Source organism: Aquarana catesbeiana, linkage group LG02, assembly GCF_042186555.1.
Source record: "Aquarana catesbeiana isolate 2022-GZ linkage group LG02, ASM4218655v1, whole genome shotgun sequence".
NCBI lineage: Eukaryota > Metazoa > Chordata > Amphibia > Anura > Ranidae > Aquarana > Aquarana catesbeiana.
This window is the reverse complement of record NC_133325.1, coordinates 146,671,368-146,815,546: the sequence shown is the minus strand read 5'-3', so window position 1 is coordinate 146,815,546 and position 144,179 is coordinate 146,671,368.

The window sequence follows — 144,179 nt, the reverse complement described above, 5'->3', positions numbered from 1 at the left end:
AAGTATAAATATTTGGTGTACTCATAAAGCTTTTATTAGAGGGTTACTGATTCAAATGGCCTCTAGGGAAAAAAAAGAAAACAAATACAATTAACAATTTAATGAACAAAATCACTAAACTAGAAGAGAAACATAAAAAATTCCCCAAAGACCCAAACCTAGTACAATTATTGAATATTAAAATAAATGAACTCAGGAGCTTCTTAATAGCTGACCATGATAAGTATATTAAAAAACTGAAACTGAACTACTACTTCCAAGGTAAAAGAGCAAGCAAACTTTTAGCTTCCCAACTACGCCAACGCCATAACAAAAACAAAATTCTAAAATTGTCCCATCACAAAACCAGAAGAATAGTGTATAATCCTCAAGAAATAGCAGATACCTTCTCGGAATATTATGAACATCTGTATAATCTTAAAGACAACAAGAATACTCATCAACCAATTCCAGAGGAAATTAAAATATTCTTAAATACGATTAATCTCATGCAAATTGACCCTACCACATTAGAAAAGCTAAACCAACCAATATCAAACGAGGAAACACTCAAGTCCATTAAAAACACACCATTAAATAAGGCTACAGGTATGGATGGGCTCACTGGGGAATACTACAAGGCTTTTGATCAAATAGTAGCCCCTATCTGAACTAAAACTTATAACTACGCTACTAACAATAATAAGTTCCCTAAAGAAATGCTAGAGGCTATCATTATAACCATACCAAAACCCGGGAAAGCCTCAACATCCCCCATTAATTACAGGCCAATTTCCCTGCTAAATACTGACATCAAAATATTTGCCAAAATAATTGCCACTCGATTACTAGAGATAACACCCTTCCTAATAGGACCAGATCAAGTGGGGTTTGTTAAAGGCCGCCATGCTCCGGATGAAACTAGAAGAATGATTGATGTGATCTACTATGTAAAGAAAAAAATGCCTTCTCTGCTTCTTGCACTAGATGCAGAGAAAGCATTTGATAGAGTGCATTGGGTCTATCTATCAGAAACCTTGACCAAATTTGGATTTAAATGATATATACATGCAGCTATAATGTCTCTATATTCAAATCCATCTGCTAGAATATTCACCTCAGGCAATATCTCCAAAAGCTTAAATCTAACTAATGAAACCAGACAAGGTTGCCCATTGTCACCAATAATTTTTTCTTTAGGTATTGAACCATTAGCAGAATCAATACGCTCCAAGAATACTATTAAGGGAATAAAAATAGGTCAAACTGAGCACAAAATAGGATTATTTGTGGACAATATAATTCTAGCCATATCTGATCCTGAATCTACTATTTCCGAAATACAAAACACTTTAGGCAACTTCGGGAAAATTTCCTACTATAAAGTTAATGATAAAAAATGTTTTTTACTTCCTATGAATATGAAAAAATGGAGTTTATTAAGTTGAGAAGCAAAACTACCTATAATTAGGATGAACCCAGCATCTCCTACCTAGGTATACAACTCACCTTCCCAACAACTAAATTAGATGCAGCTAACTTCCCAAAATAATTAGAGCAAATAACCAAAGACCTACATGGTATTCAGAAAATACAATTATCCTGGGTGGGGAAAATAGCGGCATTCAAAACGAAAATATTACCGAAAATCCTTCACTATTTTCGCTCCCTACCTATCACTTTAACCGCTAAATTATTCAGCCAAATAAACCTAAAACTGAAAAACTTTATATGGAATGGCAAGAAATCTAGAGTTGCCTTTATAATACTTACCTCCTCCAACAAAGGAGGAATGGGACTACCAGATATTCGGTATTACTATTATGCGGCAATATTAGACCAAATGAAATACTGGTTCTCTACTACAACTGATAAATTGTGGAGTAACATTGAAAAAGAGGTAACTAATGGCAATTATATGTATGCTTTATCTACAGCATAAATGTTTTTGCCTAAAGTCATTAAAACCCCTTGTGGTACATTTTAGGATGTACCACTCTTTCTCTTTGTTCTCCTTTCTTTCCCTTTTATCTCTCTCTCTATCCTAATTTCTTGTTTGTTTTTTATCCCCATCCCTCTCTCTAGCTGTCTTGCTTGTTCTTTCTCTCCCTTTTTCTTTGTTCCTCCCCTTCTTTTCCTCTCCCTTCCATGCATCCTCTATTTTTATTCCTTCTCTTACTCCTTAGTGATGGGATGAGTGGCAGTGCTGGCGGAGAGTTGGGATCAGTGGCAGTGCTGACCGGGAGTTGGGATCAGTGGCAGTGCTGGGGGGAGTTCTGATCAGCCAACTTAGGTGCTCTTGATCCATGTCATCTGCTGATCTGAGAACTGTAGTGGAGACTTTTAATGACAACTCTAATCACAGGTAGTGTTATTCACTGTGTCTCTGACTTAGTGGTGTCTTGTAGCAGTGACACCTATGCTGAAATCAGGAGATAGGGTCTCCTCCAGCCCCTCCCACTTCACATTGCTCACCAGTCAGCTGACCTCTAGTCTCTGCCCCCCAGCCATGCCGTGAACTGAATGGGTGGCTGCGAAGCTCCAGGAACAGCCCTGCTGGGCGGCCGCAAGAAGGCTGGGAGAGCGGTGCTGGCTTCAGGAACAGCCCAGGATTCAGTGACCTCTGGAAAATCATCATTTGACCCCCGAGTTGAGAACCATTGCCCTAGAGCTTCTAAATTCCTTAAAGATTCTAGTAAAACATTATAATGTTAAATCTATCAAGCTATAATATGAGATTCTATACTGTTGAAACATTAATTAACTGCCTCTAATTCCCTTACCTTAACTAAGAAAAATTAGCATCTCTCTTTGTATCGTACCTGTTTCCAGTGTGTCCCCAATGGGGAAAACAGAGTACATATAACTATAGAAAAATAGAGATGATGCTTTTTTTATCTTTTTCTTTCCTTTTTTGTTGGGAATTATCAGGTATGAATATAAATATTTTGTGTGATGTTATGTACTGTTAAATATATTGATAAATGTTAAGTAACCTATCAGTTACTACTCCATATACTTGATTCATTTCCTCTTTAGTGACGCGGAGAATCGGGCGTACATCCAATTGCGCATCGACGTCACGCTTCCGGCGCTGGCTCGCTCTGTGTCACTCTCTGTGACGTTGGCGTGCCAACGCTGCTGATTCAATCTGGCGTTCTCCATGAGGTGATTGCCATCGGATGGCAAGCAGCTGACGCTGCACAGCTGTTTGGTGCCGCTACCTCCCATTGGCTGCCAGCGTGTCATTGGTGGACACCCATGACCACATTGGCGTCTATATACTCCCTCCAAGTCATTCCCAGCCCCCACACGGTTGTCACCCCCATGGCCTCTGTGCACTTTCGGACCTTCATTGCCTACACTCCTTTTGCAGGTAACCCTTTTGGTTTTCCCCACACACCTTCTCCCTTTTCTTTTTTGTACCACATCATCCTCTCTACTACCTTGCACCGATCCTACATTGAGTCTCACTTCCCTGCCACTGACTGTTATCTGCACCAGTACAAGTTTCTTACTAGTCACCCATCATATATTTCCACAGTTTATTTATATTTTACCATATACCCCCTCCTCTCATAGATGGCTACCACGTGGATCACATCAATTTTGAAATGAATGGGGGTACATCCCTGGGGACTGGTGTCTGTTACTGGATTTCCATTGTTGTATATCTGGGTCAGTCCACCTCAGCTCCTGGGGGCTGATGTTTCTTCGGTTGGCCTCCAGCCCGCCATGCCTATGCCCAAACTCATAGGATTATCCCTCCCCCTTCCCCCCTCCTTTACCTCTACATAGACCTACTATATAATTTCTTTCAACATATATGTTTTTAATATTTATAGACACCTACCTCATAGCTGCTCCTGAAGAGTGGCAGTCGCCACGAAATGCGTCGAGCCAATAGATGCTCGTTCTTTTATACTATATTATCACCACTTACTAATTTATACACCAACTGGACTGTACCAACTAATTACAACTATAACTATTTATCACGGAGACACGCTTCAGTGAATTTGGTTATCTACAATGTTTACAGTATGAACCAATTATGTTGCTTTACTATGGGATTGTGAGCCAATAGTTTCCCCCTTATGTTTACAATTGCATCATTACCTTATACCTTACATATCAATTGGATTTTATCAATTAACCAGGGATACAATTATCTATCATAAGAGATTTGCCTTTAATGAATTTGTTTTCTACAGTATTTACAGTATGAACTAATCATGTTATTAACCACTTCAGCCCTGGAAGGATTTACCCCCTTCCTGACCAGACTCACTACCTATCACAGTTTCTTAGGCCATAAAATGCCAAGATAGCACAAACCCCCCCCAAATGACCCCATTTTGGAAAGTAGACACCCCAAGCTATTTGCTGAGAGGCATGGTGAGTATTTTGCACCTCTCATTTGTTTTCGAAAATGAAGAAAGACAAGAAAAATGTTTTTTTTTTTCTTTTTTCAATTTTCAAAACTTTTTGACAAAAAGTGAGGTCTGCAAAATACTCGCCATACCTCTCAGCAAATAGCTTGAGGTGTCTACTTTCCAAAATGGGGTCATTTGGGGGGATTTTGTGCCATCTGGGCATTCCATGGCCTCCGAAACTGTGATAGGCAGTGAAGAGTGAAATCAAAAATTTACACCATTAGAAAGCCTGAAGGCGGTGTTCGGTTTTCGGGGTCCCGCACGCAGCTAGGCTCCCAAAAAGTCTCACATATGTGGTATCCCCGAACTCAGGAGAAGCAAAAGAATGTATTTTGGGGTGTAATTTCACATATTCCCATGGCATGTTTGAGCAATATATCATTTAGTGACAACTTTGTGCAAAAAAAAAAAAATAAAAATTTTGTCTCTTTCTCGCAATTTGTGTCACATAACAAATATTCCATGGACTCAACATGCCTGTCAGCAAATAGCTTGGGGTGTCTGCTTTCCAAAATGGGGTCATTTTGGGGGGTTTTGAACTGTACTGGCATTTTATGCACAACATTTAGAAGCTTATGTCACACATCACCCACTCTTCTAACCACTTGAAGACAAAGCCCTTTCTGACACTTTTTGTTTACATGAAAAAATAATTTTTTTTTGCAAGAAAATTACTTTGAACCCCCAAACATTATATATATTTTTTAAAGCAAAGGCCCTACAGATTAAAATGGTGGGAGTTTCATTTTTTTTTCACAAAAACACACTTTTTAAAATTTTAATGCACTAAAACACACTATATTTCCCAAATGCTTGATGAAATAAAAAAGATGATCTTAGGCTGAGTACATGGATACCAAACACAACATGCTTTAAAATTGCGCACAAACGTGCAGTGGCGACAAACAAAATACATTTTTAAAAGCCTTTAAAAGCCTTTACAGGTTACCACTTTAGATTTACAGAGGAGGTCTACTGCTAAAATTACTGCCCTTGATCTGACCTTCGCGGTGATACCTCACATGCATGGTGCAATTGCCAATTGACGCCTGACCGACACTTGCGTTCTTATTTTTTTTGCTTTTTTATCTTATTTTTAAACTGTTCCTTTCATTTTTTTTTTTTTAGCATTTTTATTGTTATCTCAGGGAATGTAACTATCCCCTGTGGTAGCAATAGGTAGTGACAGGTACTCTATTTTTAAAAAAAATGGGGTCTATTAGACCCTAGATCTCTCCTCTGCCCTCAAAGCATCTGACCACACCAAGATCGGTGTGATAAAATGCTTTCCCAATTTCCCAATGGCGCTGTTTACATCCGGCGAAATCTAAGTCATAAAATGCTCGTAGCTTCAGGTTTCTTAGGCCATAGAGATGATTGGAGCCATTCTGGTCTCTGATCAGCTCTATGGTCAGCTGGCCGAATCAACGGCTGCATTCTCAGGTTCCCCGTTGGACAGGAGAGCCAGAGAAAAACATGGAAGACAGTGGGAGGGGGGGGCATTCCCTCCTACTGCTTGTAAAAGCAGTCTAGAGGCTGCTTTTAGGTCTGCAATTAGGTCGCACGGTGCCACATGCTCCAATTTGATGATCAAAAAGGTGACTAAAAAGTGGCACGCTTGTGTAATAATTGTCCACATATAAATGGTACCCCTTTCCGCATAAGGGTGACACCAAGTCTAACACTATCGTGCCAGCGCTTCCTATGTAGTCAGGGCAGTTTGTCGGCTCTACGTGACTATTTTTGCCCTCATAAACCATAAAACTACATGTATAGCCTGTGGCCCTGTCACAGAGCTTATACAGCTTGACCCCGTATCTGGCACGCTTGCTGGGAAGGTACTGTTTGAATGACAAGCAGCTTTTAGGTCTGCAATTAGGTCGCACGGTGCCACATGCTCCAATTTGATGATCAAAAAGGTGACTAAAAAGTGGCACGCTTGTGTAATAATTGTCCACATATAAATGGTACCCCTTTTCGCATAAGGGTGACACCAAGTCCCACACTATCTTGCCAGCGCTTCCTATGTAGTCAGTGCAGTTTGTCGGCTCTACGTGACTATTTTTGCCCTCATAAACCATAAAACTACATGTATAGCCTGTGGCCCTGTCACAGAGCTTATACAGCTTGACCCCGTATCTGGCACGCTTGCTGGGAAGGTACTGTTTGAATGACAAGCAGCCAGAAAATGTAATCAGGGACTCATCAATGTAGACAACTTGATGGGGAGTAAACAAGTCTGCAAAACGCTGGTTGAAGTGGTTTACGAGGGGCCGAATTTTGTAGAGCCGATCGTATTCAGGGTCTCCACGAGGACGACAGAGTTCATTGTCATTGAAGTGCATGAACCGCAAAATCTGCTCGTATCGTGCCCTGGTCATGGAGGCAGAGAACAAGGGCATATGGTGAATTGGGTCAGTGGACCAATATGACCGCAACTCAGTCTTTTTAGACTCCCCCTCACCTTTGATCGCCCCTGACCTGAATCCGACCGCCGCAGGCACTGGGGGGGGGCGATCGGACCCCCCGCCCTCAGGAAGGCAAGGACGTACCTGTAAGTCCTTTTGCCTGCCTGTGCCATTCTGCCGACGTACATCATCGTGCGGCGGTCCGCAACTGGTTAATTGTATTTCTATTATATTATTTATACAATTGGAGATTTGTCTCCAATGAATTTGGGTTTTTACAGTATTTACAGTATGAATTATGATATTACTTTTACTTCTGTCATATTCTATATACAATTAAATCATTTAATGCCAATTGATACCATGTGATGCTTCTATGCAACGTTTTTGGTTCTATTCTATTATTTTGGGTACCTGCCATATTCATTGTTATCATGTTATCTCCTGGGGTGCATGCCTCATATAAAGTCCCACCTGTTTTGTCTTTTTGTTCAAATTATCAGGGATGGAGGAGCTTAGCCCTACACACCTTGCGCCTTACACAAAGTCCCACCTTGCTGCTCTGTTTTTAATCTTTATTCACTTAAAAGGGATGGAAGCATGCACCCTTATCTATTTATATTATTCGAATGTTGGTAGTCTCCATCGTTACTACAAACTCAGGTGTCTATTTTATATTTAAACACCAACAAACATTTACATTGCCAATCTAGAGTCTTATGTCATTTTAGGTTCTGAGGAGTTTGGTTGTACCATGTTACTGTCCCACACTGTTACCCACAATGTGTGCGCTTGACTATTTTGCCTATTTGTACTGTACTGGGCTATGATATGAACTGGGTTGGCCACTCCCGGCCGTCCTGCTTAGTCCCGGGGGCTGCGATGCACTCCTGGTGTCCTCCCCTTCCCCCTCCTCCTCTTTAGTGATGCAGAGTATCGGGTGTACATCCAATTGTGCATCGACGCCACGCTTCCGGCGTCGGCACGCTCTGCGTCACTCTCTGTGACGTTGGCGCGCAGATGCTGCTGATTCAATCTGGCGTCCTCCACGAGGTGATTGCCATCGGATGGCGAGCAGCTGACGCTTCTCAGCTGTTTGGTGCCACCACTTCCCCATTGGCTGCCAGTGTGTCGTTGGTGGACAGCCATGACCACATTGGAGTCTATATACTCCCTCCTGCTCATTCCCAGCCCCCACACGGTTGCCACTCCCATGGCCTCTGTGCACTTTTGGACTTTCATTGCCTACACTCCTTTTCCAGGTAACCCTTTTGGTTTTCCCCACACACTTTCTCCCTTTTCTTTTTTGTGCCACATCTTCCTCTCTACTACCTTGCATCGATCCTACATTCTGTCTCACTTCCCTGCCACTGACTGTTATCTGCACCAGTAAAAGTTTCTTACTAGTCACCCATTATATATTTCCACAGTTTATTTATATTTTACCATATACCCCCTCCTCTCATAGATGGCTACCACGTGGATCACATCAATTTTGAAACTAATGGGGGTACATCCCTGGGGACTGGTGTCTGTTACTGGATTTCCGTTGTTGTATATCTGGGTCAGTCCACCTCAGCTCCCGGGGGCTGATGGTTCTTTGGTCAGCCTCCAGCCCGCCATGCCTATGCCTAAACTCATAGGATTATTTGTAAGTAGTTCTGGGAAATCGGGTTCTATCCCTCCCCCTTTTTCCCCCCTCCTCTCCCTCTACATAGACCTACTATATCATTTCTTTCAACATATGTGTTTTTAATATTTATAGACACCTACCTCATACCTGCTCCTGAAGAGTGGCAGTCGCCACGAAACACGTCAAGCCAATAGATGCCCGTTCTTTTATACTATATTATCACCACTTACTACCTTATACACCAACTGGACTGTACCAATTAATTATGACTATAACTATTTATCATGGAGACACGCTTCAGTGAATTTGGTTATCTACAATGTTTACAGTATGAACCAATTATGTTGCTTTACTATAGGATTGTGAGCCGATAGTTGCCCCCTTATGTTTACAATTGCATCATTACCTTTCCTTACCTTACATATCAATTGCAATTTATCAATTAACCAGGGATACAATTATCTATCATAAGAGATTTGCCTTTAATGAATTTGTTTCTACAGTATTTACAGTATGAACTAATCATGTTATTAATTGTATTTCTGTTATATTATTTATACAATTGGAGATTTGTCTCCAATAAATTTGGGTTTTTATAGTATTTACAGTATGAATTATGATATTACTTTTACTTCTGTCATATTTTATATACAATTAAATCATTTAATGCCATATTATGCTTCTATGCAATGTTTTTGGTTCTATTCCAATATTTTGGGTACCTGCCATTAGACTTGTGCACAACGGAAACATTTTGTTTAGTTTCGGTTCGTTGTCATTCGTAAAATACATAATTTCGTTCTGTTATATTCGTTCTGTTATGTTATTACGTTTTCGGATAATTCCTTATTATTTGTAGAGTGTCGATATTCGTTATACTGAATCTCGAATCATGTCGAATTAATCCGTTATATTCGCTATAATTTAGTTGGTATTTGTTGAAATTCGATATTTATGTATGTATATATATTCGTGATAATGATTCATAGTTTTGAAAGTCGTTTGTTTATTGAATCTTTTAACACACAATGACAATACATCTTCTTCTCTGCTCAAATACAATACAACACCCTTCTCAGTGAGTTCTCAGGAATGCACTTTGCCAGTAATCCAACCTCCAGCACAAAATTAATCAGCTGATTGGACTGTAAAGCCGCATACACACGAGCGGACTTTTCGACTGGACTGGTCCGACGGACCAAGTCCGGCTGACAATTCGACCATGTGTGGGCTTCATCGGACCTGTAGCGGACTTTTTCGGTCGAAAATCTAACGGACTTTAGATTTGGAACATGCTTCAAATCTTTCCGACGGACTCGAGGCTGCTTGAAAACTCCGCTCGTCTGTATGCTAGTCCGATGGACAAAAACCGACGCTAGGGCAGCTGTTGGCTACTGGCTATCAACTTCCTTATTTTAGTCCGGTCGTACGTCATCACATACCAATCCATCGGACTTTGGTGTGATCGTGTGTAGGCAAGTCCGCTCGTTAGAAAGTCTGTCGAAAGTCCGTCGTAACCCCGTCCAAAGTCCGTCGGAAAGACCGTCGGACCTTTGTTGTCAAAAAGCCCGACCGTGTGTACGCGGCATAAGATTTACTTTGAGTTGACATTTTGTTTCATTAGACCTTTAACGAATGACCAAATCATGTCGAATTCATTCGTTATATCCGCTATAATTTCTTTCGTATTCGATGAAATTCGTTATTTTTTTATTCGGACATTCGGATGCATCCGAATGTACGAAAGATGCAAAATTCGGCCGAATTTCGATTAGTTATAAAACGAATTGCACAAGCCTACCTGCCATATTCATCGTTATCGTGTTATCTCCTGGGGTGCTTGCCTCATATAAAGTCCCACCTGTTTTGTCTTTTTGTTCATTTCCCTTATTGTTTTTATTTTTGTATTATGGAAAAATCTAATAAAAATGTATTGTTTAAAAGAAAGAAAAATGTTCTGATTTCCAAATAAAATTCATCAGGCTAGGAGGACTGCTGTATGCAAGCAAAGCTTTCCAAAGCCAGATAGGTGCAGTCAGTGGACTCTGTTTCCGAAACTGTCTGATAAAATTGTGTTGATCCGTATCACCATGTATAGTTAAGGCATCCCCCAAACATTATTTATTTTCAATAAGCTGCATTACAAAACCTCTCCCCAGTGTACATTTTTTTTTAATTTGTATTTTTGCATTGATACATGTGCAGGGGAGAGGGACCTTCTGGCTTGTTTTCAGTGCTCAGTTCAAAACCTGCATCTCTGATGGTATGGGGTAGAGCTGCACAATTAATCTTTAAGAATCTAAATCGCAATCTTTTTCCCTTCCTGATCTTCAAAACAGCATGCCACGATCTTTCTAACAAGTGCAGAGAGTTCTCCCAGCTAGAAAAAAAAATCCAGGCAGCCTGCCAAGTTTTCTTAAAACATGCGAATAAGTAGAAACAAAGTATCTTTTTGTTCTTTTATCAAGGGAAAGAACTCCGGCGTGTAGATGAGGGAAGTTTAACCAGTTAAAGACCAACCAAGTAAAAATCATTATTTTCTGCTAGAAAATTACTTGGAGCACCCAAACATGATATTTTTTTAGCAGACCCTAGAGAACAAAATGGTGGTTGTTGCAATATTTTATGTCACACCGTATTTGCGCAGCGGTTTTTCAAATGCAATTTTTTTGAAAAAATACACTTTAATTTAAAAAAAAAAAAAAGAAACAGTAAAGTTAGCCCAGTTTTTTTTGTATAATGTGAAAGAAGATGTTACACTGTGAGAATTGTGAGAGAATCGTGATCTTTATTCTTAGCAAAAAAAATTGTGATTCTCATTTAAGCCAGAATCGTGCAGCTCTAGTATGGGAGTGAATAGGGATGAGCTTTCTGTTCGAGTCGAACATGAGTTCGACTCGAACATGAGTTCGAGTCGAACATCGGCTGTTCGATCGTTCGACGAAGATTGAACATTATGGGGCATTCGCGCCAAATTCGAGCGACGCGTCATGTCCCATAATGCACTGCTTCATCACAGTGCATTGCTGGCTGATGATTGGCCAAGCATGCACTATGACCCGCATGCTTTGGCCAATCACATATACAGTCTCCAACATATATATATCCACTGCATTCCAGTTTAGCCAAGCCTATATCTGACTGCAGGTCATTGCTGGTGTACGTTTTCAAATACACTTTCAGGCAGGCAGGCAAGTGATTCAGTGATCTGCAGTGCATTAAATATATATATACAGTCTCCAACATATATATATCCACTGCATTCCAGTCTAGCCAAGCCTATATCTGACTGCAGGCCATTCCTGGTGTACGTTTTCAAATATACTTTCATTCAGGCAGGCAGGTGATTCAGTGATCTGCAGTGCATTAAATACATATACAGTCTCCAACATATATGTAACGACACCCCGAGTATGAAAGGGGTTAAAGCCGTTTAGTACATTCCATTTCCGAACACAAAGGCAGCTACCGAACACTTCAATCCGCCAAACAAGAAACCCATACAAATAATTCTCCCCCCCAAGTACGAAATTAGGCTCTGTATTGAGGGTCAAACAGGAATGAATTTTTATTGAAAGGCATACAAGTCTTATATACAGTAAAAAAAGGAGGTGTATACCTCCTGCTCATATTACTCTGAAAATACACCTGTGATCAGAAACCTAATTAACATGAGCTCATTAACTAATCCCTTTAAGCAGCCTGGTCATTGTTATGATAAATCAGGATTTCACTGCAGGTCAGACTTGTTGTCACCGAGCTTCACACAGTAGATGATACATTATCATAAGTTTAAACACAGGACTCCTTCATACAATTGCAGGGTTAATTAGCCCAGACAACAATGGCTGAAAGAGAAGCCACACCAGAGTCATTTACATTATAGAAGACAACAGACGGGTGGATGGAGTTGATGTTAGCATCTAACAGTATGTGTCCCAACAGTATGAATCAGTCATTTTTTGTAATATGGCAAATACAGGGTTCCCAGAGTCTGTGTCTCTTGGGGGGTTATGGACCTGAATCCAAAGTAACACCACCTCAAGGGTTCCCAGTCATACAGCTCACAAAGAATACCGTTCCCCCAAATGCCAGGGCCCATGATCGGTCGGCAAGAGGCTAGCATTCAGTCCCCTCCAAAAGCCTCTGTCCTGGCTAGTTCTGTCACATTTCTCCCCTTTCGGCGGGAGAATAACACAGGAGGAAACCCCAGACAGGTTGACTCTGAAGTTAGTCAGTAGTTCCAGTCCCTCAATGCCGGTATCCACACAGTACCCCAAACAAATTGTTCCAGAATATTACTCACCCAGCCAACCTCTGCCTGTCTCAGAGAACATATCCACCGCTGGGGAGAGGCCTGGACTGGCCCTTCTCCCTGGAGTCCTTTTAGCCACCGGAGAGAAGACCTGGTGACTGGGCTCACTCCGTCATGCTGTTGGGGATCTCGGCTTACTGTCCAGCATCCCTGGGGTACACAGGTGGGGACTAAAGCCCCATCCACCTTTATAGGAAATTCATCCTCTGTTAGTTGAGGGCAGAGGACAGCAGCACTCTGCCCTGTAGCCAGCCCTTCTGCTGGAAACCCCACACCATCTGCTCCAACTGCTAAGGCCAACTAAACCCAGCTCCCTGGAACTCTGTAGTTGTTGCCGGTGCTGGGCAGAGGTTGGTAGCACTCTGCCCAGTTGCCAGCGCTTCAGCTGGGTTGGTGTCATCATTCTGGGGCGCCGTCTGCTGTTGGAACTCCCTTTCACTGGTATTGTCTCCCAGGTGCCTGAACCCTTGTTGTGGAGGGAAAATGGCTGCTTCTCCTCCCTGCATCTCTGAAATCCACTGGGAGAGAGGAACCATCACCTTCTCACCTCGGGCCTCCGAAACTGCCACGGGCGTAGAGCAGGGGTCTGCAGTACTCTGTCCTGCTGCCAGTACTTGAGCAGGTGATGCATAATCTAGAACATCCTCTGATGAACAGTCCATTAAGTCCATACATTCTGTAATCTGTGGCTGGAGAGATGAGCCGACTACCCCAGCTCCCTGGAACTCCACAGTTGTTGCCATTACTGGGCAGAGTTTGGTAGCACTCTGCGTGTTGCCAGCACTTCTGCTAGGGACTCCACATCATCCGCTTTGGCTAACCATTGGGGCAGGAAGCTGAATCACTCCCCTCCCAAACTGTGCAGCTGCCATTGGGGAGGTGAGCTGGCTGCTTCCTTTTCCATTCCCTCATCTGGCTGCTGGGAAGTGATTGCCACATTCTCACCATGAGCCTCCAGAACTGCCACAGGTGTGGGGCAGAGGTCTTGGACCCTCTGTCCGGTGACCAGCGCCTCAGCTGGGGAAGTTTCTTGCAACTCCACAGACACTGCTGTTGGTGCTGGGCAGAGCACACTGACGTTTGGCCCTGATACCAGCTCTTCTGCTGGAGGCTCATCAGGTTGATCTTAATCAGCAGAAAAGTCTATCAAATCCCCTGTCTCTGCAACTGGTGTCTGGGGATAGAGGTTCACCATCTCCTGTCCGTGGAACCCAGAAGATGCTATCAGTGCTGGGCAGAGGTTAGCAGAACTCTGCCCTGTTGTCAGCACTTCAGCTTTGGGGGTGGCAATCTCCAGATTTTCCACTGCCGATTCTTCAACCAGGATTTCAGAGTTGTCAACTGGTATTTCCTGATAGTCCCAGGCAAAGGAAGCCCCACCCTGCTACTGAGCAGAGTCTAGCAGCTGTCTGTAGGCGATCTCCAGCTCCTAATCCTGAACCGCCAGAAACTCCAAATCTTCCTGTGCCCAGTGCCCTTCCGATACATTCAGTTTTCGCTCTCTGTGCTCCATCATTTCCTCCACACGCCACTCCCGATCACTCCCAAAGTCAGGGTCCCTGCCCAGCCTCCAATACAACAATCCCAGGCCATCATAGTCAAAGCCTTCTGTGGGGCTGTCACCCGCTGACCACGGGCACTCTTGGGCTACATACCACTGGAGGGCTCTGTAGCTCTCGTCCAACCGCATCTCTGGCCGGATCAGCCTGCCTAACTCAGCTGTCCACTCCTGCTTCGGTTTTTCCCCCAATAACAGCATTTGTACTTCATACTGCGACCAGTACCTTACATGGATGGAAGGGAGAACTTTTCCCTGGTGTTGCTGCTCGAGAGCTAGCACTTTCTTCCAGAGTTCGCAGCAAATAGAATCAGACCATCCCAGCAGGACCTGCTCTGATACTGGTGCTCTATGCTGTATCTGCATCTCTCGCAACCTCCTTCAGAATTCCTCTTCCATGGCAGCTGGTATCTGTACCTCTCCTTTCAGTTGGTGCTGCTGTGACTTCTGCTGCTGCAGCACCTCTTTGCTGTAGCCAATTTGCCTCCACAGCCGCTATAACTAGGTCTATGATCTCCGGTGTAGGGTTAGGACCATAATGTGCCAGTCTTATGTTAACAGCCCGATCAAAACTTGCCTCTTCAGTCCTGTCTATTACACTGGGCCTTTCGGTTATTTTGGGTCTTTTGGCTCTATCCATTTCGACTAGTTCTGCGATAATGTCCCTCTTCTTACAGTTGTTGGCCGGTCGGCCCCGGTTCTCCAGTAAGTCCTTGAGGGTAGAGCGCTTTAGCCATTCATACTGTGCTTCCATTGGCCTGTGTCCTCTTGTAGCTGTCCTTCTGGGCTGTGGGAATGATCCCGCTGCTTGCCACCAGTTGTAATGACACCGCGAGTATAAAAGGGGTTAAAGCCGTTTAGGACATTCCAATTCCGAACACAAAGGCAGCTACCGAACACTTCAATCAGCCGAACAAGAAACCCATACAAATAATTCTCCCCCCAAGTATGAGACGAGGCTCTGTATTGAGGGTCAAACAGGAATGAATTTTTATTGAAAGGCATTCAAGTCTTATACACAGTAAAAAGAGGAGGTGTATACCTCCTGCTCATATTACTCTGAAAATACACCTGTGATCAGAAACCTGGTTATTGTTACGATAAATCAGGATTTCACTACAGGTCAGACTTGTTGTCACCGAGCTTCACACAGTAGATGATACATTATCATAAGTTTAAATACAGGACTCCTTCATACAATTGCAGAGTTAATTAGCCCAGACAACAATGGCTGAAAGAGGAGCCACACTAGACTCGTTTACATTATAGAAGACAACAGACAGGTGGCTGGAGTTGATGACATTAGCATCTAACAGTATGTGTCCCAACAGTATGAATCAGTCATTATTTGTATTATGGCAAATACAGGGTTCCCAGAGTCTGTGTCTCTTGGGGGGGTATGGACCTGAATCCAAAGTAACACCACCTCAAGGGTCCCAAGGCATACAGCTCACAAAGAACACCATTCCCCCCAATGCCCGGGGCCCATGATCGTCAACAAGAGGCTAGCATTCAGTCCCCTCCAAAAGCCTCTGTCCCGGCTAGATCTTTTGCAATATATATATCCACTGCATTCCAGTCTAGCCAAGCCTATATCTGACTGCAGGCTATTCCCGATGTACGTTTTCAAATACACTTTCAGGCAGGCAAGCAGGTGATTCAGTGATCTGCAGTGCATTAAATATATATGGGATTGAAAGAAATTCGATCCCAGCCATCCACATGCTCAGTGGCTGAATGCTAGTTTGGCTAAATTGCTAGCACTCCAACTGCTGCCTTTTCAGCTGGTAGACTCTGCCCTCTTTTGAGAATTTGTGGAATGTGCGGTACCTCAGTGGCAGGTTCCCAAATGCCATTTTTTTCTCGGAAGGCCATTCCGGCTCTCTACCGGCATGTGCAAGGCAATGTCTTGGCCTTGTTGGACAGGCGTCAGAGGTAAAGTGCATATTACCGCTGACTCGTGGTCCAGCAGGCATGGACAGGGATGTTACCTTTCTTTCACAGCGCACTGGGTAACTCTGCTGGCAGCTGGGAAGGATGCAGGACAAGGTGCAGTAATGTTGGAGCTTGTTACGCCACCACGCCTCCAAAATGCTGGTAGTGGTGATTCTGCCACACCTCTCTCCTCCACCCCCTCCTCTTCTTCTTCCTCTATGGCCTCTTCCTGTGAAGATTTGTCCTCGGAACCAGCGGTGCTCCATAGGCATTCTAGGGGCTATGCAAGCACTCAGGCAAAAAAGATGCCATGCGGTGCTTGAGTTGGTCTGCTTAGGGGACAGGAGCCTCACTGGGGCAGAGATTCTGGCAGCTCTGCAGGGGCAGGTTCAGAGGTGGTTGACGCCACGCCAGCTTCAGCCAGGAAGACAGGGACACTTCACCCATGTTCCCTGTTTGGCTCATGTCCTTAATTTGGTGGTGCAGTGGTTCTTGTGAAGGTACCCGGGTTTACAGGATCTCCTGAGGCAGGCCAGGAAAGCCTGTGGGCATTTCCACCAGTCATATAATGCCAGTGCTCGGCTGGCTCACCTTCAAAAGGAATGCAACCTGCCCAAGAACCGCCTCATCTGTGACATGCCCACCAGGTGGAACTCAACGTTGGCAATGCTGCAGCGGTTGCACATGTAGCAGAGGGCCATCAATGAGTACCTGTGCGAGTATGGCACCAGGACAGGGTCTGGCGAGCTTGGCTTTTTTGCGCCACGCCAGTGGCTAATGATCAAGGATGCATGCACTGTCCTGTCCATTTAAGGAGGCCACGAGGATGGTGAGCAGTGACAGTGCATGCATCAGTGATACTGTCCCTCTTGTCTTCCTGTTAGAGCACACACATAATGGACAGGGCACTTGAGGCAGAACAGAGGGAAGAAGAGGAGATCTAACTTACCTCTCAAGGCCCCCTTTATCCAGACAGTATTCCTGCAGGCCCGCCTATCACACAAGAAGAGGAGGAGGATTGTGTCAGCGTGGAGGTGGAGCCTGGCACTCAGCATCAGCAGCAGTCTTCAAGGGATCATTTTCAGTCCCCAGAAACCCATGAACTTGTACGTGGCTGGGAGGAGGTGGCTGCGGATCATGTCGTCCTTAGTGACCCAGAGGACTCCAGACCGAATGCCTCAGCAAACCTACGCTGCATGGCCTCCCTGATCCTGCAAAGCCTGCGAAAGGACTCTCGGATTCGTGGTATCAAGGAGAGGGATCAGTACTGGCTGGCAACCCTTCTTGATCCACGTTACAAGGGTAAGGTTGCGGAACTTACCCAGCCTTTGCAGAAGGAGCAGAGGATGAAACATCTTTGGGAGGCCTTGCAGAAAGGTTTGTGCAATGCGTTTCCAGAGCCTGGGAGGTTACAATTTCCTGGTCCTCCTGGACAACATGTTGCTGAGGCTTCGGTCAGTCACAGAAGGAGCGGTGGAGAAGGTGGCCGTCTGACAGATGCGTTCAGACAATTTTTTAGTCCACAGCCCCAAGGTCTGATCGGTTCCAGCAACCATCACCAGCGTCTGATTTACATGGTGCAGGAATACCTTGGGGCAAGATCAGACTTGGAGACCTTTCCAACCGAAAATCCACTGGGTTACTGGGTCTTGAGGATGGATCACTGGCCAGAGCTTGCACAGTATGCAGTTGAGCTACTGGCCTGTCCTGCATCTAGTGTTCTATCTGAATGCACATTCAGTGCTGCTGGAAGCTTTGTAAACGATCACAGAGTGCGCCTGTCCACAGACTCGGTTGATCGGCTCACCTTCATAAAAGTGAATCAGTCTTGGATCATCAGCTACCAAGCACCTGATGCTGATGTAACCGATTCATTTTTTTATGAATGTGAGATCCCTTGAAGACTGCCTATGCTGATGCTGAGTGACTATCCTGTTATGCTGAGTGACTATCCTATTCCTCCTCAATGTTCATGTTGATAGCTTCTAAGAACATTTTTGGTTCTGGGCACCACCACCAGTGCCTAAAGCCCAATTTTTCTGCCCCTGTTTAACAGCGGCGTGTAATTACAATTTTTGCTGTAATGTTTTGCAGCAGGGCACGTTCCTGCACTCAACTAGAGTATCTGTGAGGGGTTGCAGTGTTGTGGCACCAGTACCAGTGCCTAAAGCCCAATTTTTCTGCCCCTGTTTAACAGGGGCACGTAATTACAATTTTTGATCTAATGTTTCACAGCAGGGCTCGTTCCTGTGCTCAACAACAGAATTTGTGAGGGGTTACAGTGTTGTGGCATCGCCACCATTGCCTAAGAACCAATTTTTCCGTCCCTGTTTAACAGGGGCGTGTAATTACAATTTTTGATCTAATATTTCACAGCAGGGCCAGTTCCTGCGCCCACCAATAGTAACTGTGAGGGCTTACATTGTTGTGGCAACACCACCACACCACCACCAAAGGCCCAATTTTTCTGACCCTGTTCAATAAGGGCATGTAATTTCAATTCTTGATATAATATTTCACAGCAGGGCCCATTCCAGCGCCCACCAAGAGTAACTGTGAGGGCTTACAGTGTTCTGGTACCACCAACACCTAAGGCCCAAATTTCTGCAGAGTACATAGGGCAGGCCGTATAGTTTATACAGGTGGTCCCCTACTTTCAAACATCCGACTTACAAACGACTCCATCTTACAACGGAGGGAGACAACAGGATGTGAGAGGAAGTGAGAGGAAATCTACCCCTAGGAAGGGAAATTCTCTCCTGTAATGCCCTGTACACACAGTCAGATTTTCCGACGGAAAATGCGTGATAGGACCTTGTTGTCGGAAATTCCGACCGTGTGTGGGCTCCATCACACATTTTCCATCGGATTTTCTGACACACAAAGTTGGAGAGCAGGCTATAAAATTTTCAGACAACAAAATCTGTTGTCGGAAATTCTGATCGTGTGTACACAAATCCGACGTACAAAGTGCCACGCATGCTCAGAATAAATAAAGAGATGAAAGCTATTGGCTACTGCCCCGTTTATAGTCCCGACATACGTGTTTTACGTCACCGCATTCAGAATGATCGGATTTTCTGACAACTTTGTGTGACCATGTGTATGCAAGACAAGTTTGAGCCAACATCCGTCGGAAAAAATCCTAGGATTTTGTTGTTGGAATGTCCGATCAATGTCCGATCGTGTGTACGGGGCATAAGAGTTAATATGGGAAAAAGGTGTCTCCACTGATGCTTTATCACCAATCCTTATTTCCCTAAAAAACCCAAATTTTCAAAATCCAATTGTCATTGGGACAGAAAGTGATGTGAAATCTTTTGAACAGGGGCACAGACAGCAAAACAAATGTTGCAGGGGTGATGATAAGCCTTCTCTATGTTATCCAAAAAGCTTAAAAATAGATTTTTGGGCTGGAGCTACACTTAAAAATGTACCTGTTCCAAATTACAAACAGATTCAACTTAAGAACAAACCTATAGTCCCTATCTTGTTTGTAACCTGGGAACCGCCTGTATACTGCTGTTCAGAGTATATAGGGCCTGGGGGCCCCACGCCTTTTCTTTTTTTAATTTGGGTGCGGCGTTCCCCTTAATATCCATACAAGACCCAAAGGGCCTGGTAATGGGCTGGGGGGGTCACCCATGCCGTTTTTCTCAATATTTTTCATCCATATTGCCAGACCCGACATTACATTACAGCAGTTTTCAATGACTTTTATTCCTTTAGAAATGTAATTTTGTGCAGGCACTGTTCTAAACACAGAAAACGCGCCACTTTACAGGCATACTATAGACACCCCCCAGGTACAATATTTAAAGGAATATTTCACTTTTATGTAGTGCTGACAACTGTTGTTTTTATCCATATGTGTGTTATGCAGTACATAAGTTGTTATAGTGCCATCTTGTGGATAATTGAAAAGGTACAATACTTTTACGTTTCATGATTAAGTGAAGTGACATGGAAGTGATTGATTGTTTACTTTGAAACTTTAGCTGTGACCTACCCACAATGCTCCTGGACAAGTGTTGAACTGAACTGCATTGTGGAGGATATAAAAGGGCCAGGAGCGGCCATCTTAAGTCTCTTGTTCCTGGGACGCGTGGCCTGCCAGCAGGACTCTATGAGTGTGTGTGTCCCACAGGGTTGTGGCCTACTTTGAGAAGGAGCTGAGCAGCTGCAAGGATCCTGCTGTCGTATCACAGTGTGCTGGAGCAGCAGAAGTGATCGTTCCAGAGACCCGTGGGGAGGTAACCGAGGACTCCTGGTCGTTAGTGAACGGAACAGTGTGACGGCGTGGTGGTGCCTCCATACGGACTGAGAACTGCTGAAACAGAGACATCCATCTGCCTGGATCCCGTGTGGTAAAAGGGTTAACACCCAGAAGTTTGTTTAATACTACACACACACTTAGAACTGTTACAGAGTGTTGCTGGGACTGAAAGTCCCACAGAACAAGTTAAGTTGGAAAACAGTACATCTGCATAGACTTCAGTATTCAAGAATGGATGCTAGATGTTTGTCTTCTTCATATGAGAACACTTAGTTAGTCTGCTGGATTATAACTGCTTTAGTGTATTACATTACACTGCGCAACACCCAAGAGGAACCCCTTGTGGATTACAATTACAAGTTCTTAGCTAGCGAAGACTGAAGACGTCAAGACTATCTTTTTTATTGCAGGGCTCTGCATTTATTTACTAAGTATAGTGATTTTACAGTTTAGAGCAGGGGGAGCTCCCTGGTATAGATATATACAATTAGGTATATTTGTGTATATTACCAATTGTCATAACTATTCACTATACTATTGCACTACGTTGGTGTGATAGTGTAGTCATTGTAATAACACTTTATATAAATATACTACTTACTCAAAGAAAGAAGTTATTTCTGGTTATTATTGAAGTTTGTGTGCAGTGTTGTTATTTCTCCTGCAGGTGGAGCTACAGACACCCAGGTAGAGGTAAATATAAATATAAGTGTATATTGTGGGTTAAAGTCAATACTCATATCATTACAACACTGCACTACAGCTGTGCCAAAGGGATTGAACAATTTAGGAGGGGTAAAGAGATAAGAGGACAGGCCCGCTTTAAACCAGCAGCTCCACCGAGAGTTATTGCTACATTTATTTTTTCACTTTAAGCATCATTAAAATCACTGCTCCCAAAAAAACGGCTGTTTTTAAAACTTCCTTTTACATTGATACATGTCCCCTGGGGCAGGACCCAGGTCCCCAAACCCTTTTTTTTCACGTTCGAGTCCCATAAACTTTAACGGTGTTCGAATGTTCACGCAAACTTTTGGTCCATTCACATGTTCTGGATGCGAACCGAACAGGGGGGTGTTCGGCTCATCCCTAGGGGTGAATTAGTGCGTATAAAATAAGCAGCTTGTACATCTGGAAAGGTACTGTCAAAGCTGAAAGATATATCCAGGTTTTAGGGCAGAAAATGTTCCCATCCAGACAATGTTTTTTTCAGAGAAGGCCTTGCATATTACAGCAGGAGAAGGCTATACCACAAACTGCATCTATGAATACAGCATGGATTAATAGTAGAAGAGTCTTGATGGTTAACTGACCTGGTTGCAGTTCAGACCTTTCACCAATTGAAAATATTTGAAGCATCTTGAAACTAAAAATACAACGACACAGGACTGTTGAGCAGTTAGAATCTTATATCAGGCAAGAATGGGACAACATTCCTCTCCCAAAACTACAGTAACTGGTCCTCTCAGTTCACAGAAGCTTATAGAGTGTTGTTAAAAGAAAAGGAATGCTACACTGTAGTAAACATCGCCCTGTCCCAAATTTTTTGTGATGTGTTGCTGCCATCAATTTTAACATTACCTTATTTTTTCTTAACCATTTCAATACTGGACACTTCCCTGTCCAGGCCAATTTTCAGATTTCAGCAGTGTAACACTTTGAATTCCAATTACTCAGTCATACAACACTGGATCCAAATGACATGTTTATCATTTTTTGAGACAGATAGATCTTTCTTTTTATGATATTTTATCACCATTGTGGTTTTTAACTTTTTTGCTATATAAACGACATAAAGACAGAAAAATTTGAAAAAACAGTTTTTCCTTGTTTATTTTTTTTTAAATAAATAATCTTCTTTTCTTCATAAATTTAGGCCAAAATATATTCTGCTACATTTCTTTGGTAAAAATAACCCAAATCAGTGTACATTATTTACTTTGCCTGGAAGTTATAGAGTCTACAATCTATGGTATATACTGTATATTTAAAAATTAATCAATCCTAATCAGTATTGCTGGCCTATTTCATTTCTTGAGGAACTTAAACTAGGACAGTACAAATACCCCCTAAGGTATTCTCTAAGAGGCACAGGGAATTTTGAAGTTGTAATTTCTTGTCACAATTTTTTTGGAAAATTAATAAATTAAATACATTTTTCGTTTCACAATTTTTTTTTACATACTGTCACCGGAGCAGTATAGCGTCACCATATGACTGATGTGGCAGTGATCAGGGATACTGCCCGGTGACAGTATGTAAAAAAATACAACATTTTTTAATATTCTTTTCAATTTGTTTCACGATTTTATTCTTTTTTTTTTTACAATTTTTTTTACATACTGTGGTCAGAGCAGTACAATGTCACCATAGTGGCAGTGTAGTGCTCTGGGGGGGTGATCAAAATGTTCTTTTTTTACACTATGATTGCTTATTACAGTGATTATCACAAGCAATCATTTTTATGATTGGCATCCATTCATGTGGCATTGCGTACAATTGTGGTAGGTGTAATTGACCATAGCTTTCACATGGTACCAGTGCCAACAACAATGCATGTAAGGATTCATGCGTTACAGTGCAGAAACATATGTGACAAATCTATAACTATGGAGAAAAAAAACTGCTAGCATTCTTAATATATGTTCAGCATATAAATGGACCGTTACAACATATATAAACATCAATACCATAAGATGAGTGAAATGACATATAAGTTACTATTAAATAAAAGAAAAAATTTTAATAGATGCAACAGCGGTGCTCTTGACAGAGAGAAGGGGCCAGGAGCACCGGCGGGGGAACCGAGAAGAGGAGGTTTCGGGCTGCTCTGTGCAATGAAATTGCACAGAGCAGATAAGGATAGGGATGTTTTTTGTTTTTTTTTACACTTCCTTTATAATCACTTTCTGTGTCACATAGCATGTTTTTCTAATTTGTCTTTACATACATTACTATACCTACTATAACTTATGTAGAAGTCATTAATATAAATAAAAGAATGACCAGGAGCCAAAATTAACTGATACTTGTGTTTTCTCAAAGGATTCTAGCTAATTACTAAGCTTATGAACCAGTACTTTTATTATAGAAATCTTATCATATCATATCAAGTAACTACTTCAATAACTATATTAGAAACTAGTGCCACTTATTTATTAATATAATAAAGGCAACTTTATAATTGTTCCTAATGAGCTAAAATATTTCATGACATGTTACCTGCATCTGATTTATAGGCCAATAAATAACAAGGGATGGTTACAACTAAACACACAAGTATGTAATATGAATAATGCTCTCACAAAAGAGCTGTTAAGTGCAAGAAGATAATATAGCCAACAAAAGTAGTTAATAACATATCAAGTCAAACATATTTATTTGTATATTCAAATTGCTTGTGTGAATACTTCCTTCTCAAAAAGTGAAAAAAGAGTATTGTATGGCCCTTCCTTGTAACAGTAAATAACAAAAGTATGCAGCGCAATTTTATGTATTTATGTATGTATTTTAAGTATTAATGACTGATTCTTAAATAGAAGCAGGGAGGATTGAAATTCTGATGTATACTGATATGTAGAAATAGGCAAGATGGCGTACAGTAAACTAAGCATGAGATAAAAAACCATGGCCAACGCCACCCAATCAGAGGCAATAATTAAGTCACATAATGTGACGTAACGTGTAGGGCAGAGTCTGGTGACCTCATCACACAGATACAGGAAGTGAATGGTATACTATCAGGAAAAGGCCAGTATATATGTTTTTAAATACCTTTTTATTTATCAATGGTGGGTTGAATGTTTAAAGAGGCACTTGATGGATTGATAGAATGCTTTTCTTCAGTGCAGAGAGTTACAGTGCACTCATGTGATTGTAAAAGGTTTCTTTCTATATTTTACAAAATATTTTAAAGTTTTATGGGAAGCACTATGGGAGCTGTGTATGTTTTTTTTGAGTGACACCATTATCAAAGTAGGGGAGGAGGAGTGGACTAAAGTGGATGGCACCAAGTGTCCCCTGAAGAGGGAAAAGTATTTGTTGTCTGCTGTAAAATGCAAATAATTTAAAGGAGACAAGCGCAGTATTTTGGGGGAGTGGTGGACACGAGGTGGGTTTGTGGAGTGAGCAACAATGGATTTGGCTTTGCCTTGAAGTCACACAATAACAATTAATTTCCAGCACATGGGATTCATTGTCATAACACAATTTTTGGAGCTTTATTATTATTATAGTGGACTATTTTGATATGAAGCACAGATAAGATGTTTTGATAGATTTGTTGAGTTGTTCTTGTTTTTTATTTTGAAGTCACGCAATAACCATTCATTTCCAGCACGCAGGCTAAATTATTATAACACAATTTTGGAACTTTATTTATGTTGGACTATTTTGGCATGAAGCACATATAAAATGTTTTGATAGATCTTTCAAGTTCTTGTTTTTTCACAGTGCTGCACTGCAATATATATGTATATATGTTATGTTTTTAACGAGTGAATTGCTTGTGTGAATTGTGAATTGGACCACAGATATATGGAACAAGCTCCAATGATGCCATATTTGGGAGATTTATTCTAAAGGCCACAAAAATATGGAGCGGGCTCTGGAAGAGTAGAAGATGAAGCTCGAAGCACAGTGTTTGAGACAAAGATGTGTTCTGATTTATACAGTGCCTTGAAAAAGTATTCATACCCCTTGACATTTTCCACATTTTGTCATGTTATGTGATAGACCAACACAAAGTGGCACATAATTGTGAAGTGGAAGGAAAGTGATAAATGGTTTTCAAATTTTTTACAAATAAATATGTGAAAAGTGTGGCGTGCATTTGTATTCAGCCCCCTTTACTCTGATACCCCAAACTAAAATCTAGTGGAACCAATTGCCTTCAGAAGTCACCTAATTTGTCCACCTGTGTGTAATTTAATCTCAGTGTAAATATAGCTGTTCTGTGAAGCCCTCAGAGGTTTGTTAGAGAACCCTAGTGAACAAACAGCATCATGAAGGCTAAGGAACACACCAGGTCAGGGATAAAGTTGTGGAGAAGTTTAAAGCAGGGTTAGGTTTTAAAAAAATATCCCAAGTTTTGAACATCTCACAGAGCATTGTTCCAGCCATGATCCAAAAATGGAAAGAGTATGGCACAACTGCAAACCTACCAAGACATGGCTGTTATCACGTACCTGGTAGCAGAGCCTGATTGGATGAGGAAGGCCTCCCTTACACCTCTGACTGGGGGTCTCTGGTAATGTAAACAGAAGACACCGAAGTGCAGAGTCGCATGAGTGCCAATGTATCTTGCAGGCAGCAGGGCAGATGTCCTGGATGGCTGGTGAAGATACTGGAAGGTCTTGACAGGTAGGCAGCTGGTGCAGGTGATGGCAACAGATAGTAAGGTCGGGCAGGCTGGGTCATACACGGCAAGACAGTCAGATGCAGGGTGCAGGCAGGAACGTAGTCAGGAGACAAGCCAGGTCTGGAACCAGATGAGTACAACAGGAGCCAAGGGAGCAGGCAGAAGAAGGGTCACAGGACAAGCGGAGGTCAATGCAGCTGGAGTTCAAGGGATGGTCAAGACAAGTCAGGTAGTAACAGGAATCAGGATACAGGTTTCATAGGTAACAGGATACACAGGAGCTGAAGACAAAGCAGCACTGGAGCCAGGCACTAGCTGGGTTTAAATAGGCTATTTTGGTGCCAACATCAATCACAGGCATGAGCGGACGCGTGGGAGCGCGCAAGCGTTGGCGTGCACGGGGATGCGCGATGGCTTCTGTTTGCGCGCCAGTTTGCGCATGCGCACTTCTATACGCCAATGCTCGATTCCTACGAGCAAGAGGAATAGGTGTTCTTCTGCGCTTTAGAGTTCTTTTAGAGGGACAAACTTGTCTGCTGGCATGTGCACCCTGACAGCTGTCAACCTAAACTGACAGGCCGGGCAAGGAGAGCATTAATCAGAGAAGCAGCCAAGAGGCCCATGGTAACTCTGGAGGAGCTGCAAAGATCCACGGCCCAGGTGGGAGAATATGTCCACAGGACAACTATTGTTGAATGAAAGCCATAAGAAGTCCCGTTTGCAGCTTGCGAGAAGCCATATGGGGGACACAGAAAACATGTGGAAGGAGGTGCTCTGGTCAGATGAGACCAAAATTTAACTTTTTGGCCTAAAAGGAAAATGTTATGTGTGGCGGAAATCTAACACTGCACATCATCCTGAACACACCATCCCCACCGTGAAACATGGTGGTGGCAACATCATGTTGTGAGGATGCTTTTCTTCAGCAGGGACAGGGAAGCTGGTCAGAGTTGATGGGAAGATGGATGGAGCCAAATACAGGGCAATCTTAGAAGAAAACCTGTTAGAGTCTGCAAAAGACTTGAGACTGGGGTGGAGGTTCACCTTCAAGCAGAACAACAACCCTAAACATACAGCCAGAGCTACAATGGAATGGTTTAGATCAAAGCATATTCATGTGTTAGAATGGCCCAGAGTCCATACCTAAATTCAAATGAGAATCTGTGACAAGACTTGAAAATTGCTGTTACAGATGCTCTCCATCCAATCTGCCAGAGCTTGAGCTATTTTGCAAAGCTGAATAGGCAAAAAATTCCACTCTCTAGATGTGCAAAGCTGGTAGAGACATACCCAAAAATACTTGCAGCTGTAATTGCAGCGAAAGGTGGTTCTACAAAGTACTGACTCAGGGTATTGACTCAGGGGGGCTGAATACAAATGCAAGCCACACATCAGATATTTATTTGTAAAAATGAAAAACATTTATCATTCTCCTTCCACTTCACAATTTTGTGCCACCTTGTGTTGGTCTATCACATAAAATCCCAATAAAACACATTTATGTTTTTGTTTGTAACATGACAAAATGTGGAAAATGTCAAGGGGCATGAATACTTTTTCAAGGCACTGTAGATGACTAAAATATACAGAAGTCACATGTGAACTTAGCACTTTCGACTATGTTTTTTTGTTTGCACACTTGCACAGTACAGCTCTCAAACTTTCCTGCCATATGCATAGGAATGTGTTAGGTGTCAGCAGCTCTCATTGGATTTTAACAGCTATATAAAGTTGCTCACAGGGCTTTGTATATACCTCAAAATATATAACATATTTGTTCCTGAGTTTTAATTGTAGATACGCTTTTAGTCATGCTTTACAAATAGCATGCAATGTATGCATCTGTAATAAATGTTTATTTGTAAGGACAAATGATTTGGACCAGTTCACAACGCAAGGTTTATAAAGACATTGATGAGCGAGTTTGGGGTGAAGGAACTTTACTGGCCTGCAAAGAGTCCCGACCTCAACCCGCTAGATTGCCTTTGGGATTAATTAGAGCAGACACTGCAAGCCAGACCTTCCCTTCCAATATCAGTGCCTGACCTCACAAATGCGCTTCTGGAAGAATGATCAAACATTCCCATAGACACACTCCTAAACCTTGTGAACAGCCTTCTCAGAAGAGTTAAAGCTGTTATAGTTGCAAAGGGTGGGCCACCTCAATATTGAACACTACGGACGAAGATGAAGAATTACAGTCTATGTGAGTGTAAAGGCAGGTGTCACAATACTTTTGACAATATAGTGTATATGTAAAGTGCCGCGTATATTGACGGCACTATATAAGTTCCTGCGGGGGAAAAAAACAGACAGTTGTTCATTCATGTCTGTTTTTGGGCAAGAAGTATATTTTTTGTTTATACTTTTCTCACCTATGACTAGAAAAACAAAAAAACTAATTGACATGTAAAAAATGGATGCAAAAAACGGATGTAAATTGATGTAAACTAAACTGAACTGAAGAGGTATGTGAAAACTGATGCAAACTAATGTAACTTTAATTTATTTCTTAGCCAAAAATGTGACTGAACTGATGACACCTGGATGAAATAACCCTAAGGGCTTGTCCACACTATTTGCAGTGCTCTGCATTTTTCTGCACTGGGTAAACACAGGTCACCAATAAGGCACACAGAAAATACTGTAATTGTTTCCTACATGCTCCATTTACACCGCACAATGCGGTGCAGTGACATGTTAATTTGTAAAGTGATCCCGCGCTACAGTGTAAAAAACACTACATAAAGCAAATCAATAAAGTATAAAATTAATTCAACGGTCAAAAACGGTGCAAGTGTACTCAATAATACATTCATATATTAATAAAAAATCCCAGGGCAAATGATTCCGAATAGTAATAGTCTCTTAACCACGTTATCCAGACAATGTCCAAAAAAAAGGAAAAAATGTAAAAGAACAGTTTCAATATAAAATTCAGTGGACAAGGAGAAGTTCAAATCCCATAAATGTGCTCACAGAGCCCTCACCTTCATAGCCTGATAGGATAGCATATACTGTTGAATTGAGGTCGGTTATATTGTGTTGTTCCAACTTCTACCACCAGGGGGTCCTCCGTGCCACCATATGTAAGATTATAATTGTCTGAGGCGCCAGCAAATAGCCATAAATAAGAATTCAATCCGCTATATTAATTTGTACCACCAGGGGTTCTTCTAATCCACCAGACAAATCTCCCAACTGCAACTGTACATCCACGTCATCTCATAGCCTCGTATCCTCCGCAAAATGCGGGGGGGGGGGAGAGAGGGGTGGAGGTGGACAAGGATGGGAGAGAGAGCCCCAATAGTGTAGTAGGTTAAAATAATCACATTTCATTTCAAAAGGTTTAAAAATGGACCCTTACAATAAGGAATTTAAAAACAAGCATAAACCACTGCTAAGGCATCTGAACACCGCTCTCACGTCACTTCCGGTATCGCTCAGTCTACGGCCAATCCCTACGTATTACGTCATCACGTGGTGATGACGTAATACGTAGGGATTGGCCGTAGACTGAGCGATACCGGAAGTGACGTGAGAGCGGCGTTCAGACGCCTTAGCAGTGGTTTATGCTTGTTTTTAAATTCCTTATTGTAAGGGTCCATTTTTAAACCTTTTGAAATAAAACGTGATTATTTTAACCTACTACACTATTGGGGCTCTCTCTCTCTCTCTCCCATCCTTGTCCACCTCCACCCCTCTCCCCCCCCCCCCATTTTGCGGAGGATACGAGGCTATGAGATGACGTGGATGTACAGTTGCAGTTGGGAGATTTGTCTGGTGGATTAGAAGACCCCCTGGTGGTACAAATTAAAATAGCGGATCGAATTCTTATTTATGGCTATTTGCTGGCGCCTCAGGCAATTATAATCTTACATATGGTGGCACGGGGGACCCCCTGGTGGTAGAAGTTGGAACAACACAATATAACCGACCTCAATTCAACAGTATATGCTATCCTATCAGGCTATGAAGGTGAGGGCTCTGTGAGCACATTTATGGGATTTGAACTTCTCCTTGTCCACTGAATTTTATATTGAAACTGTTCTTTTACATTTTTTCCTTTTTTTTTGGACATTGTCTGGATAACGTGGTTAAGAGACTATTACTATTCGGAATCATTTGCCCTGGGATTTTTTATTAATATATGAATGTATTATTGAGTACACTTGCACCGTTTTTGACCGTTGAATTAATTTTATACTTTATTGATTTGCTTTATGTAGTGAAAAGTTTTTTTACACTGTAGCGCGGGATCACTTTACAAATTAACATTTACTGAGAGTGGATTGTGATACAATGAAGATTCTGCTGCAGGCAGTTGTTGTTTAGTTATTTTGATTACACTTAAAGCACTATATGCACTTTGGGATTAAATCACGTACGATAGCAATTTATACTAAATTTCAGTCCATTCACTAATTTATCATAGTAGCGCGAAGGCTCTTTATAGTTTCAGGTGCAGTGACATGAATGAAGTTTAACTAAGTTTTACCATGCAGGCTAATGTGAACGTAGTCTTAGGGCTATTACTTAGTGGATTCATTCATTAATGTTCCTAATGTTCTTCTGCCCCAACTCCCTTGGTTTGCTAGGACAAATAACTTTCACACCTCTACAGTTGGAAAGCGAGCAAAACTTGGCACTAAGATTTCCCAAATTCAAATTTAAAAACATCTTCTAAATTTTAGAAAATTATTGATTTATTGGGGGCGTGGCTTGGCACGCAACAGGAAGGGTCTCACATTGAGAGAGCTCCGGCACACACACAGCCTTTCCTTGCCTAATACCCAACCTTCTACTCTACTCTTGCCAGGCAAGCGGCTCTATACCACCTCGCACTCTCGCCCGAGATGAGGATCTGCAGCTTATCCAGCTAGAAACATCACGGACTTGTTTAAAACAAAACCAGAGGCCCGCAGCAGCGTAAGGAGCACCAAGATGGTGCTGACTCACCACAAGGAGGACTACAGTGAGGACTCCCAATTGGCTCCTGAGGACTCAGGTAGGGGGACATCCCGCTCAGATCACCCACTCACCTATGCTGACGTGTCAGTGTTTGCTGCGGACATAAAATCCACATTCTCAGTAGCCTTAACTGATCTGAAAACTAACTTTCTAGTTTTGACCGAGAAGATGGCACCTGCTGAAGCGGTGGGGAAACACGGGGATAAAGCTATCCACAGATTGGAAAGGGTCACTGTTACACAAACCCAACACTTTATTGAGATGAACAGGCACATTGAGGACCTGGACAACAGGGGCAGAAGGAATAACATACGGGTGCGGGGAATCCCTGAAACGGCGGAGCCAGATCAAATCATACCCGCTTTGCAACAGGCCTTTAACAGTTTGCTGGAAAGACAGGAAGATATGGGGATTGATTTTGTGAGGGCACACGGAGTGCTCCGACCACGGGGCCCAGACACTGCCCCACCAAGGGAAATAATTTGCTGCCTGCAGAACTTTATCCTCAAAGAGGAGATCATGCGTAAAGCCAGGAGAAATGAGCAGATTGTATTCAATGGGGCGAACATAATGCTGTTCCAGGATCTCTCCCAAATCACTCTGAAAAATTGTAGAGCCCTACACCCCCTGCTGGAGAAATTGAGGGAAAGAGATATGAAATATACTTGGAGGTTCCCATTTGCACTGACAGTATCCTGGAATGGTCAACAACATATCCTGCGCACACCAGATGACCTGCAGGATTTCTGTGAGGCTCTAAACTTGGGCCACGTAGCCCTCCTGAACTGGTACTCGGATTTCACCTTGGCCCAATTGGAAAGAAGCTTTCCGAGATCCCCTTTCTCTACACTGAATAAAAGACAGTCCAAGAAGCAGAAACCTAACCGTAGTGGGGGATCTAAGGCAGGAACACCCAAACTTTCAATGAAAGACCGCAGAGAGCAGGAGGAAGATTGACCCCAGACCTGGATGCCACATTTTTATCTTTCTGCTCAGCCTCTAGGTGTTACCTATCCTCTGTCCCCCCCCCCCTCATTCATTCCCACTGACCATTTCAAGGATGTGAAACCAGGCACCACTTTTGTGCATACTGTTCGCTTACTTACTCCCTCCCACTGACTCTACCATGCTACAGTACTACGTCTGTTGCCCCTAAAAGGAATGTGCTGGTCTCCTTCAACACTGGGCACATAGAGTCAGCTACATGTCCCAGGCCCTCCCCTCCGCCTTATTCCCTCGAGCAACACAACCTGGAGACTCCGATGTCCCTTACTGATGACTCCTAACTTAACTCATTAGATGAATACATCAGTCCCACATAGCTGACATTTGTATCCACCTAGTGTCTGGTCACATATGTGACTCACTTATATGACTCAGCCAACTGCACTATGATCACCTCCTCACGTGTTGGCTCGGATATGGAACCATTGCAGCCCATCAACCTACAGAGAGGTGGGCTAGAGGGAATATGGTTCTGGTCCTGGGGGGGGGCTCAATGCCCATGAGACTACTTGTTAATACTATCTGGTAGGGTAGTTTTAGATCTAGATTAGAATGATATGATTACTATCTGAAGGCTTTGTGTGTTGCAACCTAGTTGCTTATTGTTTTTTTTTACACTTTTAAATATCAGTTAAAGTTGGTGACTACTCACCCGGTTGCTAGTCGTCTCCCTCTTCCCCCACCGAGTGGCCCTGTTCCCAGTTTGACTGGTATAGGGCGCACTAATTTACTACTATTGAGGGAACTCAAAAAAGGTAGGCCACACTTTGTATTTCTCCAGGAAACTCAAAAAACGCACCACCTACCTAAGCTGACAGACTCCTTTTTTAGACAAGCCTATCATGCCACTAATGATGACTCCAGATCCAAGGGGGTCTCGATCTTGGTAAGAAAAGGAGCCCCCTTTACCCTCAAAGAAAAATGAATAGACCTGAGTGGTAGATTTGTATTTTTGAAGGGGACAAACAGCAACACACCTATTACGTTGGCCAGCGTATACTTCCCTAATAGATCTCATGTGTCTTTTTGCCAGCGGATAGTGACGGAACTGCAGGGGTTCACATCTGGATGCCTAATTCTAGGCAGGATTTTAATGTTCCTCTAAACCCATTAGCTGACACATCCAACAGGAAGACTTGCATTACATATAAAATCCTCAAAAAAATTAAGACCCTGCTACAGTCTTTACAATTAATTGACACATGACGCTTTTTCAATCCCGAGGGGCGAGACTTCACGTACTATTCTTCCCCCCATAACAGACATGCCCGCCTGGACTACATATTCATCTCACAATGGGACCTACCGTTGGTCACTGCGGCACATATAGGTATGCAATCTTTCTCAGACCATTCTCCAATCTCACTAACCCTATCTAGCCACACCCGCTTCAAAACCCCAGACCTGGAGGTTCAATGCCTCCTTGCTAACTGACCCAGTCCTCCTCCCGAAACTCACCACATCACTTACAGAATTCTTCCAACAATTCAACTGATGCAGACCCACTCATGATCTGGGAGGCCCACAAGTGTACTATAAGAGGAAAACGTATCAGAATGGACTCACATTGTAAAAGGGAAAGGGAAAAAAACATTAAGGTTCTGACTGAACGTATTAAACAATTGTAAACACTCCACAAAGCATCCCTTACTGCTCTCACAGCACAAGAGCTTCTAGACGCTAGGAAGGCCCTCCAACAGATATTTGATTACAGATCAAAGAGATTTCTGTTTTTTTTTTTTTTAAACTTTACTATGAATCAGGCAACAAGATGGGTAGACTGCTTGCTGGGGCCCTGAGAGAACCGGCCACTAGCAACTTCATACCAGGTATTTGACGGAGTGATGGTAAAGTGGATGTGACCAGAGAGGCCATTGCAAAGCTTTTCCACAACTTCTATAAGTACAATTTACCGTCACAACATAGACAGGAGGGTATGCTAGGTGACAGACCGCAAATTATCCTAGAAGATCTGGATAAAAGTGGGATGCCTACCTTGACAGAAGCAGATGTGCCGGATGGATACTCATCCATCTACTACAAGACTTTTGCAGATATCATAACGGACCCGCTTAGGGCAGTCTTGAACTCTCTGTCTGAACCTAGGAAAGTCACCCCAGACTTTCTCTCTGCCTACATTACTGTGATACCAAAGTCTGGTAAAGATCCTGCAGAATGCGCCAGTTACCGCTCTATATCATTATTAAATCTAGATGTAAAAAACTTTGCGAAGATACTGGCATCTAGAACTTAGCCCCCTGCTGCTGAACCTGGTTGGTCTGGAGCAGGTGGGTTTCATGCCAGGCCGGGAAGCAAAGGACAGCGTTATTAAAGCCATGCTATTAACGCATGCGGCACACACACGGAACATCAAGGGCCTTTTCTTGTCCACGGACGCAGAGAAGGCCTTAGACCGTGTTGCCTGGGACTTTATGCTGGCTGTTTGTGAACGGGTGGGCCTAGGGCCCCATATAATGGCCAGGATCTCTGCGCTTTACCAAAACCCATCGGCCAATTTGAAGATTAATGGCACTTTGTCTGACAGGGTCCTCATAAACAATGGCACCAGGCAGGGGTGCCCGCTATCCCCTCTTCTATTTATACTCTCCCTAGAACCATTTATTAGGATGGTCAAGGCTAACACTGCCATTACAGGCTTTGGGGTTCAGGACAGAGAGTTCAAGACAGCTGCCTATGCGGATGACTTACTATTCTTTCTGACAAACCCTGGTGACTACTTTGCCCAACTTAATGAAATAGATTGCTCACTACGGTTACTTCTCAAACCTTAAGATAAACTGCTCAAAATCTAAAGCCATGAATATATCCCTCACAGAACAGACACTTACACTGACCAAAGCAAACTCCCCTTTTAAATGGGACTCAAGGGCACTAAAATACCTTGGAGTATGGCTTACATCCTTAGTAACCTCTATGTATGAGCAGAATTTCCCCCCTCCCATCAAAACATTGAGAAGGACTTAAATGGATGGCAGCCTGGATATTTCTCCTGGTTCAGGCGTGCGGCCATAATCAAAATGACAATACTGCCCAGGTTGCTTTACCTCATTCACATGCTACCCATCAAAATTCCCTCAAACTTCTTTAACTCCCTAAGATCTAGCCTATTAAGGTTTCTCAAGAATTAGGTTTACCCTATTGACGAAACCTAAAGAGCAAGGAGGAATGGGCTTACCTGACTTTAGAAACTATTATCAGTCATCTCATTTAACCAGATTAATTGACTAGCATTGTCACGGGGCGGTGAAGGACTCCCTGGAAGTCTCCCTGGAAACGGATCTGAACCCAATTCCACTAAAATATTCCCCATGGATTCCCTGGGGGAGTTACCCTGTTAGTCTACGATGACACCCACTAACAGGAAACACCCTGGAAATTTTCCATAGGTTGGCCACAAACTTGGACTTCACATCCTCACTCAGCCCCCTAACATAAGTAAAAGACAATCCTGACTTTACACCTGGCCCAGGTAATCCAGCATTTCAACCAAATCAAGAATCAGACCCCCTTCTAGCAGGAGACTGTTTCGTTAAAGGCAAAATAAAAGAATGGACTTCACTTAAGGAGGGGACAAGCCTGTCACATATGCCCTTCTGGGCCTACTTACAATTACACAGCTACCTAGGGGGGAAGACAGGTAAAGAGAATTTCCATAGACCCCTTACAGAACTGGAGTCAGTATGTCATAAGGGGACTCAGTTCATTAAAGCCACCTCTACTGCATACTCATGGCTACAAAACTCAAAACCCACCGGTTTGGACAGACTCAGGAGGAAATGGTCGGAGTAACTGCAAATGGAGATCACCGTCAAAAAATGGAGGTATGCTTGTATCTTTACTCACAAATGTTCCATCAGCACAAAAATGCAAGAAACAGCATATAAGCTTATAACACCCTGGTACAATACCCCGGCCAGATTGCATGGTTGGAACCCACAGAGTCCTGCAGCATGCTGGAGGTGTCAAAAAGAAAGAGGCATGCTGTCCCATATACGGTGGCATTGTCCGCTGATCATGCCATATTGGGACAAATCCTTGATCAAACAAATAACGGAAACCAAACTCACCTTGAACGCGGCATGTTGTTTATTACACATAACCAATTTCTCATTTAAGAAATATAAGCACTCTCTATCAAAACACCTAATTAATGGGGCTAAGTCCTTAATTTCTTTACACTGGAATTTTCACCGGGTTCCCTCCATTGCAGACTGGCTGTGTAAGGTTTCGGACTTTTATGAAATGGAGGAGACTTTATCACAGGCCAACGATAGGGTCGATAGATTCCATAATGCCGCGTACACACGAGCAGAATTCCACTCAAGCTTGCCTTGCATACACACGGTCACACAAAAGTTCTCTGAACTTTCGACCTTCAAGAACGCGGTGACGTACAACACTACGACGAGCCGAGAAAATGAGGTTCAATGCTTCCGAGCATGCGTCAAATTGTATCTGAGCATGCGTGGTTTTTTTGTGCGTCCGAATTGCATACAGACGGACGCATTTTTAGATAGGAACTTTTTCCGACTGAAAAATGGAGAACCTGCTCTCAATCTTTTGCTGGCTGGAATTCTGCCAGCAAAAGTCCGATGGAGCATACACACGGTCAGAATTTCTGACCAAAAGCTCACATCTGACTTTTGCTGGCAGAATTTCTGATCGTGTGTATGGGGCATAAGTCTTGGCAACCCTAGCTCTCCTTTAAATATTCCAAAGCCTATGAAGACATCCTAACACCCCAGAATATATAGACAACACATAGAGTATAGAAAGTATTCAGACCCCCTTAAATTTTTCGCTCTTTGTTATATTGCAGCCATTTGCTAAAATCATTAAGTTATTTTTTTTTTCCCCATTAATGTACATACACCACCCCTTATTGACAGAAAAACACAAAATTGTTGACATTTTTGCATATTTATTGAAAAAGAAAAACTGAAATATCACATGGTCCTAAGTATTCAGACCCTTTGCTCAGTATTTAGTAGAAGCACCCTTTTGATCTAATACAGCCATGAGTCTTTTTGGGAAAGATGCAACACACGTTTTTCACACCTGGATTTGGGGATACTCTGCCATTCCTCCTTGCAGATCCTCTCCAGTTATGTCAGGTTGGATGGTAAACGTTGGTGGACAGCCATTTTTAGGTCTCTCCATAGATGCTCAATTGGGTTTAAGTCAGGGCTCTGGCTGGGCCATTCAAGAACAGTCACGGAGTTATTGTGAAGCTACTCCTTCATTATTTTAGCTGTGTGCTTAGGGTCATTGTCTTGTTGGAAGGTAAACCTTCAGCCCAGTCTGAGGTCCTGAGCACTCTGGAGAAGGTTTTCATCCAGGATATCCCTGTACTTGGTCGCATTCATCTTTCCCTCGATTGCAACCAGTCGTCCTGTCCCTGCAGCTGAAAAACACCCCCACAGCATGATGCTGCCACCACCATGCTTCACTGTTGGGACTGTATTGAACAGGTGATGAGCAGTGCCTGTTTTTCTCCACACATACCGCTTAGAATTAAAGCCAAAAAGTTCTATCTTGGTCTCATCAGACCAAAGAATCTTATTTCTCACCATCTTGGAGTCCTTCAGGTGTTTTTGTAGCAAACTGCGGACTTTCATGTGTCTTGCACTGAGGAGAGGCTTCCGTCGGGCCACTCTGCCATATAGCCCCGACTGGTGGAGGGCTGCAGTGATGGTTGACTTTCTACAACTTTCTCCCATCTCCTGACTGCATCTCTGGAGCTCAGCCACAGTGATCTTTGGGTTTTTCTTTACCTCTCTCAGCAAGGCTCTTCTCCCCGATAGCTCAGTTTGGCCGGACGGCCAGCTATAGGAAGGGTTCTGGTTGTCCAAAACGTCTTCCATTTAAGGATTATGGAGGCCACTGTGCTCTTAGGAACCTTAAGTGCAGCAGAAATTTTTTGTAACCTTGACCAGATCTGTGTCTTGCCACAATTCTGTCCCTGAGCTCTTCCTTTGACCTCACGATTCTCATTTGCTCTAACATGCACTGTGAGCTGTAAGGTCTTATATAGACAGGTGCGTGGCTTTCCTAAACAAGTCCAATCAGTATAATCAAACACAGCTGGATTTAAATGAAGGTGTAGAACCATCTCAAGGATGATCAGAAGAAATGGACAAACAGAGAGGTAATTTAGTGGGATTTTGTAGGTGCCAGACAAGTGATTTTAGACAAACATCAAGGTAAAAAGTATAAATGACATTTTATTGAGCATAAACAAAGTTTAAAAATTATGCTGGCTGTGCATAATATAGAACCAACAGTGATACATAACAACATAAAGAATGAGGGGTCACTCAGCACTATAGTCCCGACATGTTTCGTTGGGGATTCCTCAGGGGATATGTGTTGAGAAGCCAAGCTGGATATATCACTGCTATAAAGAGGACACCAGACCTAGGAAGACGGACATTGCGCTGTACTGGGAAAATTGGCCTGGGTGGGCCCAGATGAGGGCCGTTAGACCGTGTACAGGACTGGTTGAGTCTAAGGAGAAGTGAGGGCTGCTAAATGGGAATGTTTATCTTGTGCGGGAAGATACACCAGAGTGGCAGCCCGTCCATCATCCAGAAGAAATGGACAGCACCTGAGTTAAATATATGTGTGTCACAGCAAAGGGTCTGAATACTTAGGACCATGTGATATTTCAGTTTTTCTTGTTTAATAAATAAGCAAAAATGTCAACAATTCTGTGTTTTTCTGTCAATATGGGGTGCTGTGTGTACATTAATGAGGAAAAAAATGAACTTAAATGATTTTAGCAAATGGCTGCAAAATAACAAAGAGTGAAAAATTTAAGGGGGTCTGAATACTTTCCGTCCTCACTGTATATTGGTGACCTCACAGACACCTTCCGTGGCCTCCTGCGTACGAGCGTATCTACAGTAGCACCTGATGCCATTCTTCTCTTCTATCAATTTCTATATTTCCTCCTTCTTTCCCCTTTCTTTTCTTCAAAGTAAGCTAGCAATAGCAGATAATGCTGTTTGTCAAGATCTAATGAGGTTATAAATGCACCGTTCTGCTCACACAAGAATTTCTGACTGAAAGTCAAATACAGTGGAACCTTGGATTACGAGCATAATTCGTTCCAGGAGAATGCTTCTTTTGAATGGACAGTGTAATGCCGCGTACACACGACCGGTTTTGCCATCGGAATAAACTCTTAAGGTTTCTCCAACGGAACTCACAAAAGAGGGTACCGGCTCCCCCCCCAAAAAAAATGACATGCCAAATGTGGCATGTCAGGGGGTCACCTACCTTAAAGCGGAAGTTCCATTTTTGGGTGGAACTCCGCTTTAATATCTTTAGCCAAACAGCTTATCCCTTTTGTGTCTGAGTCACACTGCATTCCTGAATCTTTTTAGATTCAGTTGAGGAGGAGACTGAGTCAGTTCTCAGTGGACTGGAGTAAGTACAGGACTTATTAGAAAAGCTAGCGTTGGATTATTATTCTTTATTTCCTATGAAAGTACGAATCAACAAAAAAAGGCAATCTCACAAAAGTAACAATTACTAAATTACGAGTAGTGTACCGAATAAACAAAAATTATTATCTAATTCGAATCAAAGAAAATTAGACTAACGGAATTATGAATCATTTCGTATCAACGAAAATATATCTGTTACGAAAATACGAACGAGTCCAAATATGAAAACTCGCGTCTTACAAAATTACGAATCGTTACCAATCAACTGAAGCGTAAAAAAACGAAACAAAACAAAACATTTTTTTTTTGTTGTGCACATGTCTATTGGATACTCTTTATTGCTATATGGTCTGCCAAATATTTAACTGTTTTGTACATTCTTTCCTAATTCCTCATTCTAGTAAATATAGGGCATATTATTACTTAGAGAAATTAAATTAGAAAGAATTAATTATAGGTTTTGTTTCATTAATTGGCAAATAGTTATTTGGCTTCCAATTAAACAATTAACCATTCAGTGCAAGCAATTATTAAAATGACACTACCAAGCTGCGATAAATGTTTTATTTTAAATACAAGCTGTTGCTTATTTATGCAAAGCTTACCAGCTAGTAGTGATGGACCGAACACCCCCTGGTTCAGTTTGCATCCAGAACATGCGAACGGACCGAAAGTTCGCTCGAACATTCGAACACCGTTAAAGTCTATGGGACTCGAACATGAGAAATCAAAAGTGCAAATTTTAAAGGCTAATATGCAAGTTATTCTCCTAAAAAGGGTTTGGAGACCCGGGTGCTACCCCAGGGGACATGTATCAATGGAAAAAAAGTTTTAAAAACGGACGTTTTTTCAGGAGCAGTGATTTTAACCGCTAGCCTACCGCCCACCGTCATATGACGGCGGGACGGTAAGCCTATTGTTCTGGGCGGACGTCATATGACGTGAGCCCATTTAAACAGGGCATGCGCGCGATCGTGAGCACGCAGCCCTGTACTGTCGGTGGCGGCGTGTCACCAAGACACCGCTCGTCACCGACAGGGGTGAACAGCCACTGGGCATGGCTGTTTACCACGTGATCGGCCGTGATGAAGTCACGGCCGATCACTAATGGTACATCCCCGCATTGCACGGCGCATGCGCGCGATCGTGAGCGCGCTGCGCGTGCACGTCGGTGGTGGCGTGTTCCCCGGGAACACTGCTCGTCACCGACCATAGTTTACAGCCATTGGCCAGGGCTGTGTACCATGTGATCGGCTGTGATCCATTCACAGCTGATCATTAACTGTAAACAAAGAGCTGTCACTAGCTGTTACTAGCCCTTCTCTCCTCACACACCGTTTCCAGTGTGAGGAGAGAAGAGCCAGGAGCAGTGAGTTACAGATCTTTGTATTGTAGTGTCTGCACCAACACCACTTCTGTCCCATCGCCCCCCCAATTGTCATCTGTCACCCAACAGTCACCCCATAAAAAGTGCACCTGTCACATAGAGACTGCCATTAGTGACCGTCAGCGGTGCAACCGTCACCCATCAGTGACCTGCCCTGTCACCCGTCACCCACCAGTGACCGTGCCCTGTCACCCATCACCCATCAGTGACCTGCCCTGTCACTCGTCACCCACCAGTGACCGTGCCCTGTCACCCATCAGTGACCATCAGCGGTGCACCCGTCACCCATCAGTGACCGTCGCCTGTCAGTGACTGTCGCCTGTCAGTGACCGTCGCCTGTCAACAATCTGTGACTATCACCTGTCACCGTCCGTGGCCTGTCACCCATCAGTGACCGTTCCCTCTCACCCGTCACCCATCAGTGACTGTGCCCTGTCACCCATCAGTGACCATCAGCGGTGCACCTGTCACCCATCAGTGACTGTCGCCTGTCAACTATCTGTGACCATCGCCCATCACACCATCACCTCTCAGTGAACGTCACCTGCCACCCATCGCACAGCCCATCATTGACCGTCACCTGCCACCCATCTGTCACCCGTCGCACAGCTACCCGCCACACAGCCATGTCCAAAAGAGTTTATACTAGCGAGGAGGCGTTCCAGATCCTCTCTATGACTGATGAGAGCACCGGGGAGTTCTCATCAGAGTCCAATTCTGATTCCGAATCAAATTCGGCATTTGAACCGATTGAGAGTAGCAATGATTTGGATGAAGAATGGGTCCCTCCTAAAAGGGCAGACACTCTGGAAACCAGGAAGCCGCCAGCAACCAGGATTATATTCCCAGGCCCAGTACCAGCTCTGCCGCCAGAAATAGGCCCCAGGAAGAAAGGCCCAGTACCAGTGCTGCCGCCAGCAATAGGCCCCAGGAACAAAGGCCCAGTACCAGTGCTGCCACGAGAGATAGGCCCCACGTACAAATGCCCAGTACCAGTGCTGCCACATCACACCTGAGTTCCAGCACAGGAAATTCAAATCCCCCAACTACTGGAGTGTCACGTCCCCCAAGAGCCAGGGCCGCTACCTATATGCCAGATGGTCTTGCCAATCCAACATGGCTGCCTTCCAACTCGGGATCACCAAATATTCCCCCTTTCACAGCACAGCCAGGTGTGCAGGCCAACACCCAAAATTTTACAGAGATCAGTTTTTTTCACCTGTTTTTGCCCGACACTTTGCTGCAGTTCATTGTGGACCAGACAAATTTGTATGCCCAGCAGTATATTGCCAGCAACCCCCAATCATCTTATGCCCGTCCGTTTGAGTGGAGAGGTTTGAATTTGGAGGAGTTCAAATTGTTTTTGAGCCTCACCCTAAATATGGGGCTTACAAAAAAAAATGAAGGACATACCTATTGGTCCACCCACCCCATCCACCATATGCCCATGTATTCTTCCGCTATGTCCAGGTCCCGATATGAGATGATTATGAGATTCTTTCATTTTAACGACAACACCCAGTGCCCTCCCCGCAATCATCCAAATTCCGATAAGCTATACAAGATTCGCCCACTAATAAATTTATTTTCCCAACGATTTGCAGAACTTTATGTCCCCGAGAAGAATATATGTGTGGATGAGTCCCTGGTACCATTTTCAGGCCGGCTAGGAATAAAACAATATATTCCTAGCAAAAAGGCCAAATATGGAGTCAAATTTTACAAGCTGTGTGAGAGAGCCACAGGATATCTATATGCATTCCGCATATATGAGGGAAGAGATTCCCAGCTCCAGCCCCCTGAGTGCCCGGCCTACATGGGCACAACTGGAAAAATCGTATGGGACCTGGCTTACCCACTTCTGAAAAAGGCTATCATATATACCTGGACAACTTTTATACCAGCCTGCCCCTTTTCAGACACCTATATATTGAAAAAACCCTGGCCTGTGGAACTTCAAGAAAAAATAGGAAGGGCTTCCCACAATCCATAGTGAACAAAAGGCTAAAAAGGGGGGAAAGAGCAACACTGAGATGTAATAAAGTGCTGGCCTTGAGGTGGAAGGATAACAGGAACGTGCACATGATGTCCACCATTCATGATGACACTACAGTTGTAGTTCAGCGAAGACGAGGTCCCATTGAAAAACCGACATGTGTCCAAGACTATAATCTCTACATGGGGGGGTGGATTTCAATGACCAAATGATTCAGCCCTATTTGTCAATAAGGAGGTCCCGATTCTGGTACAAGAAGGTAGCAATATATCTAATCCATTTGGCCATTTACAATTCCTACATAATCTACACAAAATCCACAGAAAGCCCCGCCCCTTCCTAAAATTCATAGAAGTAGTAGTCACGTCCCTCATTTATCAACAAAGACCCCTCTCAGAAGTACTTCGTTCTGATGCTGTTAGCCGACTTCATGAACGCCACTTCCCGTACAACATTCCACCATCGGAAGCAGACCGAAGACGGCAAAAAAGATGTCGTGTGTGCAGCAGAAGAGGTTTTCGAAAAGATACCAGCTTCCATTGTCCCCAGTGTCCCTCCCAACCTGGCCTTTGCATTGGTGAATGCTTCGAACTGTATCATACATCCCTAAGTTATTAGCCCATATTTTCCCCATTTTCGCTGATCATTTTCCCAAATAACCATGCCACTGCCTTCAATGTGAACTGACCCTGGCCTGCTTTTTGACTATTCCTCTGCCTACCGTTTGGACTGCTTCCACATGAACTGACCCTGGCCTGTTTTGACTATGCCTCTGCCCACCGTTTGGACTGCTTGCTCGTGAACTGACCCTGGCCTGTTTTGTGACTACGCTTCTGCCTACCGCTTGGACTGCTTGCACGTTAACTGACCCTGGCCTGTTTTATGGACTATGCTTTTGCCTACCGCTTGGACTGATCTGTTGCCCTGCTACTATAGTACACAGGGGTCTCACATATGTGAGGGGCTCCAGAATAGTTTTTCCGGATGGAGATAACAATTTTCCGGTTTTGTATTTTCCGGATTAGGGTCTGGAGTCCGGAGGCTTCATAGAGATTTGGGTGGGTCGAAGCCTCTACCCCTGTGCCCCTGTGCACAAATCTTACCCGATTGCAGCCCTCAGCCTTCTGCTGGCTTACTGCCATCATGCCTTTGCCTGCCGCATGAACGGACCACACCTCTGCCTGCTACCTGGACTATGCAAATAATTCGCTGTAGCAAGAGGCAGTATGTTTATGAAGGGCTGGAGAGCGGTACAATAATGAGTGTCTGCAGGTAACAGTGTACCAGGACCAATATTATGGCTGTGCTGGCTGTCTCTGCCTGGACAATTCCTATGGACTGTGCTGTGCCGACTATAGACAATATTCCTGCCTGCTGCCTGGATAGTTATTATTGCTGTCGCTAAGCACATCTCTGACTGCTGCCTGGACCAGTGCTCTCTTCTGTGGACACTACTAAAAGCACAGGTAATACTTTTTTTTTTATCCTTTCCGCAATAGAATTTATTTTGGATTGTAATTCTTGGTATGTACATGCTATGTGTTAGAAATATGAAGGGCCTTCAAAAATGATAGGTTGCCAGGAAATTATCTATGTAATGTATGCTCCTAGAACGCCTGATGGTGCTACTTGGATGTTGGGCCTCTGTATGTGGCCAAGCTGTGTAAAAGTCTCACACATGTGGTATTCCCATACTCAGGGCGAGTAGCAGAATGTATTTTGGGGTGTCATTTTTGTTATGTGTTGGTGGTTGAGAAATGAGATGTGCAATTTATGCTCGTAGATCGCCTGATGGTGCTACTTCAATTTTGGGCCTTTGTATGTGGCCAGGCTGTGTAAAAGTCCCACACATGTGGTATCGCCATACTCAGGAGGAGTAGCAGAATGTATTTTGGGGTGTCATTTTTGCTATGTATTTGCTATGTGTTGGAAATATCTTATAAATGGACAACTTTGTGAAAAAAAAATGCGGTTTCATTTTTTTTCCACATTTTCCAAAAACATCTGGAAAAAAAATAACTGTTCAAAAGACTCACTATGCCTCATAGATTATATGTTGGGGTGTTTGCTTTCCAAAATGGGGTCATTTTGTGGGCAATTCCTTTGTCCTGGTGCTCCAGGGCCTTCAAAAGTGTAACAGGTGGTTGAGAAATGAGATGTGCAATTTATGCTCGTAGATCGCCTGATGGTGCTACTTCAATGTTGGGCCTTCGTATGTGGCCAGGCTGTGTAAAAGTCCCACACATGTGGTATCGCCATACTCAGGAGGAGTAGCAGAATGTATTTTGGGGTGTCATTTTTGCTATGTATTTGCTATGTGTTGGAAATATCTTATAAATGGACAACTTTGTGTAAAAAAAATGCGTTTTAATTTTTTTTCCACATTTTCCAAAAACATCTGGAAAAAAAATAACCGTTCAAAAGACTCATTATGCCTCATAGATTATACGTTGGGGTGTTTGCTTTCCAAAATGGGGTCATTTTGTGGGCAATTCCTTTGTCCTTGTGCTCCAGGGCCTTCAAAAGTGTAATAGGTGGTTGAGAAATGAGATGTGCAATTTATGCTCGTAGATCGCCTGATGGTGCGACTTCAATGTTGGGCCTTTGTATGTGGCCAGGCTGTGTAAAAGTCCCACACATGTGGTTTCGCCATACTCAGGAGGAGTAGCAGAATGTATTTTGGGGTGTCATTTTTGCTATGTATTTGCTATGTGTTGGAAATATCTTATAAATGGACAACTTTGTGTAAAAAAAAAATGCGGTTTCATTTTTTTTCCACATTTTCCAAAAACATCTGGAAAAAAAATAACCATTCAAAAGACTCATTATGCCTCATAGATTATACATTGGGGTGTTTGCTTTCCAAAATGGGGTCATTTTGTGGGCAATTCCTTTGTCCTGGTGCTCCAGGGCCTTCAAAAGTGTAATAGGTGGTTGAGAAATGAGATGTTCAATTTATGCTCGTAGATCGCCTGATGGTGCGACTTCAATGTTGGGCCTTTGTATGTGGCCAGGCTGTGTAAAAGTCCCACACATGTGGTATCCCCATACTTGGTAAGAGTAGCAGAATGTATTTTGGGGTGTAATTTGTCGTATGCATATGCTCTGTGAGAGAAATAACCAGTTAATATGAAAATTTTGAAAAAAAAAAATCTTCCTTTTGCAAAGAATTGTGGGAAAAAATTACAACTTAAAAAACTCACCATTCTACTTACTTAATACCTTGGAATGTCTACTTTCTAAAAAGGGGTCATTTGGGGGGTATTTGTACTTTTCTGACTTGTTAGTACCTCAAGAAATGAGATTCACCTGATGTACTGAAGGCCTGATCAGATGTTTTCTATTTTCAGTGATTGGCACCATAGTTTGTAGACCCTATAACTTTCACAAAGACCAAATAATATACACTAATTTGGGTTATTTTTACCAAAGATATATAGCAGTATAAATTTTGGCCAAAATTTATGAAGAAAAATGACTAATTTGCTAAATTTTATGACAAAAACAAAGAAAAAGGCAATTTTTCACAAAATTTACGGTCTTTTTTTATTTATAGCACAAAAAATAAAAAACCCATTAGTGATTAAATACCACCAAAAGAAAGCTCTATTTGTGTGAAAAAAAGGACACAAATTTCATTTGGGTACAGTGTTGCATGACTGAGTAATGGTCATTCAAAGTGTGAGAGCACCGAAAGCTGAAAATTGGTCTGGGCAGGAAGGGGGTTTAAGTGCCCTGTATTGAGGTGGTTAATGATGCTTAAAGTGAAAAAATAAAAGTGAAATATTCCTTTAAATATGGTACCTGGGGGGTGTCAATAGTATGCCTGTAAAGTGGCGCATATTTCCCGTGCTTAGAACAGTCCCTTCACAAAATGACATTTCTAAAGGATTAAAAGTCATTTAAAACTGCTTGAGGCTTTAATGTAATGTCGGGTCCCGGCAATATGGATGAAAATCAGTAAGACAAACTGCATGGGTGCCCCCCACCCCCCCCAGCCCATTACCAGGCCCTTTGGGTCTTGTATGGATATTAAAGGGAACCCCGCACCCAAATTAAAAAAAGAAAAGGCGTTGGGCCCCCAAGCCCTATATACTCTGTATAGCAGTATACAGGCGGTGCAAACAAGACAGGGACTGTAGGTTTGTTCTTATGTAGAATCTGTTTGTAATTTGGAACAGGTACATTTTGTAAGTGTAGCTCCAGCCAAAAAATCTATTTTAAAGCTTTTTGGAAAACATAGGGAAGGGTTATCACCCCTGTAACATTTGTTTTGCTGTCTGTGCCACTGTTCAGAAGATTTTACCTCACTTTCTGTCTCAAGACAATTGGATTTTGAAAATTTGGGGGTTTTAAGGGAAACATGGATTGGTGATAAATCAGTGGAGGAGACACCTTTGTCCCATATTAACTCTTACAGGAGAGAATTTCCCTTCCTAGGGGTAGATTTCCTCTCACTTCCTGTAGTCTCCCTCCGTTTGTAAGTAGGAATCGTTTGTAAGTTGGAATTTTGAAAATAGGGGACCGCCTGTATATACTATACGGCCTGCCCTATACACTCTGCGGAAAATTGGGCCTTAGGTGTTGGTGGTACCAGAACACTGTAAGCCCTCACAGTTACTCTTGGTGGGCGCTGGAACGGGCCCGGCTGTGAAATATCATATCAAGAAATGTAATTACATGCCCCTGTTAAACAGGGGCAGAAAACTTGGGCCTTAGGCAGTGGTGGTGGTGCCACAACACTGCAACCCCTCACAAATACTCTTGTTGAGCACAGAAATGAGCCCTGCTGTAAAATATTACAGCAAAAATTGTAATTACATGCCCCTGTTAAACAGGGGCAGAAAAATTGGGCCTTAGGCAGTGGTGGTGGTGTCACAACACTGCAACCCCTCACAGATACTCTTGTTGAGCGCAGGAACGAACCCTGCTGCAAAATATTACAGAAAAAATTGTAATTACATGCCCCTGTTAAACAGGGGCAGAAAAATTGGGTCTTAGCCACTGGTGGTGGTGCCCAGAAACAAAAATGTTCTTAGAAGCTATCAACATGAACATTGAGGAGGAATAGGATAGTCACTCAGCATAACAGGATAGTCAATCAGCAGCAGCATAGGCAGTCTTAAAAAAAAAAAATTAATCGGTTACATCAGCATCAGGTGCTTGGTAGCTGGTGATCCAAGACTGATTCATTTTTATGAAGGTGAGCCGATCAACAGAGTCAGTGGACAGGCGCACTGTGTGATCGGTTACAAAGCCTCCAGCAGCACTGAATGTGCGTTCCGAAAGAACGCTAGATGCAGGACAGGCCAGTAGCCCAATTGCATACTGTGCAAGCTCTGGCCAGTGATCCATCCTCAAGACCCAGTAACCCAGTGGATTTTCGGTTGGAAAGGTCTCTAAGTCTGATCTTGCCCCTAGGTATTCCTGCACCATGTACAACAGAAGCTGGCAATGGTTGCTGGAACCAATCAGACCTTGGGGCTGCGGACTAAAAAATTGTCTGAACGCATCGGTCAGACGGCCACCTTCTCCACCACTCCTTCTGTGACTGACCGAAGCCTCAGCAACACGTTGTCCATGAGTACCAGGAAATTATAGCCTACCAGGCTCTGGAAACGCATTGCACAAACCTTTCTGCAAGGCCTCCCGAAAATGTTTCATCCTCTGAGCCAGTACTGATCCCTCTCCTTGATACCACGAATCTGAGGGTCCTTTCGCAGGCTTTGTAGGATCAGGGAGGCCATGCAGCGTAGGTTTGCTGAGGCATTCAGTCTGGAGTCCTCTGGGTCACTAAGGATGACTTGATCCGCAGCCACCTCCTCCCAGCCACGTACAAGTCCATGGGTTTCTGAGGACTGAAAACGATCCCTTTAAGACTGCTGCTGATGTTGAGTGCCAGGCTCCATCTCCATGTTAACACAATCCTCCATCTCCTCCTCCTCTTCCTGTGTAATAGGCGGGCCTACAGGAATACTGTCTGGATAAAGGGGGCCTTGAGAGATAAGGAAGTTCTCCTCTTTCTCCCTCTGTTCTGCCTCAAGTGCCCTGTCCATTATTCCACGCAGCGTGTGCTCCAACAGGAAGACAAGAGGGACAGTATCACTGATGCATGCACTGTCACTGCTCACCATCCTCGTGGCCTCCTCAAATGGTGACAGGACAGTGCATGTATCCTTGATCATGAGCCACTGGCGTGGCGAAAAAAAAGCCAAACTCCCCTGACAATGTCCTGGTGGCATACTCGCACAGGTACTCGTTGATGGCCCCCTGCTGCGTGTACAGCCACTGCAGCATTCCAACGTTGAGTTCAACCTGGTGGGCATGTCACAGATGAGGCAGTTCTTGGGCAGGTTGCATTCCTTTTGGAGGTCAGCCAGCTGAGCACTGGCATTATATGACCGGTGGAAATGCCCACAGACTTTCCTGGCCTGCCTCAGGAGATCCTGTAAGCCTGGGTACTTGCACAAGAACCGCTGCACCACCAAATTAAGGATGTGAGCCTAACAGGGAACATAGGTGAAGTGTCCCTGTCGTAGGGCGGAGAGGAGGTTGGTGCCATTGTCACAAACCACCATTCCTGGCTGAAGCTGGCATGGTGTCAACCACCTCTGAGCCTGTTCCTGTAGAGCTGACAGAATCTCTGCCCCAGTGCGGCTCCTGTCCCCTAAGCAGACCAACTCAAGCACCGCATGGCATCTACGGAGCACCGCTAGTTCCGAGGACAAATCTGCACAGGAAGAGGCCATAGAGGAAGAAGAAGAGGAGGGGTTGGAGGAGAGAGGTGTGGCAGAATCACCACTACCAGCATTTTGGAGGCGTGGTGGCGGAACAAGCTCCAACATCCTGCATCCTTCCCAGCTGCTAGCAGGGTTACCCAGTGCGCCGTGAAAGAAAGATAATGTCCATGCCTGCTGGACCATGAGTCAGCAGTAATATGCACCTTACTGCTGACCGCCCTGTCCAACGAGGCAAGACATTGCCTTCCACATGTCGATAGAGAGCCGGAGTGGCCTTCCAAGAAAAAAATTGGCGTTTGGGAACCTGCCACTGAGGTACTGCACATTCCACAAATTCTCGAAAGGGGGCAGAGTCTACCAGCTGAAAAGGCAGCAGTTGGAGTGCTAGCAATTTAGCCAAACTAGCATTCAGCCGCTGAGCATGTGGATGGCTGGGACCGAATTTCTATTGCTGGTTTAGCAACTGGGGTAGGAAGATTTGCCTGCTACAATCGGATGTTGGTGTACCGCTAGCAGATTGCCCGCAAGTGCTTGGGACACCTAATTCTACACCTTCATTCCTCTCAGTGCAGGTCTCTGAGAGGACTGAAGTTATAGTGGGGTTGGAGATCCCAGCTGATAAGGAGCACGGAGAGGTCCGCCTTTTTCTTTGGTGTGGGTCTTTTAAGTACTGTTGCCAACGGACTGCATGGGAGCTCGACATATGTCTGGTCAAGCATGTGGTGCCCAAGCGGCTGCTGTTTTGGCCATGCTTGATACACTTCAGACATATGTTGCAAACAGCAATGGTGCGATCTGCTGCACACGTCTCAAAAAAGGCCCACACCAAAGAACTTTTGGAAAAATGTGTGGAGTCAGCAGCGCCCTGCACATGCAGAGCTCTGCGGTGTGATGCAGTCGGTTGCCTGCCCTTAAGCTCTCCCCTGGAGGGCATCCTGCCTCGTTGGGGATGTGCCTCCTCCTCTCTTCTATCTGGCACCCACGTAGAGTCAGTGACCTCATCATCCCCTCCCTCCTCGCCACTGGAGCAAACCTGGCAGTAGATAGAAGAAAGAAGATAGAAGACAGAAGATAAGGAATAAAGGAATTGTCAAACACTGTCTCTTGTCATTTTTAACATTTTTGACACTTTTTTTGTGAAATGGTAGGGGTACCCCATTATCATTTCACACAGGGGGGGCCGGGATCTGGGGGTCCCCTTGTTAAAGGGGGCTTCCAGATTCCGATAAGCCCCCCGCCCGCAGACCCCCACAACCACCGGGCAAGGGTTGTGGGGATGAGGCCCTTGTCCTCATCAACATGGGGACAAGGTGCTATGGGGGGGACCCCAAAGCACCCTCCTAATGTTGAGGGCATGTAACCTGGTATGGTTCAGGAGGGGGGGCGCTTTCCCGTCCCTCCTCTTTTCCTGCGGCCTGCCAGGTTGCGTGCTCAGATAAGGGTCTGGTATGAATTTTTGGGGGGACCCCACACCATTTTTTTTAAATTTTGGCGCGGGGTTCCCCTTAATATTCATACCAGACCTGAAGGGCCTGGTATGGAATTTAGGGGGACCCCCACGCCATTTCTTTTTCAAATTTTGGTTCGGGGTTCACCTGTGGGGAAATCCCATGCCGTTTTAATCAATGAACTGTTATGTGTATTGTTGGACCGACAATTCATATAGCCGCGAGTACTTTTAAATGACTTTTTTCCTTTGAAATTTTGATTTGCTGTCAGACTGTTCTAAACACGGGAAACATGCGCCCCTTTACAGGCATACTATAGACACCCCCCAGGTATGAAATTTAAAGGAATGTTACACTTTTATTGTTTCACTTTAAGCATTATTAAAATCACTGCTCCCGAAAAAACGGCTGCTTTAAAACTTCTTTTTGCATTGATCCAGAGGACCCAGGTCCCCAAACACTTTTTATGACAATACCATGCATATAAGCCTTTAAAATTAGCACTTTTGATTTCTCCCATAGACTTTTAAAGGGTGTTCCACAGCTTTCGAATTTGCGAACACCCCCAAATTGTTCGCTGCTTGGCGAACTTGCGAACAGCCGATGTTCGAGTCGAACATGAGTTCGACTTGAACTCAAAGCTCATCCCTACTGGGTACCATCATCAGAGCCTTCAAAATGCTGCGCATCCTCCTGCAGCATGTACCCTACACTGTGGTCGAACATTTCGGGGGACTCTTCAGGACATGATGGTGGGGATAGGGAAGGAGTGACTGATGACATTGAGCCGATGGAAGAGGCCGCTTTGGCAGCTGCATTGGCAGACAAAGTACCCTGAGCCTGGGTGACAGAGGATGAGGAGGATGAGGAGGGCTTGGTCGTCCACTCTACCAACTCTTCTGCATGTTGTGGCTCAACATGGCCAGCTGCCGAAAAAAAGGACAAGCGTGCCCCACAGCCACCTACTGAGGATGCACCGTGTCCATGACCAGCACTGTTGGCTGTAGACACAGAGCCTGCTAGCCCTCTTTTAGTGGCCTGTGAGCGTCTGTCTCTCCTTGGTGGCCTTCCAGACATACTGTACAATTAGATTAGCAAAACAACGCCTGAAGTTTACTAAAAACAGTACACCAGGAATGGCCTACAGCCAGGTATAGGCTTGGCTAGACTATATATATATATACAAGCCTGTATATATATATATATATATATATATATATATATATATATATATATGTATTAAATGAACTGCAGCTCACTGAGTCGCCTGCCTGAAAGTGTCTTTGAACAGGTACTCCAGGAATGGCCTATGGTCAGGTATAGGCTTGGCTGGACTACAATGCAGTGGATATATATTTTATGAACTGCAGCTCACTGAGTCACCTGCCTGCCTGAAAGTGTCTTTGAACAAGCACTCCAGAATGGCCTACAGTCAGGTATAGGCTTGGCTAGACTATATATATATAAGCCTGTATATATATATATATATATATATATATATATATATATATATATATATATATATATATATATATATTAAATGAACTGCAACTCACTGAGTCACCTGCCTGAAAATGTCTTTAAACACGTACTCCAGGAATGGCCTACAGTCAGGTATAGGCTTGGCTAGACTATATATATATATATATATATATATATATATATATATATATATATATATATATATATATAGTTGCCCAATTAGACAGTGCATTGGGGTCGGCTTTTAAATTGGAGACATCCTGTAAGGACGTTATTCCACTTGATATGACTGATTTCTGATTGGGACTCTAAAACAAAGTTAATACTGCAGCTGCAGGAACAGATTCACAGGACTCAATCACTGTGTTTAAAATGTCCGTTCAGTGAAAATTTATTATTACATGTTATTTTATACATAGATAAGAAAGGGGTGGTGTGAGATGTTATTAAAAACTAACAAATAGAAATATGTTATTAAAAGCTAACAAATAGAAATATATTAATAAAAACTAGGGAATAGAACAATTGCAAAAGTAAAACCTTGAGAAGGCAGGGGGGAGTAGAGAGCGTTTAGTAGGAGATGTGTCTGTGTGTTAGGTGAAGGTTACAGAACACATTTCAACAGTGAGAACAAAATGGAGTCTCTTGTGCTTAAATGAACAGTACAGTGAATGTCCATGTCATTTCCCCCCTTTTGTTTATTTGACACCATTCTTCTCCGCGTTACATTCAGCCGATTGCTGGTAACTCCTGTTACATTGGTGCAGAGAGACAGCGTCCTGTTCAGCTCCCTCCTAGCTTTCTTACAATAATGGGTTAATTAGGGCTGGTGGTACATTTGTTGGTACAGTGGGTAGTCACACAGAGGCATAGCCTGATGAGGACGTAAATAACAAATATGAGAAATAGGAACATCACAATGTAAGCGCCTAGTTTCTGTAACCATGTCACTATGCCATATAAAAAATCACCAAAACCTCCTAAACCCTGAAAGGGGTTCCATCCATCTTTAACAATATCCCTGGCCTTATTCTGTAGTTCTCTTATCTTAGCAAGATGCCCTTTAATAATGTCCTCATTATCAGAAATGTATATACAACAGTCAGTACGAAATACCTTACACATCCCACCTTGAGCTGCAGTGAGATAATTTAGCGTTAATCTGTGCTCTAATACTACTTTTTTAAACTGAGCCATTTCTTCATTTAATAAACCTATATTAGTGGTAGTAAGGTTAATAATCTCATCTACAATTCTAGTATAATTATTTAGTCTTTTCATTGCTTCAATTCCTCATCCTGTCCAGGAAGGGAACAATGACCATGCCATGTCACCTTCAGTGAACACCTCTCTTTTGAACACTAAAGGGTATTCTGGACTTTGATCTGGTCGCACTGTATCTTTGCGAACAGCCAAAGCAGGTGCTAACTTCCCAATATAACTTGTACCTGTAACATTAATGGGAAGCCAGGCGTAAGCTTTATTTCCACATATATAATATAACCCTCTACGTATGGATGGTATGCCTGCTCCTAAAAAACTGGAAGCAATAACATGGAATCTCAAGTAACTGATATTTTCACATATTGGCAACTGTGAGCAATTTGTACTATAAAGGGTTATATTTAGTTCTGGATCTGGGATATAATAATATTGACCATAGTTTCCTCCATAAACTGTAATTTTTGCTCCGGTGCAATCTAAATTGCCCAACTGTGTACATTTAGTGTTAAACGGGCATGTAATGTTTAAACAAATCTGTGGAGTGTTTATCTGTTTTGAAACCATCAAAGTTACTGATCTGTGCTCATTAGCTGTGGAGACAATGTATGAGCCATTTATTCTGGTTCTGTTTAGATCAGTGAAATTGAGAGGCATTGCTATCATGGGTATTGTTCCTGTTTGGGGATGTAAGTGAGAACACACCCAGCAGTTACTAGCGTTGCTATGGGTTGCATACAATTTTAACATTTGGATGAAAGGGTTATTTTTCCATGTCTCAGTTTTCACAAACAACAAAAAGAAAAGAAACATTATCATCATTTTTTCAAAGGATATCATCACTTCAAGATTTTCTTGCAGTGACTGGCGTGAATCCAGGTGGGCTTTCCTTCCAACTTGACAGCAGAACCGGTTGTCAAAAGCTCCAAATGTGGTCCGTCAAATTTTGGTTCTAGCGGCTTTCTGACGTGTCGCTTGACCACCACCCAGTCACCTGGTTGGATTCTGTGAATACCTGAAACAGAATCTGGGTCAGGGATAGATTTATAAACATCTTCATGTATTTTATTCAATGTTCTTTGCAAAATCTGAACATATTCTAACAGATTAGAGTGGGAAGCCTGCAACTGTTGGGGAAAATATAGCCCTGTTTTGGGGCACATCTCATAGGGGCACAGCCCATGTGGTTGTTTAGGGGTAGCTCATACAGAATATAGGGCTAATGGCAAAGCTTCCACCCATCCTTTTCCTGTATCTGCTTTAATTTTTGCACATCTGTTTTTTTTTAAATTCCATTAAGTCTCTCAACTTTACCACTACTTTGTGGATGATAAGGTGTATGGAAAGCTTGCTGTATGTGAAGGGCTTCCATTACCTCTTTCATTACTTCCCCAGTAAAATGGATTCCTCTGTCACTCTCAATAGTTTCAGGAACTCCATATCTACAAACTATTTCATTCAAAATTTTCTTTGCTGTTGTTTTTGCATTTGCTTTAGCTACTGGCCAGCTCTCTGAGTTTTGCATGTCTCACTGGCTTCCCTGCACTAGTCAGAAAGTTCCGTATTTTCCAAATAGGCCCAAAATCGTGGGCTATTCCAAATGCATATCTGCTGTCAGTGTAAATGTTTCCCCTTTGATTCTCTAGGAGATGACATGCTTTGACTACAGCACACAACTCCGCTTCCTGTGCTGACATCTGGGGTGTCAATGCTTCCTGAGGTAAAATGGTGTCTGTAGTGGTTACAGCAAACCCTGTGTGTGGCTGACCATCATCAGTGTAAAATCTGGAACCATCTACGAATAAGTGTGTGTCACAATCTGATAAAGGCTCATCTTTTGCTGGTGTGACAGAGGCCCTTTCTAACTCCATCAGAGCCATGCAATCATGAGAAAAACTCTCAGGTTCTACATCAGTACCATTTGTTGCATCTTCCTCATCGATTATAGGTAGAAGAGTAGCCGGATTTAAAGTAACACATCGTTTGATTGTTAAATTCTATGGAGCAAAAAGAGCAGACTGGTACTTGTCAAATCTACTGGCAGACACATGTCTGGTATTTACTTGATTCATGATTTCCTGTACTGCATGTGGCACATACAGGATCAGAGCAGAATCTAGTACAAGCTCCGTTACTTTGTCTAGCATCAAAATGCAGGCTGCTATGGCTCGTATACAACTGGGGGAGCCTTTGATGACAGGGTCTAATGAGGCTGATATATACATCACAGGCTTCTGTTTGTCTCCATGTAGCTGGGTGAGTACACCTGCAGCCAATCCATTGACTTCATGACAGAACAACGAGAAAGTCTTAGTATAGTCAGGAAGTCCAATGGCGGGAGCTTCAGACAAAATTTTAATAAGCTCCTTCATCTGCAATTCATTGTCCCATGTGAGTTTGAAAGGGTTTCTAGTGGTAGCCTCATATAGAGGAGCCATAAGTTCTGATGCATTTGGAATCCAGTCCCTACAATATCCCACTAACCCCAGGAAGGCACGTAGTTGCCGTACATTTTTTGGCTTTTCAAAGTTTTGTAGAGTTTTAACTCGATCTGGGGTTAGGTGACGGATTCCATGTGAAATGCAGTGACCCAGGAAGATCACTTTCTCTTGGCAGTATTGTAGCTTATCTTTGCTAACTTTGTTGTTACTGTTATAGAGAAACATGAGAAGGCTTACTGTTTCTCTGCTACAAATGTCCTTTGTATCAGAACAAATAAGCAAATCGTCTATGTACTGAAGCAAAACTGTGTTTGGGTGTGAGGGGGACCATTGGTCCAATACTTGCTTTAACGCAGTATTATATTCAGAGGTGCTACTCACACAGCCTTAGGGCAATCTTGTCCATGCTAACTTGTGGGCATCATGGGTAAATGAAAAAAGGTGCCAGCAATCTGGGTGCAGGGGCACTGAAAAGAAAGCATTTGCAAGATCAATCACTGTAAAGTAGGTGCTGGAGGCAGGTATTCCACTTAGTAAAGTGCAGGGGTTGGGCACGATCGGGGTATCTGCCTCTATTATATTGTTATTGGCTCTCAAATCATGCACCATGCGGTATGTCACCTGGCCACCCTTCTTGTCTGGCTTCTTTGCAATTGGGATCAGGGGTGTATTGACTTGGGACTTAATTGGTACAACAACCCGTGCTGCTTTCAGTTGAGTGATTTGATCCTTTATCCCCTCAGTCTGAGCAATACTCAGTGGGTACTGTTTAATCTGTGGGAGGTGGGCTCCTAGTTTAATTTTTATCATGACTGGGGTGCAATCCAGCAGACCTACATCATATTTGCTGGTGGCCCATAATTCAGCGGGAATCACTTTCAATTCTGGTGGAAATGGCGGAGTGGAGTCCTGGATTAAAAATACTCCACAGGCAGAGTTTAAAATTTCTCCTGACAGACTACTAACCACTTGGACTCCTGTAGGAGTGTAGTCTATGTTTGCTAAAATTTGGTTCAAAATGTCAGCTCCCAAAAGATTGGGAGGAACTGCGTCTGAAACTAACACTTTAGTGACAATTTCTGTTTGCTGTCCTAGCCTGAGTTTAAGTGGCTTGGACTCAACCAAATCAGTAGAGGTCCTAGTTAGACCAACACCAGAGATAGCATTTGTAGATAATAATCCTGGAGGTAAGTCCTCTATATTAAAAACACTTCGGCTTGCACCAGTATCAATTAAACAGGTTAATTCTATTTCTTCTCCAGGATAGGGGAGTTCTTGTAAAAATACTTTTACTCTAGCCTCGGGACCATTGTCTCCCCTATTTAACATGATTGATACTGGCATGCCATTTTCCTATGCCTGATCCATTGCTTTTGGCAGAGAACTGGGATCAGCATGAGGTGCCTCTAAGCTCTTTTCCAGTCTACGGTCAGGAAGATGGCAGAATTTGGCTATATGTCCTTCCCCATCACAATTGTAGCATATAATTGGTCCCTGATTGCCATGATTTCTGAAATTGCCTTTGCCTCTTCCTCTTCCTCTCTGCTTCCCCATGTACATAACCTTGGGTTTGCTGTCTTTTTGGTTAATCCTGTTTTCTATGGATAACAGGATAGGCACTAGGCAAGACGTCTCGAATAGACATATTGCCTGCCTCAGGCCTTGCTGTGGACAACTTTTTTTTCAGCTGGGGTATTAAACCATCAAGAAACCTTTGTTTCACCAGTTGTGTAGATGGACTTGCAGTTTCTCCCGCCTTCTCTTCCTCTATTTTAATGCCTGCTTCCTCAGCCATATCGCTTAACCGTCCCCAATAAGCCCCTGCTGCTTCCTCTTTCCCTTGCTTAGCATTCATAAATTCAGCATGTCTGGTTTGTCCATATATTTGGGGCAATTTTTCCTTCAATTTCTCACAAACCTCCCATCCACTAACCATCTTACCTAGATTTTTTACGTCTACACCACATTCTTTAAGTATATAGCCAGACATGTTGCTTCCTGTGCAGCGCTAAGTTTGTTTGCAAACCCAATTGGATTCTTTCTAGGATCTCCCAATCCCTCTATTATGGCTCTCATATCTTGGGGACTAAAAGGTACATGCCATTTAATTTGAGACTTACCTTCAACAGCATTACCTTCAAAAACGAATTGGGTTCTGACAGGATAAACTGCAACAGATTGCTCTGTGCCAGGGGCAGAAGGGCTTGCATCTCCCTTCCTTCTCTCTTCATCTTGCTGCCACAATTTGGAAATTATGGTTTGCTCCGGAAGTTCAGACTCTATCTCTCTTTCTCTGGCCAAAGCCTTAAGTTCAGAGAGATCTAGTTTTGCATATGTGCCTTTTGATTTATGCCAATCATCTGTTTCTAGGATACGAGCCAAAATCCTCTTTGTAGGTTGATATGGGTCTGTTAAACCTCTGCTCTCTACTATATTGCATAGCTCATCTTTTGCGTGTTTCATGTAATATAATTCTTTTGCTTTTGTGCATGGACCCCTTAAAGCCAAACTGGCAGCCACATAAGGTGGGGGGGTCCTCCTCTACAGAGTCTTCTGGCCAAATGTAGTAAATTTGGGCAGTGCTTTTATTAAACATCTCCATCAAGCCAGTTTGATTTGCTACTTTATCTTCTGTCTCCCATGTGCAAGTTATTCTCCACGTCCCTTCACTGCACAGTAGTGGGCCATAATCGTGCAGAAGAGTTTGCCATACTTGTAAATCAAAAGTCCCTTCAGATTTTAAAGGTTTAGCTGTTCCCTTTGTCCATTCTACCCATTTATCTAGGGGCTCAGTATAGGCAGAACCGTACTTTCAGTTCATATATTCTCTAGCGCTCATCTTGCGCTGGGCATTTTCTGAAGGCCTCTCTCCCTTCATTCCCTTAATTAATTTAATGCCCATAATGACTGTCCAGTCTTCTCTACTTGTGCCTATACCCTCTTGCCTCTAAAACAAATAGTACAGAAAATCTGCAGATTTACAAGAATAATCTCCACTTATCTACGTGGATAGAAGGGGTTTATGACAATAGACAAAACACTCATTAAGAGACCCTCCTCGTCTCTTCTCTTTTCTGTGAGTTTTATCTGACCCTACCATGCACCTCTGACCCAGGTCGCCCACAAGGAGTCAATGCAGGGAACTGCAGAGGATTTTCCCTATCGACACACAGTCCAACCCGTGAAGGGGGGACACATACACCTTCACACACACATGTTACCCAACTAGAAAGATCCGAGAGTGGTCTGGTTTCCTTGAGAACCGACAGATAGGATACATAGGAAAAGACAGAAATATAGCAAGCTTAAGGGCAGCTTACCTAGCCGGCATTTAAGGTCTGTGTTTCCCGATGATCCCGATCGAAGCGCGGTTCCTTCTGGAGACTCTGCCAAACTCCTGATATGACTCGCCAAGCTGATATGACTGATTTCTGATTGGAACTCTAAAACAAAGTTAATACTGCAGCTGCAGGAACAGATTCACAGGACTCAATCACTGTGTTTAAAATGCCCGTTCAGTGAAAATTTATTATTACATGTTATTTTATACATAGATAAGAAAGGGGTGGTGTGAGATGTTATTAAAAACTAACAAATAGAAATATGTTATTAAAAGCTAACAAATAGAAATATATTATTAAAAACTAGCGAATAGAACAATTGCAAAAGTAAAACCTTGAGAAGGGAGGGGGGAGTAGAGAGCGTTTAGTAGGAGATGTGTCTGTGTGTTAGGTGAAGGTTACAGAACACATTTCAACAGTGAGAACAAAATGGAGTCTCTTGTGCTTAAATGAACAGTATAGTGAATGTCCATGTCACACTGCATCGCTTAGTGTCATCTACAAAGACAGAAATTCTACTTTTAATCTCAGACCCTATATCATTTATAAAGCTATTAAAAAGTAAGGGTCCCAACACTGAACCTTGGGGTACACCACTGATAACCTTAGACCAGAGTAATGCCCTATACACACGGTCGAACATTGATTGGACATTCCGACAACAAAATCCATGGATTTTTTTCCGACGGATGTTGGCTCAAACTTGTCTTGCATACATATGGTCACACAAAGTTGTCGGAAAATCACATCGTTACGCGGTGACGTAAAACACGTACGTCGGGACTATAAACGGGGCAGTAGCCAATAGCTTTTGTCTCTTAATTTATTCTGCGCATGCATGGCACTTTGTGCATCAGAATTGTGTACACATGATCGGAATTTCCGACAACGGATTTTGTTGTCGGAAAATTTTATAGCAAGCTCTCAAACTTTGTGTGTCGGAAATTTCCGATGGAAAATGTGTGATGGAGTCCACACATGGTCGGAATTTCCGACAACAAGGTCCTATCACACATTTTCCGCCGGAAAATCCGACCGTGTGTACAGGGCATAAGAATCATTAACCACTACTCTCTGAATTCTGTCTTTTAGCCAGTTTTCTATGTTTTCTACCCTCCATGTTAAGAAGATGAGGTGAGAAGGACATTCTGTACCAGCATTGTGGTAGATATGTGATAGACATTTATTTTCATATATTTATTGGGCACATTCACAGTTGTTGCACTGGTGTGAATTATTAGTTTAAGTGAATGAGTGCTGTTGCAAGAATTGTGTTACTAGCAGGATCACCCAGTAAAAAAATGTTTTTAGGTTTAGATTAGAAGATGAATGGATATCGGGGACAGTTTTTTTTTTTTTTTTAAAGGTCCCAAAATGTCTATTGTAATTTTTAACATTTTGAAATTTTTTTTTGTGAATGTGTAGGTGTACAATGTACCCGATACCCATTCACATAGGAGGGGCGGGATCTGGGGGTCCCCTTGTTAAAGGGGACTTCCAGATTCTGATAAGCCCCCCTTAATACCCATACCAGACCTGAAGGGCCTGGTATGGATTTTGGGGGGACCCCCATGCAATTTTTTTTTTAATTCGGGTGCGGGGTTACCCTGAATATCCATGCCAGACCCAAAAGCTACCAATATTTAAATAATCTTTTGTTGTATTTTTTAGTTTTAACTTTTAGTTAAAGAGGAAGTAAACCCTGTTGCGTTTTACATCCTCTTTTTTCCCCCTGCAAGGTAAAAGCATAATGGGCTAGTATGCATTGCATACTAGCCCATTACAGTGCCTTGCAAAAGTACCTATTTTGTTACATTACAGCCTTTAGTTCAATGTTTTTTTTAATCTGAATTACATGTGATGGATCAGAACACAATAGTCTAAGTTGGTGATGTAAAATTAGAAAAATATATACATAAAACAATTTTTCAGAAATAAGAAACTGATAATTGGCATATGCGTAAGTATTCACCCCCTTTGTTATGAAGCCCATAAAAAGCTCTGGTGCAACCAATTACCTTCAGAAGTCACATAATTAGTGAAATGATGTCCACCTTTGTGCAATCTAAGTGTTACATGATCTGTCATTACATATACACACCTTTTTGAAAGGCCCCAGAGGCTGCAACACCTAAGCAAAAGGCACCACTAACCAAACACTGTCATGAAGACCAAGGAACTTTCCAAACAAGTAAGGCCTCATGTACACTGCTGCTGGTAAACGGACGTTTAGGAGCAGTTGGGCATTTTTTTCAACTGCTCCTGAACTCTCCTCTATGTTATCTTATCAGTACATGTACACAGGTTCGTTTATAGTCGTTTCTAGGCAGTTTCATTTAGAGGCTTTTTTTGGAACCCAAAAAAATGCATTCAGAAGCTGTATTTAGAGACATTTCAAATGCCAAACCCAGCTAAACGCGGCTACCCGCGTTTAGGCGCGTTTTCGTCTAGTAGCGTTTTTAAAGGGAAACATTTTATTTATTACTTTTGAGCCTGGAAAATGCTAAAAACACACCAAAAACTCAATTATCCCTGTATGCAAGCTTGATATACCATGTAATATTCCCCTCATCAGCCAATTATGCTGTACAATACACAACTTGTATTACTTGACGCTGAAGTTGAATAGAAATTTCACTCATCTATCAACTATTCAGAATTTAACCTGATGACCCCCACATTGAGCTTGAGACCCTAATGTCTGGCTGTTTGCATTTCTTTATGACCCAACATGTTATAAAGTTTTCCAGCTAGCTAATGAGATTCATAAATGTATCTTCCTTCCCCCAGCCTGTAACCCTATATCAATCTCTCACGTGTTATGCGAACTAGAGGGGGTCTAATCTTTTCCAAGAGAACGTCAAAGGTGGCAATTGACATGCATGTAAAATTTAAAAAATTCTCTGGATAATTACGCAGCTGAACATACATATTAGAAAAGTATCCTGTGGACATGAGCCATCCATGGATGTGTCCAGTAGTGATGAACTCTGGTCCTCTCACACGATTTTCTACGTCTTTGGAGCCTCAGCAAAAGCAAAATCAGGAGCATTTCCTCACACATGCTCATCATGGGATCCATATTAACAAACCAACCAAAAAATAACAGCTAGCTACAAGCACACTGCTTTCTCAGCTGCTACGCACACTGTTCTCTCACAGAATGGCTGGAATAATAATAAATACTTGTTTTTAGTGCTTTCTAATCATTTGGGAGGGTCTCCTGAGGTTATCTTTAGTAAACGCTCCTGAACGCAAACGCGGCTTGTAAACGCTGCTAAACACACTTTTTTAAACGTGGATTACTAGCTGTGATGTTCCAGCGTTCAGGAGAGGTTGAGAAACGTCCCGTGTACATGAAGCCTTAGGGACAAAGTTGTTGAGAAGTACAAGTCAGGGTTAGGTTTTAAAAAAATATCCAAATCTTTGAAGATCTCTACGAGCACCATCAAATCTATCACAACCAAATGGAAAGAACATGGCACAACAGCAAACCTGCCAAGAGACGACCGCACACCAAAACTCACGGACCGGGCATTAACCAGAGAGGCAGCACAAAGACCTAAGGTAACCCTTAAGGAGCTGCAGAGTTCCACAGCAGAGAATGGAGTATCTGTACATAGGACGACAATAAGCCGTATGCTCCATAGAGTTAGGCTTTATGGCAGAGTGGCCAGAAGAAAGCCATTACTTTCAGCAAAAAACAAAATGGCACGTTTTGAGTTTGTGAAAAGGCATGTGGGAGATGTTTAGGAGATATTTACAGTACCTATAGGTAAGCCTTATTATAGCTTACCTATAGGTACAACTTCCACATTGGGGGGTATACAATCACTTTAATATCATATACTGGATTTGATACAGACACACAATGAGGATCTTCAGCTGCCTTGATCAAGACCAGACTTTTGGTATGTTACTGTACCTTTAAGGAGAATCGGGGTGCCTCCAGGTACAGTAAGCATGCTCTCAATTTATGCATTATTATATATATGTACTAAGTTGTAAGCTTAGGTTAAGAGTTATGGCCTGTTTACACTTGCGGTCAGGGTGCAGTAAAAACAGCCATGTTTTTACCATCCCCACCTCCCCCTTAAAAGAGAGAGAAACAATCATACTGACCTAGGTGGATGCAGCATCTATCTGATGCTGCATCTGTCCCCCTCCAACTCTAAAGTCTTGTACACATGGGCCATGTACACAGCTGTCTGTTTACAAAAGCTGGTCTCACAACGGCTTCTGTCGAATGGGCATGCTGGAAAACCAGCATTTGACCTGCATCCACTCAATGGTGGCAGCCAAAGGCACAGTGGGGATGATCACCCCACTAACATCGCTTGTGTTAGTACGGGGCTCTCTCAGGTTTTTTCGTTCAGACCGCTGGTTTGAACGGAAAAAAACTTTTAATGTGTACCGGGCTTAAGACTGAGAAACGAGCTCCAAAGACTGCTAATATGTGTACAACCAGCGCCCCCCTCTATTATGTTCTTTAAATTAAAAATGTTATCAAATAATAAATAATTAACCTAAAAGAAAACACCAATATATGTAAAAACTCTTCAGTTGCTGCTATACACTAATTAGTGATTCCACACCACTATAGAACATATATGGTGCTTAATACAGTGTAGTGCTAATACAGTAGTATTGAAGAAGCCCAATCAGAGGGCGACACACATATAGGATGGAGGTGCCTGGCCCACAGCGTCAAGTAGCCAACGCGATCCTAGCCAAGTGATGGGCCAGCTGATGAGATAGTTACATGTGTGGTTTTATTGTATTTCTTGTAAGTGTACTTTTAATTGGGGCATTCTAATAAATAAGTGAAATGGAGAACACTATGTAGATGCTTTAAGGAATGCTAGCTCCCAGGAGGGAAAAGAGGAGAATACTCTAAAGCGAGCTGCAGGAGTGATGTTGGAAAGCTTTGACTTTCTGGTGTGAGGAGAGCTCTATCCCGGGAGGGAAAGGAGGAGATCATCCTCGGGAGAGCTGCAGGAGATATATTGAAAAGCTTTGATTATGTGCTGTGAGGTGAGCGGGTATTTCAACCGGTGGTGGTCGTGCACTTTTATATAACAAGTAGCATACTGAAGCACACTGTGGTGAAAAATATATACAGTACTAGTGACTTTATTTGTTTTCATTTATGTTTTTGTATTTTTGGATGTAGCATACACTGTATGAATAACACTGGATATAGGAATGTTTCTGAACCAGTAGTGCTACACTGTATTAAGCACTTTATAGGATCAAAGACTGCTGATTGCTCAGTTCTCAGTCCCAGCTGTCAATCAGCAGCTCTCTGCTCTGCCTTTCCAGTGCTCACTGAAGCGTCGGGCTTGGAAGGGACAGGATTGGCTGGCTCAGGCGCTCAGTGGCAGGCTAAAACGCTGAGTCAGCTGCCGGTCAGGCATTTGGGTAGATCCTGACATTAAAGTGTTACTTAACCTAGGGCCCTGCATTCACTATATCTGGTCTCCCACAGTACACAGAACATGAAAATGCAATTATTTTAGTAAATATAAATGGCCAAATACCTTTTCTCATCAGCAGTATATAGCAGTCTTGTGACTTCAGTCAGTGTGTGGTTAAAGCTTGTAGGAGGAGTTTTCATTCTCCTCTGATTATCTTATGAGGCTGCAGGACCCCTGACCCTCTGTCTGGACAGTGTTGATTGGCACTGTGCTGATCATATGCCCTCTCCCAAGAAAACAAAAACTCTCTAGCAATACAGGCAGTCCCTGACTTATGAACACCCGAGTTACGAACGACTCCTACTTACGAACAGCCTCAAATGCCAGCCACTTGTGCTCCACGCTGGTCGTGGATACCTCCGAGCACGTCCGGACACATCCCACACTGTGGTACTACATGTACTGCATGGCCAGAAGAGCCCCAGATAACATAACAAGCGCCCGGAACATCCCACATCCATGCACAGGTAAAAGTTACGCTTAAAAATGCAGTGTTACACTTATGCCGCATACACACGGCTGGACTTTCCAACGGGCTAAACTCCGTCGGCATTTCCGACGGAAAGATTTAGAACATGTTCTATACCTGAGTCCGTCGGAAATGGCGACAGAAAAAGTCCGATGGGGCATACACACGGTCGGAATGTCCGACCGAAAGCTCCCATCAGACTTTTTCTGTTGAAACGCAGCATTATAAATGCAGTGTTCCGACTTACAAACAAATTCCACTTAGGAACAAACCTACAGGCCTTATTGTGTTCGTAACTCGAGGACTGACTATACACACCAAATGCATGAACAGAGTGCTTCCAATGCTCTGTACTATTGGGAGATGGATTAGGAACAGTGGAAGAAGGGGAGGATCAGATAAAATAGGATCAAACAGCCTTTTTACACAATGCGGAGGATTAATCCCTTAGGTTCAACAGTGAGTATAACAAGCATTCTTTACTGCATATACTGATTTTACTGTTGTGAGTTTAGTAACACTTTAAAGTCGGGATTCCTAAAAGGAGTCTGAACCAGCTGAGTGACGTCAGTAGACTTTAGCCTGCTGTTAGCTGATTCTGGGTCACAGGAGTGCAGAACTAAGTCCACTCCACACCACAGGAGAAGTAGGGCCAAACAAGCTTTAGCCCTACTTTTACTTTAAGCTACAAATATAGCTGGACAGGTTTACACCCATACTACAGCCATGATGCTTTACTTTGTGGTCGCAACAAAAATTATCGCGTTCAGTTTGCTGTACCGTTGCCAAATGTGACCCGTTCCTGTAAACGGGGCAACACTGCAACCGCATGAAATGCTTGTACTTGTGCAGTGGCATTTACAGGGTTAAAACAGATATATCGCTCTCTCACCACCTGTCAAATACCTCTGCCATGCCACCACCTGCATTACACATGGTTGCAGTCCCAGCAAGGTTCTATACAGTTATGAGCTGTATTCGGCATTGGTACTGCATGCGCATGTGACAAGCTGTTTAATTTTTGCCATGGCCATGACATGTGTATGACCCTGAGCAGCAGTATATCCTTCTTTAGGTGGGTGGTAAAACTTCAGCTCAACTGCCTTCTTTTACTGCCCATATGAACAAGCTCTTAGGGCTTGTGCCTTGTTGCAACAGTGTAGATTTACATGTATTTGCAAATATACAATACAAAGACCTCTATTTCTAAGCTAAACGTTGAAACTGTTTAATTAGGACTTTTTATGCTAAGGATTTTTTGTATTGTTTAACCACTTGCCGACCGTATAACATATATATATATATATATATATATATATATATATATATATAGTGGCAAGACGGCTCGGCTGCACCAGATCACATATTAGGGATGTGATCTGAGTGACCTGGCCATTCTGTGATTAAACACAGCAAATGTCGATCACTGGGTGTCATGAATTCACACAGGACAGGGTTCTACCTATGTAAACAAGGCAGAGCCCTGTCCTGTCAGTGGGGAAGTAATAGATGCTTATCGGGATTTTTTTTTTAACCAAAAATTTGGTTAATGAGTTTTTTTATTGCAAGCAAATGATTAGAGCCTGAGGCTCTAATTGGCTTGAAAAAAGGTTGGGCTTGGAGCGCAAAGCACTGCGCCCCGAAACCACCCACTTTGGACACTAGCGAATCAATATTCGCTATTGTTTCCTGGCTTCTACTTCCAGCCAATCAGGGCAGAAGGCGGATCTGAAGAAGACTGGGTTGGTTGGAAGGAGAAGCCGGGGAAACCACGGCGGTGGAGGGGTGAGTGCGGACCTGGGGAGGTTTGTTTGCTGTCCCCCCCAAAAAAAGTTTAGCAACTGTTCTCTTTAATAATTATTTTACCTTGTGGGTGCTAATCTTTACATTCATTCATTTTGTGGGAATATCAGAAGTAAAGCTCCCAAGTCTTTTCACTGTACAGTTTTACAGGTCTGTTTAGGAAATGTAATCATATTCCAACTAATAAAGAACAGGTGGAAGCCTTGAAAAATAAATTGCCCCATCATTGCACAAGCTCGACAGGTGCTAATCCCCTCCCCCCCATACACACACTACGCCTTCCATTCATTAGACGAATCCCCCACGCGACTAAACTAAGCTCTCTCTAAGAGCAAGAATCGCCCCGTCAGCTGTATGTCTCTGTCTCTATGACACAAGGAGTGGACTAATTTCTTGCCTTTGGCTTTTCTCATGTGAGCTGTGACAATAGCATTACAGTGTAATTATACTGACCACAAGCTTTACTTACTTATTTCTTTTTGTTCACATTCCTTTGTTATGGCTCCTAACCTCTCACTTCCTCTGTCAGACGCTTAGAAGGTACCTCACCTTGTCTGGTCTCCTATTTGGGTGTCGCTCGTTTATCTCCATACACAGACTAATTATGAGCTGTCAGCAGTCATGTGTTTAGACTGTCTTTTTGTATGATTTCTAAGCCAATGATTGCAGCAGATATAGACATAAGGGCAAAGTGTAATAATACATTAGTCAATTCAAGCATTTTTATAATCGAATAGATGCTGTGGTCTACAAAGCAGCTAATATATAAAATATTCTACAGAGAATAGTACAAGCTATGCATGAACTATTTGACATAGAAGAATGTATTTTATTGTCTAAGGTTTTATTTTACATTTTTTTTAGTACAGTTTTAATCTCTTAAAATATCATTTTTATGTATTTATATAATTATTTATATTAAAAAATAAATGTTTAAAAATGAATTTTCTGTTTTTAATTCGGCAAATATAAAATATTTTACCAATGAAGCCAACAAGTAATGAGTCCCAAGTAAATGCAGCAGCTTTCTGGAGGTTGATTTAACAGCCGAAGCTGTAAAGTAGACCTGGATAGCAAAGTGATCAGAATACAGATTGCAGTATCAAAGAAGACAGATAAACCCTCTACTATCTTTGCAAAGACAGCACTGGCTGGTTGGCTAAAACTAGCCATACATGGCTCGTTTTCTAAACAACATGGATGGTTGTAATCTACTGCCAGCTGTTGTATTCAGGTAGCTGCAGCATCCACGGCTGCCTGAATTCAGTGGCATTGACTAAATTCAATGCCACTGTCTGATATGATTCAGACACTGTTAGGCCAATAACTTTCCACCCCACTCAGTTGGTTTTTAAATCAACAATATTATTATATTATTATTATACAGGATACAGTTACGCAGCGCTTTGCAGTGTAGAGGAGGGACAGTACAATTACAATATGATTATATATAGAAGGAATAGGAGGGCCCTGCTCATGGAGTCTACAATCTAAAGGGAGGGGGAGGTGGTACAAACGGTAATAGCTACAGGGGATGATCTGATGAAGGTGACTCAGGTACAATTCTTAGGTGGAGGTGGGGTAGTCTTCCCTGAATAAGGGAGTTTTCAGGCGGGCAGGGTAGGGGCTTACCGGACATACTGGGGGAGGGAATTTCAAACGATGGGAGAGGCTCTGTAAAGGTGCAGGAGGTGAGCATGGAAGGAGGTAACAAGGGAGCTAGAGAGCAAGATGTCTTGGGAGAAGCAGAGAGGACGATATGGGCGATATCTGCAGATGAGGTTGGTGATGTAGCTGGGGGCAATGTTGTGGATGGCCTTGTATGTTGTGAATAGTATTTTGATTTTTATATAGTGGGGTAGGGGAAGCCAGTGAAGAGATTGGCAGAGAGGAGCAGCAGTCATGGATTAGTTTAATAAGGTATATTAGTCTAGCAGCAGCATTCATAATAGACTGAAGAGGGGATAGCCTGTGTAAAGGTAGGCCAGTGAGGAGAGAGTTGCAGTAGTCAAAGTGGAAAATAACCAAGGAGTGAATGTATTGTTTTGTGGTGCTGTTAGCCAGGAAGGGGCAAATTCTGGAAATGTTGTGGAGGTTAAGGCAGCAAGATGTAACCAGTGATTGGATGTGGGGGCTGTAGGAGACTAGGATTACACCCAGCACCTTGGCATGTGTGGAGGGACCAATGGTTGTGCCATTGACCTCAATGATTATGGAGCTTAGTGGTGATTACAGGGTCACCTATAGTTCAAATTTTTCCAGTTCAGCATTAATTTGATAACATTTGAACCATCTGTTGCTAGCAGAAGTCAGGTTTACCAGGTGTGACAATTTTACTACCAGAATTCCTGCGGCTTAGCACTATGGTGGTGAGTCACTCAGCCATTCGCACTTGTGTGTTCTGACATGTCCTAACTTGCATTCGCTGGGGTCCTACACTAGTTGACTTAACAAAGTAGTAGAAGAAATAACACGTGTGTGCATTGCACAGTTGGTGGGAAATAAGTGGCAGGAATCTGGAGCAGCGGATTAACAGAAATTTTTGCATGAAAATCAGCAAAAGTGCAAGTGAAACTTTAGCTCTGTTACAACAAAGGTCAGTGGCGGCTGGTGGTATATTTTTTTTTGGGGGGCAGCAAACAATCCACCCGCCAATGCCACCCCCTTCCTGTTTGGTCAGTCAGGTCACCCTCCGGTCAGGCAGCGCTACCTCCAGGAGGCGCCTCCTCCTCCTGGAGGCTTCCCCTGCTTCCCACCCTTTTTTAAAGCCTAGCTCTAATCACATGCTTCAAAAAAAAAAAAAACATTGGAATTCATGCGTTCAGCGGGGGGTGCCCCTGTGCCCTGTATGGACGGGCCGCCACTGAACAGGGTTACAGCAAACATTCCTTGAAAACATTCAAGGAATTTTTGAATGTCTTTGAATGGCATAGGCAGTTTAAAGAGGGGCAGGAAGATGTCAAAGATGACCCAAGAAGTGGGTAGCCAAAAACGCAAAGGACAGATGGAAATGTGGACAGAGTGCGAACCCTTGTACGCTCATGCTGGTGTGTTTTTTATCACAAGAGCATAGCTCACTACGAGTGCAAAGAACATGGTACAACTGTCAACCAACATAGTCACTTGGAAATTCTGAAAAAGGTTATGGGAATTTGTTCAAAGGAAAAGACCGGGACTCTGGCCTGACAAGTATATTCTCCACCATGACAATGCTCCTGCACAAACATTTTTCTTTATAGTCCTTTCCGGGAATTAAATTGTCACACATCGTATAAAGGCTGCTACCAAAAATGTGGACATCACATAGCTATTATTAGTAAGCTGTTTCAAATTATTGAAAGTATATTTAAAAAATAAAGATTTTCACCAAAAATACATAAAATATCAGTATATAATCTTGCATTAAGGGAAACAAAAATCATTGCAATTCTCATTAAGTCTAGGGGACAGATGATGAGGCGGTTTTACTTACCTTATTCCTTGCTCTGACAGGCTCTGCCCTTCTCTTCTCCCTCTGGTTCTCCAGGCTCTGGGCTGCCCCTCGGCTTTATTGCGTACGATGCAGGTCTATAAACTATAAACTATAAACCCTGCATTGAACATGGGGGGGACTGGCATGTGACCATGGTTGGCAGCAGCTTAGATTGGAGGCTTCACTGAACTGGTCACACAGTTGACAGAACCCTGCTGAAGCAAGCAATATAGTAAATATTACTCCTTATTCTTTTACCCTAGGCAAAAACAAACAATTAACCCTTCCAGTGGGGGGGAGGCCCCACTGCAAGGGTATTTTTATTCTTATATGCCCAGAGTTGGGCTTTAATTAAAGTTTCAGTAGGTTTAAAAATAGACAAAGAAAAATAATCTTTAAAGTGTATGGCAAGGCAAGGTATAAAAGAAACTCAAATGCATATGCAGTACATCAGTGAAATACATATGCATTTCCCTATGACTTAAAAGACCCTGCAAGTACACAAAAACACCTGCGGTTCTGTCAGAAATTTACAGAACTCCAAAGTACTTTTGTGGTCTGATAACACACAGCACATTTGTGGACTGGTGTCAACCCTGCCCAGTTTTCATTTCCTGAACTACTCAAGCCCTTCTCCAATCCTATTCTCTATAACATAGAGACTAGTTGTCCTTTGGTCCAGGATAAGAACTGGGAGTGCTAATTAGACTCATTAAGATAACACAGGGAGAGTGCACAGGAAACAGGATAGCTCTGATTTTACCAAACAGGTATAACAGAATGGTTTTAATTGTATATTAAACAGACCAAACAAGAGAAATTATTTGTTACAGCAGCAGAAAATTATAGCACTCAAGGTGGACTTGTGGCCTCACCACCAGATGCATGTGCTATGCTTGGACAGGCCCATCCTTTCCCCAAAGTTCCAAGTCTGTAACAGAGGAAGCCGCATCACCACCTAATCTTTTTAACTGTCATTAAGTTCTTTGTACTGTATGCATACATTTTAAGCTTACATTTTTATTCCTGAATGCTGTTTTTCGACTTTTGGTATGTGTGTACCATACTTCAATTTTCATTCATATGTCTCATCTAAACCATATTTTGATGGCATTGGGTGGATTTCAATGCCAATAGTCTTTAGCATGCAAATTTTGGCAGCAAAAACAAGGCAAAATTAGGGAGAGTAAAATAGTGTCCCTGATCTTTATGTAGCGCTTGGTTGCTACTTGTAACTAACATCCACCACTTCACCCTGCTGCCAGACCTCCGTCTATCACTCCTGAAACAATGGACAGTCTTTTGCATTGTTTTTGTTTTATTTATTGGGGACTATAACTTGGTTGGGGGAAAGGAAATATGGGATGCCCATGGAACATTTGCTTTGCCATCATATTTAAGAATTAAACAAAAAGGTTGAGCCTTGAAGTGATATACACATAATATCTACAGTCACTTCCCCTGCATAGCACCATGCAGACTATTTCTCCTCCTCTGCGTATCTCCTGCAGATTGTCATTCCCAGGACTTCCAACCTCCTGCACAAATTCCCCCTGTAGATCATTATTCTTCCTGTCATCATCCTCTTTTTGACAAAAGAGACCACTCTGAACAGTCTGAGTTTCCGGCTAGAATTTGTTGTACTGTTACTAGGCCAGAGGTCTACAGTACCTCTCCCCGGTGACCTAATAATTTAGTAACATGTGCTGATTGGTGGACTACTGTTCCCAGCAAGCCCGGCCTGCAAATCCTGTGCCCTCAGGCCACAGCGATTTGACACTCTCCCCACAGTCTCTTCTCTGGCCTCGCACCCAGCTCCCCTGGCATGCCTCATCCAGAACTCCACTGTGGTCCACTCACCGACCTTTTCCTGCCCCAAGTCCATGATGGAGAACTTTAACGGGACATACGTTCCGGCAGCTTCTCCAGACCCTCTGTTCCAGGACACTTCATCCATGACCGTGTAAAGATGAAGCTCCCCCCCCAGCTCTCCCGGGCTCCTCCGCTAGGCCTCGCACACACCCCCAGATAGAGATGGGGCCCCTGCTGCTGTCTAGTACTCCATTCTCCACGTCTCCCAGCTGACAACTCCCCCCCAGTGGCCTGGTACCTCAGCTTATATGGGAGACCTGCCCCCTGCCAATTCCAGTTGGGGATTGGTCAGGGCTCCTCACATGAGCTGCCTGCCACTCCAGTCCTAGACCCTGCCCCTCTTCCAGAACATTATCCCTGGAAGCAGGGGAAGTGCCTCAGAACTAAAGTACAGGTGGTCACACCCACTGCTGCACTAACCACTCCCTGCCCCCCAGATCAAAACAAGCAGGCCTAGCCTAAAGGCTAGGCCTGCCCAAATTTACCTGCACTGGCAGTTTCCCTTACAAAAATCCTCACTCTAGCACCTACCTATGGTGGAGGGTGCTACATTTAAGTTTGTGCTTAATCAACTTGACAGTAATCTGAACACGTAGTCTGCTCATGGGTGTTTTAAGCCCTATGTAAATGTACAGATTTTTTCTTTAATTGGGCAACACACTCAGGATAACATACATTACATTGTGGTACTGAATCCAAGTGTCAATGCATTTCAAGGTAAAGGTAGTCCCGGAGGAAAAAAAAAAAAATAAGCGTAGGGACAAACATGACAGGTTGAATAGTGAGGACAGCGGGGAAAGGGTTAAAAGCTCAGTTTAGTGTGGCCTTACCTGATTGGTAGTGGTCTGTAGCTAGGAGGGGTCCCAGGAAGTTTAGGGAGAGTGGTGGGCTGCAGGGGTCCAGTCATGTGCAGCACAGAAGTGCAGAAGCTTCCCACCCGCCTTCCCCATTGTTGAGGACTTCTTGCTATGTGGTTGTCATGGCAGCCTGGCAGTGGTGGGTCTTTGGAGGAGGAGAACATTCTTGATAATAGAATGGTCGGGACCCATCGGTGGTATGAGGTTCTCGGGTACATTCCTATTAATGAGGGGTTAACTCAGGCCACTCTGGATAATGAGGATTGTCTCCGAGCTGGTGTGTTGCGGCTGGGGGCTTATATTTATGTAAAGGTTTTTGCGGTGAATAGGTTGTGTTTTGTTGCCCTCAAAGACCACCAAGCTTCATTTATCAGTTTCTGTTCTAAGGAATGTTTTATTATTTTATTTAAAGTTATTTATTTTGTTAATAAAAGGCCGTGATGGCCATTTTTACTCCAAAACCGTGTTGTTTGCTTTATTGTATAGTTTGGGGCTGGAGGGGATGGTCTATCAGGCTTGCGTCAGTGCTGGAGGTGATCTATTCTATTCTTGTCAAGCTGTACACAATTGTTACTTTCTATGTTGATATATGAAAATGAACAGCTACACCAGGAACAAGACAAACATGTGACGGGAGTCACTTTGGACGGGAGCTTGTAGAACCCATCTCACCTAAGAGAGGTTGGGAAACTCCTTGTCCAGCTCCCCCGGCTCCTCTTATGTGTAAGTTACCCTGTGTCTATTAGGGGTAATGGGTTACCGAGAAGCCCAGTCTGGTTTGCCCTAACCAGACTGCCAGTACAACCACACCAAACTCTGCATTTCGTTTTACCCCTGTTATCCTGGGGATTATATACATGGTTTGTGTTGAACGAATAAAGGGGCTCTTTCACTTGGGACAGTAATATTTCTGAACAATCTCCCTCAATAAATATATGAAGACAAATTAATTCCCCCTTTAGACTGCAGGAATATTGTATGAGCTTGGTCTAATAGACTGTTGCAGACTTACGTGATTAGTAGTGGTCTGTAGCTGGGAGGGGTCTCAGGAAGTTTTGAGGGAGTGGTGAGTTGCAGGGGTCCAGTCGTGTGCAGCACAGAAGAAAGAAACTTCCAGGGGCTGCTGCTCCACCTCCCCCCAGATACCCCTGGTCGGTGGCATTGCGGACTTGGATGGCTTCTATCTCAGCTGCAAACTGTGGCGGTGTCTCGGGCTACTGCTTGGCTGCAGGGTCAGGTAGCTTCACTGATGAAGGAGCAGACACTGGCTCGTCTTCAGGGGGGGCAGGGGCTCCAACGTGCCTCGGAGGTCACAGCCTCCAGAACACTTCTGACCAGACTCCTCCCCCGGAGCTCAGTGATAACATGGGAGACCTGACAGGGACCCTCCAGGTCCCTCCGAGAAGTGTTCTCTAGCTTCGGTAGGAGGTGAGCCTGGGAGGAATCCTCACCGTAGGCAGAGCTCAGCAGGTGGGAGAGGGGAGCCGCACATGTGTCTTCCCCTCTTGCTCGGCGAGTGTGTCGGGAGCATATAGCCACTGCCTCTGCCAATGTCTCTGGCAGGCAGGCGGCTCAGCATTGGAGAGCTGCTGTGGTGAATGCTGACCTGGTTCCGGAGATGGCTGGCGGCCCCTCTGCATCAAATGTTCAGAGCCTGGGAGGAACAGGTGCAGTGGGGACCAGTAGTGGAGGCCACGTGGTGGGCGCCCAAGCTGAGGGCTGAACCAAAAGCCATTTCAGGACATTGGTGGGTGGGTCTGGTGTGCATGTCGGGAGAAGCAGACGGGACCAGCGGCACAGACTCTAGGCAACCAGGTCAGGCGACCCTGGGGTGCAGTCCGTGATTGTGCGGCCAGCAGAGGTGAACACCAGGTCAGAAGGAGAGCTGTCAGGGTCCGAGGCAGAAGATGACCAGGACATTTGGCTTCAGGGGATTTTGGTGAGGCGGCTGTTGGGCCCAGTCCTGAGCATCCTGGTCAATGTGCCTCTGTCTTGTCTTCTTTGTCTATGCAGTCTCTTTTGTGGGATTTGTTACGTCAGGTTATTGGGAGGGAGGTTCCTGTGACGGGTGGTTTGGCGGTTACTGGTACCAGTAAGACGGCTGCCTTGTGTGCAGCAGAATCGGTTTCCGCTACTGTGGGGTCAGATGCGGGCCTGTGGGATCTGTTAGCCGGATTACAGGATTTGATCAACCGGTTTGAGTCAGGTGATGGGGCCAGGGCATTGCCGGTGATGGCGTGGGTGCCGCCACGGAGTTGCGAGGTAGGTACGGCGGAATTCTTCCTGCTCGCAGGACTGCTCGTGGTTCGGGGGACACCAGCAGCTTCGGCCATGGGAGAAGCCTCGGGTACTGTTCATGGATCGGGAACCCCCACAAGTGCCTCAGCGGCAGACCAGCAGGAAAAGACAGGGGACAGCAGAAAAAAAGGTGGATTCCATTGGGGCGAGGTCTATGTTTGTTTTTGAGGGTCCTTTGGGCATTCATTTCAAACCGGGCATAAAAGAAATAATTTGGAAGGGTGTGTATGTGGAGATTTTCACACTACTGCCTCTGGAGAAATTCAATCTAGATAGATTGAAGCCTGTGGAGAGTAAGAAGGAGTATGAGGAAAATCGCAGATACCATCTAATTCCACTGACTTTTTCCAACGGGTCACAGGCTTTCACCATTCTGGTGAGTGTCATCGGAGAAAAGACTCCTGAGCATTGTTCCGTGCTTTTCTGTTACCTAGAGGCCATTAGTGAGGCTCCCATGACTTATAGTGGGCTGGCTACGCTACGATGAACAGTTCAGGCAACGGTTGGCTATCAGACCATCTCTGCGTTGAGACCATAAGGACATATGTTTATGTATGAAACTTATGATGTTGGCTTCCTAGTTTTTTCAGGGGCGGGGTCGAGGGTACCTTTGTCTTGGGACAACCAACGTAGCTACTGCTGGCAATACAATGAAGGGGCCTGTAGGTTCGGATCAGCCTGTTGCTTCAAACCTGAATGTTCTGGCTGCGGGGATGCGGGGCTGCGGGGATACGGGGATGTGCTGTGGAGATGCTTCAAATGAGGTAAGGGTCATACCAGAGAGTCTGGGGGTAAAAGGGATGATGTCGATGAGAGTGGAAAGGTTGCTTCCTTTCCTATATAGGTAATCCGATAGACAGGCTGTGGTATTGTTGGAGGAGGAGTTTTCTCTTGGTTTTCCCATCCTGTGTTCCCTTTCTACAGAATTTGAGTTCAGCCCTGCAACATCCGAGCGTGGTTACCAACAAACTGCAGGTTGCATTTGGCCAGATGGGCAGCCCTTTTGCTACGTTGCCACTGCAGGATTTGGTGGTCTCTCCTCTGGGGGTGGTCCCCAAGAAGAAGCCACACAAGTTCCTGTTATTTCACCACCTTTCCTTTCCTAAGGGTGGATCGGTTAATGATGCTATCGCCCCGGAGGTGTCTGCAGTGACTTACACCTCCTTTGATGTGGTGGTTTTCTGGGTATGCCATTATGAGTGTGGCATGCTTATGGCCAAGGCGGATGTTCAATCTGCCTTTCGCCTGCTGCTTGTCCACCCAGACAGTTTTCGTTTGCTTAGCTGCGCTTGGCAAGGAGCATACTATGTTGACCATTGCCTGCCTATGGGCTGCTCGATTTCCTGTGCATTGTTCAAAACGTTCAGCTCTTTTATTGAATGGGTTGTGCGGGATGTCTCCGGAATCAACTTAGTTATTCATTATTTGGATCACTTCTTGTGTGTTGGTCCACCTTCTTCCAGTGTTTGCTCCACTCTGCTGGGGACGTTGCAGCATATCGCTGACCATTTTGGAGTCCTATTGGCTTCCAGGAAAACAGAGGGCCCTACATCGTCTCTTAGTTTTCTGGGCATTGTTCCGGATTCGCAGGCTATGGAGTGTCGCTTGCCTGCGGATAAGCTTAAGACCCTGAAGTCAGAAGTTTATGGGACCATTGGCAAGTGCAAGATCCAGCTCCGCCAATTGCAGTCGCTGTTGAGTAAGTTGAATTTTGCTTGCCGCATCATGCCTATGGGTAAGGTGTTTTGCCGATGGCTGTTGGTAGCTGCGGCTGGGGTCAAATTGCCCACTCACTCTGTGTGGTTGACCAAAGAACATTGGAAAGATTTGCTGGTGTGGCACCGCTTCCTGGAATTGTTCAATAGATGCTTTTTATGGATGTCTGGGCCCATTAGCAGTTTCAATTTGGAGCTTTTTATGGATGTGGCAGGTTCTGTGGGGTATGGGGTCTTCTTTCAAGGTAGATGGAGTGCTGCGCCTTGGCCTCCAGAATGGATGGAGGCTTGGTTCTTGAAGAATACGGTACTCCTGGAGCTCTTTCCGGTTGTCCTGGCTGTGGAACTCTGGGGTGACTCCTTCTGGAATTTTAAGGTGCGCTTCAACTGTGATAACCTGGGTGTTGTCCAAGTGGTTAACTGAATCTCGGCAGCTTCGCAGCCAGTGTTCCGGTTACTTCGGCACTTAGTTGTGTGCTGTCCACAATTGAACACTTTAATTTATGCTGTATATCTCCCTGGGGCTGAAAACACTTTGGCTGATGCTTTATCTCACTTTTAGTGGGACAGGTTCAGAGAGTGGGCACCGGAAGTGGAACAACATGGGCTAGCTGTAGAGCAGTGCCTTGGAGTCACAGCTGGGTAGATTCAATGCTCAGTGAGTACGGCTACTTGGTCTTCCTATTCTTAGGTTTGGCGGGAGTGGTTAGAATTTTTGCACCAGACAGGTTTCAATCTGGAGGTTCCGAATATCAAATATGCAGTACTCAATTTTCTTACTCTGAACTTTGAGCATGGGGTCTTCCAAGCAGGCCCAAGGGGGTCTGTTAGTGCACGAGGTGCCCTGTACTCAGGACTTGGTTAACTTATGGACCAGAGTGAAAAAGGCATGCAAAATCGCCTATCTGTCCAGTCAGAGCAGTAAAGGTTTTCCTTTCTGTACGCCCGACCTTGGGGGGTTCATTCCTTGTACACTGAATGGTCCTGCTTTGTGTCTTTTTCTGTTAATTTCCGTGCTCCAGAAGTGTCTAGGGGCAGGGGGTTATGACTCTCAGTGCTATGCCTCAAACTCCTTTCGCATCGGGGATGCCATGGAGGCTGCGGATGAGGAGGTGGTCAAGCGTATTGGTCAGTGGGATTCTGACAGTTTTAAGCTCTACGTTCACCCACATTTTTTGTTGTATTAGTAGTGCTTAGTCGGGGGGAAATGTTTAGGCTGTTTGTGTTGGCCTGGGGCTTACGTTTGTTACGTGTTTTGTTTGCTCTTCTTCTTTTGCAGGTGGCAAGGTCTACCTCGTTTGGATTATGGGTCATTCCTAAGTTTTTGGAGGGCCAGGCAAGCAGATGTCTGGCCCAATGGTATGCAGCTGGGCATCCCAAGGGAGATGGCTTAGGTTTGATGGATCGGGGTGCCTGGTATGATGTGGAGTTGGGTGGTGGCGGAGTCGCTTTGCTCACCTTGACAGATCCCCTGACATTTTGTTGCTGCACGTAGGTGGAAAATGACATGGGGGCCAGGTTCATGCGTGAGCTTATTCAGGATGTGAAATTTGATTTTTTGCAGCTTCGCACTATGTTTCCTGGTAGGCTTATTGTGTGGTCAGTTATGGTGGGCAGGACATCCTGGCGTTTAGCCAGGTCGGTGGAACAGATTAACAGGACCCACATTAAGGTCAACAAATAGGTTGGTAGATTTATGACTCGCAATGAAGGATTAGTTATACGGCACCTGGAGCTGGGTCTTTGGAGGAGGAGAAAATTCTGGATAATAGAATGGTCAGGACCCATCGGTGGTATGAAGTTCTTGGGTACATTCCTGTTAAAGAGGGGTTAAATCGGAATATGTAAATGGCGGTCACTGCGGATAGTGAGGATTGTCTCTGCGTCAGTGTGTTGCGGCTAGGGGAATAAATTCAAGCAAAGGTTTTCGCAGTGAACAGGTTGTGTTTTGTTGCCCTCAAAAACCACCAAGCTTAATTTCTCATTTTCTGTTCTAAGAAATGTTATGTTATTTAATTTTAAGTTTTTTTGTTGTTGTTAATAAAAGGCTGCAATGACTATTTTTACTCCAAAACCTTGTTGTGTCCTTTATTGTATAGTTTGGGGTTGGAGGGGATGGTCTAGCAGGCTTGGGTCAGTGCAGGGGTTGATCTATTCTACACTTGTCGAGGTAGTCCCGGAGAAAAAAATAAATAAATAGGCATAGGGACAAACATTACAGGGTGAATAGTGAGGACAGCAGGGAAAGGGTTAAAAGTTCAGTTTAGTGTAGCCTTACCTAATTGGTAGTGGTCTGTAGCTAGGAGGGATCCCAGGAAGTTTAGGGGGAGTGGTGGGCTGCAGGGGTCCAGTCATGTGCAGCACAGAAGAGCAGAAACTTCCCACCCGCCTTCCTCATTGTTGAGGACTTCTTGCTATGTGGTTGTCATGGCAGCCTGGCAGTGGTGGGTCTTTGGAGGAGGAGAAAATTCTTGATAATAGAATGGTCGGGACCCATTGGTGGTATGAGGTTCTCGGGTACATTCCTATTAACGAGGGGTTAACTCGGAATATGTAAATGGAGGCCACTGTGGATAATGTGGGTTATCTCCGAGCCAGTGTGTTGCAGCTGGGGGCCTATGTTTAAGCAAAGGTTTTTGCAGTAAATAGGTTGTGTTTTATTGCCCTCAAAGACCACCAAGCTTCATTTCTCAGTTTCTGTTCTAAGGAATGTTATAATATTTTATTTTAAGTTATTTATTTTGATAATAAAAGGCTGTGATGACCATTAGTCGGGAAACTCCTGGTCCAACTCCCCCGGACCCCCTTACGTGTAAGTTACTCTGTGTCTATTAGGGGTACAGGGTGACCGAGAAGCCCAGTGTGGTTTGCCCTAACTAGACTGCCAGTACAACCGCACCAAACTCTGCATTTCGTTTTACCCCGTTATCCTGGGGCTTATATGTGTGGTTTGTGTTGAACGAATAAAGGGGCTCTTTCACTTGGGACAGTAATATTTCTGAACAATCTCCCAAGAAATATATGAAGACAAATTAATTCCACCTTTCAGACTGCAGGAGTATTGTATGAGCTTGGTCTCATAGACTGTTGCAGACTTTTTACCAGATTGTTTGAGGTGGGGTGGGGATTGCTATGTGTTTATTGTTAAGTGGCTGTATCTCATGGTTCTAATGTTTCTGTCTGCCGTGGGAGCAACCTATTATGGGATGTATATGTGTATGTGGATTAGCTGCTAGAGGGGAGGGGGGAATTTCTCCTGCAGCCCTTCCTAAAGGTTGTCTGTGTGTCTCTTGTTACAAAATGTAGTTTACGCTGCCCTGTGTCATTATGCAAAGAAGGGGGATTGTCCCCTGAGTGATTATCTCTTTGTACCTGTGTTTGAAAAAACAGTCTTATTCTTCTTTCCACCCTACACTGAGTCTCGACAAGTGAATGGGTGGGCTAAGGGATCTTGGATCGTGATGGTACCGGGCAAGGGAAACTTATAAGACAGATATACTCCTCTTGAGTATGGGTTCCTTCACACTGTCAAAAAAGGCTGGGCACTGCCATGAGTCACATGTACCAATGCAAAAACAATTTTTAAAAAATACTGTACAGCGGGGAAAAAGTCTATTCATATGATATCAAGGGCAACACTGAAAATATATAAATCATTGAAATAGCATGATTGGTGGATGCCTTAAAGAAATATGTGGTTTTACTAAACATTATGATTTTCATGGACAGTCTCAGGAACCGATTACACTGGCAGGCCATATTTGGCTGTGAGATTTATCTTTTCTTTTGCAAAAGTTTGGTGTACATACAGTAATGTACGGCGTCAACAACAGTACCCCAATCTGATTAATTTCACTTTGAGAAAATAGCTTTTTTTCAGGTCATTTTAGCAGCGACACATGCTTTTTCATCAAAAGATAATAGACCCACTGTTACTGGCAGAAATTGGCCAGTAGTTTGCTGTGGCTGTGGCTGTCCCTGTTCTGTTGCTGATGTAAAACTTTCCTGTTGTTGGCCAATTTCTATCAAGCTCTCATTAGGTATTACAAGACTGCAGATAATACAGCAGTGTAAAACCGGCCAACAACAGGACATTTTTAATGAGAGAGAATTGGTGAAATCATGTGTTGGAGAAAAAAAGAGTACAGGCAGGTGGTTTACTGCAAGAATTAAGAGATTGCAGATAATACAGTGTAAAGTTGTCCAGCAGCAGGATAATTTTACTGAGCAAGACTAGGTCCTAATTTACTGAGGACAAAGAGCACAGATTGGGGTTGTACTACAAGAATAAAATAATTAAGTGTATTTGTAGCCAAAGAGGTTTTTTCTTTAAACCCCTGTTACTTTTTTTTTGCCTTCTGTGTCCCATTGGTTTGATCTTCGCTTATTATGAAGGAAATTGGAGTAAAATACCTAAAAGTAAGCTAATCTCTTAGTAGGTTGCCCCCAACTCAAGTGTCACCTTTGGGAGATTCCTTCTCAAATCCTGTTTCAATGAGGCTGACATTCCGCCACAAGAACACAGACAGCTGTAAACATCTGACCAAGTTTCTGACCCTTCCCCACTCCCCCCCCCCCCAAAAAAAATGTCTGGGTTATATCTGTACTACAACTTTCTATTCTGACAGAGGGTACCTTTAATATATATTATCTGTGAATGTTGCTGAAACTTTTTATCACTTTTGTGTATCTTGCTTGCTGGATACTTCAAGAGTGAAGTATGATTTATTGGTTACATCTACATCACTTTCCATGTAAACAAAGCACAGTATTCTTACATCTCAGTCTGATGACATAAGCATTTCTATCAATTTAATGCTCTTATTCATCATAGTATACCTTGGTTATTCTCAACACTACTATATTAAACAAGTTATAATAGTGTTTTATAGATGTTGGAAGAATTGTTTTTTTTACTGGTTAAACAACGGATGGGTTGTTTAGGTAACACAAATAGAGTTTGCATTGTATATTTAAAGCAAACTTGTCTCAAAGAAAAGGTGAAAAAAGCAGACGGGAGTTCACTAATCAGATAATGTCATGTACGTTTACACCAAGTCTGTAATTGTTATAGTATAATATGTAAGGGCCTATTGTAATCTACAGTGCTTTGCAAAAGTATTCACCCCCTTGGCTTTTTTCCTATTTTGTTACATTACAGCCTTTAGTTCAATGTTTTTTTAATCTGAATTATATGTGATGGATCTGAACACAATAGTCTAAGTCGATGAAGAAAAATTTGAAAAATATATACATAAAACAATTTTTCAGAAATAAAAAACTGATAATTGGCACGTGCGTATGTATTTCCTTTGTTATAAAGCCCATAAAAAGCTCCGGTGCAACCAATTACCTTCAGAAGTCACATAATTAGTGAAATGAAGTCCACCTGTGTGCAATCTAAGTGTCACATGATCTGTCATTACATATACACACCTTTTTGAAAGGTCCCAGAGGCTGCAACACCTAAGTAAGAGGCACCACTAACCAAACATTGCCATGAAGACCAAGGAACTCTCCAAACAAGTAAGGGACAATGTTGTTGAGATGTACAAGTCAGGGTTAGGTTAAAAAAAATATCCAAATCTTTGATGATCCCTAGGAGCAGCATCAAATCTATCATAACCAAATGGAAAGAACATGGCACAACAACAAACCTGCCAAGAGACGGCCGCACAGCAAAACTCACGGACCGAGCAAGGAGGGCATTAATCAGAGAGGCAGCACAGAGACCTAAGGTAACCCTGGAGGAGCTGCAGAGTTCCACAGCAGAGACTGGAGTATCTGTACATAGGACGACAATAAGCCATACGCTCCACAGAGTTGGGTTTTATGGCAGAGTGGCCAGAAGAAAGCCATTACTTTCAGCAAAAAACAAAATGGCACATTTTGAGTTTGCGAAAAGGCATGTGGGAGACTCCCAAAATGTATGGAGGAAGGTGCTCTAGTCTGATGAGACTAAAATTGAACTTGTTGGCCATCAAAGGAAATGCTATGTCTAGCGCAAGCCCAACACATCACATCACCCAAAGAGCACCACAGTGAAACATGGTGGTGGCAGCATCATGCTGTGGGGATGTTTTTACAGCAGTCGGGACTGGGAAATTGGTCAGAGTTGAAGGAAAGATGGATAATGCTAAATACAGGGATATACTTGAGCAAAACCTGTACCACTCTGATTGTGATTTGAGGCTAGGACAGAGGTTCATCTTCCAGCAGGACAATGACCCCAAACACACTGCTAAAGCAACACTTGAGTGGTTTATGGGGAAATATGTAAATGTGTTGGAATGGTCTAGAGCCCAGAGCCCAGACCTCAATCCAATAGAAAATCTGTGGTCAGACTTAAAGATTGCTGTTCACAAGCGCAAACCATCCAACTTGAACGAGCTGGAGCAGTTTTGCAAGGAGGAATGGGCAAAAATCCCAGTGGTAAGATGTGGCAAGCTCATAGAGACTTATCCAAAGAGACTTGGAGCTCTGATAGCCGCAAAAGGTGGCTTTACAAAGTATTGACCTTGGGGGGTGAATAGTTATGCACATTAACTTTTTCTGTTATTTGTTGTTTGCTTCACAATAAAAAAAATCTTCAAAATTGTGGGCATGTTCTGTAAATTAAATGATGCAAATCCTCAAACAATCCATATTAATTCCAGGTTGTGAGGCAACAAAACACGTTAAATGCCAAAGGGGGTGAATACTTTTGCAAGGCACTGTATGTGATATTTTCTCTGCACCTAATAGGGGGAGGGGGTGGAGGGGGCAAATCTATGAAAAGACAATGAAACATCCTAAACAGAGTTGAATTAAGCTTATGAACATTAAAGCGGTTGTATTGCCCGCTTAGTGATTTTTACCTACAGGTAAGCCTATAAGGCTTACCTGTAGGTAAAAAGAATATCTCCTAAACCTGCAAGGTTTAAGAGATATTGACCCTGCATGCAGCCGCTGACGTCAGCAGCGCATGCGCTCTGCAGGTCCGGTATATCCTGACGGAACTTGCCGGAACGAAGGGCTGCTGCGCGCACGTGACAGAGCCAGCGATTCTGAAATAAACGCTGTGGGAACATGTCAGCTCCCTCAGCAGTGACCGGGCACGCGGTGGGAGCTTTGTTCTAAGGTAAGTATTTCATGATGTGCTATTGTCTTACATGTTTTTTGTGTTTTTTTTGTTTTTTTCAGCGGTTAACTACCACTTTAATACAGCTAAAACCAGATCCCTATGAGTTAAAATATTGTATTACATTATCAAAAGGATGGAGAAAAACCCACACTTTTCGACCATTATGTTTGGTGGAGAATATTAGGAAATGCATTTCTGCAAATAACTACAAAACGTGTTATATGATGTTTTAATATAACCACAACAATAAAATAGATTTTACTGAGTACAGGGGGTCCCCTAGTTACAAACATCCGACTTACAAATGACTCCTACTTACAAACGGAGGGAGACAACAGGAAGTGAGATGAAATCTACCCCTAGGAAGGGAAATTCACTCCTGTAAGAGTTATTATGGGGAAAAGGTACCTCCACTGATACTTTATCACCAAGGCCTGTTTCCACAACAACCCAAAATTTTCGAAATCCAATTGTCATTGGGACAGAAAGTGAGGTGAAATCTTCTGAATAGGGGCACACACAGCAAAACAAACATTACAGGGGTGTTAACCCTTCCCTATGCTATCCAAAAAGCTTAAAAATATTTTTTTTGGCTGGAGCTACACTTAAAAAATGTACATGTTCCGACTTACGAACAGATTCAACTTAAGAGCAAACCTACAGTCCCTATCTTGTTTGTAACCCGGGGACCCCCTGTATATAAGATTTCTTTTGTTGTTTCATAGGATAAAAGATCTCATTTATTGACAATCCACCAATACTGGGCACTTCTGAGACACAAACATTTTGGGACCTTTTTTTTACACAGCTCTTATTTATTACAGGATACACCTTTATCACCGGTGGCACTGCAGATTTTCTAATGAGAATTGAGAGATGCTGCTTAATTTGACTCTCTTAGTTGCAAAATTACCAATTTCGATGTTGGCAAAATTTTGCCAAAGCACAGACTCAGTTTCATTCATAGGGCTGCTAGAAAAAAATGTTTCCCTTTGTTTAGAGGGTGTGTTTTCTTGGAGAGTGCATTATTGGTAGTTAATTTCATTTAGTGTTCTTATTTTGTATATATGATCGCTATTTGTGTGTACTATTGTTTTCTTCACTGTCTATTTTTTTCACTATGTAAAATAATGTGGTTAATGGGAAACCAAGGTACAAGAAGACCAGAGTAACTGAAAGGAGCTTCTGTAACTCTCAAGAGCCATTTAAACCTACTGCAACATTGAAAACCACAAACATCACCTTCATTTTGCCTTCCCAATTACTCCAATGCATTTTGCTAAAATGACAACATTTTAGGAAAGTAAAAAATCTTGGTTTCACATATCCTTAGTCTCCATCAGAAAGTAAATCCTAATGTAGCATCCTCCTAGATAGGTAATAGGATTAGTTAGATTTAGCGCTGGCTCACTGCAGTGCCATCTTAAGAGAATTATAGGCCCCCGGGTAATACAGTGCAATGGGGCCCTGTCTACACAATCACGCACAAGAATAAAAATGCAAATTATCAATAAGGCTATATTTATTGGTGCTTCCAACAAAATCAGTGTTTAAACAAGGAGCTGGCAAAGGTAATAAAAAAAAACAGTACCCGTGAAATATATATAAAAAAAAAGAAAAACAGTGCCCCAGGACCAGAATAACCATACAGATTATAATCTGAGCAGAATCTTTAGACCTACTAACAACTATAGATCTATATAGGGCTTCTTTGATACAGATTGATTGGTTTGTTTACGTAGGCCCTCATAATTACATAGTTTTGATCAATCTAAAACTGTATAAAAACAGTACACTCGGATTGCAAAAATGTATGGAAATTTATGGAGCATCCTATCAAAGTAATAAACCAAAAGTAATAAACCAATAGTGGGGATTCGGATGGAGAAGGAGGTTCCTGTGATCAGGAAGTTGTTTGCAGGAGAAAAGCGCACTAAAATTCAGGGATCCTGGAGGCTGGATTACTGGACAGAAGAACAGAAACGTCAAGGGTGGCACAGTGGTGTAGTGGATAGCACTCTCGCCTAGCAGTAAGAAGGGTCGCTGGTTCAAATCCCAACCACGACACTACCTGCCTGGAGTTTGCATGTTCTCCCTGTGCCTGCGTGGGTTTCCTCCGGGTACTCCGGTTTCCTCCCACACTCCAAAGACATGCTGGTAGGTTAATTGGATCCTGTCTAAAAAATTGTCCCTAGTATGTATGAATGTGAGTTAGGGACCTTAGATTGTAAGCTCCTTGAGGGTAGGGACTGATGTGAATGTACAATGTATATGTAAAGCGCTGCGTAAATTGACGGCGCTATATAAGTACCTGAAATAAATAAATAATAAATAAATAAGTATCAGGGTTTTTTTTGTAATTTACCCACTCTTGCCACTGCCACACTATTTGTCCAGTAAAACAACTCCTCTATTTCTTGATTCACCTACCATAGGCAGGCAAAATATCCGACAGCGGCCGCAATGGGAGTTGTAGCACGCAGTAGGCTGGCTATGCTGCTCTCTTTAGAGTGACTGACTCCACCCCCCAGGAGCAGGGAGCTTGAGAACGCAGCCGCCGCCCATGAACTCCCATGAGCAACAGCGATGGCCGCCTTACGCAATGTCACCTGACAGACTGACAGTCAGTCAATAGTGAGTCGTGATTCAGCGGGCAGAAACTCGGACAGCCGCGGCGCTGGCCGGTGGCCATTGTTTTAGTTATACAAACAGAAAGTACAGTACTTAACTTGGGGGGGCACACAGTGAAATTGGGGGGTGTGGCCTCCTCAGGCCCCACCCTGGTGACGCCATTGAGCACTGGCACAATGCGGCAGTGAACTTTGTGACATCTGAATGATCAGGGCTCAAAATTTCAAGTCCTGAGCTACTAGCCAGGCCTACTTGCCACCAGTTGCCCCGCCCAACCCCTACCATGCCCGCCCCTAATCCCACCCCTAATCCCACCCCTAAACACACCCTCATAAATTATTTCATGAAAAAAATGTTTTATGCAGAATTAAGTTATAAAAATAGATATTAACAACTTTATCTATGTCCCCAATGCAGCAATGTGTCCCCAATGCAGCCTGTGTCTCCAATGCAGCCTGTGTCCCCATTGCAGCCTGTGTCCCCATTGCAGCTATGTGTCCCCAATGCAGCTATGTGTCACCAGTGCAGCCTGTGTCCACCAGTGCAGCCTGTGTCACCAATACAACCTGTGCCCGCCAGTGTAGCCTGTGCCCGCCAGTGCAGCCTGTGTCCGCCAGTGCATCCTGTGTCCCCATTGAAGCCTGTGTCCCCAATGCAGCTATGTGTCCCCAATACAGCTATGTGTCCCCAGTGCAGCCTGTGCCCGCCAGTGCAGCCTGTGCCCACCTGTGCAGCCTATGTCACCAATGCAACCTGTGCCCACCAGTGCAGCCTGTGTCACCAGTGCAGCCTGTGTCCGCCAGTGCAGCCTGTGTCACCAATGCAACCTGTGCCCACCAGTTCAGCCTATGTCCGCCAATGCAGCCTGTGTCACCAATGCAGCCTGCGCCCGCCAGTGCAGCCTGTGCCCGCCAGTGCAGCCATGTGTCCCCAATGCAGCCATGTGTCCCCATTGCAGCCATGTGTTCCCATTGCAGCCATGTGTCCCCATTGCAGCCTGTGTCCCCATTGTAGCTATGTGTCCCCAATGCAGCTATGTGTCCCCATTGCAGCCTGTGTCCCCAGTGCAGCCTGTGTCCCCAGTGCAGCCTGTGTCTGCCAGTGCAGCATGTGCCCGCCAATGCAACCTGTGCCCGCCAGTGCAAGCCTGTGTCTGCCAGTGCAGCCTGTGTCCACCAGTGCAGCCTGTGTCCCCAATGCAGCCAGGTGTCCCCATTGCAGCCATATGTCCCCAATGCAGCTGTGTCCCCATTGCAGCCATAGGTCCCCAATGCAGCCCTGTGTCCCCAATGCAGCTCGGTGTCCCCATTGCAGCTCTGTGTCCCCAATGCAGCCATGTGTCCCCAATGCAGCTCTGTGTCCCCAATGCAGCTCTGTGTCCCCAATGCAGCCATGTGTCTCCAATGCAGCCATGTGTCCCCAATGCAGCTCTGTGTCCCCATTGCAGCTCTATGTCCCCAATGCAGCCATGTGTCCCCAATGCAGCTCTGTGTCCCCAATGCAGCTTTGTGTCCCCATTGCTGCTCTGTGTCCCAAATGCAGCCTACCTGTGTAGGGGAAGGGAGAGGAGAGCCGCCGCCTGGTTGATCAGAGCTCCGGGAACATAACAGCTTTAATTTCAATAGCTGTGTGTTCCCCGCCGTCATATACAGCCCCTCCCCCTTGTCCGGGCACTTTGATGGACAGATCACCCGTCCAATCCTGGGATGGGTAATCTGTCTATCAAAGTGCCTGGAGAAGAGGGAGGGGCTGTATATGAGGGCGCGTGGCGGGGAACACACAGCTATTGAAATGAAAGCTGTTATGTTCCCCGCACTCTAATCAACCAGGCGGTGGCGGCTGTCATCTCCCTTCCCCTACGATCGCTCCGACAAACCCAGGTAGTTGGCGGTGCTCACCCCCCACCCCCAGGCAGCCCACACTCATTTTTGAGGGCTGTGAATGATGCTTGGCTGGGGTCGCTGGGCAGGTGGGGCCCCCAAGGCAAGTTGGGCCCCCGGGCAACAGCCCAGCGTGCCCATACGAAAAGACAGCCCTGGCTCACTGTATTCAGTGGAGCTGGGTGAGTTTTAGTTAGGTATAGTGAGTTTAGCTTGCCTCACTGTGACCAGTGTGGCTGTAATTATTGTGTTAGGCTGGCAATACATGGGTCAATTTTCGAAAAAAATTTCTTTTGAAAATCAGAAATTTTGTGCATTTTGTGATCCAATGATGCCACCTTTGATTTTGAAATTCGACCAACCAAGCCTTCAATTTCACATCATATTGCTACAGAAAATAATTTTTGTGGCTGGAATCTTCTTTTCTTTCCAGGAATTTTCTTTTCTTGCACTCATGTGCATTTCTTTTTCGATTACATTTTTCGCACGATTCTCCCATCATTAATTAGAAAATTATGTTCTTTTATCAAAAAATTTCCAACATGCCCAATTACTCAAACTCGATGAACGCACGAAAATTGACTGTTGCTGCAGCCATTCGAATTAAAATTCTTAGATAAGATTTTCGAAAGAAAATTCTTTCAAAATTCGACCCATGTATGGCCTGCCTTAGGTACATTTAGCTGTGCTCACTGTAACCAGTGCAGCTAATTAAGGTCAGTTCAGTGTTCTCAGTTGATGGTAGTCTGATTGCTCCCTCTGTCTTTCTGAGAGCTGTAGAATTCTCTGGAACATAGATGTGGAACCATGTAGATGGCAGTATGAAGATGGGAGAATTAGAGCTGCTGTTGTATGGGGAGGATTTAGATTTTGTGGGAATTTCAGAGACTTGGTTCAACAGCACTCGTGATTGGCTGGCAACCATTCAAGGGTATTCCCTATATCGCAAAGATAGGGAGGGTGAAAAAGGGGGAGTGTATGCCTGTATATCAGGAATGATGTAAGTGAATGTGAGGGACGACATCACTAATGGAGCAAAGGTGAAATCCTTATGGGTAGAGCTTCAAATGGAGGAAACCAAGGGGAAAGTAATACTGAGAGTATGCTATAGGCCCCCTAACCAGAGGAAGGAGGGGGAGGTGAACCTCCTACCAAGTTTGGAATGGCGGCGAGGATGGGAATTGTCATTATAATTGGGTATTTTAATAACCCAGACATAGACTGGGTGGAAGGAACCATGCATTCATCTAAGGCTTGCCATTTCCTAAATGTCTTGCAGGACAATTTCATGAGTCAGATGGTAAATGCACCAACAAGAAACAAAGCATTACTAGACCTACTGATTACTAACACGACAGACCTGATCGCGGATGTGCAAATATGGGGCAATTTAGGAAACAGCGATCACAGTTCAATTAGTTTCAGCATAAATCACTCAAATAGGAAACACAAGAGTAATACAAAGACACTGAATTTCAAAAGAGCCAACTTCCCTAAACTACGCTCCTTGCTAGAAGATATTAAATGGGATAAAATCATAGGAACAATGAACACAGAGGAAAAATGGGTGTGTTTTAAGAGCATATTAAATAAAGGTATTGGCCAGTGCATCCCAATGGTAAATACATTTAAAAGAGCTAACAAAAGTCCCAGGTGGCTTAACACCAAGTAAAAATGCATATAAAAGCAAAGGAGAAGGCCTTCAAAAAATACAAGGCTGAGGGGTCATCATCAGCATTCCAACTTTACAAAGATTGCAATAAGATGTAAGGGTGCAATCAGGGCAGGTAAGATAGAACACGAAAGGCACATAGCGGAGGAGAGTAAAAAAAAAAATTTTTTAAGTATATAAATATTAAGAGAGGGAGGTCAGAACATATGGGCCCCATAATGAATGATGAAGGGAATCTGGTTACAAAAGATGGAGAGATGGTGAAGGTTTTGAATGTATTCATTCCCTCAGTATTCACAAGGGAAATGGGGATTCAGTAACCAAGACTGCAATGTTTATCCTCCTGACACATCACAGGAAACACCCTCATGGCTAACAGAGGATAGAATTAGAAATAGACTTGAAAAACGTAACATTAATAAGTCACCGGGACCAGATGACTTACACCCAAGGGTCCTTAAGGAACTCAGTCAACTGACAGTCTATTGACTGGAATGGTACCAGCTGATTGAAGAAAAGCCAATGTAGCACTAATATTTTTTAACAAAGGGCCAAGATATATCCCTGGCAACTACAGACCAGTTAGCCTAACATCAATAGTTTGCAAGCTCTTTTTTCAACCTTACCAACTATGTAACTATGAATATTTATGCAGCCCTGGCCAATCCCAGATAGTAGGGCCCTGAAGGCTGCTGGGAGTCTGCTTAAATACTCTGAGACACTGGGCTTCTGGGTCTTTTCCTACAGAGGTTCGGTCTAGCCTAGAGGGCTGCTGCCCACCACGGCAAGGCTGCCATGTGCCATGTGGGTGACCTGAGGGCCTGGATGCTGAAGCTACAGAAGCTGACTGAGGGACTGTCTGCTGAAGATCTAGTCTAGTATCGCTGGAGAAAGTTGTTGCTTGGAAGTTGGAAGGAAGCAACCAGCTTTCCCTGGACATTTTGTGAGTACAGACTGCTGTGAGAAATCTTAGAGACTTTCGGCCTGCTGCCACACATCTTGTGCTAGAGAGTCATCTGTGTGTTTGTCTAAAGGGGACATCGGCTGGCATTCTGAAGAGATATTCTATGTGAAGGGACTCTGCTTGCTCTATAGAAGGAAGTCTGCATTTAAATTTCCACTACAAATCCAAGTCCACAGTTTTCTCTGAGCAAGGACTTTTGCTTCAGCTTTTCAGAAAGGAGTTTACTGTCCCCAATCTGTACATAGTTCTGTTTTTGGAGTATCCCACTCAATTCTCTCAGACCTATCCATGTTACTCCAAAAATAAAAACAACACCCCTAGACTGGTTATTGAGGATGAGAGTGACTGTGTTTGTGTGCCTGGCTGTAGGGTGATCCACTGGGAAAGAACCTGGGCAAATTTCCAGCTGCTCCTTCAGGAGTAGGCACTACACTAATGCCCTGTACACACGATCGGACATTGATTGGACATTCCGACAACAAAATCCATGGATTTTTTCCGACGGATGTTGGCTCAAACTTGTCTTGCATACACAGGGTCACACAAAGTTGTCGGAAAATCTAATCGTTCTGAATGCGGTGACGTAAAACACGTACGTTGGGACTATAAATGGGGCAGTAGCCAATAGCTTTCGTCTCTTAATTTATTTTGAGCATGCGTGGCACTTTGTGCGTCGGATTTGTGTACACACGATCGGAATTTAACCAATCGGATTTTGTTGTCGGAAAATTTTATAGCCTGCTCTCAAACTTTTTGTGTCGGAAATTCTGATGGAAAAAGTCGGATGGAGCCCACACACGATCGGAATTTCCGACAATCCGATCACACTTTTTCTGTTGGAAAATCCGACCATGTGTACAGGGCATAAGGCTTCATGTACACGGACATTGTTTAACCTCTCCTGAACTATTTAACTTCTGTTTAGCCGCATTTACATGCCACATTTAGCTGCGTTTTGCCGCATTTACGTTTAGGAGCGTTTTAAAAAAAAATATTTTTTTGTTTTGTTAAAATGAAAACCGTATGTAAACAAAACACTGGTAAATGTGAGTTACCGCGTTTAGCAGCATTTACAAGCTGTTACAGGCATTTGCCATTTCAAATGCCTCTGAACACCAGTCCTGAACGCATTTTTTTGCGTTCCAAAAAATGCTTCTAAACTTAGTTATATAGTTCTGTGTGCGTTACTGCCAGTTTAACGCCATATAGTTTTGTGTGTTACTGCCAGTTTTACACCATTTACTTCTGTGTGCGTTACTGCCAGTTTAACGCCATATAGTTTTGTGTGCATTATTGCCAGTTTAATGCCATATACTTTTGTACGTTACTGCCAGTTTAATACCATATAGTTTTGTGTGCACTACTGCCAGTTTAACGCCATATAGTTTTGTGTGCGTTACTGCCAGTTTAACGCCATATCATTCTGTGCGTTACTGCCAGTTTAACGCCATTTAATTCTGCGTGCATTACTGCCAGTTTAACGCCATTTACTTTTGTGTGCGTTACTGCCAGTTTAACGCCATTTACTTTTGTGTGCGTTACTGCCAGTTTAACGCCATATAGTTTTGTGTGTGTTACTGTGTGTTACTGCCAGTTTAACGCTATATAGTTCTGTGTGCGTTACTGCCAGTTTAACGCCATATAGTTTTGTGCGTTACTGCCAGTTTAACGCCATTTACTTCTGTGTGCATTACTGCCAGTTTAACGCCATTTACTTTTGTGTGCGTTACTGCCAGTTTAACGCCATATAGTTCTGTGTGTGTAACTGCCAGTTTAACGCCATATAGTTCTGTGTGCGTTACTGCCAGTTTAACGCCATGTAGTTTTGTGCATTACTGCCAGTTTAATGGCAATTACTTCTGTGTGCGTTACTGCCAGTTTTATGCCATATAGTTTTGTGTGTGTTACTGCCAGTTTAACACCATATAGTTTTGTGTGCTCTATGGCCAGTTTAACGCCATATAGTTCTGTGTGCATTGCTGCCAGTTTATTGCCATGTAGTTTTGTGCGTTACTGCCAGTTTAATGCCATTTACTTCTGTGTGCGTTACTACCAGTTTAACGCCATATAGTTTTGTGTGCATTACTGCCAGTTTAACGCCATATAATTTTGTGCATTACTGCCAGTTTACCGCCATTTAATTCTGTATGCATTACTGCCAGTTTAACGCCATTTACTTTTGTGTGCGTTACTGCCAGTTTAACACCATATAGTTCTGTGTGCGTTACTGCCAGTTTAACGCCATATAGTTTTGTGTGTGTTACTGTGTGTTACTGCCAGTTTAACGCTATATAGTTCTGTGTGCGTTACTGCCAGTTTAATGCTATATAGTTTTGTGCGTTACTGCTAGTTTTACACCATTTACTTCTGTATGCGTTACTGCCAGTTTAACGCCATATAATTTTGTGTGCGTTATTGCCAGTTTAATGCCATATAGTTTTGTGTGTTACTGCCAGTTTAATGCCATATAGTTTTGTGTGCACTACTGCCAGTTTAACGCCATATAGTTTTGTGCGTTAGTGCCAGTTTAACGCCATATCATTCTGTGCGTTACTGCCAGTTTAATGCCATTTAATTCTGTGTGCATTACTGCCAGTTTAACGCCATTTACTTTTGTGTGCGTTACTGCCAGTTTAACGCCATATAGTTTTGTGTGTGTTACTGTGTGTTACTGCCAGTTTAACGCTATATAGTTCTGTGTGCGTTACTGCCAGTTTAACGCCATATAGTTTTGTGCGTTACTGCCAGTTTAACGCCATTTACTTCTGTGTGCATTACTGCAAGTTTAACGCCATATAGTTTTGTGTGCACTACTGCCAGTTTAATACCATATATTTTTGTGTGCACTACTGCCAATTAAAACGCCATATAGTTCTGTGTGCGTTACTGCCAGTTTAACACCATATCATTTTGTGCGTTACTGCCAGTTTAACGCCATTTAATTCTGTGTGCATTACTGCCAGTTTAACGATACTTACTTTGGTGTGCATTACTGCCAGTTTAACGCCATATAGTTCTGTGTGCGTTACTGCCAGTTTAACGCCATGTAGTTTTGTGCGTTACTGCCAGTTTAATGCCATTTACTTCTGTGTGCGTTACTGCCAGTTTAACGCCATATAGTTTTGTGTGCGTTACTGCCAGTTTAACGCCATATAGTTTTGTGTGCGCTACTGCCAGTTCAACGCCATATAATTCTGTGTGCGTTACTGCCAGTTTATTGCCATGTAGTTTTGTGTGTTACTGCCAGTTTAATGCCATTTACTTCTGTGTGCGTTACTACCAGTTTAACGCCATATAGTTTTGTGTGCATTACTGCCAGTTTATTGCTATATAGTTTTGTGTGTGTTACTGCCAGTTTAATGCCATATAGTTCTGTGTGCGTTACTGCCAGTTTAACGCCATATAGTTCTGTGTGTGTCACTGCCAGTTTAACGCCATATAGTTTTGTGCGTTACTGCCAGTTTAACACCATTTACTTCTGTGTGCATTACTGCCAGTTTAACGCTATATAGTTCTGTGTGTGTTCCTGCCAGTTTAATGCCATATCGTTTTGTGTGTTACTGCCAGTTTAACACCATTTACTTCTGTGAGCGTTACTGCCAGTTTAATGCCATTTACTTTTGTGTGCATTACTGCCAGTTTAACGCCATATAGTTTTGTGTACGTTACTGCCAGTTTAACGCCATATAGTTCTGTGTTCATTACTGCCAGTTTAATGCCATATAGTTTTATGTGCGCTACTGCCAGTTTAACGCCATATAATTCGGTGTGCGTTACTGCCAGTTTAACGCCATATAGTTCTGTGTGCGTTACTGCTAGTTTAATGCCATATAGTTTTGTGCGTTACTGCCAGTTTAACACCATAAAGTTTTGTGCATTACTGCCAGTTTAATGCCATATAGTTTTGTGTGCATTACTGCCAGTTTAACACCATATAGTTCTGTGTGCGTTACTGCCAGTTTAGCGCCATATCATTTTGTGCGTTACTGCCAGTTTAACACCATTTACTTCTGTGTGCATTACTGCCAGTTTAACGCCATTTACTTTTGTGTGCGTTACTGACAGTTTAACTCCATATAGTTCTGTGTGTATTACTGCCAGTTTAACACCATATAGTTCTGTGTGCGTTACTGCCAGTTTAACGCCATGTAGTTTTGTGTGTTACTGCCAGTTTAATGCCAATTACTTCTGTGTGCGTTACTACCAGTTTTATGCCATATAGTTTTGTGTGTGTTACTGCCAGTTTAACGACATATAGTTTTGTGTGCTCTATGGCCAGTTTAGCGCCATATAGTTCTGTGTGCATTACTGCCAGTTTATTGCCATGTAGTTTTGTGCGTTACTGCCAGTTTAATGCCATTTACTTCTGTGTGCATTACTACCAGTTTAACGCCATATAGTTTTGTGTGCATTACTGCCAGTTTAACGCCATATAGTTTTGTGTGCGTTACTGCCAGTTTAACACCATGTAGTTCTGTGTGCGTTACTGCTAGTTTAACGCCATATAGTTCTGTGTGCGTTAGTTCTGTGTGCGTTACTGCCAGTTTAAGGATATATAGTTTTGTGCGTTACTGCCAGTTTAATGCCATTAACTTCTGTGTGCGTTACTGCCAGTTTAACGCCATTTACTTTTGTGTGCATTACTGCCAGTTTAAAGCCATATAGTTTTGTGTGTGTTACTGCCAGTTTAATGCCATATAGTTCTGTGTGCGTTACTGCCAGTTTAACGCATATAGTTTTGTGCACTACTGCCAGTTTAACGCCATTTATTATGTGTGCGTTACTGCCAGTTTAACGCCATTGATTATGTGTGCGTTACTGCCAGTTTAACGCCATTTACTTTTGTGTGCGTTACTGCCAGTTTAACGTCATATAGTTTTGTGTGCGTTACTGCCAGTTTAACGCCATATAGTTTTGTGTGCGTTACTGCCAGTTTAACGCCATATAGTTCTGTGCGTCACTGTACGTTTGGTGCATTATATTGCAGTATATTATAGTGTATCTGTGGAGTGTGTCTGTGTAGTGTGAGTACTCGAAATTATAGTGCACAAAACACCTCTTTACATTAATTAAAGTGCATCTACGTACAGATTTCAACTTCTTCTTTACATTTGCTTATAAGCATCGCCACCTCCCTCCCAATAATGTCTGCGAGGACAACAAGGAGAGGCAGACATTCCCTTGGCACTGTAAGGGGACCAGCAACAAATGTGTCCACAGGCAAAGATGGACGTGGTGGTCAGTCCTCAGGCAGGGCATCATTTCCTCTGTTTAGTGAGTTTGCTGTGCTATCCAGCCACAGCATGCAGAGGAGGTAGTGGACTGGTATCGTCAAAGAAAGTTCTGGACAGCCGCACTCCAAAAGAATTTCCCTTTATTAAATAAGATGTCACCAAAATATAGGTACACAGCAAAGTGGATCAAAGCTTACACGTTTCGCACTACGAGGAGTGCTTTGTCATAGCTGACTGGTAGTGGACTGGCTCACTAAACCTTCCTCATCCTCCTCATCCTCTGTCACACAAGCAGAGACAAGTGTGCAGTCCCCTGCAGTTGCCAGAGTGGATAAACCTGCCTCCTTGTCCATATTTATTCCTGCCATAGCCCCAACATCAGCCATTGAGGAATCAGCTGAGTTATTTGACCACAGCGTCAGCCACTTGCTCCTTAATTATTCCCAGCCATTACTGGATTCAGATGTTGGTTCTGAGGTTGGGGATGACAAGAACATGAGCCTAGAGAGAGGGAAGAACACTGGTAGACAAATTGGCATTCATGTTTCCCAAGCCGCAGCATATTGCCAAGTTGTCTCCAGTGGTAATGATAAAGATGGAGGAGATGATGATGATGATGAGGTCACTGATGTGACTTGGGTGCCAGATAGAGCAGAGGAGGAAACTGAAGGTGAGGCGGCACAACCCCAAGGAGGCCGACATCAAGAAAGAGTAGAGAGCAGCCACCCTATTCCATCACATTCTGCAGCTGTTATCTCACTCCCACTCCCCAAAGCTCAGCTGTCTGGGCCTTTTTCAGCACATCTGCAGCAGATCGCAATGTTTCTATCTGCAAACTGTGTCTCAGGCACATCAAACCTGGCAAAAACACAAACCATTTGGGTACCACATGCTTAACAAGCCATTTAACGTCCAACCACTCAGCCCGTTGGCAAGAGCACCTAAAAGCCACACAAAAGGGGCACAAATCTGTCCCTCCTCCTCCTCCTCCTCCTTACCCACTTCAGTCTGCCCTTGCTATACCGAGTCATTACCTCTCAGCAGCCTCCACTGACGGGGATGATGGTATAGCACAGGGTGTCCCAGGTCCTAGCAGCACATCTGCCAGCAGCACACCACCAACTATAGACTGTAGCCGGCAAATTTCTCTGCCCCATCTGCTGTAGCGGAAAAAAAATACAGTCCCTGTCAAAGCTGTTGGCTCTCCAACTTCTGCCTTTCAGCCTGGTGGATTCTGCCCCCTTCCTTGAATTTGCACAATGTGCTGTACCACAATGGCAGGTTCCCAGTCGCTACTACTTTTCACGTAAGGCCGTTCCATCTCTCTACCATCACGTGATAGGGAATGTTCTGGCATCGTTGGGCAAGGCAGTCAGCCATAAAATCAACCTTACTGCTGACACGTGGTCCAGCAAGCATGGGCAGGGACGATATATTTAGTTCACAGCACACTGGGTAACACTGCTTGCAACTCGAAAGGATGCAGGACAGGGCTCGGTGCTGCAGCTTGTTGTGCCCCCACATCTCCATACAGCTGGTGGTGATGATGCCAGACCTGTGAGCTCTACCCCCTCCTCTTCCTCCACCACCTCCATGCCCTCCTTTGCAGAATTGTCCTATAAACATCAGGTACCCCCTAAGCATTCAAAGGGCTATTCCCAGAGTCAGGTTAAAAGGTGCCTTGCAGTGCTTCAGCTGGTGTGTTTGGGACAAGCCCAGAGGTGGTTCACACCACACCAGCTGGAGTCAGGAATGGTGGTGTGCGATAATGGCTCAAACCTCCTGTCCACCCTTAGACAGGGAAAGTTGACACATGTGCCATGCCTGGCACATGTCCTCAGTTTGGTGGTGCAGCGTTCCTAAATATGTACCCAGGGTTGCAAGATGTGCTAAAGCTGGCCAGAATAGTCTGTAGCCATTTTAAGTGGTCATACACAGCCAGTGCTTGGTTGGCTGATATTCAATGGGAAATCCACCTGCCCGTAAACCGCCTGATTTGTGACATGCCCACCAGGTGGAACTCGACTCTGTCAATGCTGCAGCGGCTATACATGCAGCAGAGGGCCGTCAATGAGTACCTGTGCGAATAGGGCACAACGACAGGCTCAGGCTGCCTTGGCTTTTTTTCCCAAAGCCAATGGCTGATCATACAGGGGGGAATGCACTGTATTGTCACCATTTGAGGAGGCCACAAGGGTGGTGAGCCGTGACAGTGCATGCATCAGTGACTCAATCCCTGTTGTGTTCTGCTGGAGCAGACTCTGCATGGCACCATGGACAGGGCACTGGAGGCAGAGCAGCAGGAGGAAGAGGAGGACTTCCTTTCCTATCAAGGCCCACTTTATCCAGACACCATCATTCCTATGTCACAGAACACACAGGCTGAGAGAGGGGAGGAGGATGAGCAGGAGGATTCTGGCACTTTCATAGGCTTCGAAGAAGACGAAGACATGTGTCACTTGGTAAGCGATGGCTTTCCAACCCCAGGACCCTAGGGAGTAGTACGTGGCTTGGGGGGAGGGAGTTCCAGATGCTTTCATCCTGAGTGACCCCAAGGATTCTGCTTCTCAAGCCTCTGCAAATTTAAGGCACATGGGCAACCTCAAGCTTCAAAGCCTGTGAAAGGACCCAAGAATACGTGGCATAAAGGAGAAGGATGATTACTGGTTGGCAACCCTCCTTGACCATAGTTATAAGGTGAAGGTCTCAGAACTCATCCAGTCCCCACAGAGAGTGCAGAAGATAAAATCTCTTGACGACATGTTAAAGAGGATTTTATTGAACGTTTTTCCTGACTCAAGTAGGTTACAGTGTGGTGGAAAACGTCGTTTTGAGTCTTCCATTGGTCAAGAGAGGAGCGTTGGAGAAGGCGTCCGCCTAAGTGAGGCATTTTGGAATTTTTTTAGTCCTTACCGCCCAGGGCTGTTAGCTTCCACATCCCATTGGCAGTGTCTGCATCACATGGTGGACGATTACCTTGGGGCCAAAACAGAGATGGAGAGCTTTCCAACTGACGATCCACTGACTTACTGTGTCATAAGAATAGACTACTGGCCAGAACTTGCCCAGTATGCTACTGAGTTGTTGGGCTGCCCTACATCCAGCGTGCTTTCAGAACGGGCATTCAGTGCTGCAGGAGGTTTCATTACTGATCATAGAACGCGTCTGTCCACAGACTCCGTGGACCATTTGACTTATAAAAATAAATCAGTCCTGGATTACCAGGTATGAAGCCCCTGATGCCGATGTCACTGATTAAGACTTTTTGGGATGTGGAATCTCTGCAGGACTTCGAGGCTGCCAACTTTGAGGGTGTTCAATCATTTCACCTGGAAGAATGTTTTTGGTATAGGTTTCATGGGCTCAATTAACACCCAAAGACCAATTTTTCAGCACCTGTTTGACAGGTGCATATCATTGCAATTTTTTTTGCCTTCATCAAGAGCACCTCTATAGGGTTACGTTTGAAAGGCGCCCCCAACACCCAAAAAGTAAATTTTCTGCAGGTGCATATCATTGCAATTTTTTACAGCAAGGCCAATTCTTGCTTTCATCAAGAGTACCTCTATAGGGTTTTTAGTGGGAAGTCGCCACCGACACCCAAAGACCAGTTTTTCTGCACCTGTTTGACAGGTGCATACCATTGCAATTTTTTACAGCAAGGCCAATTCTTGCTTGCATCAAGATTACTTCTATAGGGTTACGGTGGGAAGGTGCCACGACACCCAAAGACCAATTTTTACGCACCCGTTACTTCTATACAAACTCAAAGTGACACCAGAATGTATCCAAAAAATCTCTAATCTTGTTCCCAGTGCACTACATTGTGGCCTCATCATACACACTGGCTCCCCAGCTATTGCTGAATAAAATAAAGGTAGCTTGCAGGGAAAATGTCTTTTTTTTTTGGCTTTATAAATGCAATTATTGCTGCAGCAGATTCTAGACATAGTACAGATCTGCCACTTTACAGGTAGACTAAGGAGACCCCCTTGGTACTATATTGGAAGGAATTTTTCATTTTTAGGCTTTCACTTTAAAAATCAAAAAATTACTGCTCATTTAAAAATGATATTTTTCACAAACCTTTTTTTTATTGATACATGTCCCCCAGGGCAGGACCTATAACCATTCTATGCCCAATTACTTGCATATAACCTTTTTGACATTCGGGTCCCATTGACTTTAATGGGGTTCGTTATTCGGGTCCAAACTTTTGCGGTGTTCGGAAGTTCTGGTGCGAACCGAACAGGGGTCCGTTTGGCCCATCCCTAGTGATTGGGTGACGTATCGCATGAGGCAGATGTTTATACTCAAATATGTCGGAGGGGGCAGGGAGAGCCAGCCTTGCGAGAGATCCCAACTGAGAGAAACAGACTGACAGGAGGAGTGGCATGTACTGGGCTGGAGCAGGGGGGAGCACCAGTCGGGTGTATGACCACAGAGCATGACCCTGCACAGTGAGTGTGAGAATACTGAGTGTGTTAAGGGGGATTACTGTGATGCGGGGGGGCATAGGGGTGGATTATTGAAGATGGGGGGTGTAGAGAATGCCAGGTGCGGGACAGAGTGACTGTTTCTTCTCCTAAGCCACCTTTACTCACCTCACCACCTCAAAGGAAAACAGGTGTATAAGCGCTGCAGCCTTCCCACATAAGCTCAGACCTTCAGGCTGCTGACACCTCCAGTGTACCAGAATAAGGAAAGGGGTGGTTGGCACTCAGGATGACATCCAAAATAGTATTTTATTAATACTTAAATACATGTACAGAGCTGTAAAACAGCCTACGCATTTCAGACATTAGATTTACTCACCTCACCACCTCTACCTCTGTCACAGCTGGTAGGGTGGACCATGTGACGGTGCTCAGATCTAGCAGCAAATCATATTGCTTGTATGCTGTCACATGATCAGTAAAGGGGGAGGATGCCTGATATAGGATCAACCCTGGGTGCTAAATGCTCTAGATACGCCCCTGGATGTGTTTACAAACAGAAAAAATAACTCCAAATGTTTGCAAAGTGGCATTTTCTAAACCTGTAGGGCTCAGTGTGCTTGAGCCTTATGCCCCGTACACACGGTCGGATTTTCCGATGGAAAATGTCTGATCGGAGCGTGTTGTCGGAAATTCCGACCGTGTGTGGGCTCCATCGGACATTTTCCATCGGATTTTCCGACACACAAAGTTTGAGAGCAGGCTATAAAATTTTCTGACAGCAAAATCCGATCGCGTCAATTCCGACCGTGTGTGGCCTGTTCCGACGCACAAAGTGCCACGCATGCTCAGAAGAAATTCCGAGACGGAACAGCTCGGTCTGGTAAACTTAGCGTTCGCAATGGATACAACACTTTTGTCACGGTGCAATGTTAAAAATGGTTTAATACAGCGCACTCTCTTCTTCTTTATAATGTGAGAAGAATGAAGTAGTTTTGCTGCTCATATTCACACAGACTTCTCACAAACTTCTTTCTTTATTATTTATCGGGATTCCCTTAATATATTGTGATTTGTCACATCTGACAAAAATATTTTTGTGTTGTTTTTTTTTTATTTATTTTTTAAAGGCAGATTTTTTTTTTTATTTTAGGTTTGTATTTTTTCCAAGGCTGATCTTTGTTTTACTTTATTTTTTGTTTTACTCCAGAATATTTTTGTGTGTGTTTTGTGTGTCAAGTTAGAACCACACCATTGATATCTTGTATTATTTAATCTCAAGGAGATTGTTTGGTGTTGGTGTCCCTTGTTAATTTCACATTGTACTTTAGAAATGTACCTGAATCCTCACAAACAAACTGTCCTTTTTGAAGTAAAAAACACATAGGAGAGTATAACTGAAACCAAAAATCCTTTATTAAGGGCTCAGAACCAAACAAAGAGGGAGGCAATGCTGGAGAAACAGCAGAAATTAGTGAAGCCTTGGACCCCCAGGGCAGACATCAATTCTTGAACATCAAAATTGGTGGCCTGAGGAGTCCATATGTAAGGGAGTGCAGTCTGGTCCAGAAGTCCCAGAGATCATGAAAGCAGCAGATGACATCTGTGTCCCCAGGCTGTGGTACCACAAGAGGCTGCATCTTTTGCCAGACCAGACTGGATCCAGGGTCATCACTTTCTGGTCTTCCTTCCACGCTTCCTTCCTGGCTGTGGCTCTGCTGTTGGAGATGTGGCAGGAGGAGGAGTATGACCTGGAGGAGGAGGAGGAGTATGACCTGGAGGAGGAGGACTAGTAGGACCTGGAGGAGGAGGAGGAGGAGGAGCAGTAGGACCTGGAGGAGGAGGACCATGTGTGAGGTCACAAATGTGGGTAGTAGATATTATTTGGGCCCTCAACCCCTTATTGAGAGCTTCCAACATTAATGACTCACACATGAGTTGTTGGCCCTCCTCCATCCACTGCATTTTACAGGCAATTATGCCAGCAAAGTCCTCCTCCACAGTGTGGGGGGCTCCCAGGGCCTCTGTAGCCTTCCAAAAGAGGCCTATGGCAGCCTCCTCTAGGGTACTCCTCTTCCTGCCACTTTCTCTTTGCGGGTGTAGGGGAGGGACCTGCATATCAGGCAGCCTGCTCGGCCCGGCCACCTCCTGGCTGAGACTTCCCTGTTTATGAAAAAGGGACATGGTTTTATATTTTGCATCATCAACCACAATCATAAATTAGTACTCCAAACTAACATCTAGTTAACATCATTGATTGGACAACCTGAAATATTTAGAGAAATGCTATACCTGGCTCAATCTGGGCTCCTCCACATGTTGCTGCCTGGAAGGCCCAGGTTGGGCATCAGAAGCCTCAGCTGGGGGGGAAGGAAGCGTGGAAGGAAGACTGGAGAGTGATGACCTGGGTTCAGTCTGACCTGCCAAAAAATGCAGCCTGTCATAGTACCTCATCCTGGGGACATAGATGTCATCTGCTGCTACGGATCTCTGCGAATCCTGGACTTTCTTGCACTCCCTTAGATATGTGCTCCTCAGGCCACCAATTAGGATCTTCAAATAGGTGATGTCTGCCGTGGGGATCACCTGCTTCACAATTTCCAGCAATTGATCCAGCGCTGCCTTCCTCTTTGTTTGGTTCTTATAATGTGGGTGGTTTATCTCCCACAGACAAGGCAGCTCCCTGAACATGTCAATGAAGATTGCCATGAAGTCGGTATCGTTCAAGATATCCATTTTCACTGAGAAGACACAACACAAGACAAACCCTAATGTCAGGCAAAACTCTCCTAATCTAGTTACAATATAGGCCTCAATCTAGAAGCAGTATAGGCCCAAGTTTGGCTCTTACCTTCGTTATCACGATCGGTGCCTCCGATACTCCTTCCTCTGCTCACAGATCGTACGTACTATGCACACGTGTTACGCTTTATACACACTGCGCATGCGTGGAACTCCGCCCGCCCCTGATGTTCTTTCTAGTCTATTCCCCGCCCCTTTTCGTTCGGCACAGTGGGTGAAGAGCACGTGGCGGAGTCAGAGCAGATGCGTGCTAATTATAGCAACGAGGAGGAGGAGGAGGAAAGCCCAGATCCGGAAACGTTCCGATCCAGAAGGAGACGATTTAAGGCCTCAAATATGTCCTTTGGGGAGATGTTGGAGATGGTTGACATAATGAAGAAGGCCGACTATGACGGGAAGTATGGACCTTACCCCAACCCCAATATCAGAAAGGCCAAGATCATGGCGAAAGTGATCAAAAGTCTGCACCGGAATTTCGGGGTACGACGATCGAAAGATCAGCTCAGGAAGCGGTGGTCGGACCTGAAATTAAGAGAGCCCGAGCAGTAGAGAAAGATCCGGAGAGTGCTGCAAAAAAGTAAGTAGTTGTGCTGTGTACCTATTCTTTTTGTCTTTATTACGTATGTGCTGCTCCATGTGCTTTTCTTAAGTGTTGTACAGTTTAAAATGGCAACTTTCATGTTCATGGGCCCATTATTCGTTCGTATCAAACATTTTTCTTTCGGCCTATAAAACACCATTGTTTAGGCCATATGCATTTGCCCACATTTTTTAGGGCCTACTTGTATGAAAAATATTTGGTTGTGTAGATGGGTTTGTGACTAAAATGAAATGCAAACTAGATTCTGTGTAAGGAGAGGACACTCAGCAGCTGTTTTCACATCTGGAGGCTGGAGCACTAGTGTGGTACACCAGAACACCCTTTTTATTAGGGGGCCCCACACAGGTGCTCCAGTGTATACTATAGGGGGGTCTCCATCTGTGAAGCTTGTACAAAACAGGTAAAGTCTTGAAGCTTGACAAAGGACAATAAAAATGCTACATCTTGGAACTCTGCCAAAATAGACAATTGTACCACACTTCCAAGCAATGTTTCATCTTTATATTTCGGCCATCAAATATCTGTGTGCTAATTATACCATTTTTGTTTTACATAGGGGAGCAAAGACTCGGAGGACACCCCTCATCTGAGGAGACCAGAGACCCCCCACCTCAGGAAGAAGGGGAATTACCCCCAACCCAAGAAGAGCAGGAGGAGGAAGAAGACGTGGTGGAACTAGTCACCACAACAGGTGAGTGTCTGCGACCACAGGCTCAGGTAAGAGATGGATGCCGGCACATTTATAATACCTGTTTTTTTTTTGCTTTTCTCTTTTTTTAGGTACTCGTGATGTTGTGGATCCAGGGCATTTCACCTCGGAAAGTGCACAGATCCTGATTGGGGAGATCATGGGGTGTAATTTAGCTTTGGAAAACATCAAGAAAAACATCAATGATGTTATACAAAAAAATAATAACATCATTGATGTTTTGGGGAGAGTTTAAAACCCCTCCAAATCCCTTTGTTTTTTTGTACGCTACAATGTTAAAAATGTTTTAGCGATTTTTAGAAAAGCCAAATTTTGAGGATGCACACAGTGTGTCAACATGTGCTATCTGCCATCACGGGAGATCAATGGAGGCGTTTTGGGGGTGCAACCCCTTCCTCAATAATAAAGTAGCTGAGAGGAAGGGGTTGCTCCCCCAAAACACATCCCTTGATCCCCCGTGATGGCAGCTAGCACATGTTGACATTTGTAAATTGGTGTGCATCTTCAAAATTTGGCTTTTCCAGGGGTGACTTCACCCCATCTGAACGCAATATCAAACACAGTTCCTAAATACTCATGTCTGATATTGCCTTCAAGTTTTACCATATGTGAACTTTATAAGTTCAAGATTTGTGTCTTTCTTGTTGGTTTTACACATGCCTGTTTTATCTTAAATGGACATTTCTATTTTTGATAATGCCACCCCAAAAATTGTTATACAACAAACATGTTGGTTTGTTTTAAAAACCTTTTCTAAATGCACATGTGATTGTGCAGGTATTAAAAAGATTGGTAATCAAGAATTTGTGGATTATTGTCTCAACGCTACAACACTTTTGTGGTGATGTAATTGCTGCTTTCTGTGACAATGGGTGTTATTTCCTAAGGGCAAATCCATTTTGCAATACAAGTGCAGTTTCAGTGCATTTTCAAGTGCACTTGTAGTGCAAAGTGTATTTGCCTTTAGTAAATAACAACCAACAGTGCTTTGTATAAGGTTACACAATCACGCCATTTTCAGGACTTACCACATTTCTGTCAGGGTCAGCTAAAACAAACACAAGCAGTAAATGTCACCAAAGATTTGCTTAATTTTTTTTTATTGGATCAAGGTTTCACAAATTGTCTGGCATATTGATGGCCCCCCCTACCCGCAAAGAACTCAAGGTATCTTAACCGGACATCACGGGCACTCAGGGAGGGCAAGCCAGGATGGCCACTTTCAAGCGCCGTCAGGGTTGGTTCATTTTGAATTCCGGCTTCAGGCCCAACTGAGCCAGTATAGTTGGCAGAATGTTGCCAAAAAGTTATGTAGAACACAGCATGCCAGGATTATGTGATTCAGTTTATACTCCGCCATATGGATGGGTGTAACAAATAGGCGGAACCGGCTGGCCATGATTCCAAATGTGTTCTCCACCACTCTTCTGGCTCTGGCCAGCCGGTAATTAAAAACCCTCTGTTCCGGGGTGAGGGTCCTCATCGGGAATGGCCGCATAAGGTGGTCCCCCAGAGCAAAGGCTTCATCCGCAACGAAGACGAATGGGAGTCCTTCCACATTCTCTTCTGGAGGTGGCAAGTCCAAGCTGCCATTCTGGAGACGCCTGTAAAACTCTGTCTGGGCGATGACTCCACCATCGGACATCCGGCCATTCTTCCCTACGTCCACATACAGGAACTCGTAATTAGCCGACACCACCTCCAACATCACAATACTATTGAACCCCTTGTAATTATAATAGTATGACCCCGAGTTGGGTGGTGGGACGATGTGGACGTGTTTCCCATCAATTGCCCCTCCGCAGTTAGGAAAGTCCCACCGCTGGGCAAAGTGGGAGGCCACAGTCTGCCATTCCTGTGGCGTGGAAGGAAACTGTTGAGGAAAACCAAAAAATAATTCGTATTTTTGCACATAAACATGGAAAGCAGATTAGACACAAACATTCTTGGCCAACATCCAGATAACATTTATTAAGGGGAATTTTACAACACCAAAGTATAAGGTACACCTATCATATTCCCCCTCCCCCCCTCTCATCGGCCATTTCTAACATTATAGGGGGGGAATCATGGACAGGTAACCCTCTCCACTAATTGAGAGATGAATGCCTAAATAATGGGTATTACTTGGAACAGCCCCTCCTTAGTTACACTATTGGCAGCCCACTGGACAGGTAAGAAGTGTCCTAATACAAAGATATAAATACACATTGTACACATTTAAGCACATTTGGAAATTCTACTATTACCTATCAAGATAATAATAGGATACAAAAACCTTAAACAGTACCATTTGAAAGTATACAGGCAGGCCCTTGCACTACATGCTTTGGGGAATTCATCCATAAATCTGAGCACAGAAGAGATGGGTAGAGTGTGTATGGGTTTGCCAAAAGTCAGCAGATAGATGATTGAGGATAGATAGAGAATTGGGATCAGCTGACTTAGCACTTGGGGGGAGGGAGGGTTAATAAAAATGATTTGGGGACACTACAAAAAAAAAGCCTCTGGCACTCTGCCTAAATTTAAAGCACAAATCACATTTCTAAACATTTTAGGGGTGTTTGGGGGAAAAGCACTACTATGGAGCTGATAAAATACATTGTTAAGTGACTACATGAGGTGAATATAGGGCCAGGAGAGCATGCTGGGGAGGTAAGTGAAGGCAAATATGTATGAAGGTAAAAAAAAAAACATAAAATTCCAGCATGCATGAGGGCAAAGGGGACATTCACAGCATATTCCAATCATGGTAATTAGGGAATGAGGAAAGAAATACAATATATTAGCAAACATTCAATACAATAAAATGTGATATTAAAGATACAAATCTTACCTTCATATACTCCTTCTGCAGGACCTTTATGATGGCAGGACAGGTCTCTGGGATAATGAGCCTGGGGGGAGATGCCTGTTGAGAACTTCAAGTCCTGCAGGCTTCTCCCTGTCGCCAAGTACCGCAGGGTGGCGACGAGCCTCTGCTCCGGAGTGATGGCTTGCCTCATGCAGGTATCCTGCCTGCTGATATAGGGGGTCAGCAAAGCCAACAAATGGTGAAATACGGGGTCCGTCATCCAGAGAAAGTTCCTGAAATCATCAGGATTATTCTCACGGATCTCACGGAGCAAAGGCATATGACAGAACTGGTCACGCTGAAGCAACCAATTCTTGGTCCATGAACTCCTCCCCACCCTGTTCACGGACTGGACTTGTGTCAAGGTCAGGACCCCAACACCAAGCCCCCGCACAGCACGAACTCTACGAGGAGTACGTATACGAAACATGGCTAGAAAACGGTTGGTTGCTCAGAACGAAGTAACAGAACGCACTGAAGAACAGCAAGGCCTGTGAAGAGCGACCTGAAAAACAGCAACGAGCGGACAAGATCGCACAGAAAACTCCGATACGAACTGACTGCACGCACTGAAGAACAGATACAAACCCACAAGCACAAACTGAACCCCAGAAAACGATCTGAAAGCCACGAGTCTGAAAAAGCGTGAATCGTCTCTCACCAAGCTTTTACTAACACAAGATTAGCAAAAGGAGCCCAAAGGGTGCCGCGCTTGGTTCTGAAATGGTCTTTTCTAGTCTCGTCGTACGTGGTTGACGTCACCGCGTTCTTGGCAATCGGAAATTCCGACAACTTTGTGCGACCGTGTGTACCCAAAACAAGTTTGAGCCAACATCCGTCGGAAAAAATCCTAGGATTTTGTTGTCGGAATGTCCAATCAATGTCCGACCGTGTGTACGGGGTATTACACACCAAACTGGCCAGACAAAGTTGCAGTTAAAGGGTTGAGACAATCTATTTACCACTGACAGGGGTGCTTACAATGGTCAGCTTTTAATTATTTATGTGAAACCTTTATCCAAAAAGGAAAAAAACCCTTACTGTAACTGCCTTAAAAGTGTTAACTGGATATCCGGTACAATTTGTTAGTCAAATCCATCCAGTCTAATGCTGCGTACACACGATCGCACATTCCGACAACAAAATCCATGTTTTTTTTCCTGATGGATGTTGGCTCAAACTTGTCTTGCATACACACAGTCACACAAACCTTGTTGGAAATTCCGATCGCCAAGAACGCGGTGACGTACAACACGTACGACGAGCTGAGAAAATTGAAGTTCAATAGCCAGTGTGCTCTTCTGCTTGATTCCGAGCATGCATGGAACTTTGTGCGTCGGAATTGTGTACACATGATCGGATTTTATTGCCGGAAAATTAGAGATCCAGATCTCAAATTTTGTTTGTCGGAAATTCCAATGGAAAATGTCTGATGGAGCCTACACACGGTCGGAATTTCCGACAACAAGCTCCCAACGAACATTTCCCGTCCAAAAATCCGACCGTGTGTACGTGGCATAACACTACCCTCTCCACAGACAGACAATTATGCTGTCCAAATGTGTCTGCTTTGCTACCTCTTCCAGAATGCAGACACCCTAATACTGCGTACACACGATCGGAAATGCCGGAAATGCCGTCATGCTCCATCGGTCTTTTGCTGGCAGAATTCCAGCCAGGAAAAGATTGGGAGCATGTTCTCTATGTTTTGGTTGGGAAAAGTTCCTATCCGAAAATGCATTCGTCTGTATGCAATTCGGACGTGCAAAAAATCACACATGCTCAGAAACAATTCGACACATGCTCGGAAGCGTTGAACTTAATTTTCTCGGCTTGTCGTAGTGTTGTATGTCACCGCGTTCTTGACGTTTGAAAGTTCAGAGAACTTTTGTGTGACCGTGTGTATGCAAGGCAAGCTTGAGCGGAATTCCGTCGGAAAAACCATCCAAGTTTTTTTTTACGGAAATTCCAATAGTGTGTACGCAGCATAAGACAGGAAGTGTGCTACTCACTGGATCATCAGGAGAAATTTTTAAAAAAGCCTAAAAAAAAGAAAACAAATGCATCTATCATCTAAGGAACTGCAAATTATTACATTTTTGATTTTGTGTTTAATAGCACTTTAACATCAAAAGTAAATAAGCCCGTAAATGTGGAATTGAATCCTAAGTCAAGAAAAAATAATTTTCAATATTGATATCTTACTTTTAGTTTCCCCTCTTGGCTTCAACTAGTAACACAAAAAGATAGCTGCCAATCTGGGACAATGTAAAGTGAGGTCCACGCAACCAGGAGGCAGGCCTCCACTGGGACACATTGGAAAATTTTATTGTGACCTAAGGGCATCCTCAGTAAAATAAGGACAAGAACATAATGAATATTGTGAGCTTTTTGTTTTACTTCAGGGTCTTTCCTATATGTATAAAAATAACAATTAAAAAATACTGTAGTACCCTGTATTCAATTAGAAATGGAAATATAAGTTTGTACTTCAATTTGACAATTAGCTTAGAAAGGGCAAAACTTAAAAGAGAAGTATGAGGTTCAGGGTTATTGCACATTTATACCTACCTAGGTGGATACAGCATCGGTCCGTTGCTGCATCTGTCCCCTGGCGCCTTAACACTAAGAACCAAGCGATTAAACACCGCTGATCGATCGGTTCTCACAGCTTCGTGAGCAGAGAGCTGCTGACTGTCAGTCACAGCTCTCTGCTCTGCCCCCTTCTCGCTCACTGGAGTGCTGAGCTGTGCAGGGGGCGGGACCGGCCAGCTCAGGCTAAGAGCTGGGAAGACTCCAAAACGCTATAATAAAAAGAAAGGAGGGCGCAAACGCCTAGTGCATTGCCTTCAACACTATAGTCAGTTTATTAAAATGCCAAAAACATACTCACAAACAATTGAAGAAATGTAAGCCCATCAAATCACAACTCCAGTATGGTGGATATCCAGTATCTGTAGTTGGAAAACTGACGCGTTTTGGGAGACAAGCCCCCTTTCTCAGAGCCATGGGCATCCGCACAACTTTTTTCAGGGGGGGCATCATTTTAAAGTCACCCATGCTCCGCCCCTTTTCTAAAATGTCATGAAGGGGAGGGGCTTAGTCATTATTACATAAAGCACAGAAACCTGATGCAAAAGCCTAATAGAAGGATCAAGCTGCCATTGTCTTATTAGCTATTTCTCATTTCCACTGGAAAGGTATATGTGTTATAAAAGAGATAATTCATCTTCACATGGTATTGGAAGTTACTCAGGCATAACCATGCCCATATACAGTAAATAGCCTAGAGAATGTACATCTTTTTATATTGCAATGTATTGCAATACATCTGTTGTGGTGGCCATATTTTGATCTTGATGAAAACAGGTATACTGTATAGGCTGTTTTCATCAAGATCAAAATATGGCCACCACAACAGATGTATTGCAATATAAAAAGATGTACATTCTCTAGGCTACTTATATGGGTATGGTAAGCATGAGTAACTTCCAATACAAAGAGAAGATGAATTATCTCTTATATAACACGTTATAAATATATCTTTCCAGCAATAGCTGTTCAAACTTTACAATATATATTATAATATATATCAAAATGCTCCTCCTATTTATAACTGCTGTTACCTGTGGCTCTACACTGTTAAGGTATGCCACTTCAGGATTTCCTGTGGTGTAGGCTGCGGCAGCGTATAAGCATCACCACTCCAACTGTGGGTGGCCACAGCGCTGGGCAGATCTACATCTTCTTGACTCTCTCTACACAGTAGGGAAGGGACTGGAGGCGGAGGTGAGTGGCCAAGTGGCCAAGCTGAGGCCTGCCAGCCGAGCCATCGATTCAGATGATAAGGAAAGATGGTTTCAGACAGTGAGTTTGAGTCCGATCATGTCAATGAGCAGAGCAACAGCAGTCAGCAGACTCAGAAAAATGTCTGCAGCTGAGGCGGACCACTCTGTTCATGGAACCCACTTGTGCTGACAGCTTGCTGATTCCAGGGGGGGCACTTGCCCCCCCCCCCCCCGCAGACGCCCATGCTCAGAGCTGACTCTTTTTTAATAAAACTTAATCACTCAATACAGGGCACTTTCACCCCTTTCATGCCCAGGCCATTTTTCAGCTTTCAGCGCTGTCACACTTTGAATGACAATTGCGCAGTCATGCAACACTGTACCCAAATTAATTTTTAATCATCTTCTTCATACAAATAGAGCTTCTTCTGGTGGTAATTAATCACTGCTGGGTTTTTTATTTTTTAATAAACAAAAAAAAAAATACGAAAATGTTGAAAAAAAAAGTTTTTCTCAGTTTCTGTCAGTACATTTTGTAAATAAGTAATTATTCTCCTTCACTGGTGTGCGCTGATGAGGCTGCACTGATGGGCACTGATAGGCTGCACTGATGGGCACTGATGAGGTGGCACTCATGAGCACTGATGAGGCAGCACTTACGGCACTGATTAGGTGGCACTGATGAGAAGGCACCAATATGCTGCACTTTTTAACCTCCCTGGCGGTATGATTATTTCGGATTTTAGGTGCTGAAAGCGGTACAATTATTTTGCATGGAAATTTGGCGTTTTATATTGTAGGTCTGTAATTCTTTACAATAACACACTTAAATCTGTCCAAACAAGAGTCTAGTAGATATCCCGGGTATGATAAAGTTTGAAACACAAAAACATAAATTATAATATAATAAATAAACATAAATAATAAAAAAAAAAAAATTAATAATAAAATAAATTTCCCCGCGATTCACTATCGCGCAATTCTGCAAGGGTTCTAATTTACTATCACTGTTTTCTAGCTGGTCTAAAGCCACTTTTGATGTAAAGGGACACTTTTTGGTTGCTATGGACAATCTCCAGTTTCCAGGCAGAAAGAACAGTATATATAACATAAAACTGCATGCAGGGCATAGGACAAAGCACTGGGGACAAAAGGGATGTGAAATAATTTCATACAGTACTGTAATCTGTAAGATTACAGTACTGTATGTGTTATGATTTTACAATTTTTTGAATTTGCCGCCAGGCTCCGCCCCCATGCGTCGCGCCGCTCGCAGGGAACGGAGCCTGGCACGGAGAGGCTTCGGAGGAGGACAGAGCCCGCAGACACAGCGGGGGACATCGCAGGATCCCGGGGACAAGGTAAGTAAAGCCACACCAGGATCCTGCGATGTAATCCCGAGTGTGGCTCGGGGTTACCGCTAATGGTCCTGAATTTTAACCCCGAGCCACACTCGGGAAAACCGCCAGGGAGGCTACAGAAGTTGGGAGCCTGCTCCCCAATCAGGCTGCCAAAAGGACATAAGGGCATTTGGACTATTGCGGTACAGTAAAAATTAATACAAAAATGGGTAATAAGCAATAATGTAAGAATTGTACAGTTGATTTTTATTAATGCAGAAAAAAATCAATCAACAGTTGCACGATAAAACATGATAACAGTATAGATATATAACCAGTAAAATCATTAGCCCCAAAGGGGGATATATACAGTAAAGCGATTAATCACAGAAATCATTATCCTCGACTAGTTTCGCGGTCCATAGCCGCTTCATCAGGAGGGAATCTGTAGATAAGTTTCAACTGTTTAATCAAAAAAGAGACAAGGAAAACACAATGTAATTGCCAAAAAAACATGAACAGTAAAACCTTGTAATAAAGCATCAAAATTAAGCTAGGTATTGATAAAAAATTAGAAGGGGGAGGGAGCAAACCTGCTTACCCATGTCCCAGCAGACATCAGGCGCAGGGCTACGCCGTCGAGAAGTGATCTCCCGCGGCAACCCGTGGGAGCTGTAAATATGACGGATAAGGATCTGAGTAGATAAAATAAGGGATTGAGTATACTGGAGTTGCCAGACGGGAAAGGCACCACTCGAAGGGCGGATGCTGTAGTGTGGCTGTCAAAAGTAACGCTAGGGACTACCGGCGGAGGGTGGAAACATAATAGAATATAACCACCCAAACCCGGGGCACCTATAGGAAAAGGAAGCGATAACAGGTAAACAATAATACCAGTACCTAAAATTAAGGGACTGCAAAAGTAAGAATGGTTGCGCTAATTGTTCCTAAATAACCTACTGGGAGCTAGCTGCCACACGTTATCCCGGGTTCAAGAGTCCAGACCGTCAATGAACAGGCAATTGCCTGTTATTTATAGCTCCCAACCGTGTGACGCTGACCAGATGCCGGAAGAACGCCGGCGCATGACGTCACAGGGTCAGGGATACGAGGGGAACGTGCGCGCACATGTGCACCAGCCCAGAGGCCAAGGGGGAGAGAATCCCTGCCAGGGCCAGTGCAAGAGGAGGGATTGGCCCCGTTTCTGGGACCGACCCATCCGCCAGGGATTCCACTGGGCCGCCGCGGAAGAGCACAGGCGGAGGGCCTCGCGTCGGCGCCCGTCATAAGGACAGGAAAAAAAAAAGGGGGAAGCAGAAAGGCTCCAGTGTAAATATATAATAATGAAGTAATCAACAATGTAGATTATGTAAAAATTGTTCAATAATAAAGATAGAAAGTATCATATCAAAAATAGTAATAAGTAATTAGGCAAAAGTACCCTAAAAGACCGATACAAGCACAAACATGACAGAGACCCATGGAAAAACTTGAATACACATAGATAATGTATATAATTATATGTTCTGTCCACCAGATGTATATGCGCTGACTATTTGTACCTGTGTTGTTAAATTCACATGTAAAGTGTGTAATTTACTTAAGACAATCATATATGGTGTGCAGGCTCTATCTAGCGTTCCTTTTTGGTATTGCTGCAGTTCTGTTTATTTGTTTTAATGTATGTGTAATTAAGGAAGTTGTCAGCAAGCAGGGAATTCTGGGTAGAATCCTAACAGGAAGTGAACCAGTCACCATTCTTTTCAACACATTGCAGGAAGCAAGACATGCCTTTCTCAATCTATTGTCATCACTCCTTAGAGAACTTAAAAAGTAAGTTTTTATTATCTCATCTTGTACTGTATATTGTTGTTTATGCAATGTTTGCTGTATTGTATGCAATATTGTACTTATTTAAGTCTATTTCTGTTATTTGTAGTTTCACCTGGCTTGTTCTAATAAAACTGAGATCAAAGGAATATGGTATCTACCGTTATTGGGATAAGAAAGGTTTAGCTAGCTGTCCCAGAGACAGAACAATATACAAGGGCTGAGAACATAAAACACATGATTGGGTAAATCATGTGAAATTTGAGCGGGTAGCCTATAAAATAATGTAAGATTATGTCTAGCCAAACCAATGGGTGTCTGAAATGAATGGTTGCGTCAGGGCTAGTTGTTTATGAAATAATATACTGAGGGTAATCATGTGTAAAATAAGAAGCCCCCCATCGAAAAACATATAAGTTAATTGGGGTTTATTGAGACTGGGGGGTGGGAAAAAATGGGGGTGACAAGGTGGAGGGCAATGAGATAGCCACATCCACTCCAAGCACTCCCCAATAGATCCCACTCGACAGTATGCTACACTGATGGACACTGATAGGTGGCACTGATGAGCACTGACAGACGGCACTGATGGGCGACAATGTTGGGCATTGATAGGTGGCACTGATGGGCACTGATAGGAGACACTGGTGGGTACTGATAGGTGGCATGGATAGGCGGCACTGTTGGGCACTGATGGGTGCGGATAGGTGGCACTGATGGGAGGCACTGATGGGCACTTTACTCTAATTAGGACACTGATGAGTTCCCTGATTACCTGTCCTGGTGTGCCCTGCTAGGAGATGCCACTGATTGGCTATCCTCGCCATACACTCTGTCAGTGTGAGGCAATGAGAGCTGATTACCGGCACTTCCGCATTTACATGTGATTGGACACAGCCGATCACATGGTTGAAGAGCCGTGTCATTGGCTATTTACAGAGATCAGGGTCCTAGGACACGTGTTTTTAGGACACGGCGCGGCCCCAATCGCCATGCTGCGTGCCCCTGTTGGCGCACGAGAGCGGACGATGTCATATGAAGCGCTCCTAGAACGAGAGCCATACCGCTCCTTCGTCATTTGATGGTGGGCAGACGGCAAGTGGCTAAAGTATAACTAAAGGCATAACATTTTTTTTGATTTGGTGCAGAGGAATTAGAACACCTGTCAGTTTTTTTTGTTGTCTGTGTCCCCATTAAGGAGATTCACCCTCTCTATGTTTCCTGTTTACCATTATCATTGAAAGTTAAAGTAAAAGGAAATCCAAAATGTTTGGTTGTCCCCGGAAAAGTAATAGAGGGCAATAGACATGTGCACACTGAAATATTTTGTTTCGGAATTTCGTTTTCATCCGAAAAATAAATTTATTTAGTTACTCCCGAAATTCGTTTTTATTTATTTCGTTTTTTTTCGACGGAGCAGCTAAACTGTACGATGCCGTATAGTTTACCTGCTCCGTCGAATCTTCTTAGAACTTTCAACAGACACCATAAGCCAAAGTACGTGTGTACTTAGTTCTAGCTATTTTACTGCTCCTCCTCTTTGGTTACAATCAGCCAATAACATTCATCATCATTATTTTTATCTATCTTTTCTCCCCTACGTCGAATCTTTTCTCCCCTACGTCGAATCTTTTCTCCCCTACATCGAATCTTTTCTCCCCTACGTCGAATCTTTTCTCCCCTACGTCGAATCTTTTCTCTCTATGTTGAATCTTTTCTCTCTATGTAGAATAATCTTGGACTAATAGAGTTAAGGTTAGGTACATTCGACCACAGGTTTGATGGACACATTGTTATTGTCATCTTCATGTCGAATCTCCTATCTATATCGAACTGTTGTAGCAACGAAAACGAAAATAAAGCATTTGTTTATGTCGGATCTTTCGTTTTTTAGATTCTGCACTTTCGTTATCGTTTGTTAAAACGATAACAAAAATACCTAAAAATTCGGACGAAAATGCATTCGGACGAAAACGAATGCACATGTCTAGAGGGCAATACTTCCAAAGAATTCACTTAATTTTGCAGGGATTTCATCTCACTTCCTGTTTAGTTAAAGGACAGGAAGTGAAGGTAAATCTCCACAAAGGGACACAGATGGTGAAAAAAAATCTCCCTTGCTCTATCCAAAATGAGAATAAAAAAGTTTTGCCTATAGTTATACTTTAACATATTACACTGAATAATCTCCCTGCCTACCACCACCACCAGCATACAAAAACAGTTTAGGAAAACAAATATATATATATACTATATATTGTGTACTTATATACAATATATATATATATTACTGTATATACACAGAAACCTCTGGATGCAAAAGGGGGTATAGGAATCATTAGATGCCAGAGAAGATACACGCATAAAAAGCTCTTGACACCAGGAAGGATAAATACATAGAAAAAACTCATAGACAGAGTGGCATTCAGACTAAAGAGCTAGCCATCAGTTTGCCTGTGGTCCCCCTGCAGCTGATCTTTTCCTCTTGTTCTGTATTGTGTCTCTATGGGGAGGCAGCCATCTTGGCAGAGGCAGGGTTTGCTTCCTCATATGTGACATTCCAGAGTGAAGAACAGTGAGCAGCACAATACAAAATACTGAGGTTGTTGGTAAAGAAGTATACGCAACTTTGTTTTATTTTGGTTCAGGGTTTCCCTTAATATTTATACCAGACCCAAAGGGCCTGGTAATGGACTGGGGGGATCCCATGCCATTTTTTTTCAATTACTCATTTTATCTGTATTGCCGGGACCGACAATTCATTATAGCCGCGAGTACTTTTAAATTACTTTTTTTCCTTTAGAAATCCCATTTTGTGCAGGGACTGTTCTAAACATACAGCAGGCATACTATAGACACCCCCCAGGTATGAAATTTAAAGGAATATTTCACTTTTATTGTTTCACTTTAAGCATTATTAAAATCACTGCTCCCGTTAAAATGGCTGTTTTTAAAACTTTATTTTGCATTGATACATGTCCCCTGGGGCAGGACCCAGGTCCCCAAACACTTTTTATGACAATATCATGCATATAAGCCTTTAAAATTAGCACTTTTGATTTCTTCCATAGACTTTTAAAGGGTGTTCCGCGGCTTTCTAATTTGCCGCGAACACCCCAGATTGTTCGCTATTCGGCGAACATCCGATGTTCGAGTCGGACTTACGTTCGACTCGAATATCAGGCTCATCCCTAGTACAGGTTAGAATAAATAGTGGTTTGAGCATCAATGAACACAGGGAAGGTAGGTGTATCTGCTAGGCAGTATTATCATCCCTGAGAGGTAGCTCTTAGCATAAGCAATAGGTGAAGATCTCTGTTTAGCAGCTGTAAAGGGACAGTATTTATTCCTAATTCTTCAGCTGGCTAGCACTGGGGTCCAGTTGTACTATTGGTGTACACGAGAAAAGTTCCAGTCAAGCCTGCAGACAGCAATAAGGCTACTGGATGGCTGTATAGTCAGTTCCTAAAGGGCTCAGTCTTTCTAGCAGCAGATAGTAAATCCCCACAGCAGCATCAGCATGCAGTTTAAAAGCTCTTCATTACAGTTTCTCTCCTCTGGACTACAGTTCTCACAGTTCAGTGCTGCCTGACTAAGTCTATTGAACTCTTCTGCTCAGCAGCTTCCTTAGCAGCTTCCTCCTGTTGCTTATATGGTTATTAACCAGTTCAGCACTGCAGGGCAGCAGCTACAGGGAGCAGCTTCAGCCAATGTTTCTCTCACTCCATTCTTAAACAAGCATCTGGCTACACAAATCTTTACTTTTTGATTTCAGGTTTCAAATACGTGCCAAACCACTTACACTTCACAAACTAGTAATATACAAACACATGCCCGGTTTACCCATCAAGCATGTATGTTGAAGCTAGTATAGTGTGCAATAATGAGACTTGCTAATAATTGCACTTTGCTAATGATACAATTAATCCACATTTAGAAGTAAGGCTTGATACACAAAATGGTTGTGTGAGCAAGGAAATATATCTAAATACATTATATACAGTATATATATATATATATATATATATATATATATAGTACATACAGTGTATTTATAGATACAAAAATATGTGCTTATGATAGACAAAAAAATAACAACAGACTAGGACAAACAATGACACATGTACATTTAAGTTTTCAGATTCTAGATTCTAGAAAAATTTCTAATCTGCAGTATACCAGAACAGCAAAGGAAAAAATAAAACTTTAAAGCAGAAATAAGTGATCTTTGAAATTGACTTCTCATTTTGGTGCAGAAGATAACAGACTGAATATACTACTGTTTTATGTGTTTGTGCCCATGTTGTGAGTAGTGCAGCTGGAGCTGACCTCATTTCAAAAGAAAGAATTCAAATAACTGCAGCTAACAAATGCATGCCAGAAATGGTTACAGTATCTCTATTACACTACTGCCCCCTACCTCGACTGCATCGAATTGCAAAATTCTTGCAACTCACTGATATTTTGCTATAAACCAACAGCTCCTGTTCAGAAATTGTACAGGAGACATTGCTTGGTGTCTGCCAAACTCTCACTTTCGTGTACAAGATGACCTAGCAAGATAAACTCTAGAGGAACACTGACTGTGATTTTAGCATAATATGCATATAAAAAACAATTACAAGCATTAATTTACTGTAGATGTATATCAAAATTTGGAGATTGGAATAACAAAATTACAAACTACCGTATTTCTTTGTTATTCCAGACATAGATTTACCCTTCAACTATTTTGTGAATGTTTATTTAGTACATTTCAGACACATTTCTAATAGTAAAATACACTTTTCTTGGAGAAATATAGACATTACTGTATGCTCTTCATCTGTAAATGTTAGCTGCCTAACTGACTTTTTTGTTTCAATACTATGAGTCACTGACCAAGCATATAGATAAGGACTTCTCACTTCACAATCACTTTTCTGATAACTATACTTTTTTCAGATTCGTGCCATATAATGAATTGAAATCAGTGAGTCAGCATAAGATCCTGAAGAAACTCACGCAGTCAGTGGGTGAAACGCGTTGGTGTACCTGCCCACACATGCACCTCACCTCAAGCCAGTTGGGGCTCTCTGCCACCTTGTAACCCCCCCTTCAACACCGCACACCGGAAGTCCCTAGTCCCTGGAAACTGGAAGTGCACGGCTGGACGGCAGAGTGAATGAGGATTACCCCCAGTGCCAGCCATCACATCTTAAAGATGGGTGGAATACGTAGGATCTGAAGACTACTGCAAGTGGATATGACTCCAGCAGCATGTGATCAGCCTATGACTCCTGAACTGTGAGTTCCCTTTGTTGCTGTGCAAACCATTTAGGAGTACCCCCCAAATGGGTTAGATGGTCTCTTACCACACACCAACAGGAGGTCCAGCTGTGTTACCCCCCTGTCTGAAACTGCCACTGTACCCAGGCCCTTTTTCAGTGTATCAGTACCACCACTTTTGAACTGATCCAACGAATGTACCACACCTTTAGATGACTGATTATCATAGGGCCAACATCACTTTGATGAACCAGAGTTCACCCTGTCCACCTTCATTTGATCCCATATCCTTCATGTGACTTTCAGTGCATTATTCCAGCCTTCTCGACTTGCTGGTTAAATCATGTATGGAATATACTCTTCCCTACCTATGTTCATGTGAAAACTACATTGTTCACTATGTGCACTTGTCACTATTGTGTACCCCCATTAAGCACATATGGAAAGCCTAGAGGTCCTCAGTTAAGCACAAGACTGAGTAACAGTGCATGCTACAGAGGTTTCCCAGAGCTCTTTCAGTCCTAACACTAACATTGCTGTCTGATCTGAGTTGACTGACATGTGCAGTTGAAGTAGTGTGACTGAGCCCATGGACATGCGATTTTAATGTGACAATGTTGTCATTTTTTATCTATGTTTGCAATTACCTAATGTCTATGCGTTTTCTATATATACCATTTTGAATAAAATTTACTCAGGAATTTACCGCAGCTAGTTCCCTTTCCTTTTTTGGAGTCAAGGACATCCTTTGGGTTCTCCTTTCACTCTCCTTTTTACTGGAGTTTTTGTTTATTCTGATATGAATATCAGATATCTGGCCTCTCTTTTATTCAGTATCCCTTTTCTCTTCCATTTTTCACATCATTTTCAATTTCTCCTCATATTGAGTTTTAGGGTTACCCTTTAACTTCTTATGCACCGTACACACGAGCGGACTTTTCGACCGGACTCGAGTCCGTCGGAAAGATTTGATACATGTTCCAAATCTAAAGTCTGTCAGATTTTCGACTGAAAAAGTCCGCTGCAGGTCCGATGAAGCCCACACACGGTCCAATTGTCCGCCGGACTCAGTCCGTCGGACCAGTCCGGTCGAAAAGTCCGCTCGTGTGTACGCGGCATTATAGGTATTTTCCATTCTCCATTTCAGCCTCATAATCTTTCTTGTTTTGTATGACCAATCCCCCAGCCTTGTCCGCCGGTCGTATCACAACTCCCTTTTTCTTCCTTATATCTTTGATTGTTTTCCAAATGTTCTTATTCTTGGGTCCTTTCCTTTCCAGTTTCCTCAGATCAAACTCAATATGAGAAGAAATAGAAAAATTCCATCCAAGATTCTTCCAAAAAAAAAAACAAGATTTGTATATAAAAGAGCTCCCACTCTAATGCCCCGTACACACGGTCGGACTTTGTTCGGACATTCCGACAACAAAATCCTAGGATTTTTTCTGACAGATGTTGGCTCAAACTTGTCTTGCATACACACGGTCACACAAAGTTGTCGGAAAATCCGATCGTTCTGAAGGCGGTGACGTAAAACACGTACGTCGGGACTATAAACGGGGCAGTGGCCAATAGCTTTCATCTCTTTATTTATTCTGAGCATGCGTGGCACTTTGTCCGTCGGATTTGTGTACACACGATCGGAATTTCCGACAACGGATTTTGTTGTCGGAAAATTTTATCTCCTGCTCTCCAACTTTGTGTGTCGGAAAATCCGATGGAAAATGTCCGATGGAGCCCACACACGGTCGGAATTTCCGACAACACGCTCCGATCGGACATTTTCCATCGGAAAATCTGACCGTGTGTACGGGGCATTAGAAATGATTTGGTCCATAATGTCATTGACCCCCAAAAACTGTTAAACTGTTCTCAGACATGAAAGGATTTTCTATAGATGCCAAAAAATTCTACTCTGTAGAGTAAGCAAGAAATAACCAAGAAAAAAAGAGTCTTTCAGATCTAGAGCTACAAATAAAGAATATCAAATAAAATAATTATTCACCTGTAACAGCACACATGTCACCTATGTTATTGAGTGTCCGTGTCGATTACAATATGTAGGCAGAACCACCAGACCTTTATGTGTAAGAATCAGGGAAAACATAAACAATATAAGGAAGGGTTTTCCCAAACATAACCTAACCAGACATTTCAAGGAGGTACACTGGAAAGATCCCACAGGACTTATTTTTTATGGGATAGATCAGATTAAAGATCACTGGAGAGGGGACAACAAAAAGATTAAGGTGTCACAAAATGAGACCAGGTGGATATATAAATATATTTGGGTCCTTACATCCTGGTGCCTCAATATTGATATTGACCTCAATTGTTTCATATCAAATTTCTAATCACTAGGAGTGAGTAATAGATTATTACCAGTCCCTGGCATTTTTGGGGTACCCTTAAGCATATCCTCATATTGGGTAGGCCTCCATTTTTGGGGTACCCTTAAGCATATCCTTATATTGGGTAGGCCTCCCCTAACATCCAGGTACTGACATCCAGATATTACCTTGTAAAACTATATATGTATATATGTACATAATGAATCTGAGGGAATATCATGAGTGATGCTATAATAAATGTATTCTATATTTACACAAAACTTATAAAAATAATACATGTATGCAAGAACATATATATAAAGACATGGAATCCTTCCAAGGCATGTAAGTGATGGTCCCTATTCCTATGATGGGGGGCCATCATAGGAATAGGGACCATCACTTAAATACCTTGGAAGGATTCCATGTCTTTAGATATATGTTCTTGCATAAATGTATTATTTTTATAAGTTTTGTATATATAGAATACATTTATTATAGCACCACTCATGATATTCCCTCAGATTCATTATGTATATTTTTAAATGTATTATATATATTTTTATAGTTTTACAAGGTAATATCTGGATGTTATAGTATGCGGATGTGTCTGGGAGCTCTCCACTTTGACCACTGGGGGCATGGATGTTTACTTAGTCCTTCAGACATTTCGTGGATCATGCTATTCTAACTAAGCAATTAGTTAGATGGAATAATGCTGTGAGAACTCTTAATGCACACCCAATGATCAATTCCCCCCAATCAGCTTTGATTTTGAGCATTTCAGACAACCTATGGGGCTGGCTTGGCTATTCCGCACACTGTATAAAGAGATGTGAGGTGTACCAAGATGGGTGTACCAAGATGGCACCGCTTCTGACGACCTCTGATGGCAAAACGCGTAAGTTGGAACGCGATCATGTCACTTCCGGTATTTCCGGTTTCCTGTTTCTGGTCTATGGAACGTACGCCATCCCAGATCTGCTGAATTCACCCTGTTCATGCTTTTGGCACTAGTGAGTGCCTTTTTTATAAATAAAACACCCCTTTTTTATTGGATTTACACTATGAGTGTCCCTCCTTTCCATCCGTTCACATGCTAATATCCCATGATCTAACACACCTTGGAAGAGGACCCTGCTTTGGATACCTGGAACAAAGGCTGATCTGACTACATGTGTTTTACCCCTGTAAGGGTGCAGCTATCTGTGAGTGTGGAACCGAGAGGGGAGCACAAGTGTTGATCACTTTCTGCACAGAAGTTGTGACCAATCTGTCATATATAGTCAATTTGGAATTTGGCACCAGTCACTTTGTAGAGTCATGTTTATCGACATTGATTGCACAAGTCCATTCAGAGGGGAACGTGATTACTCCCCTGGCTCTTCACATGTGGTGGTGTCGGTGACAGTTTACCATCTTATAGAAATTAACCCCACTCTGGATTATCATATGGACTTTTTAACAATTTGAATTATGGACTTTTTCACCTATGCAATTGATTTTTATGTATCACCTGATTATATATGTGTGGTATACAGGGATATATTGATTACACCGTGTAGGTTTTTTTAAAGCGCTGCCTACATTTGTGTGTGTTTTAATCATCTTTCAGGGCCTTCGTACAGGCTAAAAGGTAGCAGCTGTTTGCCTTAATTGGCTAGAGTTCTTTTGTGCTTTTTTCACCATATCCATCAGCGCTTGTTAATATAGGAAATAGGCGTTTATTCCTATACACTTTTATTACATATATTTTTGTGTTTAGCATTTATAATTCTGTTTATGTATGAAGATTTTGTTACACAGCAATATCTGCATATAATTTTCATAGTTTTACAAGGTAGTATCTGGATGTGATATAGTTTGTGGACGTGTCTGGAAGTTCCCTACTTTGACCACTGGGGACACGGACGTTTATTTTGTCCTCCTGGTCTTGTTATTCTAACTACTGTATTTATTGGCGTATAACACTCACTTTTTCACCATGAAAATTGGGTGCAAATAGCGTGTGCGTGTTATATGCCAATACTTCAATTTTAGCTGCCTCAGAGGGGACAGGGAGAGGGTCGGGACGAGCGCCCTCAGATTAAATATTGTGAGAATCTCCTGCTTACTTGGTGGCCTCTGTAATAGGAAGCTGCTGCATTGAAGGTAATGGTGAGGCTGCTGCATTGAAGGTAATGGTGAGGATGCTGCATTGATGGCAGTGGTGAGGCTGCTGCATTGATGGGACTTGTGAGGCTGCAGATGGGCATTAATCAGGCTGCATTGATGGCAATGGTGAGGCTGCAGATGGGCACTGACCCTTATGTTGCTTAAATATTAAATCCTTATTACATTTTAATTTTTTTCCTGAAACTTCCCTCTTATAATTAATGTGCGTGTTATACACCTGTGCGTGTTATACGCCGATAAATACGGTAAGCAATCAGCTAGATGGAGTAATGCTGTGAGAACTCTTAGTGCACTTCCAATGATATTTTCTTCATTAGCACTTTATTCTGTTTATGGATGAAGATTCTGGCACATAGCACCATTTGCAGTTTTTAAAAACCATTTTCATTTCTTACTTTTATTGGTGAAGTTTTTGGCATAATAGGATCATTTGCAGTTTTAGTAACAATTTGCACTTGCACATGCACTTTAGCACTTTTTCAAGGTTGCTTTGGTCAATATATTACTAAGTCTCTTGGCAGTGTCACCTACCTTTTTAAATTTCTATTGCACTTCACTTAGTGAAGTTCCCAGGGGACCAGGGGAAGCAGCAGCCACATTTACATGTAAGCGCAGAATTAGAGAGAGAGAGAGAGAGAGAGAGAGAGAGAGAGAGAGAAAGAGAGCGAGAGAGAGAACCTTATCTTTTGTATTTTAACCAAAAATGGGTATTGTATTGTGTGTTCTTGCACGCAAATGTCATGTGACAAAAAATTGCGTGCAAGAACACACAATACAATACCCATTTTTGGTTAAAATACAAAAGATAAGGTTCTCTTTTTTTTTCTCTCTCTCTCTCTCTCTCTCTCTCTCTCTCTCTCTCTCTCTCTCTCTCTCTCTCTCTCTGTCTCTCTGTCTCTGTCTCTCTATCTTGTAAAAATCAGGTTTTCATTCTACAGGGCCTCTGCTTTCAGAAAATATATAATGTTCTGGGGTTTTTTGTAATTTTACTGCCAAAAATGAAAGTGATTGTGAAGTCACGTTTTTAGAAAACAAAAAAAACAAAACAAACATGTTATACTTAACTCCCGTGTTGCAATGGATTTGCACAGAGCTGACTGGATCCTCCTCTTTTCGGGTCCCTCTTTGGTGCTCCTGGCTCCTCCCTCCTGTGGAGTGCCCCCACAGCAAGCAGCTTGCTACCCCAGCCAAGCTGCAGCTCCGGGTGTCCATTCAGACACGGAGCTGCCATTTGGCCCCGCCCCCTCTCTCTGGATTGGCTAGCTGATTTTGATTGTCAGCCCCGGGAGCCAATGGCGGCACTGCTGTGTCTTAGCCAATCAGGAGGGAGAGTCTCGGACGGCCGAGAGACTCGTGGACATGGCTGGATAGAGATGAAATCAGATACGTTTTGGTGGGGCTGAGGGGGGCTGCTGCACACAGAAGGCTTTTTAATCTAATGCATAGAATGCATTTGGGGGAAAAAATTCTGCTTTTGAAAGATTTTTGCTTGTATGCGAAAAAATTTTTAAAAAAATGTTCTGGAGCCAAACTGGATATGTAGGAAACACTTTCATAATGACCTCCCATCAAAGGGGAGATTTAAAGAGCGAAGAGCCTAGCCTTTCACCTCCTTGCTATTTGGTTGCTGAATTTCTGCATTCTGACTATTGCTCTAACCTAATACATAAGCCCATACACATAAGGCCATTTGTACAGGCTTGAAAACCACTAAAATATGCCACAGAGGTTTCAGTAAATGTTTTTTTTCTCCACATGTTAAAAGTATGAAAATTCTGATAAAATCAATCTTAATACATCAAACAATGAATGTCAGCACTAAGCTTCACCTGTATACAATGACAAATACATCAATCTATAAAATTAAAAATACTGTAATATGTTGAAGGGAGAATGCCTCAAAAATTTACAAAATTGCATATTTTACCAATACAAAAACTGGTTAAACTGGCTATGATGGGTTACGTAGCAGAAGAATGTAGCAACTGACAGAATCTTATGTCAGTAAGTTAGTAGTTGTGACATTCATAAATTACACTGCAACTATGCAGACACAATGCAATAAATCACTTTGTTGTACTGTATGTTAATGGTTTTCAATATAAGCAATGGTACAAAAAAAGGACTAAAACAAATAACTTTTGTTTGGATTATTTATGTGGAGACATAAATGTTGGGTCCTAGGGCTTAGTGCAAAAATGTTTCTGCTATAGCAAGAAATAGTAGCCTTCTTAAAGAAAATACTAGTCTTAGCATTGTTCCATAGGACTGCCAGCCTATATGTTTCTTTTATCAGGCTTCAGGAGGATCAGCTCAATGTACTCTAACTTTTCTATAGTACCAATACAGCCAGAATATGTGATACTGAACTGAAAGGGCTATAGAGATGGCGCTTCCCTGGGTACCATTCCTGTTTTAGGCGGAAGGAGGGATTTTGATAGAAACACCATCAAAGCAGCGTCAGTGTGGTATTTAAACATTCACAGTTTAGTTCCAAGATTTTTGTTAAGTTATCAAGCCCAGGAAGAAGTTATTCCTTTGTAATCCCAATGGTTTCACAATTTTGTTGCTAGGCTCCTATTAGGTTATTAAACCCAGGAGGTCATTCATCTGGTGTGATGACCACTTGCATGTTTGGTTGTTGATTAAGACAAGTGGCGATTGGCTGTGTATGGGAAGACTGCTCTCTGATGTGTTCTATCTATCAGGATGTTCTATCATTATTTGTGATTATCTGTTTATGGGAATGATGGTCCATGCTTCCCCCCATGGTTTTCCTCCATGCTCCTTTGTTGGGGTTACCGGTTGCTTCTCACTTGTTTCATCGCACCTTCCCCTTCATAGTCATTCCTTGGGAGTTTCCACCAGTGTTTATAACTTTCCTCCCTTGGGGTAGGGTTGCCACATCATCCCTTTAATCCAGGACACATATTAATTACACAGGTTCTGAGGCTTATTTGATGCAGATAAGGCACCAAGTGAATTTAATTACCACCTTAATCAGCCACAGAACCTGGCTGATTAAGGTGGTGTAATTAATGTGTGTCCTGGATTAAAGGGATGATGTGGCAACCCTAGCTTGGGGACATTTTTTGGTATTCCTTTTTCTGCACCCCTTGCACCCCTGAAGGCTCACTTGCAATGCGTTGGTATTTAGCATCTTTCTTTGTTTTTTCCTTGGGTTACCTGTCTTTACATGTTTTTGGTATTGATACATGTTGCCTAATATAGTGATTAAGGTAAGGTGTATAGGGTTGCTGAACTATTGTATCATAGATGTTATCAAACTAATGTTTTTATTATGTGGATCCTACCCCAACTTTTTTAGCATAATTATGTAATAAAAATGTGTGATTTTATTGATGTTTTTGTGTAATTTTTCCTGAGAGTGAATTTGTTAGCACCTATTAAGTCCCATTTATTCTCTCTGTGTTTTCTTACAATTTCTTACAATTTGGGGATGTGATGCTAAGGTATGCTATTGTACCCACTATTTTTGCTTGGACAAGCCTAAGAGGAAGTTATTCCCCTTTAACCTCCATGGTTCCACCAATAGTTGCGGCTCCTGTCTATGTATGTTCTATTGTTCTGATTCACATGGATCCACAGTTATTACTATCATTTTTTGGTAACATTTTTGAGGAAATACAGTCATGTTTAAACAAAGAAAAATTCCTATAAGCCAAAATGAACCTAGTGGTAAAAGTAAGCACTACACAGCCGCATACATGAATCACGCCTTGTGATGACAACTGTGTTTCAGTGATGATGTTTTCAAACGTGCTGCGATTCCATGTGCCACATATCATGCGATGCGCTCACCTAAGGGAATGTGACTAAGCCGCTAGACAGAGTCAGGAAACGCTTATGAGCCACCCGTGGCTCAGTGTGGATATCCACACTGAGCCCTGGGTGGCTCATAAGCGTTTCCTGACTCTGTCTAGCGACTTAGTCACATTCCCTAAGGTGAGCGCTTTACCTTGGGGGGGGGGTCACCTTTTGTTTCACCATCGCATGATATGTGACACATGGAATCGCAGCACATTTGAAAACATCATCACTGAAGCACAGTTGTCATCACTTTCATTAAGGACTTTTGTGTTTAATATATGTCTATTTTATGATGAACGATTAAGTATATGTATTGTGTGACACTCTGCACTTTTTGGCTGGCACATGTCATTTTTCAGCTTTTGTTTGCATATATGAATCATTTATGAATTAACGTTATTTATTTTATTATTTATTTGTTTATTGCACATTTAGCACCTGGTTTGCACTGATTCATTTTGGAGCATTTTGTTGATATTACCATTTCACATGCTCACTGTACTGTTTATTTGTGCACATTAAGTTTGTTTATCTTGGGGGATATAGCACATATTGGGGTTAAATTATTTTATACTCTGTTGTATATGCACTGTATCTCTGTGTGCCAGGATTAGGGCATGGTTAGCACACTCTAGCGCATCATATTTATTTATACAATCATGTTTAAAATTTTGATTATAATAGTTAGAATTGCTAGTGTACAGTACTTCACAACTGGTGTTTGCCAAGGGTTATCCAATGCCCACATTGCAGAAAACAAAATTGTATATTTCTAGGCCATGTCTGCTAAATGTCAGAATGTTAGCAGTGATCGTGAGTGCAGTTTGGGATGGTGGGTTAACTAGGCAGAGTCAAAAATGTATATTGTATAAGGTATATTAATTAAACAGCGCTCTCTGTAGAATGTGTATTATACACCGAAAACCATAACATTAGTGTGTACAATAAAAATCAAAACACTTTTTGTAATCAGTGAATAACAATAAAATATTGAATTATAAGTCATCCAATGAAAAGATGAAGTAAAGTGCAAGTGCATACATATAAATTGCCAATATAATTGAAGTGTCCAACGTAAATCATTAACCTCCCTGGCGGTATGATTATTTCAGATTTTTGATGCTGAAAGTGGTACCATTATTTTGCATAGAAATTTGGCGTTTTATATTGTAGGCCTGTAATTCTTAGGAATAACTCACTTAAATCTGTCCAAACCAGAGTCTAGTAGACATCTCGGGTATAATAAAGTTTGAAACACAAAATCATAAATTATAATATAATAAATAACTATAAATAATTATACCAAATAATAATATAATAATAATAATAATTATTCAATAATGTAATCAAATCAAAAACACTCAAATTTGCTCAGTTGCAGAATTGTCGCTGTCATTACTTTTCAGTGTTTGATGACGGATCTCCCCACAAATCACTATCGCTCAATTCTGCAAGTGATTCTAATTTATTATCGCTGTTTTCTAGCTGGTCTAAAACCACTTTTGATGTAAAGGGACGGTTTTGGTCGCTATGGACAATCTCCAGTTTCCAGGCAGAAAGAACAGTTTTTATAATATAAAACTGTATGCAGGGCACTGGAGAAACCACTATGGACAAAAGGGAGGTGAAATAATTTCATACAGTAATGTAATCTGTAAGATTACAGTATACTGTATGTATAGTGTGTGTTTCACTTTTTGAATTTGGAGCCGTTCTCTGTCCCCGTGCATCGCAACGCCCGCAGGGAACGGAGCCCGGCTCTGTGATGAATCGAGCGGAGGACTAGCCTCTCACACTGCAGAGAAACATCGCAGGATCCAGGGGACAAGGTAAGTAAGCTCTTCCAGGATCCTGCGATGTAATCCCGAGTCTGGCTCGGGGTTACTGCTTTTGGTTCTGAAATTCCACCCCGAGCCAGACTGGGGAATACCGCCAGGGAGATTAAAGTGCAATATCCAAGTTGTGTAAATGTCCAAAAGGGGTGAATCTTCCCAAAGGCTGGTATTAACAATTAGGGGTAACTGTGAATCTTCCACCACCAACACCTTTTGCACATCCTACTCACCAGACCAACATGACACCCATTACAGGTAATCATATGCGCAGAAAGGAATTATTCCGATTCAACCAAGGGGGATCCTACCGGACTAGAATCATGCCATCAAATTTCCAGACATCCGTGAAGTAATGAAAGGAAGAGAACAGGCTCACATGGTGAAGTTCGTCACGTTTAAAAATTCCATTGCATAAGCAATGTAAAAGCAAGCATACAATGCAGGAAGCGGGGACACCGTGTTCATTCCACCTGGGTGGAAGTGACCTATCAAGTTCAACCACACCCAACACATTTCGTCAGCACGCTCTGCTGTCATCAGGACCCCTTATATGTATGCACTTGCACTTTACTTCATCTTTTCATTGGATGACTTATAATTCAATATTTTATTGTTATTCACTGATTACAAGTGTTTTGATTTTTATTGTACACGCTGATGTTATGGTTTACAGTGTATAATACACATTCTACAGAGAGCGCGGTTTAATTAATATATCTTATAATTCCTTTATATATTCCTGGGCTAGAAAATGAAAAATGAGAGTAAGGTATGTAAAAAATGCCAACATCCTAAAAACTGGAACACTATAAGTACACCGAGGTCGCCCTTAGAGGATTTTTACTGGCAAGAAGTAAATGTGTAATATCAAGAGTATTTTATATAAAAATGCACTACAGTGCCAACTTTATTGAACATCTAGAAAAATATATATATAAAAAAAAGGGTAACAATTCAAATACAATTATACAAAGTGTAAATACAAACATAATATGCACATCCAATTGTATACAGTAGATATGACACCCCTGTGCCTACAGCCCACAGCCTAAGGGTAAAAGGTCAAGCGGATGAAGTGTACAGCACGTGACCTGACATGTTCGGAAATGGGTATGTATTACTCCTTCATCATGGGATTTACAATTGGGTGATCAAATCTCTATCTGTAATATAAATTTTTTAAAAAATAGTAAAGTGGTATCGTCATAGTTATATGCGACTACTGACAAAATTTTGTAGTTATAAAAAGTGGTACAAAAATACCCAAAAGGGGCTAAAAGACTAGTCATACTTATATCAATCTGATTCATAAAGACAAACAAGTGATGACAATGCAAAAATAGAACACCAGAGGTGGAGCAGGCTGGCTTATACGGTCCACAAAACGTGAGATGGACATCCACAGGTGTAGGACTTAGCGCTGCAACACTTTCACAAGAGACGCCTGATTTAGGTCTGTATGATTAAGATATTAAACCATGAGTACAAGGAGCGCATAAATTGAGCCCATAGGCGGCTAAGAGAAACACAAATCACTAAGCTGCAGTAGAAGAGCATGTGGGATGAGGTTCTCCCACTGCCCTAATGTATATAGAGTATATAAATTACTTGAATTTACCTTGTGGTTTTTTTGATAATCTCCTGAGACACAGACCTCCGGGCAGCAGTTCAAAACTGACACATGCCCTGGGAGTGTCTGCGTCTCATATGGGACAGCTGATTAGGCATCAGCCAATCAGTGTCCGCTCCACAGAATCAGCTGCATGTCGAGAAGCTGTGTGTGGAGCTCAGGGCGTCCCCCTGATGCCGAGGCGCGCGGCGTAGCCACGCCCCGAGGGGCGTGATGACGTCACGCGCTGCAACGTCACCAGCAGGCAAACAAGGAAGCAAGCATGGGGTAACGTCAAAGAGCTCCTCCACGTGCAAAGGCACAGGGGACAGGCACGGTTACACCGCCCCCTCCCTGTGCAGGTGTATAGCTTACCCGCCGGGTGTCAGTGAGCACGCGAGCGGTCCGCATCCAGCAGATTGCGCCATCTTGTGGACAGAATGGAGAATACATAAAGCCAGCCTGCTGTACAGAGATATGAAAAATAAAAAAATATATAATAACAAAGAACAGAAAACAAAAAAGAGGAAAGGGGGGGGTTGGAAGGGGAGAGAAGGGGAAGGGGATAGAAAGAAAAAGGGAAGGACATGGTATAACGTTGCAGTGAGATATAAACAGGCAATTTTACAACAGTCAATTTGGTCCAATAATAGCAGAGGAAAAGAGTACCCTGAATGTATAAAGACATGGTGGCATCTCTCCATTGCTATATCTATTTTGGAACGTCTAATATACACAATACACATAATAATGGAGAAAAAAGAGCAGAAGCAAACAGTAAAACATATACAAGGGCCCCTACAGATCCAACTCACAAACCCCTGATGAAAAGCCGGGGACGAATGGTTTAAAGTTAAAGGCCCCGTTAAGGCCAGGTGGATAGTTTGCCCGTAAATTGTGTATCCACCTTAGTTCACACTGGAGGAGGCGCTTGTTGAAGTCGCCGCCTCTCGGGTTGAAGTGGATACGGTCAAGGGCTAAAGAATATATTTTGGGGGTTGATAAAGGGTGAACCATGGCCATGTGACGGCCGATGGTCAAATCTGGATCGCATTTGCGTATGGTGCCAAGATGTTGGTAAATGCGTTTCCAAAACTCATTTATAATTTTGCCAACATAGTAGCACCCGCATTCGCAGGTTAGCAGATACACTATTGCAGAGGTTTTGCAGTTTACATAGTGCTTGGGAGAAAAAGGCTGGCCATTAGGTAAAATTATGTTTTTCCGTCTGTCCATATACTGACAATACTGGCATCCCCCACACATATAGGTCCCCAGTGTTTTGCACGGATCGCCTCTACAGGCCTTGTACTCACTATTGACTACTTTGTCTCCTATGGATGGCGGTCTCCTATAGGTAACTGCTGGAACATTGGGAACAAAGGGGGCCAAGGTTTGGTCCATTGTTAGTAAGTGCCAGTATTTATTCAAAATGCGTTTGACCTGCTTGTGTTGTGATGAATATGTTGTGATAATTCTTATTGTTTCATCTTTGGAGGGTTGTTTTTGTGCATTTAGCAGGTCAAGGCGAGATTGATTGAGAGCTCACTTATACGCTTTTTTTAAACAGGTATTTGAGTATCCTCTTTCGAGGAGTCTCTTTTTTAGAGTATTGGCTTCAATTTTGAATCCTATATCGTCAGAGCAATTGCGGCGGGCTCTTAAATACTGGCTATATGGTATAGAGGCCAAGAGTGGCCTAGGGTGGAAGCTACTAGCATGAAGCAAGGAATTGCCTGCTGTGGGCTTGCGGTAGAGTTCGCTAGAGAGGTTACCACTCGGTGATTTTTTCATCAACACGTCTAGAAATGTAATTTAATTGGGGCTATGAGTCATCGTGAATTTCAAATTAAAGTCGTTCTTGTTAATGCACTCCAAGAATTGATGTAGTAGTTCAATTGGCCATTCCCAAAGGAGGAATATATCATTTATGTATCGTCGCCATGTTAAAACATGGCGCATACACATAGATAGTGACTCTTGAACCAGCAGTGAATGTTCCCACTCCCCCAAGTACAGATTGGCGTACGATGGGGCACAGCATGTCCCCATCGGAAAGCCCTGTACCTGGAGGTTCCTGGGCTAATTGCCTATAACGAGCAGCTCTCAGACCAAATACAATAGATTAACCATCTGCACAGATAAGGGTAATCCCAATTTACCCCCTTTTTTTAACAGATGTGAAAAATGCTGTAAATTAAGAATGCTTTTAAAAATAGAAGTGTTAATACAGTGAAACCTTGGATTGAGAGTAACCTGGTCTGAGAGTGTTTTGCAAGACAAGACATGTTTTTATAAAATTTTACTTGATAAACGAGCGATGTCTTGATATACAAGTAGCATCACGTCACAACTGAGTATAAAAGAGAAGAGAGGCGCCTCTATGTGTAGCAATATGGTTACATTAAATTAAGGTACAACATTTACAACTCACATGGTTAATGATTAAAACAGGCACATCTAAGTATGCAGGCATCTGGAGTAAAGCTGTCCACATAGACCATCCTCTGCATGCCATCAACGTCATCCCTTCCACTCTGCGCTGCATGAGTCCTTCAAGCCTCACTTTCAGTTTGCTCTACTACAGAGTAGTTTTCCCGGTCACGATTGCAGACTGACAGCGGTGAGAGCCGGTGGTGCAGGGGATGGTGATGGAGAATGTGAACAGCTTTACCCCGGATGCCTGCATACTTGGATGCACCTCATTTAATCGTCGACCATGTGAGTTGCTAAATGTTGTACCTTCATTAAATGTAACCATATTGCTACACTTAGAGGCACCTCTCTTCTCTTTTATACTCTGTAGCTCCTGCTGGATTTTGCTTCTAATCCCCTTGTGCAGGCTGTCTTTTGTAAATGGACATTTTATGGTTACACAATCTATCACATTGCTATATTCTATACTCTTTTTATATGGACTATAAACTGAAGGACTTATGAATAAATGGTTGTGGGGCAAATCATCTGAGTTTCCATTATTTCCTATGGGGAAATTCGCTTTGATATACTGTACGAGTGCTTTGGCATACGAGAATGTTTCCAGAACAAATTATGCTCGCAATCCATTGTTTTACTGTAGTTTATTTTCATCAATTAACATAATGGAAATTAAATGAACAGAAGAGGAATCCAAATCAAATCAACATTTTGTGTGACCACCCTTTGCCTTCAAAACAGCATCAGTTTTTCTAAGTACATTTGTGCACAGTTTTTGAAGTAACTCAGCAGGTAGATTGTTCCAAGTATCTTGGAGAAATAACGACAGATCTTCTGTGGATGTAGGCTGCCTCAAATTCTTCTGTCTCTTCATGTAATCCCAGACAGATTTGATGATGTTGAGATCAAGGCTTTTTGGGAACCAAACCATCACTTCCAGGACTCCTTGTTCTTCTTCACACTGAAGATAGTTCTTAATGATATTGGCTGTGTGTTGGGGGTTGTTGTTCTGATGGAGAATACATTTGAGGCCAATAACACACCTGCCTGATGGTATAGCATGATGGATGAGTATCTGCCTCTATTTCTCAGCATTGGCCCTGCCCAAATCTCCAACTCCATTTGCAGAAATGCAGCCCTAAACTTTCAGGGAACTTCTACTATGCTTCATGTGTCCTGCAGACACTCAGTATCATACCACTCTCCAGCTCTTTGGTGAACAAAATGCCTCCTGTTACAGCCAAGTATTTCAAATATTGACTCATCAGTCCAGAGCAGCTGCTGCTGCCATTTTTCTGCAAACCAGGTCCTTTGTTTTATTGCACAGTTGAGTCGCTTAGCCTTGTTTTTATGCGGAGGTATGGCTTTTTGGCTACAATTCTTCTATGAAGACCACTTCTGGCCGGACTTCTCCAGACAGTAGATGAGTGTATCTGGGTCCCGCTGATGGCACTGCTGGACATCTTCCTGTTGTCAGAGGGAAGTAAGCACGATGTGTCTTTCATCTGCTGCACAAAGTTTCCTTGACTGACCACTGCGTCTACCGTCATAAGCATTGCTGTTTCTTTGTGCTTTTTCAAAGGAACTTGAATAGCACATCTTGACCCCGTGTTTGCTTTGAAATCTTTGCCTGGGAAAGACCTTGCTGATGCAGTATAACTACCTTGTGTCTTGTTGCTGCGCTCAGTCTTGCTAAAACGTACCTGTGACATAGAACTGACTTCCACAACCTCACCTTAGTAGCAGAGTTTGGCTTTTCCTCACCCAGTTTTAAGCTTCCTACATAGCTGTTTCTGTTTCCATTAATGACTGTGTTTCAACCTGCTAATAAAATTGATGATCAGTAGCATCTGCTTGGTATAACTGGTTAATCATACACCTGACACTAACACTACAAAATCCCTGGCTTTGTGCAAGTGTACAAAGTGTGCAATGGTAAGGCCCCTTTCACACTGGGGCGGTTTGCAGGCGTTATTGCGCTAAAAATACCGCCTGCAAACCGCCCCTAAAGAGCCTCCGCTGTTTGTTCAGTGTGAAAGCCCGAGGGCTTTCACACTGAAGCGGTGCGCTGGCAGGACGGTAAAAAAAGTCCTGCGAGCCGCATCTTTGGAGCGGTGAAGGAGCGGTGTGTTCACCGCTCCTAAACCGCTCCTTCCCATTGAAATCAATGGGACAGCGCGGCTATACCGCGGTGATACCGCGGCTATAGCCGCGCTGTACGAGCGGGTTTAACCCTTTTTCGGCCACCTGCGGGGGTTAAAACCACACCGCTAGCGGCCGAATACAGCCGCAAAAACGACGGTAAAACGGCGCTAAAAATAGCGCTGTTTTACAGCCGACGCCCCCACCACCCCAGTGTGAAAGGGGCCTAAGAACTGATGCTGATTTGAAAGGTAGCTCACGTTGCATTTTGTAAATCGATAAAAATAAACAATGAAAAAATAGTGATCAAAATAGTCACAAAAGTGAGTACACCCCTCACATTTTTGTAAATATTTTATTATACCTTTTCATGTGACAACACTGAAGAAATGACACTTTGCTACAATGTAAAGTAGTGAGTGTACAGCTTGTATAAGCTTGTATAATAAATCAAACTGAAAAGATATTGCCCCCCTTTAAAAACCATTCAGAACAAAACACTTCTCATACAAGACCTACGCACTTCAGTACCTTAAGCAAGGTTCCCACACATTAGTACATGCAGGAGAGCCAAGTAATAACAAAACCAGGAAGGTTTTAGTACACCGGTACAGCTGAAATTACAGCAGTACTGGAGATATCTTTATGAAGGGAATTTGACCAGCTAGCCATAGTTTAACAAGGTACAGTCACAAACAGAAATGTGGTGTTTCCAAATTTCCTAATGAAGTAAAGCCAAATTTTTAACTTGGGTGTAATAGTTGCAGTTCAAAAATGGCCTGAATGATTCTTCCTTCAGAGAGGACATAATTAATATGGTTGAAGAGACCGAAACAGAAAATCAGCTCTGCACTGACAACTCAATAAGGAATGCTCAGACATAAATAGCCGCTGGGTCAGCTTCCCACAGCCGTATCCAGAGCTAGAAGCCATACACTCAGAATGCACAAAATCCAGGCAGGATGACAGCTTAATCATGCCCAACACTAACCCACACACTGACGCATTTCATCAGCAAATTACTTTATCAAGGGGATCCCCACAACTTTGGATGTGGCTGTGGGAAGCGGACCCAGCGATAAAGGCTGGAATGCCTTTTATGTGCCTTTGTTTTATGCCCTTATGTGAGTATTTTTTATCCAATAAAATGTATTGTTATAAAAGAATTACTCTATTGGGTCATTTCTTTTCTCACTCAGTCTATGGCTTATATGAGGAGAAATAGAAAAATCAGCCTAGGGGAGATAGAAAGCCTGCCAAGAGGATTTATTGTTGATCTCATACTTGACATGCCAATGTGTAAAAGGAGAGGCATGTATATTTGGTAGAGTCTGAAAGGTGGAGGTCACAGAGCACTGATTAAGCACTTGTGTGGAATAGTAATTCACAAGAGGACACCAGATATTACATTTGGATTTTGGAACTATTTATATAGATTTATGAACCTTCACTACGTTTTATTATATGAACTTGTGTTGCTTTTTTATATATGTATTCATGTTTTTGTATTCATTTGCTTTTTTCCACATTTTTTTATTACTATTGATTGTTATGAATATTTCACAGAACACTTTATTTAAGTAGTGTTAATTTTTTGGCTTTCTCCTCTGCAGTTTACATAATTTGGTTGTTCCTCTGGGTGTCCATGTCACTGCCTGTGTGACGTGGACATTTCCTATTGGCGGCAGAAAAGTTTCCTGTGGCAGGACCCTCTCAAATTGCTCAGCATTAGGAGATGTAGATTAAGGCAGTGAGGGTCCTGGTATCCAAAGGGATAATGAGGGGCATATGGAGGCTTGGGCCTTAGGCAGGAATTCACCATTGTTTATAGAGGAAACTGGGGCTATTAGCGAGGACACTGTGAGACGAGCTGTAAAGATGTGTTTGGCAGAAACACTAAGGAGTAAGGAAAGTAATACAAAATTAACCACTGAAATTTTTTTTACCAGGGTTGGGCTTTAAAGTGAAAATGTGTGAATATTTTTTTATGTTAAACTGTAAAAATTTGTATTTATTTTTACGATGACAAAACAAAAAGTTATTGACAATAAGCAATTCCGTAATAACATTTCTTATCGATGCTTAATATACATTGCATCCAATTAAACAAAATCAAACCAGTGGTGAGAAGTTAACAAGGTGATGTCAATGTTCTTGGCAACTGAATCTCGCTTACCACAGTTGGACTCAAACTGTAAGCAGAGACTGGTTACCCAGCTAATAATGCCAACAAGGAAGAAAAATATTAATGCTCAATGATATGTTGCACTAAAATCTTAATATTGGTAGCCTGATATGTCAAATTTTTTAATGTGTATGACACTACTTTTAATTATTGTACTGTTTTTCTTTTCTTCTATGTGGCAAACAGAGTAAGGTTTCTGTAGTTTCACTGCATCATACACAACAAATAATATTTGAATATACAGTACATTTAATGTTTTAGTTTACTATTCTATAGTTTATTATATTTTTGTATTTCTCTATATTCTGCTACAATAATTACAAACATTTACTGCCTATTTTAGTCAGAAAATCAAAAGGCCGCAAAAGACTGCATTGTTTTGTTTTCAGCTTGCTGTGTTTTCCAAGCAAGGATATAATTTCAATAAATAATTTCCTGTTTAAACAGTAACAAATAACAAGGTACATAATGAGGGCAAGCACAATAACTGTTCTTTACAGTGTTATTCCAGTGATTTAATAAACATTAGAAGTCTGCAGTAAGCACTTAACCAGAATGATGTCTGGGAATAAAAAAAATGTTATTTAACCATTTGTTTCCCCCTGTGTATTCTCAAGTAATACATATTGTAGCGGCAGGTGGGCAGGTACAGACATATATAGTATCTGCTGTGGAGTCAATTGCCTGGGTGGTGATTATAGAAAAATTAGATACAGAAAAGATGGAGATGCTCATAGATCTTTCTTTGAACAAGCACAGAAGTTGGTGTATGGGCCCAAATACTGTATGTTGTGTTAACGCAATTCCCCTGCATTAAAGTAGAAGTAGGTGTAGGTACATTCATAAGTGTGCGTAGCTTATTGCGTTAGGATGTGCACCCCAAAGCTCAAACACAGAGCAACAGAGGCAGTGGCTAGGGGTGTACACATACCACAGTTGCAACACTATGCTTTGCAGCCATGGCAGAAATACATTTTTTTCTAAATATATTTTAGTATTTTTTTTTTTTTACAATTTTATTTTATTTTTTTTACATATTTGTTTATTTACATTTTTAACTGAACTTTTGGGGATTGTGGTGTGAAATGTCAGGGGTCTAAACTGATTTTTTAAATCAGAACACATTTAAGACACAGAAAGGCACTGAGAACATAGATTCATCAGTCACTTTCTTTGCAGCCTCAGCTGCACAGATAAATAAATAGGACACGTTCACATAGTTCCTATTCATTCACAAACTGAAGTATAGTAACCACAGTTTACTATGATTCAAATATGAATGAATGGACACATGAGCGATCAGTACCGATCATTAAATGTAAAAGAATGTGGTCTAATGTGGATAAATCATCATAACACTTAAGCACCTCATCCCTAAATTTATAGCAGAAATTGACAAATTGGGTGGGACTATCTCAGTGCAAATATGAAATCCAAACCAGACGATAAGATTAAAGTTCAATATTTTTTAACAAAACTTTAAAAGTATCATAAATTGTATAGGAGTGACACTGGGGCAAAGGATCCACTCATATATTGAGCCTGTATCCTGTGGTTTGTGTGTCTCCGGAGACACACAGGGACATGCAGATGCTAGAACTGATCCTCCTGTAGCGCAGCTGGAAGTAGAGAGTGCTGTAGGGGAGGGACAAGAGAATCTGTGTCTGCAATAAGGCCCAGACCTCTCTTTTTAACTGATAGGGCCCAGACCTGGTACAGGAGGGCTGGCTGTACTACCTTATTAGCACCTGTGGCGCACAGGGTGATTAGGGTGTGCCCAGGCACATCCGGAACACCCTGTGCACACACCTATGAGTCCATCATATGCCTAACTAAGCCTAAAACTGCTCCCATCCCCCTTCTAAACTCTATTCTATCTGTCCTGTGATAGTGATCCGGTCCGATCATATGATCTCCCCAGTGGTCTGCTTCAGTGAAGATGAGAGTTTGCCGACAATGGTTGCAGAGCCTGGGTGCTGATGTCACCCATAGGCTTACTATGGGGCATCTGTTGTCGTCTGTCTCTTCTCTACACTGACGTGTCCAGAGGGGATCGCTCTCAGAATAGGTAAGTATACATAGTTAACTTGTATATCCCTGTATGCTGTGGTCGTTCAGGTGCTTATCTAATAATTTTTTGAAACTATTGATGCCCCACGCTGAGACCACCACCTGTGGAAGGGAATTCCACATCGTTGCTGCTCTTACAGTAAGGAACCCTCTACGTAGTTTGAGGTTAAACCTCTTTTATTCTAATTTTAATGAGTGGCCACGAGTCTTGTTAAACTCCCTACCGCAAAAAAGTTTTATCCCAATTGTGGGGTCACCAGTACGTTATCTGTAAATTGAAATCATATCCCCTCTCAAGTGTCTTTTCTCCAGAGAGAATAAGTTCAGTGCTGGCAACCTTTTCTTCATAACTAATATCCTCCAGACCCTTTATTAGCTTTGTTGCCTTTCTTTGTACTCGCTTCATTTTCAGTACATCCTTCCTAAAGGACTGGTGCCCAGAACTGGACAGCATACTCCAGGTGCGGTCGGATCAGAGTTTTGTAGAGCGGGAGAATTATCACTTTATCCCTGCAGTTAATCCCTTATTTAATGAATGCCAATATTCTGTTTACTTTGTTAGCAGCAGCTTGGCATTGCATGCCATTGCTGAGCCTATCATCTACTTTGACCTCCAGGTCCTTTTCCATCCTAGATTCCCCCAGAGATTCTCCCCCCAGTGTATAGATTGCATTCATATTTTTGCCACCCAAATGCAAAATTTTACATTTTTCTACATTAAACCTCATTTGCCATGTAGTTGCCCACGTCATTAATTTGTTCAGATCTTCTTTTCACAGGGTAAATAGGGTTTATAAGTGGGGTGGGACGCTTCCTTCCTGGCTGTGGCTCTGCTGTTGGAGGAGGAGGAGTAGGACCTGGAGGAGGAGGAGGACTAGTAGGACCTGGAGGAGGAGGAGTAGTAGGACCTGGAGGAGGAGGAGGACCATGTGTGAGGTCACAAATGTGGGTAGCAGATGTTATTTGGCCCCCTCAACCCCTTATTGAGAGCTTCCAACATTAAGGACTCACACATGAGTTGTTGGCCCTCCTCCATCCGCTGCATTTTGCAGGCAATTATGCCAGCAAAGTCCTCCTCCACAGTGTGGGGGGCTGTCAGGGCCTCTGTAGCCTTCCAAAGAGGCCTATGGCAGCCTCCTGCAGGGTACTCCTCTTCCTGCCACTTTCTCTTTGCAGGTGGCTGGGAGGGACCTGGATATCAGGCAGCCTGCTCGGCCCGGCCACCTCCTGGCTGAGACTTCCCTGTGTATGAAAAAGGGACATGGTTTTACTTTTTGCATCATCAATCACATTCATAAATTAGTACTCCAAACTAACATCTAGTTAATATCATTGATTGGACAAGCAGAAATATTTAGAGGAATGCTATACCTGGCTCAAGCTGGGCTCCTCCACATGTTAATGCCTGGAAGGCCCAGGCTGGGCGTCAGAAACCTCAGCTGGGGGGGAAGGAAGCGTGGAAGGAAGACTGGAGAGTGATGACCTGGGTTCAGTCTGACCTGTCAGAAAATGCAGCCTGTCATAGTACCACATCCTGGGGACATAGATGTCATCTGCTGCTCCGGATCTCTGGGAATCCTGGACCTTCTTGTGCTCCCTTAGATAAGTGCTCCTCAGGCCACCAATTAGGATCTTCAAATAGGTCATGTCTGCCGTGGGGATCACCGTCTTCACAAATTCCAGCAATTGATCCAGCGCTGCCTTCTTCTTTGTTTGGTTCTTATAATGTGGGTGGTTTATTTCCCAAAGACAGGGCAGCTCCCTGAACATATCTATGAAGATTGCCATAAAGTCGATATCTTTCAAGATATCCATTCTCACTGCAAGACACAACACAAGACAAACCCTAATGTCAGGCAAAACTCTCCTAATCTAGTTACAATATAGGCCTCAATCTAGAAGCAGTATAGGCCCAAGTTTGGCTCTTACCTTCATTATCACGATCGGCGCCTCCGATACTCCTTCCTCCGCTCACAGATCGTACGTACTACGCACGCGTGTTACGCTTTATACACACTGCGCATGCGTGTAACTCCGCCCGCCCCTGACGTTCTTTCTAGTCTATTCCCCACCCCTTTTCGTTTGGCGCAGTGGGTGAAGAGCACATGGCGGAGTCAGAGCAGGTGCGTGCTAATTATAGCAACGAGGAGGAGGAAAGCCCGGATCCGGAAACGTCCCGATCCAGAAGGAGACGATTTAAGGCCTCAAATATGTCCTTTGATGAGATGTTGGAGATGGTCGACATCCTGAAGAAGGCCGACTATGATGGAAAGTATGGACCTTACCCCAACCCCAATATCAGAAAGGCCAAGATCATGGTGAAAGTGGTCAAAAGTCTGCACCGCAATTTCGGGGTACGACGATCGAAAGATCAGCTCAGGAAGCAGTGGTAGGACCTGAAATTAAGAGAGCCCAAGCAGTACAGAAGGATCCGGAGAGTGCTGCAAAAAAGTAAGTAGTTATGCTGTGTTCCTATTCTTTTTGTCTTTATTACGTTCGTGCTGCTCCATGTGCTTTTCTTAAGTGTTGTACAGTTTAAAATGGCAACTTTCATGTTCATGGGCACATTATTCGTTCGTATCAAACATTTTTCTTTCGGCCTATAAAACACCATTGTTTAGGCCATATGCATTTGCCCACATTTTTTAGGGCCTACTTGTATGAAAAATATTTAGTTGTGTAGATGGGTTTGTTACTAGAATGAAATGCAAACTAGATTCTGTGTAAGGAGAGGACACTCAGCAGCTGTTTTCACATCTGGACACTGGAGCACTAGTGTGGGACACAAGAACACCCTTTTTATTAGGGGGCCCACACAGGTGCTCCAGTGTATACTATAGGGGGGTCTCCATCTGTGAAGCTTGTACCAAACAGGTAAAGTATAGAAGCTTGACAAAGGACACTAAAAATTCTACATCTTGGAACTCTGCAAAAATAGACAATTGTACACCACTTCCAAGCAATGTTTCATCTTTATAGTTCTGCCATCAAATATCTGTGTGCTAAGTATACCATTTTTGTTTTACATAGGGGAGAAAAGACTCGGAGGACACCCCTCATCCGAGGAG